General features: G+C 33.1%; 1 protein-coding gene across 13 annotated transcripts; it reads right to left on the bottom strand.

Annotated features, from left to right (window-relative positions):
* Positions 1-15984: 15984 nt before the first annotated feature.
* On the bottom strand, positions 15985-123600 carry CEP126 (centrosomal protein 126). Of its 13 annotated transcripts, XR_004233196.1 has the most exons (13): positions 123343-123600; positions 115232-115351; positions 89698-89843; positions 86679-86790; positions 78856-79057; positions 67083-69276; positions 60052-60173; positions 54747-54822; positions 53893-54102; positions 52524-52588; positions 35125-35208; positions 22409-22560; positions 15985-16194 (listed from the first exon to the last, which is right to left on the bottom strand). XR_004233196.1 is itself a non-coding variant. In XM_031961053.1 (12 exons), exons 1-11 carry the CDS (start codon positions 123453-123455, stop codon positions 35155-35157), a joined length of 3414 nt encoding a protein of 1137 aa, XP_031816913.1. In that variant the 5' UTR covers positions 123456-123600; the 3' UTR covers positions 15985-16194; positions 35125-35154. The 13 variants fall into 13 exon arrangements, 8 of the variants coding, with proteins under 8 accessions (XP_031816913.1, XP_031816912.1, XP_031816914.1 ...); XR_004233197.1 differs by lacking the exon at positions 35125-35208; XM_031961053.1 differs by lacking the exon at positions 22409-22560.
* Positions 123601-130308: the final 6708 nt, after the last annotated feature.

Genomic DNA, 130308 nt, shown 5'->3' with positions numbered 1-130308 from the left:
CAGTGTCCAGGTGAGAGAGGGTAAAGGCTCAGTGTCTATATGGAGGGAGAGAAGAAATGATGGGAAAGTAGAGAAAACAAGATTTAGCAACAAATTTGGTTAGGGAGGTGCAATAAGGAGCTGGGAATGATTTTGGGAGCCTGATTGGCTGTTGGTTGTCCTTCATTCCAATGACATCACTGAGGTGGAGTTAGGTATGGTGTGTTTGTGGCCGACTAGACAAATATGAGCTCAGCTCAACTACTCCATAAGAACATTTGGAGTAAAGAGGTCTCTAAATTTGTTCATTTTACATTTCTTTTGCGCTATTGCAATTGTGGTTCACCCTTTCTTTGATGTGGGCCTGTCCTGTTGGGTGATCCTCCTCTATGTCTCCATGTTATCCAGTTAATGCCAGAATTCTTCAGAGAGTCCTTGAGAGGGTCCTTGTGCTGCTTCTTCTGACCTCTATATAAGCACTTGCTCCATAAAATAGTCTTTTAGGCAAATGTACACTTGGCATTTGAACAATGTGGCCAGCCTGTGGAGTTGGCTTCTGTGTAGAGTTGGAAGGCTTGGCAATTTAGCTTGAGAAAGGACCTCAGTGTCTGGTACCCTATCTTGCTAGTTGATCTTCAGAATTTTCTTAAGGCACTTGAGATGGAAATAATTCAGTTTCCTTGCATGGTGTTGTTATGCTGTCCAGGTTTCACAGGTTATACAGTCTTCAATTTGGTAGACAGCCAAATACTTCTCTCCCATGCTTTCCTTCTGAGCCTTCTCAACACTGAGCTAGTCTTGGAAATGCCATCATCTATACCATCAAAACCATCATCTATATGTACATTCCTGGAAAGCATACTGTCAAGGTAAATGAATTTATCCACAGAATTAAAATTTTTTTTATATGCTATAACTGGCAGTTCTATGTATGGATGGTGTGGTACTGGCTGATGGAGAATCTATGTTTTATTTATGTTCATTGTTAGACCAAAATTAGCATAAGCAGCTGAGTATCAATCAGGCTGAATTGGGTGCACAATCATCTGCAAATAAAAAAATCATGCACTAACTATCTTTCCACTTAAGTTTTGGCTTTATAGCCTTTAGAAGTTGAATTTTCTCAGAAAATAGTGGTACCTTCAACTATAATTGGGAAATTCAAAAGATGGGAAAGTTTTTGAGGAAAGGTAAGTTTTGACTTGGATATCTTAAGTTTGAGATATCTAAAAGGCATTTGGTAATGTGGGACCCAGCTCAGGAGAGAGATTAGAACTGGATACATAGAACTTAGAATCATTTACATAAAGATGATAATTAGACCCATGGGATCTGAGATCATTAAGAGAGATTGTTGTTGTTCAGTCGTCTCCCACTCTTCATGACCCCTTTTGGGGTTTTCTTGGCAAAGATACTGGAGTGGTTTGCCATTTCCTTCTCCAGCTCATTTTACAGATGAAGAAACTGAGATAAACAGGATTAAGTGACTAGCCCAGGATTACAGTTAGTAAGTGTCTGAGACCAGATTTGAACTCAAAAAAATGAGCCTTCCTGACAAATGGAACTTTATAGTACCTCCACAATTTTTGGACATGCAGTGGATGAAGAACCAGCAAAAGAGCACAAGAAAGAGCAGTTTGATGGAAGGGAGAATAAGAAAAGAGTAGTGTACTGAAAATAGAGAGGAGAAAATATCCAGAAGGAGAAAGTAATCAGCAGTGTTTAATACTAAGACTAAATTACAAGCAAGTTGTTAATATGTCAACAATGGAGGATGTTTCCACAATGGTAGTTCCTTATACACATTAAATCATAGATCTGAACCCCACAAGAGCGCCAAATGGGCATTATTGGGTGACTTCATTTAGCGAAGAACTTCAGTGATTATTAACTTTTTTTTTTCACTTAAAACTGATATCTGAGATCCTTGTTAAAAGAATATAGGTTATGTCTACAACTGTTTAAAAATAGAAAAAAAAAACTTCAGTCTTTCTGTTTCTGGTTTTGTTAGATGATACCAAAAATCCATCATGATTTCTTCACAGAATTGTAAAGACATTTTGATGATTGTTATAGGCTGAGGCAGATACAAACCTGACACTTCCAAAACTTGAATTCCAGTAACTTTAATTTCTCAGGTTCAAAGAGATTGTTTTAATGCTAACTTGTCACAAAACAGAATATTACAGTGGAAATCTGAAACTTACTCCATGTCTGTGAGTAGGGAGAAGCAGCTGAGAAAGAAGATACAGAAAATAGGAATGGGTTAAGTCTGCCTTTTGTTTCTGATCAAGTGTTGGGGGGCGGAGTTATGGCACCAGGAAGATATAAACATGTAGGGGCTGGAATGTGTCTGTTCTTTGGCAAGATGCCTGTCTTTGACGTTAATTTAAAGCTTTCTGGGGTTGGTGAGCAAACCAGTTAGTTCCTCTGCTTTTGTAAGGGCTGGGTACAAGGTCATGTGAGTCTTTGTTTGGCTTCTATAAAAATAGTTTTTATTGCAAAATCCTGTTTTTTGTTTACACTTGTTTAAACAAAGTTTATGAAATGTTATAAAGTAAGGTACCCCAATTTCCTGCTCAAATCAATCTGCCAGGCCTCCAGCACTGCATGATAAGTCCCAGCTTGGGACCATAAATACAGCTCCTCATTCTAACCCCTATGGAGGGAAAACTGAGGGTATGTATTTCCAGGGACACACACACACACACACTCTGTCTCTGTCTCTCTGTCTCTGATTCTGTCTCTGTCTCTGTTTTTCTCTCTCTTTAAATGTAGAAACTTGACATGACTTGCTAAAAACCTTCTGCAATACTGATTTTTTGACATTTGATAGTATAACTATTTTTTTTCTAATTTCTTTTCATATTTAAAGGGGTTGTATATTCATTCACTTATTCAAAAACTTTTACCATGTATAATAATACTAATGGACATTTTAAGAGATATGTAATTAAATGGGAAGTGAGAGGAAATAATTTAAACACCTATGATGTTCCTGACACTCTGCTAAGTGCATGTCATTTGATCCTTATAGCAATTCCAGGATTAGGTACTATCATTATCTCCATTTTATAGTTGAGAAAACTGAGGCGAACAGAGGTTATTTGGTTAAGTTCAGGATCACACGGCTAGTAAGTGCCTGAGTCTAAATTTGAATTCAGATCTTCCCAAATCCAGGCCTAGTGTCCTATCCACTTTTCCACCACTAGCTTCTGGAAAGTGTTTTAGTATCTCACAATCTAGTGGAATATCAACTTACATTAGCCAACATGTTAAATGTATTATCTAATTTGAGCTTTGAAATCACTTTCAAATCAAGTAATTTCACTGTTATGTTCCTCATTTTTCAGATGTGGATTCTGATGCTCAAGTTAAATAACTTGGTCAAGATTATGCAATTTTTATTAAGAGGCAGAGCCAGAAGTAAAGATCAGGTTTTCTCATTCAAAGTTCAGTAGTCTTTGGAGTCCACCACATTTGCCTTCTTTTTTAGTGTTTTTCTCTTAACAGAATTTATGATTATGTTAATAAAGATCTACTAGAGACTGTACAATACTGAATTTTCCTTTTTTTTTTTTTTTCTTTTTTTCCTATTTTTAGATTCTCTTTTCCACTACCACCCTTTTGGTGCCTGGTTTTCATGTCACCTAGGTAGCTGGATGGTACATTATATAGATATCTAGACCTAGAGTCATCAAGGCCAGAATTCAAATCCTGCCTCAGAAACTTACTAGCTGTATGATGCTGGGCAAGTCATTTAATTTCTATCTTAATTTCTTCATCTTTAAAATGGGAATAATAATAATATCACGTACCTTCCACAATTGTGAGGATAAAATGAAATATTTGTTAAATGCTTTGTAAAATCTTAAAGTACTATTTTGTAAAACCTTCTATTAATATTATTATTAACCTTGTAACTCATCATTAATTTACCCAAACTTTTTTTTGAAGTCTTATTGGTGCCTTTTGGTTTTACATCTAGTTACTTCCCAGCAGACTCTCCTCACACTGACTCTTCTCTTATAAAAAAGAAAAACAGTTAAGCAAAAGCAACCAACATAGCAACTGCACCTGAGAGCATATACAATATTTCCAACAAATATTTCCTCACTTCTCTGATGACAGGAGGGAAAAGTGTGTTTCATTATCTGTTCTGGAGGAGTAATATTGTCATTAATCACAGTTAATTAGAGTTCTCTTGCCCATTCGTGTTGTTTTCACAGACGTCATTATAGTTACTGTGTGTATTGCTCCGGTTCTGCTTACTTCATTTTGTATTAGGTTACAAAAGCCTTCCCATGTTGTTCTGAATTTCTTATATTTGTCATTTCTTTCCTCACAATCATATTCTAAGACATTAAAATATAATATTTTTTAGAACTCACCCAATTGAATACTGGTTTTTGAATTAGGAAGACTTGGATTCAGAACCTACTTCAGAATTTCCCAATCTCTTTTAATTATTACCAATTTATCTTGTAGCTTGTCTGAACTTACTTGTTTTGTCTTTCCCATTGGACTATAATCTTCTTAAGGGCCGGGACTATCTTTTGCCTTTTTTTTGTGTGTCCCTAGTCCTTAGCATAGTGCCTTGCACATAGTAGGCACTTAATATTGATTGATTGACCCTTCATAAGTCACTTAGCTGTTCTGTGCCTCAGTTGCCTCGTGTGTAAAATGAGTGGGTTAGACTTAACTGTCTTTAAGTTTCCTTTCAGCTCCCTATATAAGTACCTGTTTTATTTTCATTTTTTTCCTGCAACAAAAAAAACTATAACTATTTTGACACATATGATGTTTAATGGAAAGATAAATGAAAAAGCATTTATTTTATATGCCAGATATTATATTAAGTAGTGGAGTTACAAATATGAGGGAACAAGATAGTCCCTGCCCTTAAGGAAATTACATTCTGATAAAGAAGGCAGCACATATTGGAGAGTGATGGCTAAGGAAAAATATTTTAGATGTAGAAGTTAGAGAGAATGGTGAATGGAGACATGCAGCAATTGATTAATATGATTAATACAATTAATCTCATAAATTAATTTAATGAAATTTAATAATGATATGTAATAATAAAATAAGTCTAATTAAATTAATTCCTCACCAGGAATAGTAGTATGAATTCTATCACTCTCTGATGTTATATTTACTCTTTCAAGTCCCTGAAGTTCTATTTAGAGCTGCACTAAAAATAATTTTTTCCCGAGTACCAAATTTCATCACTCTGAGTAGTAGGACTAGGAACCAACCTATGGAAAGTACAAAGAAGCAGATTTTGGCTCAGTGTAAGGGAAAACTTCCTAACCATTAGAGTTGGCAAAAATGGAATACACTGTCTCTGTCCATGTGTTCTCAGTCACTGAAGATCTTTTAGAGGCATCTACCACTTGTGGATGTAGTAGAGAATTGTGATTTGGGGAGGGGTTAGACTAGATGATTTATGAGTTGCTTCCCTTCTCAGTTAAAGATTACAATCTCTATGAAGAGATTTGATACAGTCTTTAACTTTATTGGATGGGATTCTCTCCAGAGAGGAATTATATTATCATTTGTAAGGCTTGCTATCATTTATAATCAATAGTTCTGTACCTTACTTCTTTGAGAAGCAAAGAACTCATTGCATCTCTTTATACAGGAATAGTTTTTCATCTGCTAACACTTCCTAATTCTCAAAAATGAGGATATTCAAAAATACATAAAGTTGTACAGACAAATTTCATTTTTTATTGGTCAGGTAGTTCTCATGAACATTTTGTTTATTTAACTTCTAACTTGTTATTAATATTCCTGAGAAGTTCCTACTCAGTTTTATTTCTTTAAGTTGTAGAGTTGCAAAACATTGGTGACCAATGTTATTTCATTTTGGAAAAGTTTTAACCTCCCCCCCACCCCAAATGATATCTGTATATTTCTAGATTTCTTTTTCTCTGTGATCCAGATGAATTGTTATAAGGATTTTAAGTGGTTAATTATAATAAAATCAGTATTTTTGATACATATTAACCCTTATTATCTGCTCATATAGAATTATAAACATGTTTCATACTATAAAGCACTACGTTTCTAAAAAGGTCCATTCCTCAAAACAGGTTTCATTGAAATTTCAAGGATTTGAAATATTGTACCACTGCGTTATTCGTGTGGTAGGCTGATTACATCAGGAAGTCATTAAAGATTTCTGGGGAGAAGGAAGGTGACTTTTGGGGATGACTGGTGGCACCTGCTTTAGGAAAGGGAGAAGAAATACCACAGCTTTTTTTTTTTTTTCCCCAGCAAAGCTAAAATGGTGAAGAGTGGCAATTGTTCCAAGAGTATATCCTAATGTTTTAGGAGCAGATCTTCCCAAGTTTTGGTCCGGTTATGCTAAAGATGTGCTCCAAATCTTGTAAGGAAATAGTTTTTCCCACTGTTCTTTTCAAAATGAGACCTTATCCCTAGAGTGTATGTCCTAAGATTGTTTTCCTTGTTCTTTTGCTTTTTAAGTTTCAATTAAATGTTTTATTTTAAAATGTATTTTTCTTTTGATACCTTTTGTTTTAGATTACATTCATTTCTGAATATATTCTCTCCATATCACTTAGAAACCTTCCTTTGTAATTAAGAATTAAAAAAAAAACACACACTTCTACAAACTAACACCTGGATAGCATTTGTCAGTGTAAAAACTTCTAGTGGGGTTTTATGAGATGGGGGCTGATGGGAAATAGCAGGGAGAACCCAATGTGCCTCCTCTTGGTGTATCTCCTTTTTTCTTTATTCATCTTACACCCTTCCTATTAATGTCCCCTTCCTTTTTTCCTGTCCAGCTTGATGCTAACCCCTTATTCCTACCCTTGGCAGAAGAGACCTCAGTCTCTTCTCCAATTCTTTGGCCTCTCAGTCTCTTACTAACAGTAACGAGATTAACCCTTCCACTCTCCTGCTGTGGGGCAGGAAAAGGGGCATAGAGCTCCCATAAAGGGATTAAGTACTTGGAATTTATTACTCAAGAGTTTCTAGGTCATTAGGCAGTGCCACCTTAACCTGCAATCCATAAGGATCTCAGACAAGCTGTCTAAACTCAGAATAAGGCATGCAGTCTTGGTCTGGTCAAAATAAGAATAGTTAGCATGCATGAGCTCCCACTGTAGGCTCTAGGAGAATTTTTAGTCACCAATATTCTAAAGAAGTACCATCTGTACTGTTCATAGCCTCCATACTCACAATGGATTCAATGATACAGCATTTATATCAGTTTTTAGGCATTCAACCATGGAAAAAATTGTCCTAAAGACAATGGTTTGTCTAAAGTCCTGGTTTGATTTGTAAAAGAAACATCAGAAAATTGACAATTATAATTTAAGACAAGAATACCTCCACCATAATTTCTTTCTTAATTAATTCTCTTAATAATCAAAGGGACCTCAAGGGCATCCAAGAAGGGAAATTATAGATTGGAAAATCTCTCATAAATCATTGAAAATTCACTGAAGAATCATATATTCAAGTTCAGAATCCCACAATATAGCACCTTAATCAGACTATCATCTCAATTTAATACTCACAGTTTTGTAGGCTAGGTCTTCAAGGGCAAAAATTTCTAGGTTCTTGGAGTATTCTATGCATGTGTACTAATGAAATAATGGCTTAAAGGCAGAGAAAATGAAAAAGTTTAATCATTTTAGGACTGAATGACAATTCAGATGATTAGGCCTGGTGAGCTTCTAATTTAGGAGGATATGATTGATTGATGAATTCTTTCATACTGAAAACATTTGAGAAACAATTTTTGTCCAGCAGCTAGGATCCTAGAAATCCTAATCCCCCTACTATTGGTAAAGGGAGATTCTGGTTGAATCTGGGCAAGCAGAGCTGAGATTAGAGTCATTGAGGTAAGGGGTCCCATGCTGGTTTGATATACTCCACCCATTACGTAGTCTCTTATTATTTATCTTTTGATCATATTTCTTCTCCTCCTTTCTTTTTCTCTTCTTTCTTCCTTCTATGTGTGTGTGTGTGTGTGTGTGTGTGTGTGTATTCCCACTTCCATTACTGGCATGGGATTCTTTAGGAGAGTGTGGCCCAGGAATAGGGGTAATTTTTCTTGTTATATACTTTGCCATATAGTTTAATTAAATACTTTTTGCTTTGAATTATTTTGTCTTCTGTCTTGGTTTAGTAAAAGAGAAACATTGATAGAAACTCTGAGCTGTGATTCCAAAATAGATGCTGACTCAACAGTCCCTTGAACCTGGGTGTAAATTTTATGACTCATTACCAAAGAAGAGCAGGCTGTAAACAAACATACTTGAAAAGACATTCAAATACATGTTTTTCAAAGTAATCATCTTAGAGAATCATGTATTTATTTCAACAACAACATTTAAAAACAGTTTTGGAACTCTTTTGGAATGAGAATACAGTATAGAATATGGTATAGAATGCCAAAATTGTTCTTATAGGTATGACATAAACTTTTACAATTCTTAGAAGATATTCTTGACTTTAATGTAGTTGTAAAGATATGATTCTGGAAGAGAGATGACCTTAGATACCTGGTACTATTTGGAGTGACCCTAATATGTCAGACTTGATCTGCAAGTCTGGGATGGCTCTAGTATGGTATATCCTATTCCTAAATCAAATAGGAGTTCATGGCCCACCCAATAGAAAAGTACCTTCCTACTTCTTTTTGTAATTAAATGACTTTGAAAAAGAAAACTTATTTTTATATAAGCAACTTAATTGGCTTACTTTAAAACAGGTTTTAAAAATTTTACTTTTTCATCAAATATATTTTTCAGGTTGTTGTTCATGGCCACAAAGCAGAGAGCAAAGGGGAAGTCTATAAAGAAGACTTGTAAATTTCCTTAATTTAAAATGATAGCTTTTGATCATAATTTATTTTAGCTATAAGGCCCACTGACTCCCAGATGTTGAACAGCTTCCAAATCTTTCTGAAATGTTCTGATAACATCTTTGCATTTTGAATATTTCCCCCTTCTTAGTTCATCTGGCAGTGGTGTTTTGGCTCTTTTGCTGTTGTTTGCTTGCATTTTGTTTTCTCTCTCATTTATTTCCTTTTTTGATCTGATTTTTCTTGGTGTTTGTGGAGTATATGTAGAGGAGCTGCACATGTTTCACATGTATTGGATTGCTTGTGGTCTGGGGAGGGTGGGGGGAAAAGAAGGAAAAAAATTGGAGAGCAGAGTTTTATAGGGGAGACTGTTGACAGTTGTCCATGTATGTGTTTTGAAAATAAAAAGCTTTAATTAAAAAAGTATATATATACATTTCAGGTAGTGTGCACCTTTGGAATTCTATTTAAATTAATACAATGGGATATATTTTGCATTGGGAAGAGATCAGCCAGTATCTCCTAGAAATATCTGTATTCTAAGCCTGAAATTTTATTGGTTTTATAAAATCTAACAATCTCCAGATATTCTTTCCCCTTCCTCCAGTAAAGCAAGAACATTTTTTTGTCCTTTCCTTACTATTTTAATCAAATAAATATTTCTTGGAAGAGCATTTTATTCTAATTTTAAAAAGTTTAAAATAATTTAAAATAATAATAATGAATTTCTATTGATACATGAAATTTTAAAATAAATATGAAAATAATATTCCCAAAGGGTTTTTTCCTTTACCCTTAGGCTTATTCTTCTAGAATTGAATCCTGAAAGATTAAGCAAGGTCTGATGCCTCAGTGGCCTAGAAAAGGGTTATTATAGCACTAATAGCACCACTTTTGATTAAGGGAAGCAAATGCTTGGACTTCTCTTGAAAGATGAGGTTTCTTGCTTTTCTTCACATCCTTTATACTTTTCTATCTCTTCCTTCTTATTCCCTTGCTTTGATTTTAGGCCATTCTGAAAGCTTGCTTATGAAATTTTTTGTTCACAAGTATATTCATCTCTGGAAAAAGGCATTATAAAAGTCTACTAAGCATTCAATAAAACTTGAAATATAATATTAAAAATAGAAAAAAATCTTATTTTGAGATTTATCCCAAATACTTTTAAAATCTTTTTAATAAATGCCACCTGCTCTATCTTGATACGACCTTTATTTTGATAAAATAAATCTGGGACTATCCTCTTTATAGCATTAAGCTTTTAAAAGATTATAGACTTTAAAAAAAGAACAAACACATTAAAAAGATTATAGAATTGATAATGATTACTTAGGAGGAGTACTTTTATGGATACAATCCAGTTGTCACAATTTTAAAACATCTTCTACTCTTCTATGTCTTTTTTTTTTTTGTGGTTGTGGTAATTGGGGTTAGGTGACTTGCCCAGGGTCACACAGGTAGGAAGTGTTACGTGTCTGAGGTCAAATTTGAACTCAGGTCCTGACTTCAGGGCTGGTGCTCTATCCACTGGACCAGATAGATACCTCAACTTCAAAACATCTTGAAGAGATGTCCTAAAATATTGTTCTAAAAGTTTTTTTAGTTCAGGTAAAGTACTTTTTTAAAAGTAAAATTTCAATAATGTGTGTCTCTCTTTAGATTCATCCATCTCTTGTGTATCAAGTTTATACTACTTGTAGAATAGAATGCAGCCAGCATTGCAACACCATTCCCTGTTATTGGGAGACTTCTCTTCATTTCAGGATAACTTTGGGATGCTTTCTAATTCTTTAGGGGAGAATAGTCAGGTGGTTGACCCAGATGTAATAGTATTTCAAGGATAAAACTGGGGACCTGTGATTTCTCTAAGGATTATTAATATCTCAGCATATGTCCACAGCCCAATAAAAGTAGTTAGATAAAGAGGAGGCTGGGTGATAATATAACTATTATCATGCTTGCATTTAATGGAAGTATATCTAGATAATCTCACTTTTGGTCATAAATTTGTAGTGTCCATTTGGTATTCTTCCAGCCAACAAACTGCATGAGAAAAAGAGAGTTTCTAGATAATTTTAGGGTACTATGTGCAGCAACTCTTCACACCTGCCCTTGGAGTTTTACCCAGTCAGGGGACTATTCACTTTGTGATTTGCTAGTCTATATGGGCAAAAGGGCCATCATATCACTTCTCCTTCTATCTTATGGCCAACTTCCTGCACCTCAAGGGCTGCACCTCAGCCCTTTTTTGTTCCTCAGTATTGCAGTGCAATTCATATGGGTATTATGAATTCTAGGGAAGAATGGACTAAGGAAACTGAACTATATGGAGTCAGTCCTGGCTTAGAAAGAATGATTCTCCAGAGATCATTTGCTTTTCTGGTGGTAGAGGAAGTAACAAGCTGAAACAGGTACCCACAACTATTTGGAACACTGATCCAGCCCACTAACTCTCTATAGTTCTAAGTGAAAACACTGTGAGCTACTTAAGTTTAAATATAACTTGTATATCCTTCCTCTACCAGTAGTAGAGACCGGTAATCTGGTCATTCTAGACATTATGCAGGGCTCTGAGGAGGTCACCTTTTATTTCTGATATTGCTGGAGCCCCTGCTAACAGAGCTGGTAAGCCACCTTCAAACATAGCCTTTGGAGAGATTCTACATCAACTTGTTGAGTGCCTGGATTAGTGGAATGTGTTTAGAGTTCTTTAGGCATAGAGTTGCCTCCACACATACCATTGATTAGGGAAGCAATCTTTTTTTCTGGGAGTCCAATCCTGGTTGGCAATATATACTCAATGGTTGGCCAGAGAGAGCAGTCCAGAAGGCATTCTTGGAAAAGGAGCAGGAGAAGTTCGGGTGCCATAATTTTATTTGTGAAGAAGTGACATGACAAAGCTCAGAGTTTTCCCTATATTCTTGAGTCCTAGCCCAATGGTCTAGATAACTGTCATAAGGTTGAGATGGTAGGGCCTCAGAGGTCTTCTGGATCAACTTCCCCATTTTACAAATAAAAAAAGCTTAGGTTCAGAAAGGTTGAATAATTTGCCCAAGATCACATGAGTAGTAGGGTAGAAAAGTTTGATTTTAATCATTAAGGTGATAAATAAATACTAGTTATTTTTATTAATATCATTTTACCTACCTGATATGGCTTGCATATACTTGTGATATCTCAAGTTTTTTCCCTAGCAAATTTATTTATTTTTAATGTTCATTGTTTTATGAATCATGAAAGGAAAATGAGAGCAAAAGAGAAAAATCATGGGAGAGATTAAAAAAACCAGAAAAAAAAGAAGTGAATATAGCATGTGTTGATTTACATTCAGTTCTCTTTAGTTCTTTTTCTGGATGCAGATGGCATTTTCTGTCCAAAATCTATTGGGATTGTTTTGGATCACTGAACCACTGAAAAGAACCAAGTCTTTCATAGCTGATCATCATATATTCTTTTTTTTTTATTTTCCCTATTTTATTTTATTTATTTTTTTAAAATAATTTTTATTGACAGAACCCATGCCAGGGTAATTTTTTACAACATTATCCCTTGCACTCACTTATGTTCTGATTTTTCCCCTCCCTCCCTCCACCCCCTCCCCCAGATGGCAAGCAGTCCTATACATGTTAAATAGGTTACAGTAGATCTTGGATACAATATATGTGTGCAGAACCGAACAGTTCTCTTGGTGCTCAGGGAGAATTGGATTTAGAAGGTATAAATAACCCGGGAAGAAGAACAAAAATGCAAGCAGTCATTCATTTCCTAGTGTTCTTTCTTTGGGTGTAGCTGCTTCTGTCCATCCTTGATCAATTGAAACTAAGTTAGATATTCTCTTTGTCGAAGAAATCCACTTCCATCAGAATACATCCTCATACAGTTCATCATTGCTGTTATTAATGCATTTCTGGTTCTGCTTGTTTTGCTCAGCATCGGTTTGTGCAAATCTTTCCAGGCCTTTCTAAAATCAGTTAAAATCTAAAATCTAAATTGATCATTTTTTATAGAACAATAATATTCCATTATCTTCATATACCACAACTTATTCAGCCATTCCCCAATTGATGGCCATCTTCTCATTTTCCAGTTCTTTGCTACCATAAAAAGAGCTGCTACAAACATTTTTGCACATGCGGATTCTTTTCCCTCCTTTATAGTTTCCTTGGAATACAGACCCAGTAATGGTACTGCTGGGTCAAAGGGTATACAGTTTTATAGCCCTTTGGGGCATAATTCCAAATTGTTCTCTAGAATGGTTGAATCATTTCACAACTCCACCAACAGTGCATTAGTGTCCCAGTTTTTTCACATCCTCTCCAACATTTATCATTATCTTTTCCTGTCATCTTAGCCAATCTGAGAAGTATGAGGTAACTCAAGTTATTTTAATTTGCATTTCTCTAATCAATAGTGATTTAGAGCATTTTTTCATATAATTACACATGACATTAATTTCACCATTTGTAAATTGTCTGTTTATATCCTTTGACCATTTATTAATTGGAAAATGACTTTTATTCTTAAAAATTTGACCAAGTGCTTTATATATTTTAGAAATGAGACCTTTATCAGAAACACTGGCTATAAAGATTTTTCCCCAGCTTTATACTTCCCTTTTAATTTTGTTTCTGTTGGTTTTGTTTGTGCAAAACTTTTTTAATTTAATGTAATCAAAGTTGTCCATTTTACCTTTTATAATATTCTCTAGTTCTTTTTTGGTCATAAATTCCTCCTTTCTCCAAAGATCTGATAAATAAATTACCCTATTGGTCTTCTTATTTATGGCATCATCCTTTATTCCCAAATCATGTACCCACTTTGACCTTATTTTGGTATGGAGTGTGAGATGTAGGCCTATGCCAAGTTTCTGACATTATTTTCCAGTTTTCCCAACAATTTTTGTCAAATACTGAGTTCTTTTTTTCTAGAAGCTGGAGTTTGGAGGTTTATCAAATACTAGATTACTATAGTCCTTGATTACTATGTCACGTGTATCTAAACTATTCCACTGATCCACCATTCTAGTACCAAATGGTTTTGATTACTGTTGCTTTATAATATAGTTTTAGGTTTGTTACTGCTAAGTCACCATCCTTTGTATATTTTTTTTTCATTAATTCCCTTGATATTCTTGATCTTTTGTTCTTCCTAATGAATTTTTTTTTCTTTTTTCTAGTTCTATAAAATAATTTTTTGGCAGTTTGATTGGTATGGCACTGAACAAGTAGACCAATTTAGGCAGAATTGTCATTTTAATTATATTAGCTGTCTACCCATGAATAATTAATATTTTTCCAATAGTTTAGGTATGATTTTGTGTGAGAAATTTTTTGTAATTGTGTTCATATAGTTCTTGGGTTTGTCTTGTCAGGTAGACCCCCCCCCCCCCCCCCCCCATTACTTTGTTTTGTTTACAGTAATTTTAAATAGAATTTCTCTTTCGCTTTCTTGCTGATGAGCTTTATTAGTAATACTTTGTTAGTAGTATAGAAATGCTGATGATTTGTGTGGGTTTATTTTATATCCTGCAACTCTGCTAAAGCTGTTAATTGTTTCCATTAGGTTTTTTGATGATATTCTAGGATTCTCTAAATATATCATCATATCATTTGCAAAGAGTGATAGTTTTATTTCCTCAATGTTTCCAATACAATGTTGAATAATAGTGATGACAATGGGCATCCTTATTTCACCCCTTCAAGTTTACAGAGGTTTATTGATTTGTTTTTTTTAAGAACTGCTGGACTAGGGAATGATAGATTATCCTGATGGTATTCTCATATATTTCCAATCTGTTACATTTCCAGGTCATATACTTTATCAGTACTCTTTATAGTACTCCTTGCAGTTTACTGCAAGGCTTACTAGTGGTAAGAATACCTATAACGTTGAGAAGTCAATATTATGTGCCTATTATGTGCCAGGCATTGTGCTAAATGCTGGGGATATAGAGAAAAGTTATAAAGTTAAAGACATTTTTTTAAACTACATCACAACATATTTAGATCATTGCAGTCTAATGAGAGACACAACATATAAAGTTATAGGGAATGAATGAAAAAATACACTAAGTATTACACAAAGCACACAAAATGCTCCAGGTTTGAGTGACAGCTAGATTATTTTTGGACTATTTTGTAGCTACTAAGAATCGATCTGAGCAATCTATTAAGTAAGGGGAGATGCTTATTTTCAGGCTCAATTGTTTATCCTCTGAATAGGTAACACCTGCACACAAGGGAAGTCAGTTTTACATAATGGTCCTGCAACCCTGCTTCTTTCAGTTCTGCTCCATTGTGTGTGATGACTGCTGGATAGCAGTCTAACTGTGCCTTATTCCTTCAGCAGTGGGTATCATGAGTCTATTCAGGAACTTATCCCTATTATATTTTGAGTTTTGAGGGGCTCAACTGTGACGTGACCTTAAGTAATATTGTTCAGTTACATGAAGTATGTTCTCAGATCTAGGACTTAGCGTAGCTGCATGCTGCAGCTCTGACTTGTCTTTGACCTTGGATAGGGTTGGGCTTTTCCATGGACATTTCTCTATTAGGAAACTCTCTGGCAGGTAGTAGACATATTGTTCAAGAAAACTCATTTTCTTCCCCACACCATACAGCTCACTACATCTGAGGCTTCCAGCCTGTTTCTGTAAGAATTTTTCAGCTCTTCAGCCTTTACCCAAAAGCTTTACCCAAGCTGCAATGCCTCATTTATCTCACATTTCTAGTTTCATAGCCCTTATATCTTGTATTTATTTATCTCTATACAAGTTATATCTCATGGGTAGATTTTAAGCTCTTTGAGGACTGTGATGGTTTCTTCCTGTTCCAGGATATTTTATTTTAATCTTTGTATCCCTAGTGTCTCACACAGTGCTCTTGCACATGGCAGGTGCTCCTTGAATTTAATTTAATTGGATATATGTGTAGATTTGTCACAGTCAGTCCTGATGGGCGGAGCACCTTAACTAAATTCTGCATCAATATTTCTCTTACTGTCTTCTAATCAGTTTGAGTAGACTGTCTTCCTGCCTAATGAGGAACTCTGTTATAATTACCTGATATAGTCAATCATCTGGAATATACTCTTCTGTGTAAACTACAGATAATTCAATAAGCATTTATTAAGTATCTACTATTTGTCAAACACTGTGCAAAGTGCTAGAATGTAGTTTCCACCTTTATTTTTTTCCTCATTTACTCACTACATGCAATGCATTTTCCATTGTCAGTGATTACATGGGATAGTTGAAGGTGTACACTTAGGGGTCCAATCACCATTATACCCCTGTAGAGTCCTTGATTGTAGGGTGCCAGGTTTGGCTGTTCTCTTGCAATTTCTGTTTTGGTGGACTTTCCTTAAAACTGTAAGAAGGGTAAAAGGTGCTTTTCCATTATTCATGTAGTCAGTCTAGTCAAGGACTACACTTTTAAATTAATTAATCACTCACTCACTCAAATTCACCAATAAATATTTATTAAGTACCTTCTATGTGCTAGATAGGGTGTTTGTCAATGTGGAAAAAATATGAAACAATCCTTATTTGAAATGAACTTGATTTAAAAAAATTTTTAATGAAAAAAAAATCTGCTTTCTCTCTATTTTATTATTTCCTTTCTATTTCCCCTCTCCTGGTTAAAAAAAGAAAGAAAAGGAAAGAAAAAGAAAAACAACTTTCCTGAAACAGATATTCAGAGTCAAGAAAAACTTATTCCCCCATTGTTCAAAAATGTCAGTCTGGGCCCTTAGATCATCATCTCTCTGGTGGGTAACATGTTTATTATGGTTCTTTTGGAATCATGGTTGGTCATTATTTTTGTCAGAGTTCTTCAGTTTTTCAAAGTGTTTGTTTTCACAATATTATTATTGTATAAATTATTCTGATTCTGCTTACTTCACTCTGCATTGTTTTACACAAGTCTTCTCAGATTTCTCTGAAACCATCCCCATCACTATTCTTAAAGTACAATAGAATTCCATCATATAATTTGATCAGCAGTTTCTCTTTAATTTCCAGTTCTTTGACATCACAAAAAAGTGGAATGTCTGTATAGCTCTCTCTGTGTGTCAGTCTTTCTGTAGCTCTGTCTTGTCTTTTTTTTTTTTTTTTGTGGGGGGTGGGGTCGGATAGGGTGGAATGGGGAGATCTTTTTGTCATATAAACGTAGTAGTGATTTGACTGGGTCAGAGGCCTGAACCATTTTGTAACTTTTGAGGCACAATTCCAGATTGCTTTCCAGAATGGTTAGAAAAATTCACAGTTCTAGGGAAAGTAATGTAACTATTTTCTCATAATCTTTCTAACATTTGTCATTTTCATTTTTTGTCAACTTTATCAATCTGACAGGCATGAGGTATATTTTTCTGAGTAAAGTCTCAGAGTTGCTTTAATTTGCATTTCTCTAATTACTAATGATTTGGAACATTTTAAATTTTCCCTTTGAAAACTTCATGTTTGTATGCTTGCATAATAGTCTTGGAAAAGAGATCCTTATCAGAGAAATATGTTGCAAAGTTGTTTTTTTTTAATCGAAATCTATTTCTCTTCTAATCTTAGCTACTTTTGGGTTTCTTTGTGCAAAACATTTTACATTTTGTTTTATAAAAATTTTCCACTTCATCTTCTATGATCATCTATCTGTGTTCCTCTTTTGGTCATGAACTCTTATTTGAAAGGTGGCTTTTTCCTTGCTCCTCTAGTTTAAGAAATTATCCTTTATCCTACATGTGCAAAAATGTTTGCAGCAGCTCTTTATGTAGTGGTAAGAAACTAGAAACTAAGTGGATGCCCATCAATTGGAGAATGGCTGAATAAGTTATAGTAAATGAATGTGTTGGAGTATTATTGTTCTATAAGAAACAATCAGCAGAATGATTTCAGAAAGGCCTGGAGAGACTTGCATGAACTGATGCTAAATGAAGTAAGTAGAACCAACAAAACATTGTCCACAGGAACAAGAAGACTATACAATGATCAATTTTGATGGACATGGTTCTTTTCAGCAAGGAGGTAATTCAGGCCAGTTCCAATAGACTTGTGATAGAGCCATCTGTACCTAGAGAGAGGCCTATGGGGACTGAATGTGTATCACAACATAGTATTTCCATCTTTTTTGTTGTTTGCTTGCATTTTGTTTTCTTTTTAATTTTTCTCCTTATTGATCAGATTTTTCTTGTGCAACATGATACTTGTGGAAATATGTGTTGAAGAACTATACATGTTTACCATGTATTGTATTATTGCCATCTAGGTAAGGGAATGTGGGAAGGGAAGGAGAAAAAATCTGAAACACAAGGTTTTTGAAAAGGTTAATGTTGAAAACTATTTTTGTATATATTTTGAAGATAAAAAGCTATCATTTTAAAAAAGGAACTTGTCCTTTATGTTTATCATGTATCAATTTATCATAAGGTGTTGGTTTTCAGCCATATTACTTTCAGTTTTCCTAGAAGTTTTTATTGAGTTCTTACCTTTGTAGCTGGGTATTTGGATTTATCAAACACTAGGATATACTGTGTTCATTTGTTTCTCTACATTATGTACTTAATCTGTTCTATTGGTTGACCTAATTTTTTTCAAAAATCAAATAATTTTGACTGCTTTAATTGACTAAACATAAAGGATGGCTTCATAAAAAATAGAGGAACAAAGATGACCAAATAAGAGAAAATCACAGAAGATAAATGGACAATTTTTTTTTGTAATTGGATAAAAATAAAGTGGATAATTTTTTAAAATAAAAAAAAATTGTATAGTTTGAGATAAGCTTACATTTTAATAGGGAAGACATAAAATGTATAAAACCAATAAGGCATAAATATAAAATAAATATACACAGTAATTGAATAGAAGGTAGTTGGTGGAAGGGAGTATAGTAGTAATTGGAGGAATCAGGACAAAGATGGTGTTTGAGCTTTATCTTAAAGGAAGAAAGGGAGTGTATAAAGTAGAGGAAGTGCTTTCCAGTTATGGGAATAGAGTAAAGGCACTGAGATGGGTGATAGAATATTGAATGGGGAACAGTAAAAAGATCAGTTTAGTTAGGTCACAGTGTGTAGAATGGGGTGGTGGAGGTAATATCTAATGAGATTGGGGCTTGGTTGTGTAAGGCTTTGAAAACTAAACAGAGGATTTTTTTTTTTGAGACAACTGGAAATCATTGGAATTGGCTGAGTAGTAGAGTCATATGGCCAGATAATTGTTTAAGAAGAGAGAAGGATAGGATGTGATAGACATTATAAAGTAGAAAGAGCAAGATCTAGCAGCTGGTTGGATATGTGGGTTGAGGGAGAGTGAGAAACCCAGAATAATGCTACATTACTAAAACTCCACCTGTCTTTGCTATGAAGGACTCACCTTGACTCCAGACTACAATCATCATTGCTAATTATGGGTAAGAAGAATAAATCATTCCATATGTTCTTAAGTCATGTAAGCAATACCTACTGACTGGCCATGATATAAAACCCAAGTAGATGACAAAGAAAACAACATAAAACATGTAATGCTCCAGAATTGGTAGAGATATATTATTAAAACCACTCTTCAAAGCTATTATAGTGAGGGTTGGAGAGATATTCTGGGGAAAATAATGATGTGTACAGCTTGATGGAAGGAATCTGAAACAGAAGGAGGCTTTGTGGCTTATAACCACAGTGGTACATCATTACTGGCCTTGGCCTAGATCAAAATATACAAACTATAGCAATAAAAATAAAACAAAACAGAAACACCAAAAGGCACTTCTTGCAACTCCTTAATTCTCTCTTCCCTCTAGGTTTTTGAGATACTACTCTCTCCTGTTTTTCTCTTACCTGACTGCCCCTTCCTCCTCTGTCTTTTTTTTTTTTTTTTGGTGGATCTTTCTCCAGATGACACTTTCTAATCATAGGTGTTCCTCAGGGTTCTGTCCTGGGCCCTCTTTCCTTCTCTATGATCGAAGCAATTCATGGATTCTCAAATATCTCTATCTTGCCCTAGTCTCTCTACTGGTCTCCAACCTTGTACCTCTTGTACCTCCAAATGTCTTTCAGACATCTTGAACTGAATGCCCTATAGTAGATATCTTAACATCTTAAACTCAATATGTCCAAAACAGAATTCTATCTTTCCCCTAACTTCCCCCCTTCCCTGTTATGGTAGAGATCAACATCATCATTCCAGTCCTTCAGGTGTGCAACTTAGAAGTCATTCTGGATTTCTCACTATCTCTCATCCCCCATGTCCAAACTCTTGTCAAGGCCTGCCTATTTCATCTTTGCAACTTCTTTCTATTGATACTACCATCACTCTAGTGTAAGCCCTCATCATTTCATGCCTTAATTATTGCAATAGCCTACTGGTGGGAATGCTTGTTTCAAGTTTTTCCTCATTCCAATTGATTCTCCATTTAGCCATTAAAGTAATTTTCTTAAATTAGAGGTTTGATCACATCACACACATCCCCACCAACCCCATGCCTTAATTAAATTCTAGCATTTATTTTCAAGAACAAATGTAAAATGCTGTTTGACATTCAAAGCTCTTCATAACCTAGATCCCTCCTACCTTTCCAATCTTCTTGTACTTTATTCCCACTACATACTCTTTGATGCAGTGACACTGCCCTTCTGGATGTCCCTTGAACCAAGACACTTCATCTTTCAGTTCCTGGCATTCTCTTTGACTCTCTCTCATGCTTGGAATCCCTTCTTCCTCTATTGTAACTGCTGACCTCTCTGATTCCTTTTATGTCCCAACTAAAATCTTATCTTCTTCAGGAAGCCTTCCCCAACTGTTCTTAATTCCATTGCTTTCCCTCTGTTAATTATCTTCTGTTTATTCTGTTTCTAGTTGATATATTTCTTTGCATGTTACATAAGGATTGTAAGCTCTTTGAGAGCAGAGTCTGTCTTTTACCTCTTTTTGTATCCCTAACACTTAGCAGTGTGCCTGGCACATAGTAGATACTTAATAAATGCTTTTGAATGATCAGTTTCAACTTTCTAATCCTATAGGGACTGTCTTATGTCCAAAGCACAGCCAATCAGTTTTCCTGCTACTCTTAACAATTGTATCATATACTATTCTACGATGTAGCATGTAATGAACACATTTTGATTCTTATCCCAAACTGGATCTTGCTTTTTTTGAGCTATGGGCAGGAATTAAGCTTTCTTTCAAATCTGCTGAAATTGCCTAATCTCTGGCCAGCCCTGCCTTTTCTTCACTAAAAACTAGTCAACCTTTATCCCAGCAGGCATGTATTAGCCTCTATCTCGATCAACACAGATTCAGACAATTTAACTAACCTTTACTTATAGTAACATTTTATTAATTAAGAATACTATCCCTATATTTAACCAAGTTCCATTGTGTCAGGTAACACTTTCCTACTACTTTATTCATCTGTAATTCATCTATAAATCCCCAAACCATGGATTAGAAGTAAGAATATTTTATGTTTTCAGGAACAAATCTTCCATTGATTTACTAAATCAGAAACAAAAATCCTTCACAGGTTTATTTGCAAGGTATTGTATTTAGTTCCTTAGCAAGTAAAATATTATGTTAAATGCCCTGAATGTGGGATAGGACAAATCTATTTGTGGGCATTCAGGGAGTTTTCCAGCATAAAAGCAGCACTTGAAAATATTGTGGCCAGCTCAATGTTGACTATAAAATCAGTGATTATATAATAGATGCCGGGAAATGAGTCTTGAGTGGCTTCCCTTCTCAGCATTAAGTGACTTTATCAAAATTACATGGATAGAAGATAGCAGAGTTAATATTCAAATCTCAGCCTACCAATTCCAAATCCAGGGCCCTTTCTACTTGGAGAATTTTTCAACCTTTTCTATTTCTTTATGAAATATCAATAGTCTAATGACATAGACATTATTTGAATAAATCACAGTAATAATTCACATCATACTATTTTTACTGGATCTGGGATTTATTAATTGTATTAAGGAAAATATTTTAAATGTATATAATAGTTCTATAAAATGATTTGTCATCAAGATTATCAGAGATTATAGTAGTGAAGCACAAACTCTGGAAACTTCTACCAAGCCAGAAAGGCTTTAAGTATAAGTATAGTAACAGACTATCCAAAAAACTAATCTAGCTAAAGTGTCTAAAGAAGAGTCGAAGAGAACAGCAGAAAGGCTACCACAGAAGATTCATCAGAAGATTGGCTACCACATAATGAACTTTTTGGTCATGTGACTCATAAAATTGATCAAAATACAAAATATTCTTTAAAACTGCTAAGTCCCTTTTCATATGTGCAATGTTAGGGATAATTTTATCACTAAATGAAAAGAAGCAGAGGAAGCTAACACTTACACAGTTCTTACAACTCTGACTGGTATTGATATAATTATGAATACTATTCATTTGAATTTTTTATTTAATGACTGAACATATCACTATAAGAATAAACCACAACCACATTGTCTTTATTTCTCTACATCAAACCAGGGTGTATTTATTTATGTTCAAGGAAGACTAACATCTCTGGTGTGAGGGCTCACTGAACTCCTTTTTAGGGCTGCTCATCTACCTTTGGTGTCCACCTGTCACTCTACTCTTACCTGTGGCTCTGAGAAGCTGTAGCATACACAGTAGCCATATCCTTCTAAAACTCTCTCAGCAGGTGCTGTGGAGGGTTTTTGAACATTAAAGTTGTCAAGGTCATCCCCTGCATCCAGGGTCACTGTCAGCTGTCTTGACTTGACTTCAATGACTGTGGAAGAGAAAGTGAGGCTGACAACTTTGTGCAACTTTGCTTCACTGAAATCCAGTTTAAGCACAAGGCAAGACAACATCCTATGAAATCACTGGTCCTCTTTGAAAATGAAGGACAAACAAATAACATACATCAAACCAGAAGACAGAAATTGTAACTAAATAGAGGTATACCTTCTTAAAAAGTTAAATAAAGGAGTTAGTAGAATTGATTTCCTTATCTACTCAAAGGCAAAAAGAAATCATTTTATGGACACGTGCTCACTGTGCTACAGATGTGAACTCTTATCACCATTTCTGAGGGTGCAGTGGATAAAATGCTGGACCGGGAATTAGAAGATGAGTTCAACTCTAGCTTCAGACACTTATTAGCTGTGTGACCCTAGGCAAGTCCTCTGTTTGCCTCAGTTTCTTCAACTGTAAAATGGGCATAATAGTATCTACCTCATAGGATTATTGTGAGGATCAAATGAGATAGTATTTATAACACAATGCCTGCTACATAGTAGGTATAATAGAAACATTTCATCTTCCTTTCTCTTCTATATCTTCCTCTTCCCCATTTTCAGGTAATTTTAACCAAAGCAACATGACTGGCACAATAAGAAACCCCAAAGATCCTAGAGATTGTCTTACCCAAAAAGTATACAATTTCCTTGCTAAACAAAGAGACATGATAGCTAAGGAAGGGCATTTCTTTTTTTTTTTAATTTAATTTCTTTTTTTATTATAATAACTTTTTATTGACAGAGGAAGGGCATTTCTAATAAAGAATATAATACAGCCTCCTTTGCAGGATATTTTGGAGAATAATAGAAGATTACTATAATTATCATTCTGCAAATCAGTAACAGTAAAAAGTAGTTGAGAGGAAAATTATCCTTTAGATAAAATCGAATACTTCACTAACACCTATGGAATGTTTACAGAATCAAGGGAACATCTATAGTAGGTAGATAAATTAACTGGAATATGTTTTGAAAGATAAATTATACCGGAAGAGAAAGTATGAAATTATTGATAGCAAGATTTGGTAAAAGTAGTACCTACATTGATAAGCTCATAGACTAAAATATTGAACTTGAAATATATTTTGCACATTATGTGGAAAAGTTAAATTATACATATAGGTGATACAAATAATTTATGGTAAATAAAAAATGAGTCATGGGTGCTCAGGTTAGTGTTTTTATCATACTTAAAATAATTTAACACAATATTGTAAGCATATGTTCTATACTAGTATGCAGAATGCTTTTCTTTTATGCCATTAGAGGGCAGTATATACATTATCTTGAGTCCAGTACCAAACTATAAAAGGAAATACATAGTCTTACATTAACCCATGACTTACTAAGTGGCTTCTCAGAGCAAAGAAATGTTCTAGGATTTATAGGAAGTACAAAGACAGTTAAGACACAGCCCTTGTTCTTGGGTAAATGAAAAAATACAAATATTCAGTCATAAAATAACTTATAGTGTGATTAAAAAATGAGGGGATATAAAATATTATGAAAAGTCAGAAGAAAGGTCACAATTGATTGAGATTGACCAGTATTGGTGAAGATCAATTCCAATGCACTTAAGGGTATTCTCAAAAAGTTCACTAATTAATTAAATATTAATTGAGGGTCTTCTATATGTTGGTTTCGGTAGGGGATACAAGTCTTTGCTTTCAATCAAATAAATTCAACAAAAATTTACTAAATGGTTATTATTTTCAAGGCATTATGCTAAACATTAAAAAAATCAATTCATGGCTTCCTCTTAAGGTTAGGATCTTATCGGAAAGGACTCCAATTTATCCCCATTGCACATGATATTGACTTATGTATTTTATATATATATTTTGACACATGATATATTTTAAGAAAAACTATTTCTATGCTTTTCAGTGTATTTTAAAAATAATTATTGTATCTTTTCAAAATATTTTTCTTTACCTATTAATATAATCCTAAAATGATTTTTGTTTTTCTCATTAACATGGTCAATTGTGTTTGGTAGTTTTCATAAAATATGGAACCAGCACTGCATTCATGATATAAATCCATTCTGATCATATGTATAATCTGTTGCTGTGCTCTCCTTGTCAATAGTTTGTCTAAAATTGTTGCACCAATGATTCATTGCATCTATTGGCTTATAGTTTTTTCTGTTTGACTCTCTGATTTGGGTGTCAAGAGTGTGTGTCATACAATTTGGTAAAATCTTTTCAGTTTATAACATATTGGCATTAATTGTCCTTCTTAAACTATTATTTTAATAGTATTTTATTTTCCCCCCAAATATATGTGAAGACAATTTTTACTATTTATTTTTATAAGATTGGAATTCCAAAATATTTTCTCTCTCCTCTCCTCTCTCTCTCTCTCTTTCTCTCTTTCTCTCTCTCTCTCTCTCTCTCTGTCTCTGTCTGTCTCTTTCTGTCTTTCTCTCCCTTCCTTTCTTCCTAAAATGGTAAGCAATTTGATATAGTTATATATATGTGATTATGTAAAACATATTTTCATATTAGTCATAGTTGTGAAAGAAGAAACAGATCAAAAAGAAAAAAGTTATGGAAAAAAAATGAGAAAAAATATGCTTCAATCTACATCAGTTCTTTATCTGGGTGTGGATGACATTTTCCATCAAGCCTTTTGAAATTGTCTTGGAGTACTGTATTGCTGAAAAAAGCAAAGTCACTCATAGTTCAACATTATACAATGTTGTTGTTTCTGTGCACACTGTTTTTCTAGTTCTGCTCATATCATTTTGTATCAGCTTATTGAAGTCCATCACTAGATTTATTGTTTATATTTTCCTGTAATTCATTTAACTTTTCCTTTAAGAATTTAAATGCTATGTCATTTAGTGCATACATGTTTAATATTGATATTAATTCACTGCCTATGAAAAATTTAGTTTGCCTAGTTATTTTATTTAGGTCCATTTTTACTTTTGTTTTGAGATTCTGATTGCTACTTGTTTTCCCTCAGTTGAAGCATAATAGTTGTACTCCAGTCCTTTAAAAAAAATGCTCTATCTTTTAAATTGCATTTCTTATAAAAAACCAACCAAGCAACATATTGTTGGATTCTGATTTCTAATACATTCTATCATTTGCCTTCATCTTATGGGCAAATTTGTTCCATTCCTACTCACAGTTATGAATGCCATGTATTTCCCCACGTTCTTTTTTTTTTTTTAATATTTGTCCTTCCCCCCCCTGCCCTTCTTTATTTTTTTTTTGTTCTTGAAGCATTTTATTTGATTTCTTTATTTTTTTAATTTTTAAATTTTTTTTTATTTTTTAATTTTTTTTATTTAATAGCCTTTTATTTACAGGATATATACATGGGTAACTTTACAGCATTAACAATTGCCAAACCTCTTGTTCCAATTTTTCACCTCTTACCCCCCCACCCCCTCCCCTAGATGGCAGGATGACCAGTAGATGTTAAATATATTAAAATATAAATTAGATACACAATAAGTATACATGACCAAAACGTTATTTTGCTGTACAAAAAGAATCAGACTCTGAAATATTGTACAATTAGCTTGTGAAGGAAATCAAAAATGCAGGTGTGCATAAATATAGGGATTGGGAATTCAATGTAATGGTTTTTAGTCATCTCCCAGAGTTCTTTTTCTGGGCATAGCTAGTTCAGTTCATTACTGCTCCATTAGAAATGATTTGGTTGATCTCGTTGCTGAGGATGGCCTGGTCCATCAGAACTGGTCATCATATAGTATTGTTGTTGAAGTATATAATGATCTCCTGGTCCTGCTCATTTCACTCAGCATCAGTTCGTGTAAGTCTCTCCAGGCCTTTCTGAAATCATCCTGTTGGTCATTTCTTACAGAACAGTAATATTCCATAATATTCATATACCACAATTTATTCAGCCATTCTCCAACTGATGGACATCCATTCAGTTTCCAGTTTCTAGCCACTACAAAAAGGGCTGCCACAAACATTCGTGCACATACAGGTCCCTTTCCCTTTTTTATAATCTCTTTGGGATATAATCCCAGTAGTAACACTGCTGGATCAAAGGGTATGCACAGTTTGATAACTTTTTGAGCATAGTTCCAAACTACTCTCCAAAATGGTTGGATTCGTTCACAACTCCACCAACAATGCATCAATGTCCCAGTTTTCCTGCATCCCCTCCAACAATCATCATTATTTTTTCCTGTCATCTTAGCCAATCTGACAGGTGTGTAGTGGTATCTTAGAGTTGTCTTAATTTGCATTTCTCTGATTAATAATGACGTGGAGCATCTTTTCATATGACTAGAAATAGTTTCAATTTCTTCATCTGAGAATTGTCTGTTCATATCCTTTGACCATTTTTCAATTGGAGAATGCCTGCCCTCTCTTTAAGAATTTGTTTTACTTCTGAATAATGCCTCCCTTAATTTAGTCTTGCCTTTCCCTGCTCTTTTCTACTAACCTGTTTCCCTATTTCTCTGTTAAATAAGATGTATTCCTGAATCCAATTGTGTACGTATATTCTTCCCTCCTTTAATCAGTATAAATGAGATTGAGGTTCTTGTATTACCACTCACTCTCCCTTTCTCCACCCCTACCCTCTGCCCACATTGCCTTTCTCTTGTTGTATATGCTTTTTCTTGCATGTCCCATCTTAGGAGATACTTTTCCTTATTCTTTTTCTCCCTCCATCTCCAAATATTTTCTTCTTCCTAACCCATTCTATTCTTCTTTTGAGATCATCAAAACATAAGAGAAGCATTCCTAGGCACTCTGTAAAATTAGATCCTCTGATGATAGAGTTCTGAGGAGCTACATATATCATCTCCTTACACATCTTTATTTAGAATACCTTTATTTAGTCACTTATGATTTCTCACTCATGTTCAGTACTTTATGTTCTCTTGATTCCTGTGTTTTTCAGTTAGATTTTCCATTCAGCTTTGGATTTTTCATCAGAAATGTATGAAAGTCCTATATTTCATGAAAAGTTGATTCCTACCCTTCCCTCCCCCCCCCCAATAATATTACAGTCAGTTTTGTTGAGTAAGTTATTACTGATGGAAAACCTCAGTCTTTTACCTTTTGGAATACCATGATCTAAGCTCTTTGATCCTTTAGAATGGTGTCTTCTAAATCTTGTTTGATTCTAACTGGCTCCTCATATTTACACTCTTTCCTTTTGGCTGCTTTAATTATTTTAATTTTGATTCTGAAGTCCTGGATTTTGAACCTAATATTCCTAGAAGATAGTGATACATGGATTTTATTTCCATTTTGCCCCACAATTCTAAGATGTCTGTACAATATTATGATTTCGTTAAATATATCTTTTTTTTGGTCACGGCCTCAGGCAGTCTAATTATTCTTAAATTATCTCTTCTCAATCTATTATCCAGGTAAATTGTTTTTGATGTGAAATATTTTGCATTTTCTATTTTTTTTAGCTTTTAATTTTAATATTTCTTGATGTTTCATGGAGTTATTAGCTTCAATTTAGTTAATTCTAATTTTCTTGGTTAAGGTTTTATACTTATTTCAAACTTTTTTTCATACATTTCTTCCATACCTCTCATTTGGTTTTAAAAATCTTTTTGTTAATTCTTTTTTTTAACTATTCCAGAAATCCTAGTATTTTATTTGGAGGCTTTGCATTAGATTAAAAAAAAAATCTTCTCCTGAATTATATCTTGAGCTTTTTCTCCTGTTACCACAATATATCCTTATGGTGAGATTCTTTTTTTTTTCTGTGCTAATTCTTCTAGCCTACTTCTTGACTTTGGACTTTATAACAATGCTAGACTTTGCCTTTTTCAGGGGAGAATATTTAGCTTGAGCCCTGTCCTTTTATGTCCTCTTGCATTCACAGCTCAGGTTTAAGCCTGCAAACTTTCAGTAATACCAAAATGTGATCCTGGGCCAAATCTGCTCAGTGCCCTCTGGTCTGGGTTCTACAAGTTTTCATTTTGAATTGCAATAGATGCTGCTGGACTCAGCTATTATTAGACTGCTAGGAGACTGCATGTTCAAAGTGCTGAACTGCAACTTCCTTTTTTTTTTTTTTTTTCTGGGACTTCTACCCCAGCTATTCTGTAGTGGAACTGGATGGTAGATTCAGAAACTCAGTTTCTGCTCCTCTTCTGGGATCTAAACCACACAGCTGTTCATTTCTGTACTTGTTCCCTGCTCAGGACATAGCTAGGGCCAAGTTAGAGACTACTTGTCTGGGTCTGCTTCTCTCTTTTCTGGATCTGTGACCTAGAACAGGATAGTGACAACTGATAGCTAACACCCATTCTTCTATCCTGGGCAAGGAACTCATTTAGGGATACTTAAAGTCTCTTCCCTCCCAGGTGATTCTTGCCTGGTTGATCCTCTTTTTGTTCCTGGGTTCTGAAATGCTCCATGCAGCTTTCTCTTGCTTAGACTTTATCATCTAGTATCATTACACTTCTCTATTTGAACTTCCTTGGGCTGGAAAAATGATTCATTGTGTACCTTTTTCTTGAAATTTTCAATCAGAATTTGGTCTGCTAAAGGCTTCTAGACCTTTGTGGAACAAGTTTGTTGAGTAAGGTAGGCCGTTCTTCTGTTTATTCCAATATCTTGATTATGTTTCAGTGTATTTTGTTAAGGTATGGTACCAGAGATATATTTTACCTTTAGAATTGTGATGTTTATGAGCAAGATGTTGGTCTAAACTCAATTCTGTAAATTTTTTTCCAGAAGTTTTTTTTTTTTTTTTTTTTTTTTTTAATGTTGGGTCTTTCCCATCCTAGTAGTTTGGGTCTTTGAGTTTATCAAAAACTAAATTGCTATGCTCCTTTGATTTTGTATGTTGTATACATAATTTGTTCAATTATTGACTATTTCCTTATCAGTATCAAATTGTTTTGAAGATTACAGAATTGCAGTAAAGTTTGAAATCTGTTATTGTTAGGTTTCCTTATTTTCCATTGAGATTCTTTATCTTTTGTTCATCCAGATGGAAAAGTTTCATTATTATTTTGTTCTAGCTATACAAACTAATCCTTTGGAAGTTTGATTGGCTCTGCACTGAACAAGTAAGCCTGTTTAGGTAGTATTTTCATTTTTATTATATTAGTTTGACTGACAGGAGCAAAATGATCTATAGATCTATAGAATCTGTAGAATACCTACTACATCTGGCCACTGTACTAAGCACTTTACAATATTATCTCATTTGACCTTCACATCAGCCTTGTGAGGTAGATGCTATTATTCCATTTTCAATTGAGGAAACAGGTTAAGTGACTTGTCTGGTGTCACACAGCTAGTATTTGAAGCCATATTTGAACTTCCTGATTCCAGATCTGTCTACTGTATCACTTAGTAGGTATGCCATCATACTTATTATCCATCAATATTTCTATTTTTAGATCTGTATTTGGGTAAAGGGCTTTTTTTTTGTAGTTGTATTCATATAATTCCTGAGTGTGTCTTGGCAGGTACACGCCCAAATATTTTATAAATTCTGTAGTTACTTTAGATGGAATTTTTCTCTTCAAGCTGGGTCTTCTTGGTAATATGCAAAAATGTTGATTTAAGTGGGTTTATTTTATATTCTGCAAATTTGCTGAAGTTATTGTTTCAACTAATTTAACTTTTTTAGGGTTATCTAAGTAAACCATCATATCACCTGTTTAAAAAAAAGCAGTAATTTTGCCTCCTCTTATCTATGATTATTTTTAAAATTCCTTTTCTTGTCTTGTTATAGCAAGCATTTCTGTGACTGTATTAAATGGCAATGGTAATAGACATCCTTGTTATACATGATTTTAATGTAAATATCTCTAGTTATCTTCATCATATGTAATGCTGTTTTAAATATTACTTATCATATTAAGGAAAGACATTTATTCCTGCATTTTATAGTTATTTTTTAAAAATAGGATTAGATTTTGTATCTTGTCAAAAACTTCTCTAGCTATTAATAAAAACATACGATTTTTGCTGTTTCTATTATTAGTATGATTAATTATGTTAATAGTTTTCTTAATATTGAATCATTTCTGTATTCCTGTGAAAATCCAACTGAAGACAGTATCTAATCTCTCTCATTTGTTGCTGTGGTTTCCTTGCTAATATATTTTTAAAATTATGTCAATGCTCATTAAGAATATTTAGTCGATAGTTTTCTTTCTCTGTTTTGGTTCTCTCTGGTTTAAATACCAAGACAATATTTGGGAGGCAGTCAAATCCCCTCTGACCATTTTAAAATAATGCCATAAAACAAAAGAAGTGGCAGAACTCACAAAATGATGAGGAGAAATAATTTCCCAAAGACAACTTAGAAAGCTGGCAGAAAACATCTGATAGGAGTGGATTATAGTCCAGTGCAGACCAGCAGCAGCAGCAGCTCCTTTGGGAGTTCTCAGCCCAAAGATGTAGGAGGGTTGAACTGATCAGAAGGAGATTACAGGGGTCTCTTTGTTGGCACTGGGGGTAGGACTCTGTAGCTTTTTCCATATTCAGATCTGGGTTAATCCTGGGTGGCAATTCAAGGGCAAGGAGAAGCACTAGAACTAGCTTGTGGCTGCAGTGGAGCAGAATCCCTCATCACATTTCCAGGGCAGAAAAGAATGCTTGTGGTCATTCACAGACCAGAGCACAGGCCAGGAGAGTGGTAAATACATCTCTCTTATATAATACCACTTTGGAAGAACCAAAAAACTTACAGGTCTCTAAAAGTATCTCTGAAAACAACTGCATAAAACCCCTGGAGCTAAAGATAATGTACCCTCTACCCACAAAGCACAGTCCCACTTTAACAGAGATTCAAAATCAAGAAATAGATTAGAAAAATAAGGAAACAACAACAAAAAATTCTTATCACAGAAAGTTACTATGTTGAAGAAGATCAAAACACACACTCAGAAAATAACAAAGTCATTGGGAAGAGAAATGAGAGTGATAAAAGAAGATCATGAAAAAAAGAGTCAAAAGTTTGGTAAAGGAAACTCCCCAAATACTGAATAAAATAACATCTTAAAAAACAAAATAGGCCCAAAAGAAGTACAAAAGCCAATGAGGAAAAGAATGACCTGAAAAACAAAATTGGCCAACTGGAAAAAGACACACAAAAATTCCTCCTTAAAAAAAATAGAATTAGTTACATGAAAAAACACTTACAAAAGTTCATTGAAGAAAAAAATTCCTTAAAAATTAGAATTGAGCAAATGGAATCTAATGACTTTATGAAAAATCAAGAAACAATAAAACAAAACAAAAAAAGTTAAAATATGACAATGAGAAATATCTCATTGGAAAAACAACCTGGAAATAGCTCTAGGAGAGATAAATTTTAAATTATAAGACTATCTGAAAGCCATGATTAAAGAGTCTAGATATCATCATCTTTCAAGAAATCATCAAGGAAAACTTTCCTGATATTCTAGAGAAAGAGGATAAAATAGAAATTGAAAAAATCCATGGATAACTTCCTGAAAGAGGTCCCAAGATTAAAACTTCAGGAATATTTCAGCCAAATCCCAGAGCTTCCAGGTCAAGGAGAGAACACTGCAAGTGGCCATAAAGAAACAATTAAAGTATTGTGGAGCCACAGTCAGGATAACACAAGATTTACCAGCTTTTACATTAAAGGATTGGTGGGTTTGGAATATGATATTCCAGAGGGCAAAGGAGTTAGGATTACAATTAAGAACTACTTGTTGAATAAAATCTGTTAGGAGAAAAAATGATATTCAATGAAATAAAGGATTTTCAAACATTTTTGATGAAAAGACAATGCTGAATGCATTGCTGAATAGAAAATTTGACTTGCAAATATAAGACTCAAGAGAAGCATAAAAAGATACACAGGAAATGGAACTAGGTTAAATTGTTTATATTCCTACAAAGGAAGAAACTTGCAACTCATAAAAGTTTTCTCATTATTATGGCAATTAGGAACATATAGACAGAAGGTACAGGTGAGCTGAATATGATAGGATGATATCCATGAAAATAAAATTAAGGAATGAGAAAGAGAAATGCATTGGAGAAAAAGGAAAGGAGTAAAATGGGTTAATTATTTCACATAAAAAAGAAAAAACTTCTACAGTGGAGGGAACAATGAGGGGTGTATGTGTATGTGTGTGTGTGTGTGTGTGTGTGTGTGTGTGTGTATACTTTTATCAGAGTTGCTCAAAGAGGGAATAACATACATTCAATGGACACAGAAATCTATTTTATCCTATAGAAAGTAGGAGAAGGGGAGAAGGGAAGAGATAGAAGGAAGGGCAGGTTTGAGGTTGTGGTAGTTAGAAACAAAATACTTTTAAGAGGGGCAGAGTGCAAAGAGAGGAGAATACATTTAGCAATCATAACTAAAAAAAAATTGAAGCACGTTTCTCTAATAAAGGCCTCATTTCTCAGATATATAGAGAACTGAAGCAAATTTCTAAAAATAGGAGCTATTCCCTAACAGATAAATGATCAAGGGATATGAACAGTTTTCAGATGAAATAAGCAAAGCAATCTATAGCTATATGAGGAGGTGCTTTAAATCACTATAGATTAGAAGAATACAAATTGAAACAAATCTGAAGTATAACCTTGTATCTTTTGGATTTGGCTAATAGCTCAAAAAAAAGAAAAGTTACAAATGTTGGAGGGAAGGAGACATTAATGCACTGTTGGAGTTGTGAACTGAGAGCAATTTGGAACTATGTCCAGAGGGCTATAAAACCATGCATTTCCTTTGACTTAGCAATACTGCTACTAGATCTGTTTCCAAAGAGATTAAAAAAACGAAAGGGAAAAAAATGAATAATTTCTAGCTTCTCTTTTCTGGTGGCAGGGAGTTGGAAATTAGGAGGCTGTCTAGCAATTGGGGAATGTCTGAACAAACTATGTTATGTGATTGTGATGAAATACTATTGTGCTATAAGAAATGATGAGCAGGATTCTCTCAAAAAAAACCTGGAAAGACTTACATGAATGTTGATGCCAAGTGAAATTTTTACTGCATACAAAATAACAGCAATATTATTAAGATGATCAGTTGTGAATCACTTTATGTTTTTCAGCAATATAGTAATCTAAGATGGCTCTGAAGGGCTTTTGATGAAAAAATACTATCTCATGGTGTCTGAATATAGGTTGAAGCATTTTTTAAAATTTATTTTTCTTGAGTTTTTTTTTCTGTTTGAATAATATTAATATGGAAATGTTTTTCATGACTGCACATGTATATCCTAAATTGAATTGCTTGCCTTCTCTTTTTGTACATTTAGATAATTTTCCTTTTATTTTTGAATCTCTTTTGGTATTCATGCCTAGTAGTAGTGGTATTGTTAGGTCAAAGAATATGCATGAATTTATAGTCCTTTAAGCACAGACCATATCTTTCGATCATTTATTAATTGGGACATGTAGCCTTTCTTGTGTTAAAGAGTTTAGAGTTATGCATTTTGGCTAAGGATTTCTTTGGCTATTATCCCCCAAATTTTAGTGTGATTTTATTGCCATTACCTTTACTATCATTTCTATGATGATTTTTTAATTTGATGAACTAATTCTTTAGTTTTAAGTTATTTAGTCTAATTTTAATTAATTCATTAGTCCTTTACTGATTAATTTTTATTGCATTGTTGTCAGAACAATATTATTTCTGCTCTTCTGTATTTGTTTATGAGATGTTTATGCCCCAATACACGGTCATTTTTTTTGTAAAAATGCCATGTGCATTGTTTTTGTGTACAGGTATATACACATACGCATATGATATATACTTACATACTTCCTTCTATTCCCATTTAAAACCACCAGTGATTTTATTTCTAACTTTTCTAAAATGCTATTCAAATTTTAACTTTTTTTTAAAAATTAAGTTTGTCTAGGTCTGAAGTAATGTACATTGAGACTCTACTACTCTAGTTTTACTATTTCTCTCTATAACTGACTTACTTTTTATGTTAGGAAAATATGTCGTTCTGTGCATACAAGTCTAATACTAGTGGTATTTGTTACTTTTTGGTACAATGTACTTTCCCTATTTATCTCTCTTAATTAAGTCTAGTATTTATTTATTTTGGATAATGGCAAAATCTTGTCAAATAATTGTTATCCCTGCCTTTTTGGCTTCATTTGAAGCATAATAGATTTTCCTTTGTCCAGTATTTTAAGTCTTTGTAAAGCTTTACACACTTAAAAATGTGTTTCTTATAAACAATATATTGACTTTTGCTTTCTATCATATTCTGCAATCCTCCATATTATGAGTTCATCTCACATTCAGAATTATGATCATTTATTTCTCACAATTTGATTCTCTTATATCTTTCCTCTCTTTGTATCCTGAGTTCTTTTAACAAAGAGAGTGGCAAGCAATGTTCGAAGTACCCTAGTTTTGATGCCATCTGCTTCTGCTCTTGTCCCCCCCTTTTTCCCCCTTACCCTACTCACTAATTACCCTTTTTTCTTTCCACTTAAACACCCCTTTCCGATACATTCTCTGTCATTAGTTTGCTTACTTATATTTCTCTCCTGACCACCTAGGATCCCACTCTTCTTTTTTCCTCCCATTTCCCTTTTGAGTGAATTGCAATTCTGTACCTTGCTCTTTCTGTATATTTCCCCATCTTTTTACAAGGGAAAATGAGGTTTAAATGTTGTCCCTTCCTCTGTCTCCTCTTCTCTCTTTGAAAAGAACAACAAAATAAAATTACTCCTAGAAGCTCTCTCACAATTCCCTCTATAACCTGATACTAGAGTTCTGAGGAGACACATGTATCATCTTCTAATATAAGAATATGAACACTTAACCTTGTTTATTGCATTTTTGTATTTTTTGTTTTTACCCTTTTATGTTTCTCTTGACTTTTGTGTTTGCATTTCAGAGTTTCTACTCAGCTTTGGACCTCTCACCAAATATGCCTTTAGAAATCGATTTCATTAAAGATATTTTTAATCTTTGTAAAATTATACTGTTTTACTGAGTGTTGTTCCTGGTAATAAGCCTATTTTTTTTTTGTCTTTTGTGATGAAATATACTAAACTCTCTGCTCCTTTACATTTGTGACTGCAATATTTTGTTGGCACATAGCTCTGAATTTTGGCAATGATGTTCTTGGATGCTTTCACATAGAAGTTTCTTTCAAGAACCAACCATAGGATTCTTTTTATGTTTGTTTTACCCTCTGATTTTAGGAGATCCAGATGGTTATTTTTTATGATTCCTTGAAATATAATGTCTAGACTTAGTTTGGTCATGGTTCTTTCAGGTGGTCTAGTGATTCCTAAATTATCTCTTCTTGATCTGTGTTCCAGTTTCTTTTTTATATTAGACCTTTTATATTCTTCTCTTTTTTCAGTCTTTTAACTTTAAAAAAAATTTGTCTCATGGCATTATTAATTTCTATGTAGTCCATTCTAATTTTTGAAATATATATGTTATATATACATGTATTACATATTACATAATATGTAATATATACATATATATCCCCCTTCCTACTAAGTTATTAAATTTTCTTTACAATTTTTTCATCCATAAATCTTATTTCTTTTGCCATTCTTTCCTCTATTGCCTACATTTAACTTATAAACTATTTAAAATATTTTAAAAGAACTTTTCTTAAAATAATTTTAGTTGAACTTGTGTGTAAACTGTACAGAGGTTGTGCCTATAGATATTTTAGAGTCATTTTCTTCTTTTGGGGGAGTGTATATATATATATATATATATATATATATATATATATATATATATATATACTGTCTTCTACTTACCTCTTAGCTAATCTTTAAGGACTGTTTTACCTATATCCAAGACATTTTTGATAAAGCTTCTTATAACTCTCATTCACTGTTTTGTTTTTATGATTTGCTCTTTGACCTACTCATTGGGGATATTATTAAATTTTCATTTGTTTGTGTCTTTGTTTTATAAAGGATGTGGTTAGTATTTCTGTTTTTTTTCCCCTTGTAAACAGATAGTTTTTTTATGCTCTGGCAACATGATCTATTTTTGTAAATGTATGATCCTGTGATATAGGTATATCTGTTTACATTCCCATTCAGAAAATTCTAAATCTTAATGGTCTAAATTCTTAAAACACTTATAGAAATAACTTTTTAAATTTCCTAATTTTTAAAAATATTAACTAAGTTTTGAGAGAGATGAATTAACATTTACAATTATTGTGCAACAGTTTATCTTTTCACAATTTTCCGATTTGAATTTATACTCTAATGTTTGTGGCATAAAGTTTAATACTGATATTGGTTCACATTTATTGTTCCTTTAATAGTTTCCTTATTCATTTTTCTTCCTAACATGAATTTTTATTTTTGCCTTTTCTGATAGTATAATTGCAACTCCTGTTTTTTGGAATCATATGGTACAAAATAGATTTTGTATCAGTCTCTCCATTTTTATCATTTACATAATTTTTTTTTTTATATATGACAGATTGTTAGATTTTCTGATTCTGTATCTCTTTTTCTCTCCCCCCGTCTTCCTTTCTCTGTCTCCCACCCTATGTTTATTGATTAAGTCTGAATGCAGATTTGAACTCACAAAGATGAATGTCTTACTCCCAGGTTCAGAACTCTACCACCTCTACCCATTAAGCTGCTACCTTGAATTTAGGATTTTTTAATTTTTGTTTTTATTTTATTAGAGGGATAAAAAAAGAAGTTTGAGGGGGAAATATTGTTACTGACTAGGAGATTAAGGGAAGACTTGATGAACGAAATGTCTTTAGAAGGCAGTGTGGTGAAATACAAAGAATATTGGATTTGGCATTAGGGGTCCTCAGTTTGAATCCCTGTGCTCTATTATTTATTAACTGAATAACTATGGAGAAGTTACATAACCTACTTAGGCCTCAGGGGTTTGTAGCAGATAATTTCTGTATTTTCTGTATCTTAATATTTTAAAAATATGTATAATAGAAGTGACATTTTCTTTATTTTTATAAATGTGTTTTCATCAACCTAACACTGTCCCTTCCCTTAATTAACTGTAATCCTAACTCTGTGGGTACAAGACAGAGAACAGTTGCCTCTGGCTGAAGTTTTCAGTGACCTAGTGTCCCATGGCAAAGTGTTTTTTTTTTTTTTTTTTTTTTTGGTCAAATAAAGGTGGTAATGGGAATGTTGAGGAGATAATGAACTTTGTGGTTAATGGAGATTTTAAAGAGCACACTGGAATGAAATAGGGGATAGTTCTTTAGTAATAATGGGAAGGGCTAACATGAATGGGAAGAGCTAAGATACATGGTTAGGAGTAAGGGTTTAGGAGGAAATAAAATTGGACTTACAAAGTCTGCTTAAGGCATGCTTCCTTAGTAAAATTAAATCAACAAGAGATTTGAAACTCAATCTTCTTGAATGTTTGAAATATAATTTGAAAGTTTGGTATTCTACTGTATTACACTCTAAAAGATGTCTTCCAGATTCTAGAGCTCTTTAGATAAAGGAGTAGGGCCTCCATATTTCTGTGTCTCAAGCTTCCAAGGTTTTTGTGGAGAAATGCTTCCTAGAGTCTACTGAATGGTGTGAGGCTTTTTCTAGTTTTCTCCTACTATACCTTTGTTCATTATATCAGAATTTCTATTACACTGTAATTTTTAATGCAATAATCATCACTATTTTTGCAAAATTAATATAGCATAAAATGAATAATCAGGTGCCTAACAATATAGGATTGTTAATATATAATATTTTGATTGAATTAGACTAAGTGCATTAACTTAAGACAAATAACATATTGATTCTACTTCAAGGACTGAATTATCCTTAACTATTTCACATGCTCTATATACCATTAGAATTATTCCTTTATGGAATGGAATCTTATTTTTGTCTTTGTATGTCTAACACATAGGAAGTTGTCAGAATCATCTGGCATACCAGATGGAGTACTGGATAGGAGATGATTGGTTCATTAGACCTCTGACACTTAGATGATCAAATTACTTAACCTATGTGACCCTAAGTTTCCTTATCCATAAAATGGTGATGATAATAATTCGAGTACCTACCTCAAAAAGTTGTTAGGTTCAAAAAAGAAAAAAAATGCAAATTTTCAAGTGCTATGGAAATATCAGTTTATACTGACATTTGATAAATTGAAAGGCTTTCTAATAATCTACTTTTAAAAAACTTAATATAAGATACCATTATTATTATAATACTAATATACCACCACATTATACTAATTGCTATATTACTATATTATACTAATATAGGGTAGCAATATTATCCTCTTTTTTGGTAGCTATTTATGATTCTGACTCATACATTGGTCCAAACATTGTCAATACATCTTTTTGGAGAGCAAATTTCTTTTTTTCTTCTTTTTTTTTTCTCTGTTTAAAAAATTAAAAAAAAATTCAACATTGACTTTTGTTCCACCAACTTCTCCCCTCCTTCCCTCCACCCCCTCCCTTAGATGGCAGGCAATCCCATACATGTTAAACATATTAAAGTATATGTTAAATACTATATATATATATATATATATATATATATATATACATATTTATACAGATATCTTGTTGCACAAGAAAAATCAGAGTTAGAAAGAAGGTAAAAATAATCTGGAATGAAAAATAAAAATTCAAGCAAAGAACAACAGAAAGGGTACAAATGTTATGTTGTGGTCCCCACTCATTTACCAGTGTTCTTTTGCTGGGTATAGCTGGTTCTATTCATCACTGCTTAATTGAAACTGATTTGTATCCTCTCATTGTTGAAGATAGCCACTTCCATCAGAATTGATCCTCATATAGTATTGTTGTTGAAGTGTATAATGGTCTCCTGGTTCTGTTCATTTCATTTAGCATCAGTTCATGTAAGTCTTTGAAGACCAAATTTCAAAAATTTATTGTGTGAAGCAATTTTGACTTCTATTTACACTCAATTTGGTATGGGCAAGTTTCAATAAATATATTTTTTATTCTAACAGTTTTAGTGACTATGGCTCATGTTCTCCATGCCCATGCTTTTCATGATTTTGATAGCAATACCTTAATCTTCATCTCATTTCTTATGATTTCTATCTTCACTTTTTCTCAGCTATCTTTGTAGATGGTTATATCTTATATCTTAAAATCACCTAAAATTGTTCTAGTTTAAACCCTGAAACTCCTCTGATCATGTTATCTAATTCTTCTATTACTATATTACTTAGTATTATTTGCCCTCAATCCCCACCCTGTTCTTTTGGTCTATTATTCCTATATAGTCTAGATTTCTTCAGTACATAATGTTGTCCATGGTCAGTCTTTTCAATAAGACATTTTTTCTTCAGAATTGAGATTAGATTTCTTTATCCTCCCCAGATTTCTTCTCTGTTACTTGGTATTCCTGTATCATTCTCATGATGTCACCTCTGCTTTGGTTTTCTAATCACATACCACTACTGAAGGGAGTCACTGATTTTTTTCTTCATTTCTACATTAAACATTTATTAAGCACTTGTACAAGCACTCTTCCTAGATGCTAAAGGAAGTACACAAGTTAGATAGGCCATAAACTATATTCTTATGGAATTCAATAGTGTTATAGAGAATAAGATAAAAGTGCAATAAGATTGTTACTAATGGGGAATGAGAAGGGCATCATGGAATTCTTTATGAAGGAGATACTATTTTAGTCATGAGACTGAACTGAATGGATCCACTACCCAAACAATCCCGGTTCCCATAGGTTCGGGACAATATTTGTTGTTGATTTTTGGCCAATTAATTATCACTCCCTAAAAGGCTTAAAAATTTTTTTTTTCCTTTAAGTTATTGATTCTATTCCTAGCTCTTCCTGAGCAAAGAAATAGAAGACAGAGGTTATTTATGGTAAGCTTCCTCATTCACACCTCAGAATCCCATCTCTTCTCCATATCTTAAATCTATTGTTTTTTTCATCTCTTCCTTCACTGTAGTCTCAAAATATTAAGTAGTTCTCTTAGTTGCCAAGATTCATTCTGCCACTTCTCTCCAATTCTAAAAATATTTTCTCTTGACTTTGCTAACTCTTCAAATTTCACCTCTTCTGAATTATAATCTTTGCTTCCTTTTACCACTAACTTTCTTTTTATTTACAAAACATATTCATGGGTAATTTTTCAACACTGATCCTTGCAAAATCTTCTATTCCACATTTCTCCCTTCTTCCCCCATCTCTCCCCTAGATGGCACATAGTCCAATATATGTTAAATATGTTAAAGTATATGTTAAATCTGATATATGTATATGTATTTATAGTTATCTTGCTGCATGAGAAAATCTTTCTAGATAGAAAGAAAAAAATCCGAGAAGGAAAACAAAAATGCAAGCAAACAATAACAGAAAGAGTGAAAATGCTATGTTGTGGTCCACACTCAGTTCCTATGATCCTCTCGCTGGGTGTAGATGGCTCTCTTCATTACTGAATAACTGGAACTGGCTTCAGTTATCTCATTGTTGAATAGAGCTCACTGATCTTTGTATGGTTTTGTTGTTGCTGTGTATAATGATCTCCTGGTTCTGCTCATTTCACTTTGCATCAGTTCATAAGCCTCTCCAGGCCTCTCTGAAATCATCCTGCTGGTCTTATAGAACAATAATATTCCATAACATTCATTTACCATAACTTATTCAGTCATTCTCCAACTGATGGGCATCCATTCAGTTTCCAATTTTTTGCCACTACAAAGAGGGCTGCCACAAACATTCTTGCACATACAGGTCCCTTTTCCTTCTTTAAGTTCTCTTCGGGATATGTCACTAACTTTCTAAAAAGAGTCTTGCTGCTTCCTTTCTACCCACTTACTCCTCAGGCTTTTGCAATGTCTTCTTTCCCTACCAGTCTACTGATGGAACCCTCTCAAGGTTACAAATGATCTCTTTGTAGCCAACTTTTAATACCCTTTTTGTCACTCCCCATTTTTTTATTCTTTCTGCAGAAAATGATACTGCTGAATCAGCCTTACTTTCTCATAAGTGTCCTCTCCATGATTTTTCCTGAAGGTTTCCTTCCATACCTGATCATTCCTTCTAAGTCTCTCTCTTGCTTTCAAATATCTATGTTGTAGGCTTCCTACTTCCTCTATAGCCTCACCCTTAAACCTTATTTCCATGACTTCAATTACTTCCTGGTTATGTATTTACAATATTAATATAATTTATGTATGAATTTTTTTTCTTCTTGGAAAGTTTCTTTCCTTTAGTTATCTGCAAAATTGGAGTGCAGTTAGTGTAGTACAATGAAGAGAGTCAGCTTTGGAGGCAGAATATCTATGTTGATATCTCATCTCTAATGATTTATTTTCATGTTACCTTAGGCAAGCCATGTAACTTTAATGGTCTTTAGAGTCCTAATTTATAAAATAAGAGAATTGGAATAGATGGTCTCTGAAGCCCTTTTCAGTCTAGGTCTATGATCATTGACCTTAGAGGCCAATCTAGGATTCCCAGATTTCAATACAAATGCCCTCTAGGGCCAAGAAGAACAAGTCTAACCCCCTTCCATGTAATAGTCTTTCAAATACTTGAAGAGAGTTATCAAACCTTTCCTAAGATCTTACTCCAGACTTATCACAATTAGTAGTTTGAACTTGAAACTCACTATCCTGGCTATAATTGCATGAGCACTCTGCCAAATCACACTATTATACACATATGTAGAATATATTATACTAAAACATCTACATCTTTTCATTAGTAGCTATTTTTAATTATTAGGTACCAACCACTATTCTAGGTACTGGGGATACAATGGCAAAAACAAAATAGTCCTTGAATTCAAAGAGCTAACATTGTAATGGAGAAAAAACATGTATATGTATATTTGTGCATGGAAGAACCAGAAAAATCCTCACAGAGAAGATGACACTTGAGCAGAATCATTAAGCAAAGCAGAAATTACAAAGAGCAGAAGTTAGGAAACTGGGAAAGTGCAAAGGCAGCGATGGATGATGGGAGATGGAATGTTGTTTAGTATGTCAGCTTCTATGTTCTGCACAATAGAACATGTGAAAGGAGTAAACTGTGGTAATAATACTAAAAAGGCATAATAGGTCCAAGTTCTGACTAATGCCAGGGATATTTAGATTTGACCCTAGGGAGCACTTTGAGTTCCCTGAATACCTGGAAGGAAGGTAGTTTACAGTCAGGCTTGGTTTTTAGGGAAAAAAATAGCTTTGGAAGCTGTCTGAAGAATGATTTGGAGAGAGACTTGGGGAGGCAAGATCATTAGGATAAGATGTGATGAGAGCCATCTGAGTAGACAAAATGGGACATATGCGAGAGATGTAGAAGTTGAAATTATAAGCGTGAATAATTTATGTAAAGATTTTGAACCTGGGTGATACAAAAGTTGGTGTTGCTCTTGATAGAAATGGACAAGTTTAGGAGATGGGTGAGGAAAGATGAGTTATGCTGTGGAATAACTTTGAGATATTTACAGTACATCCAGTTTGAAATGTCCAATAGTTAGTTGATGATTTAAGACTCAAGTTCAAAAGATTAGAACTGGTTATATCTGGCATTCATTGGTATAAAGATGAAAATTAATTTTTTGACAAATTATACTCTAAAAGCTGATGTTTTAAAAACATATATATGTTTTTTGGATATCAATTCTGTCATCTATGTTAGATCATTCAACTTTTTGTTATGTGAAATCTGACAGGTAAGACATCTGTGCCTTTCTTTATACACGACATAGTTAAACAGCACAGGAACAGATACTAAAGGCACTTCACTAGATAATTCCTTCAAAGCTAACAGAAGCATCAGTATGTCCATCTGAAAACAGTTGTCTAGCCTGTATTTCTCCATCTGATCCACAAGTAGTGTTAGACTTCAAAAAATGTTGACAGACAAACCATATCAGCATTTGTCTAATCTGTCATTTAGTAATCGTGTAAAAAAAGGAAGTTAGTCAAGTACAATTTGTTTTTAAAGTTTTGTAGATTTTTTACTCTGTTTAAAATTAAGTTTTAGAATTTTGCCAACAATTTAAGTCAAAATACCTTTCAGAGATTTGCCTTTATCCAATCCTGTGGCAATTCTTATTTTATAGATATTTTCTCTATAGTCCTTCAGAAATCACATCACTTTTTTTTTTAACCACATTAGACTATAGTAGTAGTTTGTTTAGATCTAGTAACAGTTAAACTAATCAGAACAGTTAAACACTCTATATTGATATTTTTTGTTCATGCCTTTCTAGCCCAAAGATTATTCTCCTTAGAAGAAAAAATAGAAGAATTAAATTTGAGTAGCTTTTGCTTTTCTCTGTTGTCTGTTATCACTGTTATAGCTACCCTTTTATTTTTCTATAATGTAACTTTTAAAAAATCCCATTTTATATTACTATTTCTTCCCAATCCTAGTTTATTTAGTTCTGACATTTTTAAAGAGTTGTGACAGGGTTTTTATTCATCTTCAATTACTTATTCAAGTTTCCATTTCTATATGTTTTTTGAAAATTCTAAGTATAATAATTATAGAATCTCTGTTAGAAAAGACTATATAGTCTTGGCCATATATGACCAAGAACATTCTCTACAACACACGTGGCAGGGAAGCATCTTTGCCTGAAGACCTTTACCTGTGTACAACCATTACTTGCCACCTCCCAAGGGAGCCTATTTTATTTTTTCATAGTTCTAATTGTTGGATAGGTTTTCCTTTCACTAAGCTTATTACAGTCTCTCTTCAACTTTCCTCCACTGTTTCTATGAGATTTAGCAGAATAAGTTTTATACCTTTTCAGAGAGATGGTTAAGTGGCTAAGAGAACTGGGCCTTTACTCAGTAAGACCTGAGTTCAAATTTGGCCTTAAATACTTACTAGTAAATCAGTTCTTTCTGCCTCAGGTTTCTTAACCCTAAAATGAAAAAAGGGGAATAATAATATCTTTCCTTCAAGATTATATTTTAAGGATCCAATAAGATTTTTGTAAATCAATTAACTCATTTTCTAGTACATATATGTCCTTAAATGTTTACTTCTTTCTTTGTGAAATTTCACTCAAGTTTTCTCTTCTTTAGGCAATATGTTCCAATTGATCTCAAGGTCCTTTACCCCTGAAGTCAGCCTCCTTTATAAACTCTTTATCTTATCTATGTTCATTCTAAAATGAGATGGTCGGAACTTGACATAGTGCTCCAGAAATGTGGCGTGGCCAGGGAAGAATTCATATAAACTATTACTTGTCTTTGTCCTGGACAGAATAGCAAATCATTTGAATGTAATGTTGAATGAATGTAAAATGGCCTTATTAAATAACTAAATAAAAGTTGGTCTGAAGAGAAGGTCAGAGGTCAAGACAATAGAAAAGTCAGGGATCATTAGGCAGACTCAAGAGATGAGAAAGCCTGAGGAGTCAAGACTTGGCACATTTCCTGAACGATGGCATTGACTTTGAAGAATGGCATGGATTGTTTAAATAAGCACTAAAAAATTGGAGATAAGTGTAAAAAATGTTCATGTTGACACTACATTGTCCAAGACATTATTATAACCTAATGAATTGTAACCTGTCTGGAATAAACACAAATATGATGGTAATCTGAATGGAATCCAAAAAAAAAAAAAAAAAAAAAAAAAAAAGGAATCATAGAACATGTTACTATCTCTAATATTGTCTAGGAAGAGTCCCCCCTGACTAGCTGAGATAGAAAGTCAGTTTTAATATTCCCTAAAGTATTTCAGTTCCTTTGCCTTGTTTTATTCATCAAGTACTTTTTGACACTAAATCATTTTTCAAATTATACTTTCATACTAGAAAGCTAAAGGGCTAAATTGTGGGCACAAGTATTTTGGCCTTTTTGACAGAGTTTTCAGAGTAAATTAATAAGTGGTATTATGAATCATCAATCAGTCTCATGTGAGTTTTGTTAGTAGGAACTAGTATCTCAAGATCTGATCATCCCTTGAATGAACATATTCAAGTTTCTGAACATGCAAAGATGAGAGCCAGACTCTGAACTTATGGCGACCCTACCAAACTGCAGAAGAGCAAAGAAAGTAGAAAGGAGAGGACACATACATACACACACACATACACACACATGTCTTCCCCCTTTATGTATATAATAAAATAAAACTGAAGATCAGAAAACTACAATATCTTTTACAAATTTAATTGAATTTATTAGGAATTTCAGAAAAACAGTTTTAAGAGTATAGCTCTTACATAATCTGAATAGCAAAATATTTGTCCTTTTAAAGTAAATTTACATCCAGTAACATGCTCATTAAAAAACAATGAGGTATTTCCATTCTTTTAAAATGCATTTAACAATAAAGTGCATAATAAAGCAAAATTGATATCATAAATGTAAACTAATCTGTTAATATTTATTACTTGTGTTATCAATTTGCCTTTATTTTTACAATTTATTGTATAGTGCTTAAAACAGTTATAGGTTTCAGGAATATATTATATATTTACAAGATAATTTCAAAATATATGTTCCATCTAGTAGTTGTTAAGTTCCATTAATATTTTCTCTGTGTTTGGGATTGAACTTCAGCAGATACACTGCAGCCTATAGATAGGGAAGTTGTCCATGGCTGACTGTTCTGTAACATAATTAGTTTATGAAAAACAATGAAAAAATATTCTGAATAAGTTGGCTATAACATATTAATCAGGTACATCCTTTTCATATATTAACATAAAGAGTATCAAGTCACAATAATGTTCACATTTATGTTACTGATAAAACATCTCTATCCAAAAACTTTTTAATTTTGCTTTTTATAAGTGCATTTTAAAGCACACTAAAGCAACCTGCTTAAGTGTGATAATTGTTTAAAATATATTATAGCACTTTTAAAAATGAGCAAAATGGCTCCAGAAATTCATTCAACATTGAAAATCATAACCTGGGGGGTGCAGAAGTCTTAAGGATAATAGTTCTCAAAATGGGAGGGGAGAAGGGATCAGAGAAGAGTTGTTGGATTACTTCTAAAAGGAGTTAAGTTTATAGCTCAATTCTGTATTAAAGAAAATTCTAAGTTCTGTATTTCAATTGTGGAACATTTAAAGGGGTTCTGGAAAGATCATGCTATATAGTAATCTTTAAATATTCCATTTTCTCTGTGATCTCATTAGTGCAGATATTTTCTTCACTAGGACAGATTTCAAGTAGTCTATATGTTCATGAATTATGATGCCAAAAAAAAAAAGTCATCACTTGGTGGTCAAACCCTTATGTGATGAATGACTGCCTCCTTATCCACATTCTTAGCTGGGCTGGTCATCAAACAGAAGATAAGTCTATCACTAGGCCTGTACATGAAGCCTAAGATTTTGTGGGACATATAGTCACTTCTACCCTTAAATATGCAGGCTTTTATGGAACAGTATTTTTATAGGATAGAAAATACACTTGAAGTTCAACAGAACATTTATCAAAGATAATATTCCACTAATCATTAGCAAAATATATATCATGTATATAAGTCTTCTATGTACAGTAGGGTATACACAGCCATATAAAACAATTTCTGCCTTCAAGGTATTTATAATATACTTAATGTCTCTGAATAACTAAGAAATAATGAACATGAAAATATAACAATGCAAAAGAAAAGAATGTGATAAATGCTAAAGGAATGATGTAGATATTATGTCCTATTTTTCTAAAGCTGAATACAAATGCTTTAAGATCTTCTAGCTTACAGGTCCCATTTTTGTTTAGGTGATAGTCAATATATTAAGATGGCAGTCTTTTTTAGGGGCAACCTAGAATTTCTCCTCAATTTCCTAATCTTTGAAATTAAATAATAACTCAATGTCAGCTTAGGAGGATGTCTTTATAGGTAGCTGGAAGGTATAGTAGATACAGTTCTTGACTTGAAGTCAGGAAAAATCTAAGTTCAAATCCTGCCTCAAAGCAAGTCATTTGATTTCTGTCTACCTTAGACTCATCATACTAAGGATGTTAAGAGCACCTATTACCTGCCAGAGGATAATCTGTATATAAAGTATCATATAAACTTTGGAGTGCTATTTAAATGTAAGTTATTAAATTATTAAATTTAGTTGAGTACCCCAAGGACCTGTCTTTTGGACCTCTGCTGTTGAAATTTTGTCAGTAATTCAGATAAAAGAACATTGTTGAACTTTTCAAATGTGCAGATGACATAAAGCCAGGAGGGATAGCTAACATTATAACAGAGTCCAATATCCAAGGAGATCTTAACAGATTAGAGCATTGGGCGCATTCTAATGAGTTTTAATGGAGATAAAATATGAAATCTTATGCTGTGCTTCAAAAAAATCAACACAAGTACAAAATATGTGATGTATGGCTAGATAGCTGTTAATCTGAGAAAAAATAATAGATAATCAAAAATGAGATTTAAGAAACTTAAAGTGTCATTGTACTATGTCTTGGTTGGACCACATTTTGAGTTCTGTTCTGAGTTTTTAGAGGAGGGTGAGTGACCAGGATAGTGACAATCCTTGAGATCAACCATATGTGCACCCCTTGTAGAAACTAGAGATGTTAGGCAAGGAAAACTGAAGACATAGGGAAGCCATGCTACATGTCCTCGAATATTTGAAGGGCTATCGTGTGTGAAACTGATTCACTTGTTTTGCTTGGCCCAGGGAAGGCTGCAGAATAGGAGCAAAGAGTGGAAGTGGTATGGAGATATATTTAAGCTTGCCACAATTAAAAAAAAAAGACATTCCTAACAATTAGAGATGATCAAAAGAGGAATGGGCTTCCTTGGGAGAAAAGGTGATGAATTTTTCTCAATCCATATTTATCTTTAAATACCTGAACTACAGTTTATCAATAGGACCTATATTTGAAGCCTTTCCTGTTTATCAAGCCTTGTCAGAGCTTGTATTACATTGACATTAAATATTACAAGGAATGTCAAAATTATTTTGCTCTAGTCAAAGTTTGAGTCAATTATCATATGAAATAAGCTAGAGAGAAAGCTAGAGAGAGAGCTTGGGAATCTTGGTTCAAGAGATTTCTTGAGTTCAATTTAGCTCTTGTATTTAAGAATCAAATAATTTTGGACAAGGTGTCTTAAATACTTTCAAGTCACAGAATCTTAGAATTGGAAGGAAAATCAGATCATCATTTCTAGGGAGTGAAACTGATTCCCCCCTCTTCTACAACAGGGGAGGATTTCTGCAGTTTTACTTAAAGTAAGGAGAAATCCAGAATGACCTCAGGGAATTCATTCTACTTTTGCTTAACTCCTGTTTTTCTTGATGTGAATCCTACATTTGCACCTCTGCAACTTTTACCCATTGTGAATTCCACTTCTAAGAAGAACAAATCTAAACCCTGATGACAGTCTGCCAATTCCTGAAATAATCAAGTTTCTCTTAAATCTTCTCTTCTGATTCCCATATTGTAAACCCCAGCTATCTAGCCATGATTCCCCTATCTGGGACTTTGGGACTTGTGTGACATTTTTTCCCCCCTAAACTTAACTTTTGAATCTTAATAGACCTATTAATTATATTTTGTCTTATCTTAATATTATTAGCTATCCCTCCTCTTGCAACTGTGTCAGCTGTAATCTGCCTAAGCATGACATCTACCAATAATTAGAATGCCAATGTCTTAGAAGCTAAGTCCTAAACAGTTTTAAACAGTTTTGTGGGGCAATAAGAGCTTAGGCTCCTGACTCTAACTCTAGCACTTTTATTCATTACGTGGACTGTCTTATTCATGTCATTTTAAAATATATAAAACAGCACAAGAGTAAGGACAAGCCCTTTGAGGCTATCTAGATGATTTCATCCAAGCTGACATCTAATAATGAACATTATTTGTTTTGATCAGTTCTGTTTCATTCAGTCCACATTTATCTCTATCTTGTCTATAAGGATAACATGAGGTTGAAATCTAATTATCTATGAAACTGGGATAAATTATGCTTGATCTATTTATCTACCTTAGAAGGTTATCATAAGGATAAAAAGGGTATGTGAAGAACTTTGTAAATTTTGAAATGACACATAAATGAAATTTACACATAATTTGATCTGTTGAGTCTCTTTTTCCTGACATAAATTGAGGATAACATTTAGGTTACTCATATCAAAGGACTGTTGTGAGGAAAATACTTTGTAAATATTTGCATGCTTTATAAATATAAGCTATTATCATATTATAAGCTCAAAGGTCATCATAGGCTAGGTGGAATTTTATGAGCAAAATTAGAGGCAGAAAAAGTATAACGATTTTTTTAAGAAGACAGGAATCAGATTGATTTGAGTTGGAATTCATTAATAGGAATAAAGGGAACTAAGGAGAAAAATATCAGGTATTGATTGTCAAAACAATTATTTGAGGGGGAATGAAGTACTTTTTATACAATTTCTATTTTTGTTTTTGTAAGGCAATCAGTGTTCAACTGTCTGAGGCCAAATTTGAACTCAGGTCTTTCCTGACTCTAGGGCTGGTGCTCTATCCATTGTACTGCCCAGCTACCCTTTCAATACATTTATTAATTCTCAAGAGATTGTAAAATTTCTTTTCATTAGTTCTTTATAAAGGAAAGTAGGAAAGAATGATGTTTTTTTTTTTCTTTAAATTCCAGGAAAGAGATAGCCATAAATATACATGGAATGTATAATTTCTTGTACTAGAAAGGAGGTACTAGAAAATGTTACTTAAAGGGAGTAGGGAAAGGAGGGGAATGAACATTTTATTAAGTATCTACTATATACCGGATACTGCGCTTAGTACTTTACAAATATTATCTCATAAGGTCACACTGCTAGCAGGTTTAGGCTGGATTTGAATTCAGGTTTTCCTCAATCTAGTTCCAGTGCTCAGTTTTCACTGGACTCAGTTTCACGGTAGTTTCTGGAATTTTTAAAAGTTACGTTAATGGTAAATAGAATGTTAATATTTCTTCTTAGTGCAAAATTACTCAACTCTCATTTCATTTCTCTTTACTCTGATGCCTTGTGGTATAGAGGTAACCTTATGTCCTTGAAGGCTATGCTAGAAAAGTACAAATTCGAGTACATTCTACCATGCTTGAAAAGCTTTGAGTACTGTCCCAGCAACAAGATTGACTCTGCCTTCTGAGGACCAGTTTAGCTAAGTTATGAAATGGCTTACAAAGTAACTATGAAAAAAAGAAAATAGAAAATGTCACTTAATCTTGTGCAACTTCTTTCCATGTTCTGGATCAATGGTGTTAAGGATCATACAGATTTTTATAAAATTAAAATTTTATTAAATTAATTTTTATAAATTAATTTAGCTGTCAGTACTCTAAATGTGTGATTTTTGTTCAGTGATCAGTTATTGGACACTTTACTGAAGAAAATGAAGTTATGTCATTCATCCTGGCTACAAATGAAACCATTAAGACAGAAGAAAGTAGGAATTGAATAGGATTGCTCATGGATTTTCCTTGAAGAGACAAGATATGATGGCAGATTGCCCTAAGGAAGATTATGCTCGTTTTGCTTAGCCCTGGGGAAAAAAAAAAAACCCAATAACACACTTAAAACCGTTATCTCTTTAAGTCTTGTCTTCTCCATATCAGATAGCCTTCAAGAAAACTTTATTCAGCTTTCTACATGAATGGAATGTTCTCCCTCTCACTTAGAATTTTTGGCTTCCTTTAAGATTCAGTCCTAATTCTGCCTCCTTTGAGAAGCCTTTTATAGTTTTCCCAATTTCTACTGCCACTTCTTCTAAGGTTATCTTTTATCTACTCTGTATTTATCTTTGTATGTTTTGATTTATATGTATTGTCTTTTTTACTGGAATGTAAAATCCTCGAGGGCAGAAATTGTATTCGTTTTTTCTTTTGTGTCTCAAGTTCTTAGCACAGTGCCTATTACAGCCAAATATAGTATTAATACTATATAGTTAATATAGTATTAAGCAATTGATTATTAAGCATGTTTAATAAATGCATTCTGATTGATTGATCCCAGGCATTAGACATATTACTTTTTTATATTCCTATCTGTGAGCAGTTTGCTCACAATTGGTGAAATTTATCAAAATGATTATTATTATTTTTTTAGTTATCTGTGTTCTGTACATATACATTTCTCTCTTACTGTATAAACTATTTGAAGACAGAGACTATGTTTTATTCACTTTGGTTCCTAAAAGACTCCCCTGTACATAGTAGACCTTTAATACATGTTGCTGAATACACTAAAAATTTCCAAAAAGATTATAAGGCTTTGTAAATTATTGGCTATTGAGAAATGACTTAGTACAATTGATGATTGACACCCCATGTATTTTTTCTGCTGGAAGTCAGTTAGTGGGAACTTCTTCAATAAATTCAAAGCTGGTGATCATTCTAATTCATGAGGAATTATCTATGGGATTAAGCATGAATTTGGTAATTAATAACTGAGGAATTACCAAATGATGACTTTGGGATGTTGAATTCCAGAAAGAACATGATAGAAGTAGACATAACTGTCACTGAAAACTCATAGAGAATTCTTGATGTAGCTAAGCATTTACCTTACCATAAAGACTAATATTCTTGTCTTTGCATGTGCTCCCATAAAGTTTTATTGTTGAAATAGTCTAGATGTAAGAGTAAGTCAGCTTCTTCATTATATCAGGGCATCCATTTATTCTAATGGCATGTTTTTATATTTTGAAAGCAAGATATATAAGCATGGTGTAGAGGACAGAACCCTGGTTTTAGAATCATCTTGGTTCTGCTGATTACTACTTGTGTGACCTAACCTCTTTTCTAGGGCTTCGTGTCTTTATTTATCTGATCAATTGATTGGACTAGATGATCTAAAGTCAATACTTGCTCTTCAAATTCTGAGTTCCCATGGACTAGATGATCTAAAGTCAATACTTGCTCTTCAAATTCTGAGTTCCCATGAAAAGCATTATTATGTATGGGTAAGGGGAGGATTGTCATCTCTAAAAATTAATTAAATAGTCAGTAAATATGGGAGAGGCTTACACGAGCAAGGTTTTTTTTTTCCTACATGAAAACAAATAAAAATAGTTAATTTCAATACTTACCAGAGGTGATGCTATTTGTAAAATACTTTTGATAGATGGGTTTTTGCAAATGGCTTCTTGGACGTCTAAAAAAGTTACATAATAAAAAATTACTGTGGTAATATATACTAATAATATTTATTAAAATAGATGCATGAATCACAGTAAAAATATGTTACAAATTCCTATGGGTGTCAATAATACTTTAAGTAGGGAATGTTTTCTATATACTTAATTTGCTTTTATGTTCATGGAAAATTGCAAATGTGGATTCCTGTAATTGCAATGTCAATTAGTTATGAGGCAATTAAGGGACAAAATAAGATAATGTAATTTATTTTTAGTTGTAAAGCATCATATATGTATAAGTATAACATTAGATAATACAAACAAGTTGGTTAAAATACATACAAATTACATTAGTAGAAAAGTATGATTATTTGAGTGTTTTGATAATAACAAGCTATTTATAAATATTAAATTTTTATAAAGTGCCTTTTACCCTAGGAGAATCACTATCAAGAAGATAAGAGCAGGTTCTGTTATTCCTGTTTTGTTGCTGAGGCACACAAAGTTGCAGTAATATTCTCAAGGTGATGGAATGGATTAGTAGTAGAGCCAGGAAAAAACAGAGGCCTTCTGACTTTTAGGTTGTATCTATATAATACCAAATATCTGGACAAAAAGTGAAAAATTCAGTTAGTCATCCAGATATTTTCAAATAGTCAAAAGGTCAGTGTCAAGAAACAAAAACAAACAAACAAAAACACTATCCTCATGAAAGATTGCATTTTTCATCTGGATTTTTCAAAAACATTATTTCATACTATATGTTTTTCTTAAGACTACAGAAATAAGTTCTCTTTGCCACCTATTGTTTCATGCATTTAAAAATTAAGATTCTAACAACTATGTTCTTGAAATAATCTCCTAGTGGTTAGTCCCAAAATCTCTTTTCATTTGAAGACATGATAATTCTGATTTTTAGGCTACTAAAATAACTTGCTAATAAAATAACTTAATTTCAAAAGATCTGTATAGACTGTTTTCCCTTCTAATGGTACAGATCCCAATCCTTTCTCAACTTCCTGATTTTCTCTGTCAAAAAATGTATTGTCTGTTGATCAGTCTCCTGATGAAAAGTCCCCTTTTCACTGAATTTAGCTAAGCTAGTCCTGGGAGAGGAGTCTACTTTTAGGTTAGTCCTTGAAGCTGTTAGAGCTTGGCAGGAACTATCATCATTTAACATCAATGACATAAACCTTTTGAAAGTACAGGGTTATCAACATGCCACAATATGGCAGTGAAATAGGATTTTAATAAAAGGTTATTGAAATTACCAAAATATTTAGTATTGTGTTAAATACAGCAAAACTATTCAAATGCTTACAATGTAATCTTTGATTGAGGTGATTAAGTGACTCTATGATCTTCTGTTCTTCAAAAGACAGTGCACCAATATTTAATCGTTGTGTCTTATGTAAAGGAAGAGTTGGTTTGTATGGCTGCGTGGATTTCATGGCAGTTAGAATTGTATCCTCAGGAACTGATGATTTCACTAAATTTTCAGCCATCAAAAATTGGGCAGTACTTTCTGAAACTAGAGATGTTATGCAAACTATTAATAGGATGTTATTTTTTTTCCAGTTGAAAAGACTAAAACATATTATTTTATGAGTTAGGTATAAAATCCCTACCAGCTGGCAAGCTTTTAACTGGGATTTTACGGTAACTGATAGTCATAATAATGACACTGAGGCAATGAAAGCTTTTGAAATGATTCTTGCATAAAACAAAAATTAAATTATTCAGTATGGTTGGGATAAAATACATTTTATTTTATCCTTTGACCTTGAGATTGCATGTAAATTAGATGAACAAAATAATCTTTCCCATAATGATTAATATGTGGAAGGTTATAAATAGAAAAGAAAAAAGAATCAGATAAAAGTTACATTATGTCTCTTGAATGATTTTACTACAATTAATTTGATGTAGCAGCAAAAATATCCAGGAATATGTCAGAGAGATAATTAAATTTGTAAGAATAACTTGAATAAGGAAAAACCAGACAGTAAAAAATAGATTTAAAAATAACTTATCAATGTAGCTTAAAAATAATTTATCAATGTAGCAATCAATGTAAGCAATTAGTGCATGAGAGTTAAAAATGAAAAAATGTAAAGCAACAAGTGAAAGGTCTGTGAATAGATCAGGAAAGAAAATATGAAAACTTAAGCATACCTTCTAAAGGATGAGAAATACCACTCAGACTTTGTACTGGTTCACTTGAACTTAATTGTATAGGATGTATTATATTCTGTAAAAATTGAAAAAAAATCAGAACTATTATTCTGAATTGTAAAACTTACATAAATTATATATTAATAAACATTTTCAGTAGTTTAATTGAAATGAATATTTTAGTGTTCAACAAGTATTTTTTCTCTGTATATCTTTTTTTTATTAAAGCTTTTTATTTTCAAAACATATGCATGGATAATTTTTCAATGTTGTCCCTTGCAAAGATTAGTGTTTTTCAGTGTTAAGAATTAACCGAATTGTACATGACACTATACGTTTAAAATATTTTATATAAAACTTGCAAATTACCCTTAATAGTTCATTGACATTTTTAGAAATTTACATGGAGTATTGGTTTTGGAGTCAGAGGTCTTAGCTTCAAATTCTGATTCTGAACCTTTCTAATTGTATCCTGGGCAAGGCATTTAAATTTCCTGAGGGTTTGTTTCTTCCCCTATAAAAGGAGAATATTCTAGATGAATGCAAAGAATTTTTTTCAGTTCTACATCTAGGATTTAATGACCTGTGGGGATACTGTGATTTCTCTTCATTTACTGTTTCAGTCACTTTTAAAGTCTTTCAATTTATATATTTGTATGGTGTTAACCTTTAAGATATAAAAGCAGGTAGGCTTATACCAAAAATAGGAAATAAGAATCAGGATAAGGGAATGTGAAATAGGAGGACTGTTTTGTCAATATGAAAAGCAGAACTAAGGCCCAGCAAGAAAACTGTGCCTTTCATTTAGCATAACAACAATTGTTTGTGCTCACCCTCTAGATGATTACATCATTATTGTCATGCTTTGATCAGCACCAGGTGTTCTCTGAGCTTGTACAAGCATCTGCTGTACCCACGTTGTGGTCACAAAGTCCTGCTATGAATCAAACCTGTCACAGTGTTGCTATTATCCCTCATCATCTGCGTTACAACTCACTGGTGTAAGTATTTAGATTTCCCCATACTTCCTTGGGTCCCCAACTTGTAGGGGTGGGACTCCAGCATACGGGTCTTTGCTTTCAAGCCATTCCCCTCATTTTGAAATTAAACTTCTGTTTGATTCCTGCCTCTCCTGTAGAGACAGCCTGCTCCATTTGGCTCTGGACACCCACAGTTTAGAGATTGATTCCATCCAGTTGAGAGTGTCAAATTGTGACTCAGCAACATGCAGTTGTCCTCACTATAGGCAATGCTTAATTGGATTTGGGTTTATCTGAAGAATGAGACCTGTCATTTTGGTCTCCTTCTGCAGAGAAGCTATACTGAGATAAAAAAAAAAATCTAAGTGGAATAATAGAAATATATACTATGCATTCAAAAAAAATTTAAAACTGGAGAAATTAGTTTCAAGCAACAAGCTTGCAAAAGTGGATTAGACTCTCCAAAAGGGAAAACAGGATGAATCTAGAAGAAAATGGAGAAAAATGCATAAGCCACAGTGAGAACAATTGACTGATTGATCAGACGCCTTATATACTAAATAATTATGAATGTGAGTGGCTTGATTTGAAGACTCTTATCTTTACTCTTAATAGTCAGGAAAAGTGGGGATAAGTTTCTGAGGCCCCTACTATTACTTAGACTCTTCTGCAACACCATTCTGATTGTTTGTATCATCATGTATATTCCCATTTCATTGACTGTTGAATTATAATTTGTATTCCCTTTTATACTCCCCATTTTGCCCACTTTGCCCAGTTCCTCCTCTCCTCCACCTCTAAACACTCGCCAGAAAAATTGAGAGCTGTGGATATTTTTTGGCAAGTCACTAGTGCCGAAGGAGAAGCAGATTTTTTTTTAAATGACTATGATCCTTTTCCTTCTTCATCCATTTATCTTTGTAGAAAGAGTTTACTTTCTGTCTTGCCCAAGGGGCTATGTTGGTAGTAGTAGAAAATCCAGAATGAAACGATCTCTTCTGTGCAACTATGCTGACAATAAAACTCTTTAATGGTTAAATATTGGATACATAAACTGAATAGGGGAACAGAAATAATTATAAGAATGCCTTGAATGAGGGAGAAATTCAGGTGTCACTTCAGTTCTGATGTATTTAAAACAAAAGACTTTGAAAAGAATATGAATAGGTGTGTGACATAAGAGGATGGGGCACTGAACTTGGAGTCAGAAAAACCTGGATTAAAATCCAGCAACTCTACTCAATTGAAAAACATTAAAACATATATATTTAGCATTATTTCAGGAATTAGACATAAAACTTTTGTCAGCTGGGAATCTTCTAACTAGAATTCTATTATAAGTGATACTACAATGATGTTATTCTAGCAATGAAAACTTTAGAAGAGTCAAGTAACAGTAATGTTAATATAAGAAAAAGGTATGGTTTTTATCCTGAGGAATTCCTATTGTTAGAATCGCATCTGCTAATTGGAAATTATGAAACTGTGATAAAAAAGTTCACTACAAATTTATATTACATAATTTCAAGTAGGCCTTCACTGTGGTAAGGCAGTCCTTTTAGTCTTCCTAATCTCACTATCAGACTTAACAGTTTTTTCATTCTTCCTCAAACATCTCATTACTCTCAGTCCCCCTAATTTCTCAGCTAAGAACTTTACCTTCTATTTTACTGAAAAGTTGAGGTCATTTGCTGAGATTTCCCTCTTATTCTCCTCTTCATTGAACAACACGCAGATGTCTTTTTTTGGCACTTGCTCCAGCCCTGTTTTCACACAAAGAGTAAGCTCCAAGGCTTGCCAAGGCTAACTCCTCTACCTGTACCCTTTATCCTATTTCTTCTGACAGATTTCCCCTTGATCATTTCTACTCTTGCATTAATCTTTAAATTTGTTTTGTTTACTGGCTGTTTCCTTGCTTCTGTAAAAACATCTAATGTCCCCCAACACCACTGTCAAAAAGTTTTTACTTGATCGATGTTTGTGATCTATCTATTATCTATCTATCTATCTATCTATCTATCCTTTTGCAACTGAATTTAAATCCATCTACAATTGGTGTGTCTACTTTTTTTTTCTGGATTCTGACCTCATCAATGATCTCTTGGTTTTTTTCTTAGTCCTTTTCCTTTTTGAACTTTCTGTAGCTTTTGACATGATTAATCTTTTCAATATCTCTTCTTTTGTTTTGTGTGAGTGTGTGTATGAGAGAGAGAAGAGGAAAAAGAGGAGGAGGAGGAAGAGGAGGAAGAGGAAGAGAACAAAGAGAATGAGGAGAATGAGGAGAAGAGGAAGGGGGAGGGAAAGAAAAAGACAGATAGGGAGACAGACAGACACACAGAGTTTTTCTACCTGTCTGACCAATCCTCCTTCACAAAACTGTAGATGTTCTCTCAGGCTCAGACCTAAGTCCTTTTTACTAATATCTACTTATTTTTGCTTAGTGAAAAGCTTAGCGCTTCCATGTATTGATTACATTACCATTTCTATGCTAATAATCTTCAAGTTCTACTAGTTCTGGTCTATGCCCTGATCACCAACTTGCTTCTCTAACTGGTGATTATCTCAGGTGAGATATAGATAGACATCTTAGGTGAGATATAGACATCTTGAACTTAGCATGTCCAAAACTGAATCCATCTTTCTTGCCAAACCCTTCCTCTTCTAACTTTCCTATTATTGTGGAGGGTAATACGAAGGCATCACATAGGCTATTATAATAATGGATGTTATCCTTGGCTACTCTCTCTAATCCCCCATATCAGATCTGTTATCAAATTCTGTCTCTCCTAGTTTTTTTTTTTTTTTTTTTAACATAAGTTCTATATGTCTCCTTTTCTCTGACACTGCTATGTAGCATTATCATTGATCTTCCTGCTTCAAGCTCTGGATAGAGCATTGGAACTGGAATTGAGAGACCTAAATTTAAATGATGCCCCAGATATGAGCTGTGTGGCCCTGGACAAATTACTTAATCTCTGCCTGCTTCAATTTTCTCATCTGTTAAATGGATATAATAATACCCAAATTCTTGAATTATTGTGAAGATAAAATGATAAAATGAGATGTTTTCAAAGTGCTTTATATACCTTAAAATATTACATAAATATTATTATTATTATTTTGTTATTCTCTAATCACCTGTCAAATGATCTTTCTAAAATGCAGGTCTGACCCTATTATTCTTCCTATTCAGTAAATTCCAATGGGTCCCTGTAACTTCCAGGATCTGATATGGGTCCCCTTAAACTGAAGCTTGTCCTTCAAAGATCCCCTTTTCCCTCTACCTCCTGCCTTTCTAGTGTTTTAAAAACTTACTCTCCTCTTTTTTGTACTCTAGGTTCTAGTAACTCTGGATTTTTTGCTGTTCCTTATGGAAGACATTCTGTATCCCAATTCTGGAATTTTCAGTTCTTTCCCTTCTCATCTATCTCTGTCTCCTCTGACTTATCCAATTCCCTAAAACACCATTTTCCATCCATTTCTGATCTTCCTTAAGACAGTGTTAGAATTGGGATTTGAATCCAGCTCTTTATGATTCCAAGCCCAGCATTCTATTGTTAGGTCACACTGTCTCTATTAAAAATAAGAATAAAACTTAAAGATAAACAACACACGTACTTCCTCTCCCCCCCAGAATAGGTTTAGTGATAGTTTGCTAACTTAATTTTTCCACCTTTTAAACTCTGTTACCCCATCAGAAAAAAGCACAGAAGCTGTAAAAATGACTGATTGTATCAAAAATACAAGTACATATTTTAGTCATGAAACAAATGAAACATGTCAAATATAAAAATACTGCTTAAGAGACTATTATTAAGGTATTTTTTTTTTTTTTGTTTTGCCTACTTCAAGAATTGGATCAATTTTTTTCACTTACATAGTAATTAGCAATGTTGTCTGTACAAAAACCATTAGTATATATTATACAAGTAATTATAAAATTATAATTCTAGAGCTAGAAGGGACTTTAAAGATCACCTAGTTGAACCCCTTCATTTTATAGTTGAGGAAATGAGGTCCAAAGAGCTTGTTAAGAAATTTGTTTCAGAGTACACAGGTAAAAAATGACAGGATCTGAACCAAGCAGTCCTTTGAATTCAACAGTCAATTTCCTCTGTTCCATATTACCATTTATAAAGTTCTGAAAATGTTGTTAAACAAAAATTGTTCTTAGATAAGAATAATTAGTACAGCATAAAGCTTTGAAAATTAGGTAAGCAGTATTATTATATTAGGCTTGATATCTGATTAGATTAGGTCTCATTTTGCTTTATTTCATTAACATAATTTAGCAATATTTATTGGAGATTTTTATTTACATTTACCTGTGGCTGTTCAATGCACTTCTGCCTTGTTGAATTGGAAACCTGTCTTCTTTGCTCTAAAAGAGCTCTTTGTTTATTTTCATTGCTTTCAAGATTTATTTTTCTTCTTGCACTGGTAGAATCTTAAGACAAATGCCAGAAAAAGGCATCAATTATGCAAAGAAGATAATCTATTTTTACTATTTTATATAGAAAACTGATTTCAAATATGACAGCAGATTTTATAACATAATAATTTAACAAAAGAGAACATTCAAAGGAGAATTTTGAAACATATTGATATTTAAAATTATAAAACTAAAAACACAGGAACTTTCTTAACATAAAGAAAAACAAGTAATTTAACACTTTACTTTTGAGGGAAAGATACTCTGAATATTACGCAATTTCCTTTAAAGTCCTAAGATATTTTATATGCTTGGAATAGCCTTTCCTCAATCTTTTTAAAACATCTCCTTTCTTTAGGGAAAGCTAAAAATTCCACATACTCTCTAAATACTTCCTAGTGAACATGAGGCAGTGATCCATTTTTTTTTTAACCTCTCATTTTATTTCAGGACAAAATGCTGTTTCCTCATTAATCAATATTGGTTTTATATACAAAATGTCAGTAGGGCAGCATCTATGTCTACTAAAATTAGTTTTATTTTCAACGAGGTATAGTGAATAGAGAGTTAATTGGCCACAGAGTTAAAGACTACCTGAACTCAAATCTTGCCTTTGACACACATTAGCTATTATATACTCTTGGCAGATCACTTACTCTTTCATTGTCTCAGATACCTCTCTAAGACTATAAATTACATAGCAAGTGCTAATATATACTGGTAGAGGGAATTTCCTTATTTGGAGTTCCATATATCAATGAACAAAACATCTAGTTCCTTCTATCCCATCCCCAAAATGTGTAGCAGTCATTTAAACATATACTATCAGTTGTTATTTGATTGTTTTGATTTCAACAGTTCAGACATTTAACAAAAGAAATTGCATAAAGATTCAGATGAATTATTATTGATCCATGTCCTTCACATAAGACCCTTGAATTCCTATAAAATGTTGTGTTTCTTACAATTTATAGTCACTAAATTTAGGAGGAAAAAAACCATTAGTGACATTTATAGAATCTTAGAAATAGAAGAGATCTTAAGAGATCATTTGGTTAAACTTCCCCATTCAGAAATTGTTTCTTTATGATAGAAAATTAAATCCTGCTTAACTTTTCAAGGGACAGAGATCTCATTACTTCACAAGAAAGTCTTTTCTATTGTTGGATAATTTTAAATGTAAAATAATCTGTCTTTCTCTAACTTGTACTCTACATTCTTTATGCACAACAAGAACAAGTCAACTCTTTATTCCATAAGATAGGTCTTCAAATAATTAAAAATGACTCCTAGCTACTGACCCTCAGTTTATCCAGCAATAACAACACATAAACACATTCATCAGAGGCAGATCAATGATGTCCCAATTTGCAAAGAAGGGCAGGGAATTAATTATATAAACCAAGTAAGCTTTATTGTGATTACTACAAAAATCCTGCAACTTATTAATTAATAACAGGCTGATTGCTATCCCTTTAATCAAAAGGAAGATGGGGTCCCAAAGACTCATCATAGCTTCATCATACCTAATTTAATCTCTTTTCTTGATGAGGTCACTACAGTAGTTGGATCATCAGATTACAGATCTAGAGCTGAAAAAAACCCTGAGTGATTAAGAGTTTTGCATAAAGTCACATAGGCGGTGAATATCAAAAGTAACTTTTGAACCCAGGTCCTCTGACTTCAGAGCCAATGACCTTTCTACTGTGCTATATTGTTAATTTTGATTTTAGTAAAAGTTTTGACAAAATTTCATATTTTTATAGACAAGATGAAGGGATATGAGCAAGAAAAAAATGTAACAAGTGGATTAAAAACTAATTGAATAGGAAGCCTTAAAGAGTCGTCATTACTGTTTTCATGTCAGCTTGAAATGAATAAGGTCTCCAGTAAAGTATTGTAAGGATTTACTCTCTGTTATTGTGCTGGATTTTCCTTTTAATCAATGCTTGGATAGTTATTGTAGTTGATATAAGGTTGCGAATCACATCCAGCTAATACATTGGATGTTGCTCAAAAAAGATCTTAACAGGCTAGAATTTTGAACCAAATAGAGAAGGATGAAATTGAATATGGATAAATGTCATCTGGGCAAATAGATGGTACGATGGATAGAGTGCCAGCCTGGATCAGGAATGTATTCAAATCTGGCTTCAGACATTTACTAGCTGTGTGACACCTCTCCCCCCTCTCCTCGCAAGTAACTTGCTTTTTTTGTCTAAGTTTCCTCATGTATAAAATGAGCTACAGAAAGAAATAGCAAACTACTCTGGTATCTCTCCATGAAAACTCCAAATGTGATCATGAAGAATTGTACATGATTGAAATAACTGAACAACAAAATGTCACCTTGCAGATTAAAAAAAAAAATCAATCCTAGAAGAACCAGTTGAGGGAAGTATGACTATGTCTCACAAGCTTAATGTGAGTAAAAAGTGAAACTTGTTGGCTCCAAATGTTTATGTAATTTAAAATGTATTAGACAAGGGAAAGTCTTGTTTTCTTGATAGACTACAGATAGAGGAATTTTCAGTTTTGAGAAACACCTGTTAGGAAGAAAGAAATTAGCAAGCTGGAGCATATCCAGAAGAGAATAACAAAAATGATGAGAACAGAAAACCATGGCCTATGAATATCATTGGAAGAAACTTTTAAGATATCTTTAGAGAAGACTCAAGTGAGTCATTTTAGCTTTCTTAAAATATCTAAATTTCTAAGATGGAAGAAACATAAATTTTGTTCTATTTGTCCTCAGAGGCCATAATTATAGGATATGGGTAAAGAGAAGCCTATTTAAATTCAATGTAAGAAAATAACATCCAAATGTCTAGGGGCACTTTTGGGAGCTAGCTGGATGCTTTTTCCTCTATTAAAGAAAGACTAAGAAATCACTTGTTGACTATGTTAGGGAGGACAATCTTTTTCAAGTCTGAGATCCATTCCAACTTAATGAATCTGTAATTTTATAAAGGATATCCCAAAATTATCTCACAAAACTGTAAGAAGCCGTGGAAAGAAAATTAACCTGCATAAAAAAAAGTTTGGCAGAAAACAAACTAACTAAACCATCCTGAGAATATTTATAGATTAAAATATGAGAACAAAAAGATGTAAAATCAAATAAATTTCCCAGTATTTTGATACTGATCTTTTTTCATCATTGTTGACAGCAGAGTTGTCTCACTACATTTAGTCTCCACCACTTCAATGGACTATGTGAGGTAACAGTTCAGAAAATAAAGCAATGAAGAGTGGCTAGATTTGACCAAATATATACACTATGGAAATTAAGACTGGAGATGTCATATTCATGGACTGACTTTCCAAATAAAATTCAAAGTTGTATTTTAATACCAAAAAAGGGTAACCAGAAAGTTATCAGTAATTACCAATTCTACTATACTTCTGTGTAAAGAATACAAGATCCTTTAGAGCAGTGGTTCTCAAAGTATGGTCTAGAGAATCCTGGGGATCTCTGAAACCCTTTTTAGAGGGTCTACATATTCAAAAATAGTTTTTATTTCCAATATGGTAAATGTCTACAAATATAATCCAGATAAACAAAAACTCTTTGGAGAGATCCTCAATAATTTTTAATAGGATAAAGATACTGAAAACAAAAGTTTGAGAACCACTGCTTTGGGGGAATTTTGGTCTTATATATTTATAGTTCCCTATATAGTTTGAATATCAGAACCTTGTTAGAGAAATATGGCAAATTTTAACCTGATTCTCACTTCCCTCTCATATCCTTGTATCATTGATTTTATTTGTACAAGTTTTAATTTCAAGTAATAAAAATGACAAATAAAAATGATAAAAATGTTAAAAAAATTAAAAATGATTTGCACATTTAAAATAAAACAAAAATTAAAACTGGAGTGGGAAGATATTTGCATCAAATATAGATATGTGTCTGATATTCACGATAAGTGGAGAATAAATATGAACAGGATATAAACAATTTTCCCAAGGAGAATTAGAAATTACAGATAATCATGTAAAACCCATTTTCAAATCACTAATTATAGAAAAACACGAAACAATTTACCTGGATAATTCACAGAAAAATATGATTAAAGAAAGGAAAAGTTAACAGCAGATGGGACTATAGGAAGACAGGAACATTAATATAATTTCAGTAGAGTTATGAATTGGTTCATCTGTTCTGCATAACAAGTTGGAATTATACAAGTATAGTAGCTAGCTAAAGTTTTCAAATCAAAGAAGTTAATACTGGGCTTGTATACCAAGGAAGACAGAGAAACAAAGTTCCAAAATTTATAACAAAATATTCATAGCAGCACTTTTGACGATTGCAAAGAACTATCACTGCCTTGTTATGGTGGAGGAGCTTGTATAACTCAATGAAGCTATTAGCTATACTGAGAAGTATTACTCAAGATGGACCATTTCAATATCTTTGCCAAGAGAACCCCTGAATAGTACTGGGCTTGGTTATAGTGCACTAGATCATGAAGATTTGGACATAAGAGCAGCAACAATATAATGAACAAGAAACAAACTATATTCCCATCAATTGGGAAATGACATAAAAATCCCAAGAACTATGACATTTGAATGTAGTGGAAAAATATTGTGCAGTAAGGATAAAGATAAGAAAATCTGAATGAACTGATAGAATAAAATAACCTGCACCAAAAGAACAATGTACACATTCAGCACAATATAGCTGAAAAGGATACTAAAAGGCAGACAAGTAACTGAAAAGCCAGTGAAGGTGCAGAGAAGTTCCTTCCTCATGGCAGAGAAGCAAAGGACTAATAGGAGGAAAAATTTATACATTGGCAGATATAGTCTCTGTAAGGGATAATTTTTGCTTAATCGTTAATCCTTTGCCACAAATCAAAATATTTTGATACTGATCTTTTTTCATCATTGTTGACAGCAGAATCACTTCACTACTTTATACTCTTCCTTGGCAATCTCATTCACTCTGAAGGTTTTAATTAACATGTTGATATAACATGGTTAGCATCTCTAGTCCTGATCTTTCTTCTTAGTTCTATCCAGAAGCTTACTTGACATCTCTACTGGTTGTTTCAAATTCAGCATGTCCTTTTGTCCAAGTGCATCATTTTTCTCTTTAAACCCGATTTTCCTTATGATTACTGATTTTTTGTGACATTTAAAAATTTATTGATGTTACTGACTTTTCACTATCCCTCAGTCTATACATTCCAATCAGTTGTCCAATCTTGCCATTTATACCTTACCACCTTTCAGTCCTCTATTACTCACAAGCCACAGACATTATTCAGGCATTCATCACTTCTTTTCTATAGTACTATCTATACTATTGCCATAGCCTTTGACAAGTTCTTTGCCTCAATCTTTCCTAAAAACAACCTATTATTTATAAAGTTGATAAAAAAATTTTCCTGGAATGTCGGTCTGAAGATGTTACTCTTCCCCCTAGTGCCTCTTCCCTATCTACTGATCCAAATCACTTCAATGGCTTCCTATTGCCTGTAGCATCAAATATAAATTCAACTTAACTTTATTGTAAATTACTCTCATTAACACACTGTCTAGTCCATCCAAAGTTACTTTATACTCTTCTGCACAAAGAATATTTTATATTTCATCTTCACACCTCTACACTGAATATTCTTTGCATCTGAATGCACTCCCTTCTCATTTCTGTATCTTTCCTTGTTTCTTTAAAAAGAAAAACTCAAATCAAAATTTAGAGCTAAGACCAAAGGACTATAAAATTATCTGTAGTCTGATTCAGCAGTGTCACTACTGATATCAAAGATATAAAAAAAAGAGGGAAAAGGACCCACATGTGCAAAAAAATGTTTGCCACTCTGGTTATAGTGGCAAATAAATGGAAATTGAGTGAATGCTCATCAATTGGGAAATGGCTGAATAAATTATAGTATATGAATGTAATAGAATATTACTGTTAGTAAGAAATGATGAACAGGCTGATTTTAGAAAGCTGATGCTGATGAAGTGAGCAGAACAGGGGAACGCTGTACACAGTACCAGCAAGATTATGTGATGATTCAAGACCATTCCAAAATACTTGAGATGGAAAATGCCATCCACATCAGAGAATTATGGAGACTGAATGTGGATTGAAATAGTATTTTCACCCCTTTGTTTTTTTATAGTTTTCCCCCTTTTGGTCTTGATTTTTCTTGCACAACATGACAAGTATGTAAATATGTTTAAGATAAGTGTACACGTATAACCTATATCAGATTATTTGTGCCTTGGGGAAAGGGGAAGTTAGAGGGGGAGAGAGAAAATCTGGAATACACTATCTTACACAAATTAATGCTGAAAACTACTTTACATGTATTTGGAAAAATCAAATACTATAGAGAAAAAAACTCAGTTGAAAAACTAGCTGACCCCTCCCAGCTGCTAATGTCCATCTTATAAAATTAACTTGTATTTATTTTACATATATTTATTAATAAAAATGTTGTATCTACTCTAATATATGGTCCTTGGAGGGTATTGACTTTTTTCTTTTTTGTCCTCATATCCCCAATCTGGCAATTATAGGAATTAATAAATTCTTGTTGACTGATTTCTCTGCAGTTTCCAGTTAGTGATGATTTCCCCCAGATTTTACTTCACATAGCAATTTGTTTTTCACCTCTATGATACACTTATGAGGCAATAATCTGCGTCATATTTAAGTTATATTCATGTCATTTTCATCCTAGTTTGTAAGCTCTATGACAGCAGACAGACGTGGTTCACTTGGCATTAGGCATATAAATATTAAGCATATAATTAGCATTTTTCTACTAACTCACATAATAAAAGAGTAAACTAATTCTTTTGGGATGGTGCTTAATGCATGCTATAAGAAGGGAAATTTCACATACAAAATAATGCAGACACATTCTACTTATTTTTTTTAAGTCAGCATAATCTTACCAGCAGCGTTCTCATTTTGTCCTATGGCACTATGTTCTTCTTTCCACTGAAAACCAATTTTTTCTTCAATAGGCTTCAAAGAGTGACTATTTTCTTCACAGAGAGGACTTCTTTGTGCACAAATTAATGAACCATCTTTCTGGGCAATCATCTGAGTGCTTTTCATACTATGGTTTATCTTTGCTGATATTTGGCATTCAGAGGCACGATAGGAAGGTAATGATGGCATTGAAGTGACTAAGTCAGAGCTATTAGTATTCCAGAATGAAGGGTTACTTTCTTGAGAGATTTGACTAAAACTGCTCTCTGTTGGAAAAACATATCTTGAGCCTAGGTTTTTACTACTTATAGTACTGCTTTGGGATTTTGTAGGCATCACTTGTGGACACTGAGAATCTTTTACAATTTTACTAATCCTACTGTTTGTTACAGGTTTATGAGGAGGGTGAGGTGCAATTAATTTGCCCTGAGTCTTGTTGGCTTCATTTGTAGTCTGTGGTCTACTGACAGTGCCTTTTTTGTTTTTAGATGTAATACCTGATTGGACTTTACAAGCCCTTGATCTTCGAATTAATTTTATTATCCCACTCCGTGGAATAGTTTTCTGAGTTTTAGAATCATTATTCCGGACAGGGAATTTGCCTTCCTCTTTTTTTGAGGTTATCCAGGCTTGTTTTGTAAAGCTTTTACCTGAAGGTACAAAAGAGTGCAAAGGCACATTATCTGTTTCAGACATTTGTGTAGTAGTATTTTTTGTGATAAGAGAGTTACCCTTGGTGTTTTCATACTTCATTATTCCCAATATATCCTTATGATTTCCACAACTAGCAGAATTTATAGCACAATTATGAACACTAAAGTTGTTGGTACTACTGACTTTGGTTTGAACAGAAGTTGGCTGTGATGATGCTAGTCCAGTTTTCAATGAATTTTCTCCATCTTCTTTTTCTGTTTGGCCAATTTCATCAAACCACCTCAGTTTTTTAATGCTTTTTTGAATTTCTGAGCCCTTTCCCTTTGCTTTTGTCAGCTCCACACTATCTCTGATTGCTGCTGCAGTTTGATTTCCTAAGCTGATACCTCGATTTATAATTAATGCCTTGAAATAATCATTTTCATATTTGGATTCTTTTTTTAATATACTTTTGAGTAATTTCACTCCATTTATCTCATGATTATTATGTTTGGATTTTTTTGGTTGTCCAACTAAGTCAGAATTATTAGACAGTGATGGTGTGGTTCCAACTGTTTTCTCATTTTTATCTTTCATTGACATTTGATCAGGGTTGTTATACATAAAAGAAGCACTAAGTGCATCTGGAAATAAGAAAGGCAATGCCTGGTTATTACTTCCAAAGTTTTTCATCTTTTCATCTTTTAAATCTTTCAAATTGTCTAGCCCATCAGTACACTGGATTGGGCAAATTTCTTCTAAGTGCATATTATTTTTTTGCAAAAAACTAGTTGAATGTGTATTACTATAAGTACTTTTATAGTTAGTCCATTGACTAGAAGGTAGTATTACAGGTGTTGCCATAGGTATATTTGAAGCAGGCACTGAAGTGGTTCTGTTTGGTTGAGTTAATTCAGGACATTTCTCATGTTCTGAAGATTGAACTGTTTCTCTTGTACTGGGACATGAAGTAGTCCAAGTTTTGCTGAATCTAAATGTTGGGCTCTCAGCAACTAATGGTCTCTCTCTTTTAAACATTCTAGAAGACAAAGAGTCAATTTTCCATATACTGAAGGTTTCTGAAGTTTTTTCAGCCTTTTTATCTTGTGCAAAAGTACATGGGCTATGTATAATGGCTACTGTATTATCAGAAGCATCTGTACTTCTTTCACCAATCCTATTTAGAGCAAATGATTTTAATTTTGGATTATTAAAATGGTCGTTATGTTTATTTATAAAGTCTGGAAAAGGAGAGGCTGTCTGTGTATTTTGATCACCCAAGTTTATAAGCCAATTATTTATATGTTGAGTTTTAGAAAGATGCAATTCACCTGCATCAAAATAAACCTGATTTGTGGTCTGTGGACTCTGTGAATTGTGAGAAATAGAGTTCTGCTGGGTTGCTGAAGACAGAGCTTTACTAAGTGTTGAGTAGATTTCTTCATGATCTCCAGCTTCAAGACTGTCTATACTTGATAGAGTTTCAGAATTTGTTAGTTGATTAACTTCTTCATGAAGATCCTGAAAAAAAAGAACAGTCAAATTTAATGAAACACCTTAACATTTCAATTATTATTTAGCCTCATTCGTGGGCCCATAAGAGTTTATTAGGGCAGGTTATAAGCTTTGTAAGGAAGTAATGTCATAAAAGGAAAAGCAATAGATTTGGAAAAGGAAGACATAAATATTTGAATCTTGGTTCAATTGCTATCCATTATGTGACTAATAAAAATTCATTTAACCTTTGTGAATCTCAGTTTTCTTAATTCTAAAATCAGGAGCTTGATTAGGTGACTTCAAATTTATCTTCCAGCTCTAAATGTGTATTCTTGATTTAGTAGCATACAGTGAGAAACAGCAGCTAAATACAATTTTACCTAGGATCCTTGAGATTAAAAAGAAGGAAAGTAAAGTAATTCTTTCCCTTTAAGGATGACAAATGAAAAGTGAATAGAAGGTTTTAACAAGAATTAAATTTGCTCCATAATTTATGTATTCTTCCAGAAAATTTTGAGGTTCCCATTATACATTACTCCACTAAGAAGCAACAGAGACCAAAGAACTAGATTTGGCTGGGAAAAAAAGGCTCTCATCCATGTGATTAATGCTAGTGTTACCTATGTAGTCTTCAAATATGATCTAAGAAGCATAGTGACCAGTACATAGTAAGTGCTTAATACTTTTTGATGATTGTATATTGTGGTAAATTGCACTGTTTTCCATACCTTGAACATGTCTTGCATGCTTTCCTACCTTCTTTATGTTTTTGATTACATGTTTCTATAAGACTAGAATATTTTTTCTTTTCTTTTGGCTGAATTCTTACTCATCCTTTAAAGTCCAATTCAAAAATCTTCTTCACAAAACCTTTCCAAATCAACCACTTATAAACTATTGGAGCACATATATCACTCTATTTTGTACCTCTCCAAAGAATTTATTATATATCACAGTTATTCTCTGTACATATCTTTACCCCCATCAGATGTAAGATCTGTGGTTTCAGGATTCATGTCTTCCCAAATTTTCTATTTAGATTCTTTTGTTTTGTTTTTGTGAGGCATTTGGAATTAAATGATTTGTCCAGGGTCACACAGCTAGGAAGTGTTAAGTGTCTGAGACTGGATTTGAACTCAGGTTCTTCCTTCTCCGAGGTTGGTGCTCTATCTATCCATTATGCTCTATCCACTCCCAGAGTAGGTTCATAATGAAAAGGTCTCTTGTTACTAAGGCAGTGCTAACTTTTGAGAAATAGAGATAAAACAATCTGACAGCTTTTATCAAAATGAATTTTCTACTTAGTGAGCAAATTTGTCTCCAAATTCTAATGTACTATTGTTATAAAATCCGTAAAGGTTGATACTCATTTTGGTGATAGATATCTTCCTCTTACCATTATATCTTAAGAGTTTATCACAAAGGCAAGGGGTAGGAGTAGATAAGAAAGCAATAAGTCTTGACAATCTAAAGAGACATATTGATTCCAAGTTACACTTACAGTCTACTCAGAAGTTTACATTTTTTTTGGGGGGTGGAAATCAGTAACAATCAACTTAGGATCTACAGGCAAAGTCAAGGAATTGATTGGAGGGCAAGTAAGGATAGAATAATGTAGCTAAATCTTGATAACATCTATGAAAAACTTTTACCACAGGAAGATGTTCCCACCCATGATTCAAAGTCAAGGTCCATTAACACTGTAAACTGACCCAAAGGCTTATGCTAGTCATCTTAAACCCAATTTGCCATTTACCCATCTTATCATAAAATCATGGAATTTTTTTGTGTGTTTCAAATTTGTATTTTGCATTGCAAACTCAATAGGGTATTAAGCAGGCTGTAAAGGCATGAAGCTTTTGAATTTTTAACAGATCTCTGTATCTTGAAATTGAAAAACTTTTGGGGATACATAGTGCTGTGCAAGCACTATTTCTAGTACAAAGAAAACAGCTAATGAGAAAGTAATATTTTAGGCATTTTCAGATAGCACTTGTAGAACAAATGTGCTTGCTATACAAAAACAAAAAAGTTATTCATTACTTTTAAGACTATGTTTATTTTAAACTTTTTTAAAAAAATTCTGCTCCTTCTCTACCCATTTAGAAGACAAGCAGTATGATACATATTATATGTATGAAGTTATGCAAAACACATTTCTATATTAGTCATGTTAATAAAAAGAAAAATATTAAAAAACCAAATAACATTGGAACAGGAAGCAAACCAGTATCTTTAATTAAAAACTTGTCCTTTTATGTTTGTCTAAAATTTACCAATGTTCTAAGTCTAACTTACACTAATATAGGTATTGATATAAGTATTGAAGACATTAGTCTACACAATATAGCATGAAAGAATGTTAGGCATGAAAGATACCTTATAGAATATCTAGACCTAACTTTTGCACATATAAATATGTATATGAAAAACTGAGGCTCTGGTAGGAAAAGTACCTTAAGTCAGACAACTAGTCACTGTCGTGGCCAGAATTAAAACTACTGAATCCAATATAGTACTTTGATTTTTTACTGTGCCATACTGTATACAAAATTCTTCCATTATTAAATAGAGTAGAAGTCAGAATGTGAACAATTTAAATAAATCATTTTTAGGGAGTTACCCCTTGAGTATTTCCCTACAAATTTGCATGTTAAAACATGGTTCTAACTTTTCATTTAAATTTTCTACTTCATTTTTTATTTATTAATTCTCTGATAAATTCTGGATATTAAATTTTCAGAAATTTTTCATGTACATTTGTTTTCCCCAGACCATATTCTTTTTTTTCATCCAATTGGCATTTATTTTAATATTAAAAAAACTTTTAAAATTTTCTCAAATATTTAAAATTGTCTATTTTGCTTCTCATAAATGAAAATTCTATTTTGGATGGTTACGTTATTTTATATCAACTGTTGAAAACCAAAGAAAGCAGGCAATTTCTCTAGTTTCTGAAAGAACAGACTGGACAACAGATTGGATATCATGGCTTAACATACAACCTAATAGGCTATTAGTCTGTTTAGGAAGGATGCAAAACTCTCAAAAATTCTGAAGAATTTTCCTTATCAGAAAAAATATCACGCTGTCTAAACTAACCAATGTGGATATCCAGGTATTTATTAACAAACTTAGATTTTAAAAAGATATGTACAGAAGATTAAAGCAAGGACAGATAATGGATGATGAATATAAAAATGTGGTATATATCTGGAAGAACAATTTCAGGAAGACTAAAAATAAAACTCAGATTAAGCTAAAACTGGTGAGGCAAGTGAAAGGTAAAGGGATTTTGAATATTGGAAAAATAAGACCAAGGACAAAAAAAGGAAAAGATTGCTGTTCAAAGTGGTAACTGAATTTAATTTATACTTTAACATATTTAACATGTAATGGTCAACCTGCCATTTTGGGGAGGGGATGGAGGAAAAAAATTGAAAACAAAAAATTGCCAACAAATTGGCAATTGTCAGTGCTGTAAAATTACCCATGCATATAACTTGTAAATAAAAAGCTATAATGAACAAAACAAAACAAACAAACAAACAAACAAAAAAAAAAACAAAGTGGTAACTGAGCAGGTTTAATTATTATTTTGCTTTATAGTTCTATCCTTGGATCTCCAAGGATAATCCTGTTTAATATTTTTACTAACGAATTAAATAGATAGCATGCTTATCAAGTTTGCAGATGACACAAACCCAGGATAGCTTAAACACTGCATGATAAGAGTCAGGATACAAAAAGCTCTGGATAGTTTAAATAGAGATATCAAACATGTGCTGCAAAACAGATTAAAATGTAATTAGAATATATTTAACAAAATAAATAAAAAAATAATAAAATGTACATAAAATTAGTTAAAAAAAACTAAGTCAATATGTAATCTGTAAGGAGGTAGAGCCAAGATGGAGAAATAAGGCAGGAACTTGATCAAAATGAATTCTAGAGCAGCAGACACAACAAAAAGACACAATGAAAAAAATTTCCCAACCCATGGCAACCTAGAAAGTCAGCAGGAAAAGCGTGTCTCACTTGAGTAAAAGAGATGTACAATTTAGTGTAGGTAATGTCCAGGCAAGTCAACAGAAGGCCTCAATACCCAGAGTAGATTAGAGACCAAAGACCTACAGCCCTGGCAAAATAGGTAAGTAAAGTCCATGACTTTGGAGCAACAGGCAAGTGAACAGGACCCAAAGCTCCTGATATGAGAAGTTTGTAACAGTTCCCCTCCAGCCTAGGAGCAAAGGTCAACTCTTAAAATTTATGAAGCTGAAAAAATGAGCAAACAACAACAACAACAACAATAACAAAAGAACCTGAGCACAGAAAGCTACTATATATAGTAACAGGGAAAATAAAAACACAAATTCAGAAGGGGACAGTAAAAAATGCCTAAATGCAAAACAAAAAAAAAATGTGAATTGGTTTCAGGCCTTCCCTGCCCCCCAAAAAAATTCCTGGAAGAACTCCAGAAGGAATTTAAACATCAGAGAGGTACAAAAAAAAAATTAGAAAAAGAAATGAGAGTCACACAAGAGACTGAAGAAAAAAATAGTCAATAGCTTGGTGAAAGAAGCGCAAAAAAAAAAAAAAAAGAAAAAGAAAAAAAGATGTGCACAAAATAGAATTGGCCAAATGGAAAAATAAAAAAGCTATGAAGAAAATAATTCCTTATCAGTTAGAATTGGACAAGGGGAAGCTAATGACTCCAGATACTGGTTAGCTATTTCATTTGAATGTTGTTTAGCATTAATTTACATGATGATGATACTGAAAGACCCTAATTCCAAATAAGTTAAATAAAACATGTTAGATTGAGATCTCAGAGATCATTTAAACCTGCCTATATCTGGAAAGGAGTCTTGTCTACAAAATCCTAAATAGTGGCCATATAGCAATGAACTGAAGATATCTAGTAATGAGAAACATGACTTTGGAATACAGCTCACTTCTTTCAGACAGCTCATGATGAAAAATGCTATTAACAAATAAAGAAAGAACTGATGGAGTCTGAATGTTAAATCAAGTCATACTATTTTTCATTTTCTTTTTAAAACATTTTTTCTTTTGTCTGTTTCTTCTCTTATAACATGACTAATATGAAAATATATTTTACATGATTGCACATGTATAACCTATATCAAATTTCTTACTGTCTTAAGAGAAGGAAGTGATGAGGGAGGGACAAGAGAAAATTTGGAAATCAAAATTAAAAAAAAATTAATGCTTAAAATTTTCTTTACATATAATTGGGAAATAATAATAGGATATTTTAAAAACGAAACAAAAAAGGCAGTCTGCAGGGAACTTACATATGATTTAAAAGCCCTATTTCTGTCTCGAGTTTGACACCACTAGGCTAAAATAGTATTCCAAATAGAACATGAAATAAAAATAAGTTAATTCATGAGTACAAGATTGGAATAGATATGGCTATAAAGCAGTTAATTTGGAAGAAAATGTCTGGGACTTAGTGGATTGAAAATTCAATATTATAATATTAAAATTTGGCAGTATCTTATGGTAACCAGGAAAGATAAGGCAATATTAGGTTATGCTGAGAGACAAAGTAGATAGGGAGATGACAGTCCTACTATATACTGTCTCTGTCATGGTCAGATCCCATCTAAGTACTATGTCAGTTCTTGATGCCATATTTTAGAAAAGATGTTGGTAAGTTGAAGAATACATAGAAGTGGGAAAACCAGAAAGGGGAAAAGCCTAAAATTCAAGCTATGATTACTTTATGTATACAAATAAAACTCTACCACATGTATGCAAGATGTTGATATTGCTTCCATTTCAAGGTGATGACCATGGTGCCCAACTTTTAAAAATAGTAATAAATATTGCATTTCTTCTCCTATTGTTCTTAATATTATAGCTGTAGATGCATTTGAAAACTAAGAGATTTTGTACTTATAAAGCTTTGCCAAATGCCTTGCTTTTCAATGATTCAGTCATTAATTATGCCGTAACAGAGGCACACCAGAAGTTCAAAATTTAAAAAAGCATCATGCTAGGAGAGTTTATGAAATTCTCTAATTATGTGTGACTGACATGGATGATGTTGAACAATCCAGAGGGAAGAAAAATCTGGCTAAGATAAGACATCTCCGGCCTGAAGAGTTGACAAACCAGATGAATCAAATAGACACATGCATGAAACATGAATAGTTGGAAGAAAGCTTATAGCAATTTATTTCAAATTGGCCTTTCTTCTTAGGAAATTTGAAGATTTATACATTGTACTGTGAAATACCTATAATGATTTCTTAATTGAGAAATTTTATGTGACACTTGTATTTCTATTAAAAACTAACTTTTTTCCTCTTTAAAAAAAAAACAAACTAGGTGGTACAGTAGATAAAGAGTACTGAGTCTGAGTTCAAATGTGACTTCAGCCATTTACTAGCTAAACTCCAAGCAAATAAATTCAGCACTGTTTATTTTCAGTTCCTCCTCTGTAGAACGAGCTAGAGAAGGAAATGGGAAACCAATATTTCTCTGCCAAGAAAATCCCAAATGTAGTCACAGAAAATCAGATGAAACTGAAAAATGACATATCATAAATGGTATTATCACATAGGTTATTATTATTATTATTAAAAAAATGAAGCCAAACTTTTCAACAAAGAAGTGATTCAAGATAATTCCAATAGACTTGTGATGGACAGAGCCTCCCATATCTAGAGAAAGAACCATGGAGACTGAATGTGGATCAAAGCACAGTATTTTAACTTTTTGTTTGTTTGCTTGTGTTTTTTTCTTGTGCTTTTTTTCATCTTTTGATCTGATTTTTCTTGTGCATGACAAATATAGGAATATGTTTAGAAGAATTACACGTTTAACCCATATTGCGATTGCTTGCTGTCTACATGAGGGTGAAGGGAAGGAGAAAAATTTGGAACACAAGATTTTGCAAAAGTGAATGTTAAAAAACAATCTTTGCATGCATTGGGAAAAATAAAAAGCTGCCAAAAAAAAAAAAAAGACTTAAAAAATGAAGCCAACAAATAACAAGCCTTTAAGGCAGCTGGGTAGCCTGTACTTCAGGAACTTTAACCTTTTAGACAGGGTAGAGATCAGACAGCTGGTCAGAGGAAGATTGAAGAACCCTCCCCTGTTCTGGTAGGCCAGGCCTAGTTGTGCTGACTGGTCCTGGGCTAAGGCTTGATAAATGTACTGAGAGGAGAGGGGGACAGGGAACCTTGCTTGCTGAAGACACTGGTAGAAGAGTGGGATTCTTGGCTCTGTTCTAGGGCAGACCAATGGGGTGAAGTTTGTAGTCATGAAAGGGACTATGAGAAGTAGGAGAATTTATGGTGACTGCATGCTGGGTGCCTAACTTGTGGCAAAAGGAGCAGAGAGGTGTGTCAGGGCAGGGTCCCCAGACAGTGGTTAGAAAACCACATTATGAAAAATTTGAAACCTGAAGCCTGGCCATAACTAAAAAAAATGAATAAGCAAAGGAGAAAGAAGCTGATCACAAATAGCTACTATAAGTATTATAGATAAGATCTAAGTTCATACTTAGAAGTAAAAGAAGTTAAAAATAAACAACACTCCTACTTTAAAGAAAAATGTCAAAAGGTCACAATCCATGTTAAATGGTCACAAGCCCCCAAAAAATTCTTGGAAGAGCTTAAAAAGCACTTTAAAATCAAATAAAAGAGGTTGAGAAAAAAATTAGAAAATTCTGAAAACAAGTCAACCAATTGAAAAAAGAAATCTCAAAACTTAAGAAAATAACTAATGGGGAATTAATGACTTTATAAGACAACAAGAAATAATAAAGAAAATATAAAATATCTCATTAGAAAAATGACTGATTAAATGAGGACAGACAGTATATGAATTGTTAGATGACCTGAAAATTAAAACCAAAAAAAAATATCTTGATACAAAATTATAAGAAAATATTAAGGAAAACTACCCTGAAGTTTTATAATGATAAAACAAAACAAAAAAATTTAATTGATTACCATCTGAAAGAGCTCTCAAGATAAAAATTCATAGGAATTTGATAGTCAAATTTCAAATGTTATGATAGTCAAATTTCTCCATGATAAGGAAAAAATACTATAAGCAACAAGAAAAAAATTAAAATATGTGGAGCTAAAAACAGGATAACATAAGATTTAGCAGTTTCTACATTAAAAAGACCAATGGGCTTGGAACATTATATTTTAAAGCTCAAAGTACCTGGGGGTTTGCAATCAAGAATAACTTAGCAAAGTTAAGTATGATCTTTGAATGAAAAAAAAAAAAAGACATTTAAGTCAATTGAAATACTTTTTGTATTTATGACAAAAAGAAAAGAACCCAATAAAAAATTTGGCATATAAAATGTAGGAGAAATATATCAAAGATTAATTATGAGGAATTCAATAAGGTCAAACTACTTTTATCTTCTCTGTTATCTATCACGAAGTGAGTAGTTTGAAAGAGCAATATATTGATAGAAGGATTAGGATGGAGGGAAATACACAACTATTAATTACAATTTTCAATCTGAATGTGATGAAGTGACCTAGAAAACAATAGCAGAGTGGATTAAAAACCACAATCTGACAATATGTTGTTTGCAAGAAACACATTTAAAAATGAAAAAATGTATAATTAAAATAAAGGGCTGGAGCAGAATTTATTAAGCTTCAGGTAAAGTTAAAAAAAAGAGAAGCTATCATAATTTCAAAGTTAAAGCTAAAATAAATTTAATTAAAAAAGATAATTAAACAGGGAAACTAGTGTGATAAAAAGTATCACAGAAAATAAAATAACATAAATACTATAATATTTATGTACCAAATGTCATAGCATCAATTTTTTTTGAATTTGTTTAAATAGGTACTATTTTGTGAGAAATGACTAAATGGACTGTTTCAGAGAAACTGGGGAAAAAACAAAATGATACAGATAGCATGATCATTAGAACTATTTATATAATAACACTACCATAGTAAAGACAAAAGACTTTGAAAGATGTAAGTATTCTGATTATGCAATTACCAACCATGATTCTAGGAATAAGGAATTATGCTACCTACCTCCTGAAAGGTAACTGATGGACTAAAATGCAGAATGAAACGATACAATTTTGGCTATGGTCAATGTGGAGATTTGTTTTGCATGTTTCACTATATTTGTTACTTAATGTTTTTTTTTTTTTTTAATGGGCAGGGCAAGATAGGAAGGAGAGAAAATAAATGTTCATTAATTGAAAACAAAGCAAAATAAAATTTATGAAAAAAAGAAAAGCAAAGGATGAAGGAAATAAACAGAAAATTATGTCAATAAATAAAAAGGTAGAAAATGGAATTTGAAAGAAGGCTTTTTTCTAGTGTATTTTATTACAAAACTTTAGTAGTATAATTACTACTAATTAGTAATTAGTAGTAATCCACTAACAGTACATTTTAAGAATAAAGTTTTCTTTCAGGAATGCTTAAATATCTACCTTTTCATTACATGATTCCCTCTTGAGAATTGAAGTTTTTGCTTTTCCTGCAGTAAAAATCATGATGTTGGAAAGCATTACAATAATGATGTTATTATATATTATAGTGCTCTTATTCAGAAATTCAGATTTCATACCTGCACACTGCTTAGATGGAGTTCTTCTAAGAGGTGCTGAGTTTCTTCCAGATTATGTTGGAAGCTGTCTTCCTGGCCAACAGCCCAGCTTATTTTAATATTTTCCTGCTTGTCTTTGTCAGAGTAAATCCTGGATGAGAGATGTTTCTGATACATGGGCTCTATTTTTGATACTGCAGAAGCCACAGCAGAATCTATAGTTCTTGAAAGAAGAAAAAATATTAAGCACTCCCAAATTTCAGAGGCTGTTTAATAGTTCCCTTCTCTTCTTTGCTTGCCCCTCCACCATACAAAGGCAATTGGCAGCCAACCTTCTGGTCATGGATCTCTTTACACTTAATTAATCAGGCATCTGGTACTCAGAGCACATACATAGTCTGCACACGGGCTCATACTTGAATTCTTTTTACCTTTGTAGAACCTGCATAAAATGTGTCTCTTATTAATAGTCTTGATACCCTAAGGGGACCTTTATACCACAATGAGGCAAGAGAAGAGGGCTTTTTGAATTATTAATAACACATAAATGTCTAATAAACTTAATTTACTTGCTTTTAAATTTGTCTCGAATTACACACATTATACAACAAATTTTCAAATATTCACATATTAGAAAAATATACATCTTGGTAACTTTTTGATATAAGATATGATTATGCAAATGTCTTATAGAAATAATGAAGAACTCACTTTCAATACAGGGTCATTTCTCCCCAACCAGTGTAGGAATCCCTAATTATCTAATGATTCAATTCTTAGGAGCTGCACCAAAATATATCTTGCTTAAATCTGGACTCCTGTGGAGTCATCAGCCAATTCTTTAGATACATTTCTATAAAGCAAAGTAACTTAACTAATTTTTATTTCATAGATCCTTTTTGGCAGTATAGTAAAGCCTATAGATCCTTTATCAGAATAAATTTTTTTCAGAATAATTTTAAGTGCACAAAATAAAATGCGTAGTACTACAAACAAAGGAAACCATTTATATTGAAAACAGTTATGAACAACCTAAATAGATAAGTTCATGAGCCTCAGATTAAAAATTACTAATATAAAGTATAAAACAGAACTCCATTGCTCCTTGATTCATGGATAATCTAGATCCCTTTGATTCCCAAGGAACTGTAGTCCAAGCAGGCTTAGGATATGGAAAGTATTTCCAAAGAATGGACATTAATTCTCATTCTCTTTTGTATGACTGAGAAGCCCAAATATTGCCATCAAGAGGTATATATTTAGAATATATTGCTAATTTTATGTAAACAAAGTATCAAAAAAGTCATAAATGACTCATACTCTGACCCCATACTCCTATTATAAGAAACTGCAGGAACTTTTTGATATACCTATAAATTCCAAAGATGTATGGAGTGATTTCTAACAAATTTGTCACTCTTTCTACTTACTTTTCTCCAGTTCTGTGTTACAGGTGTAATTTAGTCCCTCTTACAAATATTATAAGGTGCTGAATTGTAGACAGGTTTTAGGATTAAGGGCAAATATCAGCACAAAGGTTGGGAAAATAAGAGATGTAATAATGATGACATTAGCAGACACTACTTTTTGTAGCATGTCTTGAAATCTGATTTTCAAGAATAGATATATATAGGACTTAAGATGATATGGAAATGCTTCGAGGGCCATCAAAGTATATACCCATCTCCAATACTTATATCTATAGCTATATCATTAAATAATGGATAACCAGGTCTGTAGCTCTAGTCACAGAAGCAACAAGAAAACAAACAAGGGACACCATTTGTAACAGACATTACCCTGGTTTCTGAAGTGTTAAATTAGAATACTTTTTCCTATCTTATAATCCTTTCCCTTCTATCCTCCCCCATTTCTCCTCCCATTTTAGGTTACCCTCCCCCGAACAAATATTACTAAGTCTAATAAATAGCTAATAAACTCAATACGTTTACCTTCAAAGTTGTTGTCTCAAAATTTTCTTCTCTATTCCTTTCTTCTCTATTCCACTTTCTTCTCTTTTCTTCTCTACTTTCTTCCCCCAGTGAGAAGAGGTGAAGGGACGGACAGAAACAGAAGTAGAAGGGCGCACAGAAATAGAAGGCCAAGGCATGGAGGAAGAGGAAGATATATATGAAGAAGAAAGAGGGATTGAGAAAGAGGATGAAATAAAGGAAGAGGAGGGCAAGCAGGGAGAGAGACGTGAAGGCACAGGAGCAAAAAAAGGAGTAACAGCAGAAGAAAGGATGGATGGAGCAATAGAAATAGAAGAGGGTGGAGAATTAAGAGGTTTAGGAGAAGGAACCACAGAGGAAGAGGAAGAAGAGAGCACAGAAGGAGATGGAGAAGAAGAAATGCAAGTAGAAGGAGAAGAAGATGTGGAAGTAGATGGAGAACAACAGGGAGGTGGACGAGGGACAAATGAGGTACAGGATTGAGGTGCATAAGATGACACTTTGGTTTGTAGAGGAAATGGTTGTACTGATTGGACAAGATCTGGGTTAACAGGATGCTGAGGCAATTGAGAGATTCTGCCAGGAACATAAGAATGAATGGGATCTGGTGGATAGGGAAGATAGTTTGATGAACAGGAAGGTATCAAAACAGGCAGGACAGCTTCTGAATGAACAGGAGAAACAATTAGGCGAGTAGGAAGGGAACGGCGTACAAGGACAGGCTTTCCAACAGATGAAGTTGAGAAGCGAGTTGGATGGAAAGGACTGGGTCTAGAAGATTTATAAAATAGCTTGTTATGTGGAATGGGATCAGAGATGGTAGATCTTTGGGGTGGGCGGGGTAGGTATTTAGGAGGTTCAGAAAGAACGGGGGCTGGAAGATGAGGGAGACAGCCAGAAAAACCAGGTGTGAATGTGCTTGGAGGATGGGGGAGATAGATCGTTTGATAAGAAGGGTTTGAGGCAGGTAAAAAGGAATCAGGAAGTTTAGGGGAGACAGATGAACAGAGAGGCATATTTTGTAACTGATGGATTGTAGAAAGAATTGGACAGGTTGGAAGGGTTTGGGAGACTTGATAAGGCACAGAGGCCAGTGGAGGAGACAGCTGATCAGGGCTGGAAGGTGTGGACACAGCTGGGCAGGCAGGAAGGGATCTGGATGATCGGAAGGCATTTTGGATAGGCAAGTAGAGACAGCAATATTAAGTTTCTCTGATTTATATTTTCTTAAGGTCTAAGACTTTTCATTAATCAATGACTCCTTTCACAAGGGGAAAGGCAGGGAATACAGTGGATAGTGAGTCAGGTCTAGAATCAGGAAAATTCATTTTTCTGAGTTAAAATATGGCTTTAAGACACATATTAACTGTGTGACCCTGGGCAGGCAAGTCACTTAATCCTGGTTGCCTTAGTTTCTTTATCTGTAAAATGAGCTGGAGAAGGAAATGGAGAACCACTTCAGTATCTTTACCAAGAAACCCCAAATGGGGTCATGAAGAGTCTTGACCCAATTGAAATGGGTAAACAACAATCACAAACAATCACAAACTTTCACAAGTTTGTGACACAAGGGGACAAATCTATGTATAGAGAAGAAAATAGAAATTTCCCCTCCTAGCTTTTATTCTCAGCAATTCAGAGAATGTTGGTCATGAAGATAAGGAGATAGGCAATAAAACTTGGATCAAAGGAGGATGCATTTTTAAAATAGCTAATAAGATTTTCAAAACCCTTTTTTATTAGTGGACTTTCCCCTCCCATGAGCTGTTCATAATGACTGACTGTGTATTTTTAAAAATAGGCAAATACATAGATATTGGAGATAGGTATATGACAACATTTTGCAATCTACAGATTTAACATAAGATAGGTTTTAGCTTCTTATATTCTTTATGTTATCTCAGAAGGGAAGTCAATTCAATTATATTACTTTGTTGAATTGAACAAAAGTAATCTATATTGTAGGGATTTAGTTGAAAAGAAAGATTATCTGGCTTCTACAAGAATGGGTTCTCTGGGGATTGGGAATCTAAAACTATTGCCATATTTTTTTTAAAGTTTCTGAGAAAGGGGAAAAAAAGAAAAGCATAGTTGCTGGATTTAACACTGACTAATTAATTTGATTAATTTTTAACATAATTTTGTGAAATTTAGCTTCTTAAGATTTTTTTATAGATAAGAACTGTATACTTTGCATGTAGATAATATAATTATGGAATTAAACAGAAAATGAAAGGCATTCTTATACTGTACAAAACAAAATTCAAACTTGTTTTTTATTTTTAAATTTACCAATTTTTCTCCCAGCTTAAAATTGTTCTTAGTTTCCTGAGTTTCTTTATTTGGAGTTAAGATGACAGATCTTTTAACACAAAAATATTTTCTTTGATTTTTCTTAGGGCTTTAGGAAACAGTCGTTACATTCTGGCTTTTATTTTTTTCTTTTTTGCTCTTCTGCTGTGAACTTACCAATATGTTATATTACTTTATAACCCTTACCCCATTGATATCTTCCTTCATATATAAGTCTTTAGTCAAATTGTTAACTACCATTAGTATCTAGGTCTTTCTTACTTTCCTAATACTGTAATAAATGGCTAAAGCCTAAATAAATCATGTCTAAAATAACCATTATTATTTACTTAAATATATCCAATAAATTATCATCTCACATGATCATAAACAGCTTATATTTGTTTAAAATGAAAGAAAGCAAGTTTACCTTCTTAATTCACCATTCTAAATTGATACCCAATTGTATACCTAAATTGTTTTACCTATTACTATATTGTGAATTTTTTAATGGAATAGATTATGCCTTATTTATGTTCATACGTTTCCAAGGACTTAATATATATTTAGAAGTTAATAAGTATTTTCAGGAATGAATTAACTAATATACAAAAAGCTATATATCTAATGAGGATGTATATACATTTATTCATACATTTATATGTGTATGTGGTGATCAAAGCCAAGAATGCTAGTTTTTTAATGATTTGTCATTCATTTCTTTTAATTATATATTATTTATTATTTATAATTATATATTATTTATATATATTATTATATATTATTATATTTATATTATGCATTCAATTATATATTATTTTGCTACCATTTGAAAACCAGAATTATTTTGGTACTTTTCCTATTCTAAGACTTAAAAAGAATTCATAATGTTAAACAAGAAAAGAATCTCTATATTTCCAATGATAGTACATAAAAATCTCATTAATAATAATAGCTGCTATCATGAATGATAGGAAGTTACAAACTCTTAGGAGCTTAGAATGAAAGGGACTCCCCCCAATGTATTTTTTATTAAGTGATTTGAATTCTTTTATTGTTTAGAATTAATCAATGCTTACTAAATGACATAGAAAAAAATTTAAATACATTAATACTTTGTTCCCCCTTTTCAGGGTCAAAAATGATACTATTCATATACAAAGATTAGCAGAGAATATGCTTTAAGCCATTTTTCTAGTTGTGAATTAGTATTGATTTATCTTAACTCCTGCCTAATCTCTTTTTATAAACAATGGCACATGACTGTGAGACAAATCAGTAATAACAACTAACATTATACTTTACAGATTACAAAGCTTTTGGAAACATTTCTGTTAAAGAGGAAGTATGTTTACCCCCAATTTAACTAAGAAGAAATGGCAGTTCAAAGGGATTGCTATCTCTTGTCATATAGATGGCAAAGCAAGGATTCAAATCCAAGTTCAATGCTCTTCCATTCATAGAAATGGCTAGCTGAGTGTGAAGCTGTGAGATATGACTAGTTAGTGAATAAAGTATATAGAGAGATGAGCAGGGGACAAAAGTTGAACTATTATTGTTCACAATTACTTCAGCAGTGAGACTCAAATTTATTTCTTTAACCTATGACCCAAGTTTCATTTCAAATACCTAACTCCATCTGGTTGTCCTGTTAGCTCAAACTTAATTCATTTCAAACTCAATACTTTAAAAACTAAATTCTTACATTCTCATCTTTTATTCTCTATATAACTTGTTTTGTATATTTTTGTTTGCTTGTTTTTTCCCAATTAATCTCTTGAGAGCAGGGCTTTTTTTTTTTAAGCCTCTTTTTGTATCCACAGCACTTAGCACAATGTATAACACATAGTAAATATTTAATAAATGATTATTGGTTAATTGAACAATTGATTGAACCAACTCCTATTCCGACCCTTTTTTTTTTTTTTAAACACTACCATTTTTTTTAGCTGTTTAGATCTGAAGTCCCTTCCATTACGATGCTACTAGTAGTTATAGCCTTGTCCATCAGCTTAGTTCTGGCCATTTGCAACAAATCTTATGATGGAATTCACTGACACTATTATACAATTCTATCAGATTAATGTTTCTAAAACATCCTTTTTGTAATGTTACTTATTGGTTCCCTATTACTATAAGTATGAAAGCTGAACTGAACTATCAAGCCTGATGGTTTTCAAGTTCCCCCAAAATTTATTAACAACTTTTTCATGCCATTTTTCTTGTTTGGGATACCTTTCTCTCTTGCATATTCATATCATACCCATTGTTTTGAACTCTTATGATATCTCATATTCTCAAAAAACACTTTCTGAACATTCCATATTAATTACTCTTTTCTCTAAACCATTGCAAACACAATGAATGTATCACTTATTTTGACAATGAATCATTCTTCTTTACACTGTTTTTAAGCTTTCACATTAGAGTTGATCCTAAGAATTTTAAGGCACCTTAAACTGAAGTATAGTGGAAAGAGCACTGAATCAGGAGGCAGTAGTAGTGGGTATGAGTCAGGGATCTGACCTTAAGTAATTTTCAAATTAAGAGACAAAGGGGTCTTTAGTGATTACAGGATTTATATCAAGGAAGAACTATTAGAGATTATCTAAGTTTATTTAATTTTATATATGAGGAACCTGAGGCCCATGGATATTAAAAGACTTAGCCTGGGGGCAGCTAGGTTGTGCAGTGGTTTGAGTAGCAGCCCTGAAGTCAGGAGGACCTGAGTTCAAATTTGGTCTCAGACATTTAATACTTCCTAGCTGTATGACCTCGGGCAAGTCACTTAACCCCAATTACCTCAGCAAAAAAAAGAAAAAAGGTTTAGCCTAGCACATAATAGGTGTTTAGTAAATCTTGCTAATTCAGATTGTATCAGTTAAAGTATAATAGGTAGTCAGTAGCAGAGGTGAGAAATGACCTCAAATTCTCTGACTCCAAATCCAAACTCTTATATTAGTGACCAAGTCACTTGATTTTTTTTCATATGTATATGTCTCACTTCTCCAACTTAACTATAAGTTCTTGTAGTAAAGGAATATTAAACTTCTTTTTAAATTAATTTATATTATTTATTTCTATGAATATTATCAGTAGATATGTAATAACTTGAAAAATACAGAATCAGAAAGGGCTTGAAGAGTTTATTTATCCATCTTTTGGCAGGTTTCACTTAAACTACTTGTACAGAAGTATATCATGGCCTTTTAAAGAGCTCATGATTAAAATCTACAGTGGCTGATAACCTTTTACCCATGAGAAAACTTCCTTATATCCTGCCTCAATTTCTCAGGCTATCATTGAATTCAATTTTTCTTCTATTCTTAGTGGAGATGGGTAGAATATGGTTTTAATTTTTCTAACAATTGTTTTTGGTAACTGATATTGCCCTAAAGAGAAAAAATTCTAACTTAACTACATCAACTGCATAAGTCATATTCCACTGTATTTAATTTTCATCTCTAAAAAAGAAACATTGCTTAGCTCCATAATATAGATATTGAAGTACTAATACAGTGACAGCAAAAAATCACAAATATGATGTAACTTAACCAAGTAATATTAAGTAATGTAAATAGTAATACCAAAAATACTTACTTCCAATTTATTGTAGGTCTTTTGGAAGAGGAAAAGTTAGATTCTTGTTTCAAGCTGAATCCCTGAATTTGTTCAAGAGCCTCTTCTAATCGAGGAACTGGTTTTTGATAAACTTGTGTGCATAACAAAAAACATGAAGTGGCATAGAATTAATTAATTGTAAAAATAATTTCTCTGGTCTTTTGTATTTCAAGCATCATATAGTTCATAAATAATACAAATTTAAGTTTTATTTATCAAGAAGAAAGATTTTTTGAATTATTTTAAAATTTTAAAATAAGTTATTACATCTTAAATTTCTTATAGAAAATTTTAGAGATGTAATAAAGAATTTTGATCACACCCACTTGAATGTCTTTTCTTCATTCAAAAATATTCTGGGAATACTTTAGCTATATTATTTTTGACTTTCATCAATCTCCACATCTTGCATTATATTTAGGTGTTTAGGTGTTTTATCTCCCCAGTAGATGTAACTTACTTGAGGGCAAGGACTACAATTTTCATCATAATAATCATATTTGACCCCTATATAACACTTTAAGATTTGCAAAGCACTTCATAAACATTATCTTACCTGCTATCACAACGTTGTGGGCTAAGAACTAAGAATTTTGTTGAAGAGGAATTAGAGATATGACTTGCCTGTGATTATATAGGTACCATGTCTCTCTTAAATCTAAATCCATCTCTTTCCTTTATATCATATTTGCCTTTTTATATATCTCCCCATTGCTCAGCATAGTTCTTTACCCATTATAGGTACTTAATATATATTCAATTGTTGAACTGAATGATGGAAGTTCCATGTTAGAATAACAATGAATGTTCCCAGACTATACATTCAAGGTCCTCTCCACATATTATCTTTATTAGAATCACTGTTTCTTTACAAAACTGTGACTTATGGTAGAAGCCTATGGCAGAAGTAGATCTACTTCATGTACAATGTCTGGGAATCAATCAATCAACCAATAAACATTTATTAAGTGTGTAATATGTGTCAGGCATTGTACTAAGCACTTCAGACAGAAAGAAAGACAAAAGTACTCATGGTGCTGACAGTCTAAGGGGAGAGACACATACAAACAACTATATGCAAAAAAGCCATTTACAGGGTAAACAGGATATAACAGACTGAGGGAAGGTACTAGAATTATGGTGAATTTGGAAGATTTCCTGTAGAAAGTGTGATCACTGGATCACTGAATGAATGAGGGTAAGGTATAAAAAGGCTGGAGAGGGAGGCAAGTAATAGAGGAATATAAAAGCCAAAAGATTTTATATTTCATCCTGAACAGAGTTCAATAAACTCCAACAGAGTTTATTGAGTAAGAGAATGACAAAGTCAGACCTACTCTTTTAAGAAAATCACTTTGATAGCTGACTAGAGGATGGACTTCAATAATTAGAGACTGGAGGCATAAGACTAACGGGAAGTCTATATGCAGTAGTCTACACATGAAGTGATTAATGACAGCCTGCACCAGAGTTATAGCTTTAACATAGGAGAGAAGGGTAAGGATGTCACAAAAGTAGAAATGACAAGACTTGGCAAAAGATTGGATATGGAGGATCTGAGATAGTGTGAAATGAATCCTTTGCATCTTATGCATTACTTTTTTGTGAGGATGAAATAAAAATTGTCATATACACAATTTGCAGTTACTACCTTGAATACTTTTCTGGGAACTGGGGAATCTTTTTTTTTTTTAATCTATAAATGGTAACTAACACTTAGACATAAGCTATATCTGAACTTTATTTTGCCAATTTTTAAAATGACTTAATTTGGGAGAATAACAAATCAAAGTAAGAGACAAACTCTTAAGGACAAAGCTCCACTCTGTGTGAACCAAGGGACCTTGTACGTGTTAGAAGAAGAAATTAGGCCCAAGCTTACATATATAAAGGACTGTGCAAACCTTATATTATATGTTAGCTATTATCTAATTCAACCTACTTATTTGACAAATGAATAAACTAGAGAAGTTATGTGACTGTATAAGGTCAGAAAATTAGTCAGAGGTGGAAATAGTTCCTAGTCTCCTGATGTCCAGTTTAGTATATCATGTTGTTTCTCAGTAAGATAATATTGATCTAGCACAGTGCCTGGCACATAATAAATGCCTATTTTCTCCTTCTCCCCTCCTTATTAACATGACCCTTATACTTCAGTTTTTTTCTTCTAGACAAACCAAACTTACTCCTCCCTCTAAACCTCTTTGCTCACACTCTATCCTAGATTGTGCTCTCCCATATTGGCTCTCAGAGCTAAATTCTATCTATTGATATAAGGTTCTTTCTCAAGCTTTCTCTGCTATTCTCTTCTTTGAAAACCTTATTATATCTGGGTTGGTGATTATCTTGCCATGCAAAATTCAAAGTTGAAATTTAAAAAACAAAAACAGAAACAAGAAGTTCTTATCCCAGTATCCAAAACAAAAACAACAAGGTAATAATTTTGAATCAAATGAAAACTCTAATTCCTAAAGCTGCTGAATTACTGGTGCATGTAAGTAGTGTAGTATAGAGAATTGGGTCTAGAGCCAGAAAAGAACTGAATTCAAATCTGGTCTTAAAACATTTAGTGCCTATGTGACCCTAGGCAAGTCATTTAACCTGTCTCTGTCTCAATGTCCTCATCTGTAAAAAGGAGATAACAGTACCTACTTCCCAGGACTGTTGTGAGGATCAAATGAAAATAGTTATAAAGTTATTAGCTCACAGTAAGTGTTATATAAATGTTATTATGATTATTAGAAAATCAAAATATTCTCTAACTTCAACTTATAATGACCCAATATTTTACTTATCTCTAACTTCAACTTCTGATGACCTAATACTTAATTTATGGATACATACATACATAAATACAATATGTATATATATGTAATGGTTATATTAATCTCTCTTATTTGGTCTTCTGCTTTATCAGTGTATTATTAATTTCATGTCAAATAAATTTGGTGAGAGTTTTTAATTAATTATTTTGTTAGTGTATTAGAAATTTATAAACCTGTTTTCCTACGCTGAGAAGAAGGGACATGAGCACGTTGGAATTTTTCAGTGACTTCTTCAAGCTTCTGTTTTCTTTGTTGAAGAATTTGTTCCCTGATCTGGTGTTCTTTTTCTTCTTCTTTCTTGCGTTTTTCTTCAAAAGCTCTATATTAAAATATGCAAATAAATGACAGAAGCATTATTATTAAGTAGTAACATTTTAAAATTCACAATAGATTGAGAAGTTTATTTAAAACAATTTCATAATTTCTCAGAAATAATAAAATTATCAAAAGATTAAGTTACAGTGACTTTGGGTCACTCCAAATTTGGCCAAGTGAGTCATTTAGTGGTTAGATGTTTATGGAAAATTCAGTTAAGCACACTAGAATTCTACTTGCATCACTAATCTCCTAATATAAAAGTTGATAGGGATAGCTCTGATGTGGCTTCCCTCTCGCCTATTTTGAGAAGATTTGTCAAGCTCAAAAGCAAGATCACAGGAACTTCCAGAATTTCTATTATTTGGTCCAGCCTGGCAGGTACTTGGCTCACCAAATTTTCACAATAACATTTCTAGAGGGGAGGAGCAAACCACAGATAACTATGGCCTTTGAAAATTACTGCAATAACATTAGTAATTACCCCTGAAAATAAAATACCCAAACTTATACACAAAGACTAAAATAAGTTAAGCTATAAGCATTAATTAATGTTAACATCATGAAACACATTCTTTACTCATATATTTCCTTTTGAACTTTTTCTTGCTATTATAGTTGTTGCAATCAATGTGAATATCATTCTTTTGGTTCTGCTTTATTCACTTGGCATCACTTAATCAAGTTATCTGATTAGTTCCTATATTAGTTATGTAATTGTTACTTCTTAGGTACAATAATATTGTATTGTACTTATATATCACAATTCATTTAGTCATTTCTCAATCATTAGCTATATGGGTTGTTCCCAGTTTCGTTTTGGACAGTTTTCTCTCATGGATTTGCCTTGACATGGTGGAGGGGCTTGCTCAGTGAATCTATGAGCTATGTTGTACAGCATTACCCAAAATGATCAGGCCACAGTATAGACTTCTGACAAAAGGTGAAGCATGGGAGAAGGAAATGGCAAACTACTCCAGTATCTTTGCCAAGACTTTTCTTGGAGGATAAGAATGTGATTATTAAAGGACATTGTATTGGAAAGTAAGCCCCCTCAAGTTAGGTGTCCAACATGCTACTGAAGAAGAGCAGGGGATATTACAAAAGCAGCTCCAGGACTAATGAAGCAGCTGGGCCAAAGGATGATAGGAAATTCAGCTGTGGATGTGTCTGGGGAGTGAAAACAAAGCCAGATACTATAAAGATCAACACTGCACAGGAGTCTGGCATGAAAGATCTAGGGAACCAAGTTAAACTAGCTGTGGTCAACCAAGAGATATAAAGATTAAACATCAACATTTGAGCATCAGTGAACTTAAATGAATGAAAATGGATAAATTCAGTTCAGTGACCATTATGTAGACTACTGTGATTGAGAAGCCCTGAGAAGAAATGAAGTAGCCCTCATAGTTAATAAAAAGGGTGAGAAAAGCAGGATTTAATCTTATAATTTAAAAAATGATAGAATGAGATCTGATCAAATATCAGGCAAACTATTATTCAACATCACAGTAATATAAACCTATGCTCTAATCACTGATGCTGAAGAGGCCAACAGTGATCAGTTTTATGAAGACCTACTTCATCTTCTAGAAATAAGACCAAAAACGTCATATTCAGCATAGGGATTTGGAATGCTAATGTAGGAAATCAAAAGATAATTGGAATAACAGGCAAATTTCATTTTAGAGTACAAAATGAAAATGCAGAAACTATTAGTTTTGTCAAAATAACTCATTGGTCATAATATAACACTTCTTTTTCAACAACTCAAAAGGCAACTCTACACATGATATGGTCAATCTTGAAATCAGACTGATTATATATTTTAAAAGGTGGAGAAGCTTTATGCAGTTATTCAAGACAAGACATGAAACTCTCTTATTACTCAGATAATGAACTTACTACAAAATTCATATTTCAGACGTTGAAGTAAGTAGGGAAAACCATTAGACCATAGAGATATGGTTTAAATGAATCCCTCATGAATATGAAATAGAAGTGATGAATAGATGTAAGGAATTAGATGTGGTAGACAAAGTGCTTGAAGAACTATGAAAAGAAGTCTGTAATATTGTATTGGAGGCAGCAACAAAAACTTTCCAAAGGAAAAAAAGTGCAAGAAAACAAAATAGCTGTTTGATGAGACTTTATAAATACCCGAGGAAAGAAGGAAAAAGTGAAAGGGAAAGGAGAAAAGAGAAAGATAAACCCAATTGAATTTAGAATTCCAGACAATAGTAAAATGATTTAAGGTTTTCTTAAAGCAGCATGAAGAGAAATAGAAGAAAACAACAGAATGGGAAAAACAGGAGATATCTTCAAGAAATTGTGAAATAACAAAAAAAAAAAAATTCATGAAAAAAAAAGGCATGATAAAAACCAAAAATGGTGGGGACTTAACAGAAGCAGAAGAGATTTAGAAATTAAGAAAGTGATCAAAATTTACTGAATACTGAATATTTACATAAAGATCTTAACTTCACTGATAACCTGCTTATCATGATTAATGATCTAGAATCAAATATCCTGGATAAAGAAGTCAAGTGGACCTTTGCTAACAATAATAGTAGTGAAGGTTGTAAGAATCTCAGCTGAGTTATTTTAAATCCTAAAAAATAATGCTAATGGCTGGTAAAAGTGCTGCACTTAGTGTGCCAATAAATTTAGAAAGATAAACAGTGCCCATTGGACTGGAAAATATCAGTTCACATATCAATCCTAAAGCAGAGCAATGCCAAGAATGATCAAATTATCAAATAACTCTATTTATTTAATATGTCAGGAAGATTATGCTTAAGATTCTGTGAGCTAGACTTCAGCAATATGAGAACTAAGAATTACCAGAAAAGCAAGTTAGTTTTTGAAGAGGAAGAGGAACTTGAGACCAAATTGCCAACATTCTTTGGATTATGCAGACAGAAGGAATTTAATGACTTCTTTTCATTGACTACACTAAAAGCTTTGACTGTGTAGATCACAACAAAATGTAGCAAGTTCTTAAAGATATTGTAGTCTCAGATTATTTTACTTATCTCCTGAAGAACTAGTATTTGTCAAGAAATAATAAAACCAAATATAGAATAACTGATTAGTTTAAGATTGGGAAAGGAATATGGTAAAGCTATATTTTGTTTAACTTATAGGCAGAGTATATTATATAAAATGCCAGGTTGGACAAGTCAAAAGCCAGAATTAGGGCTTCTAGAAGAAATCAACAATTTCAAATATAGAGATAATAGCACTCTGATTGCAAAAAATGAACAATTAAGAAGCTTCTTGAAAGGGTGAAAGAGGAGAGTGTAAAGGCTGGATTGAAGTTTAAATTAAAAAAAAAAGATCAGCAATTGGAAAAATATCACTTGCTCATAGGTAGGCTGAGCTAATATAATAAAAATGACAATTCTACCTAAATAAATCTATTTATTCATTACCATACAAATCAAACTGCCAAAAATTATTTTATAAAGCTAGAAAAAAATAACATTTATCTGGAAGAAGTAAATTTCAAGAATATCAAGGGAATTAATGGAAAAAAAAATGCAAAGTAAGGTGGCCTAGCAGTACCAGACCTAAAATTTTATTATAAAGTGACAGTCATCAGAACCAATTGGTACTGGCTAAGAAATGAATAGTGGATAAATGGAATAAACACAATAGTCAATGACAGTCATAATCTAGTGCTGGATAAACCTAAAGACTCCAGTTTCTGGGATAAGAACTCACTATTTGACAAAAATTGGGAAAAAATTGGAAAAGAGTATGGCAGAAACTAGGCATAGACCAACATCTCACACACTATACCAAAAGGAAGTTAAAATGGATTCATCATTTAGAAATAGTGATACTATAAATAAATTAGGAGAGTAAGACATAGTTTACCTATTAGATATGTGGAGAAGGAAAGAACTTCTTTTTTATTTTTGATAGCATTTTATTTTTCCAAGTACATGTACAATAGTTTTCAACATTATTTTTTTGTTTTAATTTTTAATTTTATCTTTTTATTTACAAGATATATGCATGAATAATTTTTCAGCATTGACCATTGCAAAACCTTCTGTTCCAACTTTTCCCCTTCTTCCCCCCATCTTCTCCCCTAGATGGCAGGTAGACCAATACATGTTAAATATGTTAAAGTATATGTTAAACACAATATATATATCTATATATCTATATATATATATACAGTTATTTTGCTGCACAAGAAAAATTGGACTTAGTAATAAGATAAAAATAACCTGAGAAGGAAATCAAAAATGCAAGCAGACAAAAACAGAAGGAGTGGAAATGCTATGCTGTGGTTCACATTCATTTCCCATAGTTCTTTCGCTGGGTATAGCTGGTTCTCTTCATTATTGAACAAATGGAACTGATTTGGTTTATCTCATTGTTGAAGAGAGCAACTTCCATCAGAATAGATCATCACATAGTATTGTTGTTGAAGTTTAAAATGATCTAGTTCTGCTTATTTCACTCAACATAAGTTCATGTAAAAATATCAATTGCTCATAGGTAGGCTGAACTAATAAAAATGGTGAAAATAGTATGCTTCAATCTGCATTTAGTCTTTGTATTTTTCTCTCTGGCATTATGATTGTTATTATCCATCCCAAGTCTGTTGGAATTGTATTGAATCATTGCTTTGTTGAGAGAAGCTAAATCTATCATAGTTGATCATCAGATAATCATTGCTGTACGTTTCCCTTGTTCTGCTGACTTCACTCATATATGAAGCATCACTTCATGTATGAAAGTCTTCTCAGGCTTTTCTGAAATCAGTCTACTCATCATTTTTTGTAGAACAATAATAAATATTATTACATTATATTACATTCATATTCCATACCTTATTCAGCCATTCTCCAGTTATTTCCAATTCCTTGCCATCACAAAAGAGTTTCTACAAACATCTTTGCACATGTGGGATCCTTTTCCCCCCTTTATGATCTCTTTGTGATATAGATTAATTTTTTCTAGCTTTACTAAGTAATTTTTTGGCAGTTTGATTGGTATGTACTGGATAGATTAATTTAGGTATCAATTTTATTATATTAGTTCAGCCTACCTATGAGCAATTGCTATTTTCCCAATTTTTTAGATCTAACATTGTGTGAAAAGTGTTTTGTAATTGTGATCACATGATTACAATTCTTGGCTTTGTCTTGGCAGATAGATTCTCAAATATTTTATACTATCCACAGTTAAATTTTAAAGTGAATGTCTCTTTCTATCTCTTGCTGTTTGGCTTTGTTGGTCACATAGAAATAGCAATAATTTACATGGGTTTATTTTTATATCCTGATAAAATTAACTGTTTCTAGTATTTTTTTAGTTGATTCGCTAGGATTCTCTAAAAATACCATTCTATCATCTGCAAAGAGTGATAGCTTTGTTTCCTCATTACCTACTCTAATTCCTTCAATTGCTTTTTCTTTTCTTATTGCTAAAGCTAACATTTCTAGTAAAATGTTGACTAATACTGGTGATATTGGGCAACTTTGTGTCATCCCTCACCAACTGATAGGTGGTCAAAGAATGTGAAAAGACAATTTTCTGATGAAGAAATTAAAGTCATTTCCAATTATTGGAAAAATTGCTCTAAATCACTATTAGAGAAATGCAACTTAAGACAACTCTGAGATACCACTATAAACCTCTCAGATTGATATGATGGCAGGAAAAGATAATGATAAATGTTGGAAGGGATGTGGGAAAAGTGGGAGACTAATACATTGTTGATGAATTGTGAACTGATCCAACCATTCTGGAGAGCAATCTGAAACTATGCCCAAAAGACTCTCAAACTGTGCATACCCTTTGATGCAGCAGTGTTTCTACTGGGCCTGTATCCCAAAGAGATCATAAAAAAGGGAAAAGGACCCACATATACAAAAATATTTGTGGCAGCCTTTTTGTAGTAGCAAGGAACTGGAAATTGATTAGATGCTCATCAGTTGGAGAATGGCTGAATAAGTTATGGTATATGAATGCTATAGAATATTATTGTTCTATAAGAAATGGTTAGCAGGATGATTTCAGAAAAACTTGGAAAGATTTACAACAACAGATTCTAAGTGAAGTGAGAAGAACCAAGAAAACATTGTACACAGCAATAAGATTATGTGATGATCAACTGTGATGGACTTGGCTCTTTTCAACAATGAGGTAATCCGGGCCTTTAATAGACTTGTGATGGAGAGAGTCATCTGCATCCAGAAAGAGGACTATTGGATTGAATGTGGATCACAATAGTATTTTCATCTTTTTTGTTATTTACTTGCTTTTTTTTTTCCTTTCACATTTTTTTCCCTTTTTGATTTGATTTTTCTTGTGCAGCATGATAAATGTGGAAATATGTTTAGAAGAACTGCACATGTTTAAACATATTGGTTTACTTGCTGTCTAGGGAAGGAGGTTAAGGGAAGGGAAGGAGAAAAATTTGGAACACAAGGTTTTATAAGGGTGAATGCTGAAAATTATTTTTGCATGTATTTTGAAAATAAAAAGATATTAAAAATGTAAATGCTAAATGATTCATTTATCAGTTAAAAAAAAGATAAAGTTTTAATTCCTAACAGTGTCAATAGATTGATACATAAACTGAACAATAGAAAATTGATTCCCCCTGTATATTTTCTGGTCTTTTTTTGGAAACACTTCTATTGATAAGGCCAAACTTGCCAGACTTGACTTTTGTTGAAATACAATGAAATAATCTGGGCAAAAACAATGTAGTCCCCCCTAGGGGATGGACAAAACTGTTACCAATCTTAAATTTAAAATTGCTTTTTATCCATTAATGGATCACATTTGTATAGTGCTTTATAGGTTGTGAAATTTATCTCACATCAACCTTGTGAGAATTGTACTTAGAAAACTAACTCATTAAGTAAACTATAAGCTATTATTGGTGGATCAATCTGGATTAATTCAATGAATTAATCAATATACACTTATTCAAATGTCTATTAGTACCAGCTTGGTGCTATTATACTGGGAATACAGAGATAAAGAATTAAATAGTTCCTGCTCTCAAGAAGCCTACATTAGATCTATAGATTGAAGTATATATGATACTTTAGAGTACATATTCATTAGCCTACAGGTATACACTTGTGTTGGTACAGATGTTTATCATTCCTTTGTTTTAGAAACTGATTAACTGGAAGCATGCACATAGTAAGTACTTTAAAATATTTCATAAATTGAATGAGATTAAACTACTTGAACAAGAGTTCTAGTTCTGGTATTGATCCTTTTGATTCCAAGTTCAATTGTGGTCTTTCCAGCACAGCGCTACTGAATGTGGGAACTTAATTAAAAATAAATATGAAAGTTTATTTATAAGTTAAATTCTAAAGCTTTTCAGAAGGCAAGATTAGGGTTTTATAAATGGATTTAGGAACATTTAGAGAAGTAGTTTACTTTAGTTGCTAGTTTTTGAATGCTATTTGCTTATCACATATAGAGTATTTGAATGGGACTAAAAATATAGAGGACTAGACATTATTTTCTAATCCTCATGAATTTTCAAAACTTCCCCAAACAGGAATTATAAAAAAAAAGCAATTGTAGCTGTCTCCACAAGCCAAGATGTTAAGAAACCTAATAAGATGACAAATTGATTAATAAACAGTAGAGAGACTAATCCCTAATATGTTCATTCATCAATTCCTTCCTACCGACCTCCATGCTCTGGCTATGCAGCAACAACCCCCCAGTGGCTTGAGTTATGGGACTCACTCAGCCACTTGCTTGCTTTTGTTGCAGCCTCTGGCCACTGTCACACTTTGTCCCTATTCTGATGCCACCACTGAGCGGCAACAAGTAGCAGACAGTAACATTGCCTATATCTTTGTGGAAGAGGGAGAAGGGTAGGAAAACAGAATCCAGTTCAATCTGAGGTGGCCCCACATTTCAGTAGCTCTCCGTAGGGGTAGGGCACCCAGTGTGTTTGGGGCTGCACCAAGATGTGAAGAAAAGTGAAATGCCATCCCCCTGGGGTTAATTTTGTTCCCTTGGATCAGGGACTGAGGCTAGGGAATAGTAAATTCCTCACTGTGGAGAAAGGTAATACAGACAGTCCTTGGGGATAATATGTCAAAACTAAAGGAGTCAGAAAGTAAAATATAAGGAAATATAAGAAATAAGAACTGAAATTTAGTAAAACCAAGAGTGGAAGAAAGTAAATCAACAGAAAGAAATTAAAATAGAAAGGAAAATGGCCACCAAAACATCTAAAGTGTCCAAATATTTCTAAATAAAGGTCAGTTTTATCTTTTTATTTACTCTTTGTCTATCTTACATCTTTAATTTGTCTCTCTATTGCTACTGCTATCATTTTTATATAAAATAATAGTGGGAATAGTGGGCATTTGCCCTTAAAATTCTTTATGTATTAGGAAAGTGTATACATATGTATATTATATGTATTTCAATTACATATAATGTGTGCTTTTTTATTGATACTTTTTATGATATTGAAAAAGGTCTCTTGATGCTTTTGCTTTATAGGATTTTTAGCATGAGTGTTATTTTACAACTATAAAGCAACAGTCATCAAAATAATTTGAAATTAGTTTAAAAATTGAGAAGTAGATCAATGAAACAGACTGCCCTGAAACAAGCCAACTCAATAATGCAGGGTTTAATAAGAAAATCAATTGCTTAGGAAATAACTTAATATATGCTTATAATTTCTGGGAAACCTGGAAAGAAGTCTGACAGAAATTAGGTGTTAGAACAATATCATGTGCCATATTTCACAATAATTTCCAAACAAACACATGACATTAATATTATATGTTATGCCAAAAAAATCAAAAGAGAATGGATAGGAAATCAGGAAAATCTAAGATCAAATCCAGCTTCAGACACTTAACACTAGTTATACGATCCTGGGCAAGTCATTAACCCCAATTGCTTTGCATTAAAAAAAAAAATCAGAAAAGAAGTAGATCATATACCTTCCAAAGCTTTAAGTAAAATACACATTCTTAACCATCATAAATAAGATAGGGACAATTTCAAAAGAAAAAAAATTAATTTTTACTACATGAAATGGAAAGCATTCTGTACAAACAGTATTAATGTGTCTGACAGTGGAAGCAACTGAATAATAAAAATATTTGTGTCAAATTTCTCAGATAAGGGTCATATGTATGCATGTATATTAATATATTACTATTATTATTACTACTTTATTTATTTATCTTAATTTTATTTAAATTTATTTTAATTACTACTATATTACTATTATTAGTAGAGAATTTGAAAGAATATTCCAATTCACTAACAATAAGAGAAATGAAAATCAAAACAACCCTGAGGTTTTAGTTAGTTTGTACTCTGAAAATGAACACTAGATGACAAAAAAGAGGAATAGCTAATGAGAGAAAGTCTGTGGAAAGACAGATAGGTTATTTTATACAATAGACACTGTTTGGTAGAAATGTAATTTGGTATAACCCCACTGTGAAAAGCAATTTTGAATTATTAAAATAAAGTGTCTAAAATGGCTCTACCCTTTGACTCAGAGACTGTATAACTTCACTGGTCATTGATATCAATGGTCATTGATAGAAGAAAATCTCCATATGAAACAAAATATTTAGCATTTTTTTTTGTGATAGCAAAGAAATGGAATAATTAGAATTTTTGTGATATAAACAACAGAATAGGACAAATACAGAGAAGCATGGAAGAACTTTTATGAATTGATTCAGAGGATATTAAGAACCAAGAAAATAATATACAAATAAAGAATTACCATAAAGTGACAAATAATCTTATAAAATTATGAAGAAAAGTACAGCCCAAAGAATAGATAAATATTTCCTTGACACTGCTTTTCAGAGCATAAGTGGGAGTATGGTTCATGAATGTGGAAGAATGCAAATATACCAAAACTTTTTGGATGTATTGATCAGTTTTTCTGAATTTTTTCCTCCTTTTAAAAAAAACATTCTTTGCTATGTTGAATGACTCTTTGGGAGGGGCTTAAAGAGGGGAAGAAATAATAAGAAAAATTTAGGTGATGTAAAGACAAAAGATAACAAAATTAACTTTAAAAGATCATTTGAGAATATATATTTAAAAAGAACTAATTAGTATGATCACCTTGGGATGCAATTTTAATTCTAGATGGGATTGTTTTGTTTTAGGTATTTTGAATGATAAGTGACCATACTGAATAGAGAAATTGAAATTTAAATAAAGTAGAAAAATCTTACCCAGGAATAAAAGTAATTCATTTTAGAGTGAAGGTGGTGATTTCCTCATATAAGTGCTCACTATCCCTCAATCTTCCCCTAAAAAGGCAAGAATTTGAACATTACAACCTGTCAGTGATCTTTATCAAACTTGATAAAAACTTTGCCTAATACTTTATTTCAATGTTCACTGACTAGAAAAGAGACGTGTAGTTTGACTAAAAGATTAGCCAAACTTCTTAGCTTTCATGTGACTATAAATGTAAACAAATGAAGAGCCAAAAATAACAAAGAAAGGCTATTTTGAAAATAGGCAAATCCCTAAATTGATTTAACCAGGTAGAAATTAGTAAGGTACAGATATGATAGAATATATATAGTAATCAGAAGAGCAAAAACAACTGATCTGGATAACAGATTCAAGAGGGATAATTTAAGAATCATTTTACTACTTAACTGCTACAACTAGAACAATAACAAAGAAGTATACCATTTCAAGAAATAAGAAAAAAACTACTCATATTTCTCAGAACCAGAGAGGAAAGTAAAAATAGAATCAAGTGGTCACCTCCTCAAAGAAACCCCCAAATTTAAACTCCCAGGAACATCATGGCCAAAATCGATAATTTCTTGATCAAATTTTAAAAATACTTCAAATAGCTAGGAAGAATGAATTGGGGAATGGTAGAATAAGTTCAAGTATATGGATATAATGGAATAGTGTTTTGCTTTAAGAAATGATGGAGATTGTTTTGGAGAAACCTAGAAGGACTTGTATAAATAGAGTGTGAAGCAGGTGAAACTAGGAGGAAAATATATACAATGGCAATGATATTATGAAGGTAAACAACTCTGAAAGACTTAGGAATGCTTAACTGGCATAATGACTACCTTCAATTCCAGAGGTCTAAAGATGAGATATGCTATAAATCTGTTGAGAGAGAAAAGACTGGGACTTTTTTTGGTGATATGAACAATGCAGGAATTTGTTTTGGTTGATTTTACATGCTGATAACAAGGAGTTTATTTTTCTTTCTTTTTTCTTTGATGAGGAGAAGTAGAAAGAAGAAATGTAATTTTTGTACAATACAGGAATTTCTTTTCCTTGACTAAAAATTTTTATAAAGAGAATTTTTTCTTTCCCTCATGAGGGAAAGGTAGAAATGAAAAATAATAATTTCTGTTGATTAAAAAGTTTTTTAAAAAGAAAATATATGTAATATATGTAAACCAACAATTTGGATATTACAAATCAATTAATCTTAAATATTTAGAACATTGCCACAAGAACCAGGAAGTATATATAGATATAGATATAGATATAGATATCTAAGCATATTTATTTGCAAAGTTCATTTACTTTTATTAGAATTCAGAGTTCACTCATTCTTATTTTACAACTTATATAGTTGTCTCATTATCAGTCCACTCTTTAAATTCTTTATAGATGAAAAGCAGCAAAATTATTAAAAATCTTTTAAAAATGTTGGCATGTCATACTATATGATTTGTTGTTTACTAAAACCTTCACATTTTGTCTCACTTTAATTCCTATGCTTTCATAGTTCTTTAGGGTTTTTTGTGAAAATCAAATGAGATAAGAGGTAAAATGCTATGCAAAACATCAAGGAAAGCTAATATTATTTCATTAGATTTTAAGTATAATTCTATTACTTTCTACAATTGATTTTCTGAATCCAAGTGTAAGACTAAAATTTTTGTTACTAAATTTCACTATATATTTTTTTCTATTGTCTGAAATAGATCTTTTGGATTCTAATTCTACCATTCAGTATTTTGTTTTTTGTCATCTGCAAATTTGATAAGTCATCTGTGTTTTCATCTAGTGTCAATGAATGCTTTACTTCCACTGAGGTAAATACCTAAATAGCAAAAGGCTTATAGATTACAATGACCCTCCACTAGAGACATCCCTCTTAAGGTCACACTAGGCTATTGACGATTCTCTGGCTCCAGTAATTCATACATTCCAATTATAAACTGATTTATAAATTTATCTAATTTGTTTGTGGATTTTATTAACATGGGATGCTTTCCCTAAAATTCAGGTAATGTCTGCTATATTTTCCTTATACAGCATCATTAGGAATTGTCACTAAAACAATTCTTGACAAGTAGCCATTTAACTTCTGTTTGAAGATCTTCCCCATTACCTTTCCAGACCATCTGTTTCACTTTTAAATAGTTTAAATCCTTAGGAATTTTTTTCTTGATATCAAACCTAAATTGCTTCTCTGCAATTTATACTCCAGTTCCCTCTACAGCTAAACAGAATTAAGTATAATATAATCCCTCTTCCAAGGACAGGTCTTTAAAGACTTGAATAAAGTTATTATGTCTTTCTATGAGTCTTATCATATCTCTAAGACATGACATATTTTTAGTTTACCTTAGTGGTATTATTAGAATGTATGTGTTTTTGTTTTCAAATACTATTATTTAACTAAGTTCTTTCATGGCTTGGGCCCAATCTAAATTTCCAGGCTTATGACACATTATTTTGCTTTATACATTCTAGGTCTCTTGCTGTTCCTCACATGATACTCCCATCTCCTTCCATGTTTTTTTTTCCACATTATCTTTCATCCCCCAAATGCAATTCCCTTTTCACCTCCATCTCTTAGAATTCCAAATTTCCTTTTAAGCTCAATTCAAATACCATATTTTATATCACATTTTTTTCTGATCTCTCTGGCTACCAGTACCTATTACTTAAAATTACATTTAATTCATTTTGTGTATATTTGTATTATATGTGTATATGTTTCCTTCAATAGAATTTGGGATAAGGATTATTTCATTTATTCTTTGTTTCCTTAGTACCTCTCTTAATACTTCCCACAAAGGAAATAATACCCCATTATTGACATTACTTTCATATGTCCTCTGAATCAACTAAACCACTATATAACTTACATGTCAAGACTTTTTAATACATACTTTTCAATAATTTCAGTGTGAGCAGTCCCTCATCAGACATGGATTGTAATACTACTATAAACACAATTTTGACAATTGTGTTCAAAAAGTTGATCATCCTGCAAACTAACTTTATGATGAACCTATCTAAACTTAAAAGTTTGACAACAGATAAACATGCAGTCAAAGCATTTCCATCATTTCTTTACCTGATGGTATGCCTTTAAGAACCTGGGATCACCTTAATGATTGGGTGAGGCAACAAAGTAGAGATTAAGGAAAAATTAACTTTTTGAATAATTTTTTGTTTGATAAATTTGTAGATATCTAAGTTCTTCTAGATTTTATTTAGATTTGGTCTGTAAGTCAGTCTCTTGCCAGTTACTTACTAGTTTCTGGAGATGATATGGTTCCTAAATTGCAGTGATCTCTTCAAAGTCTGACTATTCCATATTGCCTCCAGAACAGTATTCTATATCTGACATTTTCCTATTTAAAACTCTCCTACTAGTATACCTTCCACTAGCTTTATCTTTCCAGATCTTCTCTGGTTCCTGGATTTTTGTAATATAGAAGTAACAGTTGTGCTCTGGTCCTGTCATACAACACAATTTTGACCTTTCTTCTTATTCCCCTCCACTAAAACTCAGATTGTTGAGTATAGGCTCATAAAATTCTTCTTAGTGGAAGTTTTCTGAATTTTGGATTTTATAACAACAAAATAACTGGCACATAATTTTAAATATTCCTCTTGCTCCAATCCAATTTGTACTTAATGTATTTCTAGATATATAGATCTTTGAGTATGATGCTAATTCTTGATTATATTCTCGAAGAGATTAAACTGATGTTTTATGAACAATAGCTGTAATCATAAGGCTTTTAACAAGTCATGCTAAAATAACTTATTTTCTTTTAGGACAGGGTTTCTAGGTTAAAAGGACTGGGATCACTGTAAATATAAGCACATCTAGATTTTTAACAAGGCAATTACCAAAATCTCTTATGACATCACTGGAGGCAAAATGGACAAAACTGATTGGATAATAGTACAATTAGATGGATTTGCAAATAGTTGCACAATTTTATTCTAAGTGTATTGATTAATGGCAAGCTGAAATAAGGTTATTAGTAAGACGCTTTACCTAAATTTTGCTCTAATATTTTTCTAAATTGAACTTCATCCAAGGTTAGATCCTGGGCCACCTTCTCTTCTTCCTAATTATTAACCTGGGGTCTGTGAACTTATAATTTTTTTTAGCTGTACTTAAGTATAATCAGATTCCTTTGTAATACTCTATATTTTATGAATTTAAGAATATTATTTTGTAAAGGGTTCTGTAGATTTTATCAGATAGTCAAAGAAGCCACTGACACACAAAAGATTCCTACTCCATAATTATCTATCTTGATAATCACATTAGCTGCCACTGGTTTAACTATTACCTCTATGCATTATATTATGAATATGACTTCCAAATCTATATATCCATTTCAAAATTTTTCCATAAGTTTCCATAAGAATTCCATAATTCACATTATGAATGACTTATTGGACCTTTCAAACTAAGTATCCCAGAACTTAAACTCAAGGTATCTAAAACTGAATACTCTCTTTCCCACTAAATTCTTTTTTCAAACTTTCCTATTTCTGCCAAAGAAATTACCTTCCTTCTAGTGTCCCAGGTTTATTATTTCAGCATTATACTGCACTCTTTACACTCACCAAACATATCAAGTTAAAAGTTTCCAAATTTTGCAGTTTCTATTTTTTACACAAATCTGACCCCTTTTATTTACACAGCTACCAGCTTAGTTTAGGTCCTCGTTATCTTTCAAGCTGGGATCACTTTATCAGCCTCTTAATTGTTCTACATTGCCTTAAGTTTTTCACCCACTTCAATTCATCCTGTATATTGCTGCCAAAATAATTTTTCTTCAGTGCAGACCTTACTTCCTGACTTCTCTACTCAATCAACTATAGTGACTTCTGATTGCCTCTAGGAGATAGGTCTCTGTGTGTATAATGTGTATTTGTGCATATATGTATATATATTTGTACACACACACACACACACACACACATACACACTGTTTAACTTTTAAAGCCCAACAAAGACCTTGACTCAATCTCTATTGCCAGCCTTATTATATATTCTTCTCCCACCTCTGTGTGTCTCGTGTGTCACTTAGAGCTGTCTACAGGGCCATTGCACTTGTTATCTTTCACGCCAACATATTATCCCCCTCTCACTACTTTAGACATTTCCTCTCCTTTAAGCAGCAATTCTGGCACCATAATCTCCATGAAACCTTTTCAGATTCCAGCTGTTAGCCCTCACCAACAATCTACCATATATTTAGCCACTTTGTACGTGTTTTTGTTTGTTAATTTTATATTTGTATTGCTTATATATTTTATATCTTCTTGCTATTACCCCTTAGAGGGAGTTAAGGATGTAGTACTGGTACTTAGGATAGATATGAAGATGGATGCATAAGTTTGAAAATCATCTTTCAAAGAAATGATGTTTGAACTAAAAAAAAAATTCATGGCCTCTATGGTTTTCCCTTTGAGTCATCCTACTTTTACAATGTTGCCAGATTAATATAGAATAATACAGGATTTTGAAAGTTGAAAAGGATATGAATAGTAATCTAGTTCAATTTATACTTCCAAGAATTATCTTGTGATATCTGACATAATATCTTGTGAATATATCTGACAAGTTATATTCTTGAAAACTCCTGAATTCCTAAAAGCAGAAAGAACAAAAAAAATTAGAGAATAAAGTTATTTTTCCTTAATTGTGTGTGCTCCAGGATTAAATTACATGTTAGGGCTTAAATACATTTGAGTAAGAGTATGAAAACCAACAATTAGAATCCATCAAATCTAAAGGGGCTCCAAGTTCAACTATGACTAAAGAAACCTGAAATTTTTACATCCATATATATATAATATATGTGTGTGTGTGTGTCATACAACAAAACACCAAAATTATGAATGGATAAATTTTTCTCTTAAAAGACTCTGAATGCTAAGCTTTATAGATGCAAGCTATAACAATCTCCTGAAACAAGATATAGTCAATCACTATTTCAAGTAGTGATAGTCTAAGGGCAAAGAATCTAATTTCTCAATTTCTGATTAAATTATTTTCTATTAGTTTTACTTAGCAATTTTCATATCAGTTTGCTTTTTAAAATATTCATACTGAAGCTGGGAACAATAAAAAGATGCTTTGTTCTGGCATTCGGAGTCACTTCATTGTCTAGCCCTACTTTATGTCTCATTATTGCCAAACATGAACCCAACTATTAAATGCAGGCTTTTCCTTTCTTTCCTATCTTTACAACTTTCTTCATACTATTTCCTTGCCTAGAATTCTTCCCTTTATATTTTCCATTATTTACCTGTACCGTCTAGGTGGTAATTATCAATATGTTTACTGCGTTTTTTTTCTTTGAAGTTCAAGGCAATTATTTCCATGGGTTCATAGCTGTCCTTTTTTTTTTCTGCTGTTATGGAAAATTAGTTACACCACATAATCATGGAGTTTAATAAGTTCAAAGCCCCCATATTAAGGCAGAAATATTTTCCCCCTAACCACTGAGCAAAGACTTTTATTTTTATTGTAGAGAATACGCTGAAAATAAAAATCTCCCCTCATAAACACATTTGCCTCTTTTATCCAGTCTTCTATAGTAAATATTCATTCAGAATTTAAAAAAAAATCAGCTTACCTTTTTTAAGAGTTGAAACTAATTACAAAAGTATAAATAGCAAGTAAATAAAAAAAGATTAAGTAATGCCATTTAACCAGACAGTAATAAGGTGAGAATCTGCTTGTTCTTCATCTCAAAGAAGACCATAATGTCAGGGAGGTTATGCTATGACATGCAAGCGAATTGGATTTAAGTGAGTGAGGGCTATGTAAAGCTACAGCTTCACTTTCTCCTCCAGAACCATTTGGATCCAATGCCAAGATACAGATTAAGATGACTGGAGTCATGGTTTTTCAAAATCTTCTTCAATTGGTAAAACTTGTAGCTATACATCCAGAAAAATTTACTAAATGCATAATGTGTTAAACATTAAATAAGAATAAAACAAAAAAAATAAACAGTCTTTTCACCTAGGAAGCTTCCAATCTAATAGAGAAAATGTTGCAATCTAAATCTCAAAAACATAACGAAATCCTATCTATTCTTCAATCTTTAGCTCAAGTTTCACACATTTTTAAAAATGTAAGCATTTTTAAAAGCTAATAACCTTATATCTATATTAATCTTCCCCAAGGAGTTTTTCTAAATAAGAAATTTTAAATTAGGGTATGTATTTATACACAAGTAAAAAGTAATATTTTAATTAAATTGTTTTTAAAATTTCACAATATTTTTGTCAACAATTTTTATGTCAACAATTTGAGAAATCTGATTTAATGGTCTTTGTTATCAATCTTAGCTTTCTTCATATCTGTTGTCAATAAAAATTTAAATTTAAAGACAAATTCAATAAAACCTAAAAATTAGTCCAAAACCTACTTGAGCTTTGTTTAAAAAAGGAAACAAGATTTTTTCCCCAGAAAAACATCATACTTTATTTTAGAAGTATTAAGTTTGTTAAAGAAAACTGTCAAACTATTTTATGTTCTATGAGATAGTGACAACTTTCAAGACATTAAATTCTTTCAGGAAATCAACATTCCATTAAATCTTTACTATTTAATGCATTATGCTGCTAAATTCTTAAAAATTCATATTCTTCTTCATAAAAATTTGATTCAACAAAAAATATCTGAATCCTAAAAGCTTCAAGTAAACACACCAGCGTAATTCAGTTTGTTCTTGGAATGCAAAAATAAAATTTGAAAAGCTTTTTTTGAAGAGGAGAATATACCAATGGGAAATGTATTATGTGGAATTTAAAAGTAATGTTTATGGCAAATATTCAGGTTGCTAGCAACTTTCTGGACAAAATATTGAAAATGTATTATTTTCAATTTTTAAAAATCTGACATCAATGAAAGAAACTGATTATATTTTGTGACTCTAGGAACCCAAAAATTATCATAGAGGATTATCTTCAACTCTTGTGCTGCCTTATTTTGATTGAGGAATTCCTCCCAGAACATCTATTTTGAGGAACTGCCCATGTGCATTTCCTTCTTCACCTGGCTCTTCTCTTGATGTTCCAATCTTCTCCACCATGTCCATTAAACCCTATTTCCCAGTCCTGCTATTCCATCTCCCTTTTATGTGTTGTCTTCCCCCATTAGAATATAAGATCTGTGAAAGTAAACACTGTCTTTTCCTTTTTTCTTTTATTTGTATTACCATCATTTAGCATAATGTACCTTGGATACATTAACTATATGACTCTGAATACTTAAGTCAGTTAACCTCTCCCTATATTTGAGTTTTATCTTCTGTAAATTGAGTTGGAGTTATGGATCTCTTAAGATCCTAAATTGATGATCCTGTCATCCTTTAACAAAAATAATTAAAGAGAAAGGGGAAAAAATCAAACAGTTCAGCAAGTTAACACATCAATACATGTATGTAGCCAACATGTAAATTGAATTTGATAGTATATGTTATATTCTATAATCATAGTGTCCCATATCACATTGAAGATAAGGAATTATATTTTTCTATCACTTCTTAGGGGATAAGCTTGTTTATAATTATAGAGTGTTAAGTATTTTTTTTTTTTTGGTTGTTGTTGCTGTTCTGTCCACTCACATTGTTATAGATGTTATAGGAGGTTTATTAAGTATATATTGTCATTTCTTAGATTACTTATCTCCCAGGGGTGGCAGATGCACATTAATTTAATTCCCAGCTTATTTGCTTAACAGTAATTCCTGATATCACATGGCTTGTCTTCTCAATGAGTAAGGGAAGAATAGGAGGGAAATGATGCAGAACTCAAATTTTTGTTTTATAAAAAAATGTTAAAAATAATAAATTTACTTTAAAAATAATTGTTCATTATAAACAAATAACTCTGCTAGGGAATGAGGAAAAAAGCTTGATAATAAGGGAGGATATGAAAAAAGTCAAGCGCAATACAAGGTAGAATTGCCAAGGGAAAAGAATACAGTATAAGAAAGTTTAACTCTGAAAATCCAAATTCTCTATCTATCTTTTATACAACAACTATTTTTTGGACTGGAGTTGTAATTTAACTACCAATAAGGAAACTACCTCTACCAAAATGAATGAATCAACAAGACTATATTAAGAGCCTACTATGTTCCAGGCATCAAGCTAAGTATGGGGATATAAAGATAAAAATGAAATAGAATCTTATGTATCAAGGGATGTATATATTCCAAAGAGGGAGACAAAATATCCATTTTATGTTTAACAGGGGAATATATACAGAATAGCTACAAAATGAAAAGAATGGAATGAAGAACACTTTTGACTGAGGAGATCCCTATGGCTTTAAATCTTGAAGGAAATTCCAAAAAATGGGAGATAAGGAAACCTTCCAGGCATGAAAGAAAGCCACTGTGTAGGGGGATGATGAAGAGCTTACGGTGAGGACAGAAAGAAGACTAGTTTCCTAGGGAAGTTAGAAGGTAAGCAACTTGGGCAGAGTCAAATAGCCAGTATGTGTCATTGTTAAATATGCTTTTGGAAAATCTCTGCTGCATAAAAAAATAGATAGGGGAGAGAACTGTGGCAGGGAGACCAATTAAGAAAGTAAAATCTGACAAAAGTCTGAATCATAATAGTAGTCACCTGAGCTCAGAGAAGGGGCAGACGGCATAGCAGAGATATTGTGGGAATATAAACAAAATATGGGGTGACAGGAGAGAGGAGTTAACAATTACTTTAAGACCTACAGACCAGATGGAGATGTCCAAAAGGTAGGTAGTTGGTAATGTTGGATTAGTACTCAGGGGATAGTCAAGGATTGGATAGTTAAATTTTGTAGTGATCCATATAAAAATGATAACTAAATCCATAAAAAGAGATGAGGTCATCAAGAGACTGCAAAAATAGAAAAAAGACTTAAGTGCTGGCTTTTGGGATACACTCAGAGTTAGGGGAGGAGACATGGATGATGATACAATAAAAAAAAAAGAAGAATGAGAAAGGGAGAACTCGGAAAATAGAGAATGAGGAAAGCAATATTGTAAATAACCCAGAGGAGAGAATATTCAAGAAGAGAGTGGTTAATAATATTAAAATATTGAAATAGAAAATTAACATTTTTTCTTTTAAGAGATTATGATTAACTTTGGAGAGAATAGTTTCAATTGAATGAGAAGACTGTAATTACAATTGCAAAAAGTTGAGAAGTAAATGAAAAGAGAACTAGTAGAGGCAATGAGAGTAGAAGAATTTTTCCTAAGAGTTTGGCTGTCAAAGGTAGGAAAGAAATAGGATAGTACTCCTTAAATGTCAAATGATAGGTTTTTTAAGGATAGAAGTACCCCAGATGTGCTTAAAATTTTTTTAAAGGAAAAGCTTGCAAGCCTGTGAAAAGAGATACATTTAAGAAATAGTTGGAGATCTTTAATATGTCACTATTACAATGATAGATACAACAGAAAGATAAATAAGAAAAAAAGCAATAGGAATGAATTAAATAAACTAAATCAGATATATGAGATTGATTATTGGGAACAACTAAGAATGTATATTTTTCCAAGTACTTATGAAATGTAATAACAGAATATTTTCAAAATAATGAAATATTTTAATTAATAAAATAAGTAACAAAATGCTTTAACCACCCTTATAAATACTATGAACTCCATCTTTTGGCTGAGGAAGAGCTTAATCTTAAAGATAAGTAAATATAGAAAATCAAAGATTTTATGTGCTACATTTAGAATTTATGCTATAGGTTTACATATATAATGTCATAATAAAGATATAAAATCAAATAGAAACTAAAAATGATTTATCAATGTATTATAATGCCAAAGGAAATAAGTAATCTTAAAAACTTAAGTAAAAATTTACAACATAAATATTATGTATCAAAAATTATGGGATGTAAAGAAGCAAATTTATAATACTGGATGTTTTTAGCTATAAATTAGAGAGGGGAATTTAATTCAGTCTATACTTAAATTTACAAAAGGGAGAAAGCAATCAAAAGAAATTGGAAAAAGATATGTAACCAAAATAACATCAGCAAATGAAAAAAAAAAAAGGCACAAAATTGTACTTCTGATGCTTACAACTTGTGGAACTCCAGGCAAGTCATTTAACTTTCCCACACCTTAGTCACCTCATTTATAAAATGAAGATGGCCTTTAAAATCCTTCCAGTTCTGTATCTGGAATCACATATAAATAAGCTCTTTGAGAAAAAGGATGCTTTATGTTTGCCTTTGTATCCCTAGTATCTATAGCATGTTCCTGGAAGTGCTTAATAAAAACTTGTTGACTAATTGCTTTGGTTTATACAAAATAAAACTAGGAATTGATTTCTTGAAAAAAAAATAAAATTAATAAATAGCAGGTCTAATGTCAAGAGTGTGAAAACAAAGCCATAAGGCAGGGGTGGGGAACATCTAACAGCAGGCCATATAAAGCCTGAGAAATGATTTGCGAAGGCAACCAAGTGATTTTGCAACCACAGACGATGATGAACTAAAAAGCTTGTTAAAACAATTTTCCATTGCTTGAGTTCTATGAGTTGCTAATTTGTATGATCTATGAATGATTTTATAAATATCCAAACAGTCCATAGAAGAAAAAAAGTTCTCTTTCCCTGCTCTAAAGGAAAGATTGCACCACAGGCAAAACATAGAAAAACATAAATACACTTGTATAATAATACATATAAGGACCTAAAAGAAATGGATGATTTAAAAAAAATTGTAAAATATCCAAATTAACAAAACAAATAGTGAATGGTGCCTTTATCTCATTATGATATAGAAGAGACCTATGTAAAGATAACTTAAAAACAATTATAATAAAAATCAAAAGTCAAGAGTTGGATGAAATGAATAAAGCAATAAAAGATTTCAAATTAATTTACATATGGATTCAACATTATAAAGCATAAAATGAAAACATAGAGAGGAAAATTAGTTTAGAATACAGAAGTCTGACCTTACTAATAGATGATTTTGTTTGAAGTTCAGCTTCTGTCACTTGTTGACTGCAATTATGGGCAAGTCATTTAGACTTCCAGTGCCCCAGGCATGATAAATTACAGATAAGGTGCTGAGTTAAAATAGTGAAGTAATTCTCATAATAAAAAAATTTCCATCAATGAAGTCACAGGTCGAGATTTCCTCCCTTTAACCTCATATCATGATAATCAAAATACAAAAACTTTACTTCATAGAATTGGATAATCTTAAGTAATTTTTTAAAAGTCTGGTTGGTAGTGGGAGGAAAAAGCACAGAGAAACAGGTGGATGGAACAGTTGAAAGTATCCTTCACAGAATACAGTGAAGAGATTTAATATTTGATGAGCCCATGTTTAAAAAACTAGAGAATGCAATCTCGTAAGAAAAAAATTGGAAAAAAGTAATTGCTTAATGAAACTTTTTTTAAATACCTCACATCCTATGCTAACATCCTTGAAATTAGAAGAAAAAAGAAAAATATATTAATCTCAGTTATGAAGAAAAGAAAATTATTGGAGACAATTTATTGATTCAATGACACAAAAATAATCAAAAGATTTTGCACAAAAAATTTTGTGAAGTAAAAAAATGAATTAAGAAAATGTTTCCAGAAAATATATTAAAATCAAAATCTAACATCTTGAATTTGCACAAAGTGATGTATATTCATAAAGCAATATATACTCCCTCAGTGGAAATATGTTTAAAGAACATGCACCAAAAGTGTTGGAAAGAAAAAATGCAAACTTTTAATAGCTACACGAAAGGATGTTCAAATTTCTTAGCAATCATGGAACTGCAAGTCAAGACAACCAAAAACAGTACTTCACATCCACTACATCAACAGACATGGCAAAAATGCTGAAACTGAATCCTATCAGTACTACAGGGGCATTTAATTAATTATTTCTAGGACTGTGGCTGGATACAAACTTTGAGGTCTATTGAAAGTATTTCATCTTCTTATCAAAGAAAAAAGCGACTTTAGTTACACAAAAGTGATCATAGGTACATGTTAAAGACGTATTAGAACTTATAATTCTTTGGGGTCACCTCTATGTCACTATGAGTATTTAAGACATTCATAGATTATGTGAGTCACTGACTTGATGTTTTAAAATTTTTATAAAGGTGCCATCCTGTAATATTTTATTTTAAATTATAATTATAAAAAGTTTTGAAACAAGATTTCACAATTGCAGATTCTTCTATGCAATGATTCATAATATTCCCCCATGAAAGATTCTCATGCATAGCTTTGACAATATGAGGAACACAGCAGTTTTATGGATAAAAATGATTACTATGGTAATAATCATGATTACATTAATATACATAATATTTACAGAATCAGCTGAAAATATGTGAACAAAATATAACAAAATCACAGAGTAAGAAAGGACCTTAGAGTTTAACTAATTTAGTCTCATTTTACAAATGAAACTGACATGCAAAGAAGGGAAATGACTTGTATAAGAAATAGGTTGTAGAAACAGGTTTTAAAAGTAGATCCTTCAACTTCAAAATCCAATGCTCCTTCTACTTCACTGTGATGTGGATCTCTCTATGTATATTTATACAAATGCATATATATATGAATAGTAAAAGGTTAATCAAAAAAGAGAACAAATGACATGCTCTATCTCCCTCTTTTCTTTAAAAACAAAGAGGAAAAGTACTAATGAAAAGACTTAAAGAAGTATAATTAATGGAACAAAAGAGTTAATGTTAAAAAATAATATAATAGAAAGAAAAATAGTAAATAATGTTATTTTTTTCCCAAGAGAAATTTGTGAGAGATGCATTTTGATGTTATTGATATGCTCTAATAGTCATGTATTAAAGTAAGTTGTAAAAGATAGGAAAAATAGCAACAGTTTTTTTTAAGGGTCTATAACAAGCTAGTCCTAAAAAACAGCCAAAAAAGTATTGCTAGAAAAGCTGACAAATGTCAAGGAAATAAAAAAAAATACTGAGTTTCTGTACTTTATTTTGCTCTCTTTATTTTATACATAGGTATTAATCTATTTTAGATTTTTCATTCTTTTATATAAGATTTCCAATTCTTTTTGCAAATAACTTCCTGTTTATATCATTATTCAAATTATATATACATATATATACAAACTTTATTTTTAACTTTAAATTTATATATAACTTTAAAGACAGTAACATTATACATATACATAGTCCTCTCTCTCTATACATATATGTATATGTACTATTAGTCCAAAACAGTTAAGTCCATAAGATTGCTTGCAACTAGATTTGTTACATGCATGTGGAACCCTGAGCAAACACACAAAGTTCACAATTCAAACAGAAGCTTACATATTTATGAAACTACAATAAGGAGAGGAAAAGAAATAGTAACCTCACTGAAATGGGAATGTTGGAGAGGAGAAATCATGAATAATCAAGATGGCAAAAGTAGCATTCTTTTCCCTTGGGAACTGGTGAACTATGAAGATTATGCTTATCTATAAAGTCCTAGCTGCTAAGTGGTTTCCCATACTGGTACAGACTTATTGGTGGCCTGTCTTGACTCCCAAGGACATATAAGGAGTCCAGTTTGGCTGCACACAACATAGGTCAGTTTAGGGTGGGGTAGGGTTTCATCCTTGACATGTTCAAAGCCTTTACAAACTTTGGGTACAGTGTTTCTGGAAAATATGGCAACTTAAAAGGATAAGTTCAGAGGACCCCTAAATATTATGCATTTGCTTTCCTACACGGTTGAATGTGGGTGACACAAAAGCTATAAGTAAGTAATATGAATTGTCACAAAACCAGACATAAAAGATTACATAGTAAACTATTATTTAATCATAAAATGTTGTAAAAATAGGAAGGAAAACATTATTGTAAAAATTAAACATGAATAATTCAGTCTATTCGAAAAACAACTTATTACTTCCTTAAAATCTGTGAAGTAAAAAAAACAAAAAAAAACAAACAAAATACCTGAACAAAAAAAGAAAGCACTTTATTTGGAAGATGCAATATTATTTAGATCAATAAAACTTTCCTCACAGCTTTGTTTTTCAAGAACAAAAGGTTCAATCATCTAATAAAACCAGCAAAGCCTTTTTAAACTCTCAGCATAAACTGTAATTACTTACTTTCTTCTTCTGTTTGATTCAATACTATATTTACGTGCTCGACTTCGACATATTCTTTGTTCCTGCAGTAATTTTTGACGTTCTTCTTCTAGATTTTTTTCCAGATGGATCTTCATATTTCTAGTTATAGTGTTAAATTAAGGAAAAGTAGCTTATTTAAATTTCTATTCAAGAACAAATGCATATTCAACAAACATTTCATAAATACACAGAGTTTGAAGAGGAGCCAATCAGATTTGGAGAAAAAAGTCAGGTTTAGAAGAGATACAGAGTCCTGTCTTCATGAAGGAGAGAGTCTACAATCTTTAACAATGTCAATGAGGTCTGTATCATATGCAAATCTTTTTGAAAGACCTCTTAAATAACAATTGCTTTAGATGAAGCCAACAAGTTAGACTAATTTCTAATATATCCAATATATAAAATATATAATGATTAGTGTTATCAGCAAATATAACTACATGAAAAATTACTTCCAGGAAAACTCAGGAGATTTGAAGAAAGTATTTATTCTCATATAACAAATTTTAAAAAAATTATCATTAGATGGCACATCCAATAGAGCACAGGTCTTGAAGTCAAGAGGTCCCGAGTTCGAATCTAACTTCAGGCACTTAATATCTACAAGCTATGTGACTCTGGGCAAGTCCCTTAACCCCAATTGCCTTGCCAAAAGAAAATTTCATTAAAGTGATTAATTATAAAAGTTTACTTTTTATATGAAGCTTTCAGAATTCAATACATGTAGAATAAGATAAAAGAATAATAGCATAATAGAAAATAAAGTAGAAAATGAATTATTTCCAAAATTACTAAAATTATCAAAGGGGAATATAGTTACTTATAGATTCTCAGAGACTATCTATACTGGATAGATTTCATCTGTAAAATTTTAGACTATATGAGCTTACTAATTATTTCTTTGAACACTTTGAAATTTACTTTCCTGAAATATAGCATATACATGAGACTCTTCTTTCTATGACAAATTCTAATGAACTCATTTTCTCCAAGGTTCTCATGATTTCTATTTAAGTAACCAGTTCCTTCTTGATTAAATTCAGATCCTGAATAGCTTGCTATTCAGAATTGCTATTATTGTATCCTCTACTTTTAAAGAATTAAATTATCACTAAAGTAACTCGAGAATTTTTCAATTGCCTTTAGTTCTACTTTTGATCAAGAGTGTGCTTCATTAGATGTTTAGATAGTTGAATTCTCCCATCACTACCATATCATGAGTCCATGAGAGAGGTTTGTGATTTATTCCCTGGATTTCCATCTATTCACTATTTTTATTGAGCGGAATTGTATTATATTCCCATAACCGCCCTTTTTTTTCTCCACTAATCTTCATTCAAATGCAGTCTACCATTCAACATATACTTATTAAATGCCTATTATATGCAAAGTAGCAGAAGATCTAGAGAGAGGTGACCACAGAGATCAAAGACCAGAAACACAAGAAAGGACTTTGTTCCCTCTAGGATCACTACTCTGCCTCAGTCCCTGAGATGTCAACTATTAAGAGGCAATGGTAGAATCTCTTAGGCCAACAGCAGGTAATATTTAGTAGAGGCAGTGGATAGAAAGTAATTCCAAATTTCAAGATCCTGGACTCCAAGTGCCTAGATGCATCCATGAAGAAGCAGTGGTGAAGGCATGCTACAGTTATACATTCTTTCAGTTTAAAGTCTGATGAAGGAAACAATACTGTATAAAAGTTCCTGAAACTGAGTGTTCGGTAAGACAGGTAAGATTGGCACTGGAATTAGAAGAGAAGCAAAGAGAATACAGAGACGCAAATAATAGACTTTGCCTTTGATTACTTTCTTTATAACAAACAATGAAGTTTCTAGCCATGGTAACAGCACAAATGTTGACAGGTACTTCTAAGGTTAAAAGGCTTTGAGTATAGGTTCTGAAAGACTTTATGTATCAACTGAGAACAAGATTAGGAAAATTCAAGTTGATTTCAGTATGGCAATTTTTATTTTTGGCCACAATAACTCTTGAAATTCACCTGTCAAGTTTAGAGATTCTAAACCTCTTGAAGCCCTTTCAAGGCTTGGCTTGAGGCTTTCCTGACTCCTTCAGCTTACTGCCTCCTAGTGGTATATATTTGTATATATATATCTCATTTATTTACTACTTTGTGAATTCATAATAAAAAATAAGTTATGCAACGGCCTGCACTATCTCACCTTTATACTGGCATTCCCAGGACCAAGGACAGTGACTGACACATAGAAAGCCCACAGTATGTCGATCAACTGGAGTCTGATGTACTAGAGATTGTTCCATGAGTAGCAGCAACCCTGCTTAAATTATGGACACCTGCAAGCATAAGTGTTCACTAGACCTATTTTTTATGTTGTATATTCTTCATTAGAATGCAGGTTCCTTGAGGTTTCCTTTAAGAAAAAGGTCTAGCCAGATGCTTATGGTGACTTCTAGCATAATTGTACATTATGGCAAGAGAAAGTCCCTAACTTTGTGTGGGGACTAAGAACAGGTACTCAGTGGCAGGTGTGTTACTCATTTATGCAGTGCTAAGTCACAGATTTTTCTTGTATTATACATCATATCTAGGGGAATGGTTTAAGGCTAGGAAATCTCAGAAGCCCTAGGCTGTATACTGAAAGAATAGCAACCACAGAAGCAAGAAACAGCTTTGTGACTAGTTTTAGGAGTGAAACAATCACAAATCCAGCACACAGATCTGTCTGAAGCCTGCAAAATAATCAGGAAGTGAAGATCAAAGGGGAGCCTGCAGTTTGGTTACTCTGGACCTACAGCGCTTTCCAGATTGCTAGAGGTGGCTGAATCCAGAAGTTGTCTATTGCACCTCTAATGAAGGGTAAGCCCTCATTTGTGGTGCTCAGATTCAAACAAAGGTCAATAACTTGCAAAACTCAAGACCAGGAATACCACACTTAAGACTTCTAGATCAGACCACTCTGGGCACACTGAAAAACTTGCAGGTTCCTAGCCTAAGCTGTTTCCAAGTAATGCAGCCCTGAGAAAACACAACATAAAGATCCAAGAATACATTAAACGGGGTCAAAATGGCCTACCCAGTCTCTCCAGAAGTTAACAGAGCTTAATTTTAACATCAAATCCTTGGTTAGGAAAGAAGACTGGAAAAAAAGTAGCAAAGAAAAAAAAATCTGACCAGGAAGAAAAATTAAGGCAATGTGGAATTTCAAACACAAACCTAGAAAAAAAAAAAAGACTCTAAAATATCTAAAAACAACCAAAAAAAGGAAAAAATAGCTTGGATACAATTAGAATTCCTGGAAGTGATAAAAATGAGTTTTAAAAAATGATTTTCATGAATGAAAAATGTAGAGAAAACAAATGGAAAAGAAATGGGAGTTCTAGGATAAAAAAATGAAAAGAAAGAAGAGCTATAAAAGGAAGAGGTGGAAAGAGAAATATCAGTTTAGAAAATGAGGTACTACACCTTATCCAACCAAGAGAATCCTTGAAAATTAGAATGAGCCAAATAAAAGTAAATGCCACCAAGATCCAACAAAAAATATTTAACCAAAAAAAAAAAAAAAACAAACTGGGGGAAAATCTATGATAGGCATTTTTGAACAAAAACAACTGACCTAGAAATGAGATTGAGGAGAAATTTTTTTAGAATAATTGAACTACCGAAAGCCAAGACCAACAAAAGAACTTGGACACAATATTTTAGGAAATCATAAAAGAAAACTGTGTAGATTTCTTAGAACCAAAGAACAAAATGAAAAGAAAAAGAACCTACTGATTGCTTTCTTAAAGAAACTCTAAAAGGAACATTCCTTGGAACAATGCAATCAAAATGCTGAGCTTCTACGTCAAGGAAAAAAATAATACTGCAAGCAACTGGAAAGCAAGAATTTAAGCTACAAACAAGATCCATTTATTAGCCACTAGCAAAGATGAGTAGAGACTTTGAAAGATGATATATAAAGAAAGCAAAGGATATAGACCTACAATCAAGAATAACTCACCCAGCAAAATATCCTACAAGGGAAAAAAAAATGGATCTTTAATGAAATAGAGAAAATCTAAGTATTTCTGATGAAAAGACTGGAGCTTAGCAGAAATTGTAAAGTATAAACCTAGGAACCAAGAAAACCTTAAAAAAGGTAAATATGAGCAAAAAATTATAAAGGACTAAAGAAGGATGAGCTATTTATATGCTAATTTGGGGAGATATACATGAGTCTTCTCAGTCACCTGTCATCATCAAGGATCACAGAAAAGAGTATAATAAAATAAGGTATATGAGTATTTTAAAAATATTTTGATTATCTTAAAAGCAGACAGGAAATACAGAACGAAAGGAATATACACTAGGGGTTTAAAAGAGAAAGAAAGGAAGGAGGAAATTATCTCATATAATTATAGAGTGCAAGTAGAAGACTGGTCAAAGAAGTGAAGAAGAATAATGCAAACAAATGGAATACAGAAATACATTTCATTCAGTAGACAAATAGAAGAGAAAAGGGATAAGGGAGGGAGAAGAGTAAGAAAGAGGACAGATAATAGGAAGTTATAGTCCTAAGCAAACAAATTCTAACTATGGAGCATGGATACTGAAGAGGGATTTAAAAGGAAAGATAGAAAGTTAACTTATACCTGGGTTTTGGAAGAAAAAAAGTAGGGGAGAAGGAACAGATGGTACCAAATTAGAACACTGAAACTGATAACACTCCCCTCTAATCACTCTTTTCTTTTAAATAGGTAACAAAACCTTTGATCAACACAATGACTAGTAATGAATCCAAGGGCTTAGGATGAAACATAGGACCTTCCTCTTGAGTAGTGATGGAATCAAGTTGAAAATTAAGACATAAGTCTTTTTAGATATGACCGTTGTTTTGCTTGATTTACATGCATTTGTTGTTTAGATACTTCAATCATGTCCAACTACTTCTTCAGGGCCACATTTGAAGTTTTCTTAGCAAAGTTACTTAAGTATTTGCCATTTTCTTCTCCAGTTCATTTTATAGACTAGGAAACTGATATATAAAAAGGGCTAAGTGACTTGCCCAGGATCAAAAAAGTTATTGAGTGTTTGAGACTTTATTTAAATCCAGGTCTTCCTGACTCCAAGTCTCTCACTCCACTCTTACACCTAGATGCTTATACATATTTGTTACAAGTTTTTTTTTCTTTATTAATTTGGGGAGGAGAACTAGAAGGAAGGGGGAAAAAGTGGGTTTTTGTTTGTTTAAAAAAAGCTATTTAAAAAGAAAGCATAGATTTCGTACAGCTAGGAGAAGGGGAACAGATCACTAGAAAATAAATCTTTGTATAAGTTTTTCTGATAAACATATTTCTAAGACAAATAAGGAACTTATTAAAATGTATAAAATTAAGACCCATTTTCCAATTGATAAGTTCAAAAGATATTAAAGACTGTTTCCAAAGGAAGACATCTAATGCAAGCTAAAGCAACTTTGAGGTTCCACTTCACATTCTTCAGATTGGCAAAGTTGACAAAAAAAAAGGTAAAATAAAAAATATTCTGTGGGGAGGTTCCGTACATTCATGTACTGCTGATAGAATTATAATTGATCCTGGCATTCTGGAAATCAATTAAAATTACTAAATTGTGCATATCTTTTGATCCAGTGATATTGCTACTAATTCTAAACTTTAAAGAGAGTAAAGAAAAGGATATACATGTACAAAACTTTTTTGTGATAATTCTTGTAGGAACACTGAAATGTAAATTTATGGTACCCATAACTTGTGGAATGACTGAACAAATTGTTTTATTAATGTGATAGAACATCATTGAGTCATAAGAAATGATGCAAGAGATGGTTTCAGAGAAACCTTGCAAGTCTTGTGTCAACTCAGAGTAATTAGGACCAGGAAAACAATTTATATATACTGACAACATTGTAAAGATAAACAACTTTTTAAGACTTAGTACTGATCAGTGCAATGACCAACTATGATTCCAGAAGAGCAATAATGAATAACATTATCCTCTTAAAAGTGCAGAATGAGACATTTTTTAAACAGTAAATATGGCATTTGTTTTTGATTAACTATATATATTTCTTACAAGAGTTTTTTCTTTTCCTTTCATTTTTAATGACTGGGGTGTGTGGAGAGAAGTATTTAGGGAGAAAAATGTTAATTGAAAAAACAAAATTTTTAAAAAAGTATTGAGTGCTTTATGTTTATGAGTACATTATGTTTAGTCATATATAGTTATTTATATATACATATAGAAGGGTAAAAGGAAGCAAGTTTGCATTGTTAGAAAAAGAAAGAAGTTTACACTATTATTAAATTTAACTAATGCCTTTTCATTTATTTTTAGAATACTTATATAAAAATATACTATATTAAATATATCACATGAAATAATTACAAATTTCAGATACATATGTGTTATTCAAGTTTTAGATAAGAACCTTCATACTGAATGGCTTTCTCAAAATATTATATAAAAGTAGAAGTTTGGGAAACTGTTGTAGCTGATATTTGCCGCAGGGGAATTTGCAATTTAAAATAAATGATGGTAAATTTACTGCTGACTTGAATAATCAACTGCATTGCCAAGTCAAGACCCCTAGAGGGAGTCTCATTATTTCTGTGAAAGGGCTCTACTAGAATAACTGATTCCAATGTAAGAGGAGAAATGCACTTTTAACAATTTGCCTCTTTTACTTAATATTCTTTTAAGAAACTACTGTAAGGTGGGATGACTATAAAGGACAATGGAGAGAAAGCAGGGCCTTAATTTTTATTTTGCTTCCCTTTATCCCGAGAGAATGATTTTTGGATTATGAAGAACAGAATAAAAATGGCCAATAGGGTGATGGAACCCAGTTTATAAGCATAGTGCAAGCTACTCATCAGGTTTTTTTTTTTTAAGTTTTGATAAATATTTCATCAAAATTGGTTCCTTGTGATTCTATGTATTTTATTTTATGCATTTAAAAACATTCTTGTGAAAAGGGGTCCATAACCTTTCCCAATCTGGCAAGTAGAAGGCATCCAACAGCGGAGGTCTTCTGGAGATTGGGGGGATTCTTGTTCAGGTATGGTTTATACTAGGGCACCTCAGACGTGATCATAGCAGGAAGGTTTTAAGGTCAGAAAGACATGGGTTCAGGAATTGCCTCTGACAAACTATTGTATGACCATCCACCAAATTCCCAATGTCTCAGATAATTTTCTAAGATATAAATAAAAAGAAAGTTGCTACTATGCATCCTCGGAACTAATTTTCCAGCAGAAATACCAGAAGAAATTAAAGCCTGGGACAAATAAAAGTAATTGATACTTGTAAAAATACTACATAGCATCGCCATCATTTATCACTTTGAAAACCCAAGGTTTATCATAAATAATATCTTTTAAAGGAATAAGCATAGTTAATATTTTACTGTTTCCATACCACGCACATATTTACCAGAACACCATATTATGAAATGGTTAGTAAGTACGCATGTATGTTTCTATATTTTAATTCATTCATTCCCCCATGACTCTAAATTTCCACTTGTTTCAAGTAAATTACTCACTTTGTGAGTTACCCAAGTCTCTTGTACCTCTCTTTTGTCAAGGAGACAGTTTGTGGACATAGGGTGAAAAAAAATGAGCTCTGAAGAAATCTTTTCATCACATTTTGGTGAAAAAGTCAGGTGAAAGGAAATGTCACGTTGATAAAATTCGGTACTGGCATTACCTCTAGGCTTCAGTTATCAAGAGTTAAAAGATTCAGTCACCTTTGTGACACACAGAGGGGGGAGGAAACGCTAAGAAATGTGCTTCTGAGACTAAAGGATTTTAAAATGCACAAAAAAATGACAAAAACAAACAAACAAACCTCGGAATAAATGAGAATAAGGTAGCCCGGCAAAGGAAGAAGCTGCCTCAAAAACTAACTCGAGCATAGACCTTATTTTCAAGGACAGACTGGGCAACGACGGTCCCGAATCCGACATCAATGACACAAGCACAAGCAGCGGAGGTCGAGGTGGAGGGGAGGGGGCGCTAGGTCTTGGACATGATCGTCATTCATTCGGAACCCCAGAACTGCTTATCACCCATCACCCTTTCAGAAGCTGTTTGCCAAGGAAGGATACTGATATAAGTTGTTCCCTTGGGTAAAGTTGCTTCTCCAGTGGGGGCCCGGGGAGCCAGGCGCGGTGCCCGATCCCCGGGGTGGGCTCCTGGCCCCAGACCGGCCCGTCAGCATCTCTCAGCCCAGAGCCGCCTCGACTCTCTGCTGACCCCCAGACGCTTCCCTCATGTCAGCTGCGCGGTGCCCTCCTCCCGCGTCCCCGCCCCCCGCCCTCACCCTCCCTGCCCCTCCCCTCCCTTCCTCTCCCCCACTCCCTAGATCCCCGAGGCCTCGAGTTACGAGTGCTGCAGGGTGGGCCGCGCCAGCCCCTGCTCCCGCGCAGCGATTCTGCAGGTGGTGTCAGCGGTGGCGGTGGCGATGACAGCGACTGCAGCAGCAGCGGCGGCGGCGACCCCGCCTGGCAGCGGCAGCAGCAGCAGCCCCGCCGACTCTGCCGCCGCCGCCATCTTGACAACCAACAGACGCCGCTACCCTCGCAACGGAAACTAGGGAGCAAGAGCTGGGGGAGCCAGTTCGGGGGTGGGGGGAGGGTTGGAGGGGAGCGAGGACGCCGAACACCTCGGGGGAAGGGGGCGGGCCCGCGACCGAGACGGCGGCCAATCCGAGACGCCGGTTCGGCCTCGCGGGGCTCCCGCGGGCCGCGGAGCGGGGCGTCGAGGGAATTTTGGGGTGGAACAGAGAAGGTCCTAGAGAAGCGGCCTCTGTGACGGAGTTGGGCCGCCCTGCTCTCAGAGGAATACTCGGTTCTTCCTGACGAGAGACGGGGACGCGTGGTAAAGGCCTCCGAGCTCCACCCCACCCTCCTCACTCGGTTTCCCACTTTAACACTACATTTGAACTTCGTTTCTGACGGGCAGAGGGGCCCTGGTTTGGGTCTCCAGCCATTCAGAAACATCCCCCCTCCTCCCAGACCCGCGCCGAAGCGGACCATTCCCTTCCAGCTCCAGACCTCTGTGGCTCTTGCCTTGCCCCAGGCATCTCGCGTCCGCACCCTGTTCCCACAGTTAGTGTCACAAGGTTGTGATGGTTACTGCCTTCGCCCTTTGAAACGCCGATTCTCTCAGGCCGTGGGTCGTGGCGTGGGGGTGCTTCGTTTTGTTTCTAAAGAGGAGACTATTATAAGGAAAAAGTCACAGAAAGAGCTAATAATAGGACAGATTGAAAATGGCATTTTGAGCCATCTGCTCGATAGCTACAACAGTGTATATCCACGGGGAGAGTCTAAAAGCATTTGTTGGATCCATCATAATGGCATATTCAAGTTGGTTTTCAGCCAGTTTTCTTGCTGAAAATTTCCAGATTAGAGCCAGAATACACAGACCAAATAAAGATTATTCACCCACAAGTAAAAAGTCCCTGTCAGTTTACACAGTTTGAGTTGAAGAATATTGTTTTCAGTTGAAATTATTAAAAATCCCTACGCCACCCCCCCCCCAAAAAAAAAGGAATGCTATGACTAAGTGGAATATTCCCAAGATGCTAGCATTTTAAAAGCATCATATTTAATCTTTTATAGGTTTAGATGAAATAATAATAAAAAAAACCCATAGGCAGCGTGGTATATAGTGCAAGCCTTCTGGAACTTTTTCCATTCGAAATCTCTTTTCCCCTGAGAAATTTTTACATGACCCATAGTTAGGTAGTTATGTATAACAGGTATACAAATCAAAATTTGCAGATAATAAATCATAATTTTGCAACCCACACATTCAGTTATAAGGCCTTCAAAAAAGGGTCTAGAACCATTGTTTAAGAACCTGGGTACAGTGAAAAAAGGGCTAGTTTTCGAGTTGGGAAGATCTGGCTTCAAGTGCTGGCTTTGAAGATACTAGATGTATAACCCTGATTAGTTACACTTACCCACCCGTTGCTCCGAGGTAACTTTTTAAGATTATAAGTATCAAAGTTCTGATATGCATTAGTAGAGGTAATTTCTACACTGATGAAATCATTGGGACTAAATAAACAAACACTGCCTTCCTAGGTGTAGCATGTCAAGGGGATAGAAAATAGACGTAATAGGGTAATTGTCTAGGGAAAAACTGAGTGTCATACCAATCTTAGTCTTTAGAACCTGAAGGGCGTTTAGGGAAATCGGATTTAGAGCTTGAAAGGACCTTGCCATTTAGCAGAATTTCCTAATTTTAAAAGATAACATCCCAAAGATGAATTGCTCAACACAGCAAGGCTCTTCTCACTATTCTCTACTCTTACTATTGCTGTCATTTGGCCCCACATGAAATGGTTTGACAAAAAGTACAATACGAGATAATTTATTAAAAAATGGAAAAGGATTATCATGAGGATTTGTAAGGTGTTTGGCATAGAGAAGACTCAGAAAGGACATGATATCTATTCTCAGATATCTGAAGGACTAACCTGTGGAGAAGGGGATGGATTTTGTTCTTAGACCCCAGAAGCACAACCAAAAGTAGTATATGGAAATTGTAAAAAAGCAAATTTATGCCTGAAGTCTGGGGGAGAAAAATTTCTAAGAATTAAGGTTGTCCAAAGTTAAGAATAAGCTACCTTAAGAGCTATCAGATGGGAATCTCAGTTCTCCAGCACCTGTCAGATATGTTACAATTGGTGATTCCTTTTGTTTGGACTGGATGATCCCAAGGTCCTTTCCAATTCTCAAATTTTGACATTGGGAAAGAAAATGGAGTTGCTATGGTTTTAGAATATTTAGGCATTTATAAGAAATGATGAGCAGGGTGCACTCAGAAAAACATGGATTTACATGAGCTGATACAAAGTGTGAAAAATATTGTCTACAAAGTAACAATATTGAAAAATTATTAGCTGTGAATGACAGCTATCCCCAGCAATACAATGATCCAAGATAACTGCAGGAGTTATGATGAAGAATGCTGTCCATTCCTAAAAAATGAACTGATGGTGTCTGAATATTGATTGAAACATTTTTTTTTTTTACTTTATTTTTCTTGAGATTGTTGTTTGTTTTGTTCTGTTTTCTTTGGCAACATGTGTAATATGGAAATGTTTTGCATAATGACTTTTTTGTTTGTTTGCCTTCTCAATGAGGAGCTGTGGGGAGTTAGGAAGGGAGAGAATCTGGAATTCAAAGTTTTTAAAAACAAATGTTAAAAATCATTTTTATATATAATAGGGAAAAAATAGCCTTGAGAGATGAATGCCATTGTTAACCTTATTTTACAAGAGAGGAAATGAACCTTGAGATAAATTCAGCAATGTGACCATGGTAACACAGCTTAACAGATGTCCGAGGTTGGATTTGAATTCATGTTTTCCTGATTTTAAGTATCACTGTCTGTCTACAATGTCAACTCCTTAGTTAATAATAAATTTTTGTTTAGTGAGAGTTGGAAACAATGTTATTCTATCATTTTTCATGTAGCAGTATCACAGTTATAATGTGCTTATTATTTAAAAATATATTTATTTAGAAAAATAGGCATTACCCAGCTATCTTGTAATTCTAGGATTTGACACAGTATTTGCTTACAATTGTATTTATTTTATATATACTTATGTACATGTTTTCTCCACTGAGTTTCCTATGAGCACTGGGACAGGGACAGCACTTTTCTCCTTAAGCCAGCAACTTTTTAGTGTCTTCAAGTCCCATAGCAGAGCTGAACTTCGATCTTGGGCCACTGGTTGTTTTTTTCTGCTTTGAGTTTCTTTAAATTTGAGTATAAATTTGAGTATAGGTGACTAAATAGTGATTTTGAAATATTGCAACTTTTAGGAAGCCTTGTTAAAAGGGTAGCTTCTGGGTCCTTTAGTTGAAACTGATTGGCAGAATGAGTTTACAAATTGGAGAGGATCATCACAAACCTATCAGGCTTAACAGAAGACAAGGGCCTAGAGGGAATTGTTTGGATGGAGATGAGGTGAAATGTGAAATGCTGATTTAGCATTCCACACAACACTTTATTTTTTGATGTTTAAGTCTAAATCTCCTCAGAGAATTTAAAAGTTAAAGTTATTCCTGCAGCTTTGTTTTTGTTAATGTACACTTGTATGTGGGAGAAATAGTTGTTTTATATCTGATTTTTATTTTGCATCAAGTATCTTCTATTTTCTCTCCCCTCTCCCCTAATACACACCTTTAAGTGAATATAAGATTTAAGGAGTTTTCCCTGTGGTTCTAAGGCTGAGGCAGAAAAAGACAGAGACAATGAAACTAAAAACAAACAAAAAGACAGAAATTGCTTTTCAGAGATCAGGCTCCTCCCACTGAGTCTCACTGGGTACAGTAGAACAGTGAAAAGGAGAAATCAAGTGTTTCTAATTCCCCTGTGCCAAGCAGTAGTAAGTTATTGTTAAATATTATATCCTGTTTCTTTAAAGAATAAATTCAAGAGCTGGAATTAGAACCAAAATCTCTTGATAGTTAGACTAGTTCTTTTCAGAGAGAGATGTTTTCACATGACATTTTTCTTCTAAAAATGTTTTGTGAAGACCGTGTATTTTAAAATCAGCCGGAGTCAGGAATTCAGGTTAGGGGAAAATCGTCAGTCTTTATTCTCAGTGAAGAAAGATCGGAGATGGAAGAGAATGGGCAATAGCAATGTGTGTAGCTGAATCAAGAAGCTAGCTAGACCAGCAGCCACATGACCAGCAGCTAGGAGCATAGAACCCAGGCCCAATCTCTCCCAGCTTCTCTTCCTGTCTCTCTCTGCCTCCACCCACCAAAATCGTCATTTCCTATACAACACATCAGGACTTGCACAGAGAATGGGCGGGGGCCATTCTTTATCCAAGCATGTATATTAATAGAGTACAATTCAATTACTATTTAGCCTCACGTGCTTGGGATCTCAGTGCATCAACTCAAGCCTCAGCCCATTACATCTCCCGCTTTCTTTTGTTTTAGAACATAGGTGGTCATGCCATCCCTGACTCCTCAGGGAAGGAGGTGAAAGCACCGAAAAGGAGGTGATCACAGCCTCCCTGACTTCTCAGGAAGGGAGATGAAAAGCACCAAAGGGAAGTGGGGGTTGCTAGCGGGCTTCTGAGCTGAAGGGTCTTATTATGCACAAACCCATCAGCATGGGAGGTATTACACAAGCACATAGCAATAATGCAGAGGCTATTAGGGATGACTCTCCCCACAGTCAGTGCAGGCTCGATGTGGTGTAACAAAAATGAATTCTACACGCAAGTAGCGGAATAGCAAACAATATAAATCAACAATGTTTTATAGCTGTCTTTTGTCCCTGAAATCTTCTTGTGAAGCTGCCCTAGTTCAAACACAAATAAGAAATCAATGATATCAAAATAGAGTGAAATTGAAGATTATATAGGAAGTACCATGCACTTAGAAAGCTGGCTTTGGATTCCGGAACACTTGGTTTCAAATTCTGCTTCTCACACACAATAGTACTGTAATCCAGGAAAGTTACTCTACCACTCAGTAGGCAAGTATCTAAGGCTTTAAACTGATTGATCAAACCAGTCAACATTCCCTGTACCATTGAAATCATAGATCTAATTTAAAAATGAGTGGCCAATTATTGCATGAACAATTACTGATTATGAATTTATCAAAATATGTGATTTGATCACATTTCAAGGTGATTGATTTATGTCACTAAAATGAAGAGTTATTAAAAGATCATAGTTCTATATGCTCAAAAAGTTATCAAACTGTGCATACCCTTTGATCCAGCAGTGTTACTACTGGGATTATATCCCAAAGAGATTATAAAGAAGGGAAAGGGACCTGTATGTGCACGAATGTTTGTGGCAGCCCTTTTTGTAGTGGCTAAAAACTGGAAACTGAATGGATGTCCATCAGTTGGAGAATGGCTGAATAAATTGTGGTATATGAATATTATGGAATATTACTGTTCTGTAAGAAATGACCAACAGGATGATTTCAGAAAGGCCTGGAGAGACTTACACGAACTGATGCTGAGTGAAATGAGCAGGACCAGGAGATCATTATATACTTCAACAACAATATTATATGATGACCAGTTCTGATGGACCAGGCCATCCTCAGCAACGAGATCAACCAAATCATTTCCAATGGAGCAGTAATGAACTGAACCAGCTATGCCCAGAAAAAGAACTCTGGGAGATGACTAAAAACTATTACATTGAATTCCCAATCCCTATATTTATGCACACCTGCATTTTTGATTTCCTTCACAAGCTAATTGTACAATATTTCAGAGTCTGATTCTTTTTGTACAGCAAAATAATGTTTTGGTCATGTATACTTATTGTGTATCTAAGTTATATTTTAAATATATTTAACATCTACTGGTCATCCTGCCATCTAGGGGAGGGGGTGGGGGCGGGTAAGAGGTGAAAAATTGGAACAAGAGGTTTGGCAATTGTTAATGCTGTAAAGTTACCCATGCATATATCTTGTAAATAAAAGGCTATTAAATAAAAAAAATAAATTTAAAATTTAAAAGATCATAGTTCTAGAGCTACAGGACATCTTAGGAGCTCGTAGAAATGGGCATTTAACAGATATAGAAATGAGCAAAGGAAAGTTCTGTGACTTGTAGAAAAATAACAAAATTAGGAGTCATGCTCAGATCCTATAGACTCTACAGACAAAGAATACTCCTTTCATTATAACACATACATCTCTTTCTGTGATGACTTTTTTTTTTTTTTTTTTTTTTTTTTTTTTTTTTTTGTTAGGGAGAAGTGTATATCCCTGAAGGATGACATTTTATTTTGTTTTTTTGATTTTAATAGTGTTCTTTTTCTCCAAATACATGGAAAAATAGTTTTTAACATTCACCTTTGCAAAATCTTGTATTCTAAATTTTTCTCCCTTTTCTCTTTCTCCCTTTTCTCCAATACAGCAAATGATGTGATATAGCTTAAATACTTGCAATTCTTCTAAGCATATTTCCATATTCCTCATGCTGTGCAAGAAAAATCAGATCAAAAAGAAAAAAAAAACCAAGAAAGGAAAAAACCCAAGCAAACAACAAAAATAAAAAAATGA

This window comes from Sarcophilus harrisii, chromosome 3 (assembly GCF_902635505.1).
Source record: "Sarcophilus harrisii chromosome 3, mSarHar1.11, whole genome shotgun sequence".
Taxonomy (NCBI): Eukaryota; Metazoa; Chordata; class Mammalia; order Dasyuromorphia; family Dasyuridae; genus Sarcophilus; species Sarcophilus harrisii.
The sequence above is the reverse complement of the archived record's forward strand: the minus strand, read 5'-3'. Positions and strand labels throughout refer to the sequence as shown.

Bases quoted from the DNA above. Each gene is read 5' to 3' on its own strand.
- CEP126 (XM_003764283.2), bottom strand. From the start codon at position 123,455: ATGCTGACGGGCCGGTCTGGGGCCAGGAGCCCACCCCGGGGATCGGGC. The intron at 54,823-60,051 runs GTAAATGTAAAT...CAATTTTTACAG, and splicing joins AGTGCATTGAACAGCCACAG to AATATAATACATCCTATACA. The intron at 52,589-53,892 runs GTAAGCATTTGA...TAACTTTTTTAG, and splicing joins CCTCAATCAAAGATTACATT to ACGTCCAAGAAGCCATTTGC.